The sequence below is a fragment of the Topomyia yanbarensis genome, chromosome 3 (assembly GCF_030247195.1).
Source record: "Topomyia yanbarensis strain Yona2022 chromosome 3, ASM3024719v1, whole genome shotgun sequence".
Classification (NCBI taxonomy): domain Eukaryota; kingdom Metazoa; phylum Arthropoda; class Insecta; order Diptera; family Culicidae; genus Topomyia; species Topomyia yanbarensis.
In genome coordinates this window covers 107860189-108004367 of record NC_080672.1, presented here as the reverse complement: position 1 = coordinate 108004367, position 144179 = coordinate 107860189, and the positions used below count along the sequence as shown (strand labels likewise).

At 39.6% G+C, this 144179-nt stretch overlaps 11 protein-coding genes and 1 long non-coding RNA gene across 15 annotated transcripts in view; 5 read left to right on the top strand and 7 right to left on the bottom strand.

Annotated features, from left to right (window-relative positions):
* Positions 1 to 2707, bottom strand: part of LOC131690018 (inositol-3-phosphate synthase) — a 15735-nt gene extending 13028 nt beyond the window's left edge. Inside the window, exon 1 of the mRNA XM_058975457.1 lies at positions 2409 to 2707. Within this exon, the coding sequence (XP_058831440.1) occupies positions 2409 to 2525 (117 nt within the window). The 5' untranslated portion in view covers positions 2526 to 2707. The remainder of the gene's footprint in view (positions 1 to 2408) is intronic.
* Positions 2708 to 13985: 11278 nt separating this feature from the next.
* On the bottom strand, positions 13986 to 15707 carry LOC131692511 (H/ACA ribonucleoprotein complex non-core subunit NAF1). The gene is made up of 3 exons (XM_058979598.1): positions 15362 to 15707; positions 14943 to 15307; positions 13986 to 14884 (listed from the first exon to the last, which is right to left on the bottom strand). Exons 1-3 carry the CDS (start codon positions 15608 to 15610, stop codon positions 14125 to 14127), a joined length of 1374 nt encoding a protein of 457 aa, XP_058835581.1. The 5' UTR covers positions 15611 to 15707; the 3' UTR covers positions 13986 to 14124.
* Positions 15708 to 17027: 1320 nt separating this feature from the next.
* Positions 17028 to 22447, bottom strand: LOC131687130 (uncharacterized). The gene is made up of 2 exons (XM_058971180.1): positions 19246 to 22447; positions 17028 to 17074 (listed from the first exon to the last, which is right to left on the bottom strand). The coding sequence occupies exons 1-2, from the start codon at positions 22445 to 22447 to the stop codon at positions 17028 to 17030; spliced, it is 3249 nt and encodes a 1082-aa protein (XP_058827163.1).
* A 3605-nt stretch (positions 22448 to 26052) lies between these two features.
* On the top strand, positions 26053 to 46502 carry LOC131690417 (mitochondrial 2-oxoglutarate/malate carrier protein-like). The gene is made up of 5 exons (XM_058976154.1): positions 26053 to 26486; positions 36188 to 36424; positions 44195 to 44388; positions 44964 to 45174; positions 45233 to 46502. The coding sequence occupies exons 1-5, from the start codon at positions 26431 to 26433 to the stop codon at positions 45462 to 45464; spliced, it is 930 nt and encodes a 309-aa protein (XP_058832137.1). The 5' UTR covers positions 26053 to 26430; the 3' UTR covers positions 45465 to 46502.
* A 20534-nt stretch (positions 46503 to 67036) lies between these two features.
* LOC131688941 (inositol polyphosphate multikinase) lies at positions 67037 to 92135 on the bottom strand. Its single transcript, XM_058973583.1, has 5 exons — positions 91871 to 92135; positions 68820 to 69023; positions 68321 to 68764; positions 67870 to 68261; positions 67037 to 67804 (listed from the first exon to the last, which is right to left on the bottom strand). Exons 2-5 carry the CDS (start codon positions 69019 to 69021, stop codon positions 67571 to 67573), a joined length of 1272 nt encoding a protein of 423 aa, XP_058829566.1. The 5' UTR covers positions 69022 to 69023; positions 91871 to 92135; the 3' UTR covers positions 67037 to 67570.
* LOC131688942 (hydroxyacyl-coenzyme A dehydrogenase, mitochondrial-like) lies at positions 75692 to 91610 on the bottom strand. 3 transcript variants are annotated; one of them, XM_058973586.1, is made up of 4 exons: positions 91484 to 91606; positions 77188 to 77341; positions 76846 to 77121; positions 75692 to 76784 (listed from the first exon to the last, which is right to left on the bottom strand). In XM_058973586.1, the coding sequence occupies exons 2-4, from the start codon at positions 77251 to 77253 to the stop codon at positions 76248 to 76250; spliced, it is 879 nt and encodes a 292-aa protein (XP_058829569.1). In that variant the 5' UTR covers positions 77254 to 77341; positions 91484 to 91606; the 3' UTR covers positions 75692 to 76247. The 3 variants fall into 3 exon arrangements, with proteins under 3 accessions (XP_058829569.1, XP_058829568.1, XP_058829567.1); XM_058973585.1 differs by lacking the exons at positions 75692 to 76784; positions 76846 to 77121; positions 77188 to 77341 and adding exons at positions 90221 to 91104; positions 91283 to 91396 and having other exon boundaries at positions 91484 to 91610; XM_058973584.1 differs by lacking the exons at positions 75692 to 76784; positions 76846 to 77121; positions 77188 to 77341 and adding an exon at positions 90221 to 91104 and having other exon boundaries at positions 91283 to 91592.
* A 5562-nt stretch (positions 92136 to 97697) lies between the features above and the next one.
* On the top strand, positions 97698 to 99804 carry LOC131690006 (uncharacterized). The gene is made up of 5 exons (XR_009305497.1): positions 97698 to 97830; positions 97897 to 98051; positions 98144 to 98187; positions 98240 to 99408; positions 99557 to 99804. It is a non-coding gene; the product is annotated as an uncharacterized LOC131690006 (long non-coding RNA).
* A 1557-nt stretch (positions 99805 to 101361) lies between these two features.
* LOC131692135 (small ribosomal subunit protein eS26) lies at positions 101362 to 102811 on the top strand. Its single transcript, XM_058979008.1, has 3 exons — positions 101362 to 101492; positions 101743 to 101920; positions 102465 to 102811. Exons 1-3 carry the CDS (start codon positions 101490 to 101492, stop codon positions 102629 to 102631), a joined length of 348 nt encoding a protein of 115 aa, XP_058834991.1. The 5' UTR covers positions 101362 to 101489; the 3' UTR covers positions 102632 to 102811.
* Positions 102812 to 106057: 3246 nt separating this feature from the next.
* On the top strand, positions 106058 to 108793 carry LOC131689378 (ATP synthase subunit beta, mitochondrial-like). Its single transcript, XM_058974429.1, has 3 exons — positions 106058 to 106191; positions 106320 to 107087; positions 107692 to 108793. Exons 2-3 carry the CDS (start codon positions 106368 to 106370, stop codon positions 108484 to 108486), a joined length of 1515 nt encoding a protein of 504 aa, XP_058830412.1. The 5' UTR covers positions 106058 to 106191; positions 106320 to 106367; the 3' UTR covers positions 108487 to 108793.
* Positions 108794 to 109897: 1104 nt separating this feature from the next.
* On the bottom strand, positions 109898 to 111267 carry LOC131692289 (PEST proteolytic signal-containing nuclear protein-like). The gene is made up of 3 exons (XM_058979258.1): positions 111104 to 111267; positions 110666 to 110854; positions 109898 to 110582 (listed from the first exon to the last, which is right to left on the bottom strand). The coding sequence occupies exons 1-3, from the start codon at positions 111129 to 111131 to the stop codon at positions 110191 to 110193; spliced, it is 609 nt and encodes a 202-aa protein (XP_058835241.1). The 5' UTR covers positions 111132 to 111267; the 3' UTR covers positions 109898 to 110190.
* Positions 111268 to 117577: 6310 nt separating this feature from the next.
* LOC131691881 (CDK5RAP1-like protein) lies at positions 117578 to 119876 on the top strand. The gene is made up of 4 exons (XM_058978567.1): positions 117578 to 117669; positions 117773 to 118917; positions 119175 to 119347; positions 119412 to 119876. The coding sequence occupies exons 2-4, from the start codon at positions 117792 to 117794 to the stop codon at positions 119820 to 119822; spliced, it is 1710 nt and encodes a 569-aa protein (XP_058834550.1). The 5' UTR covers positions 117578 to 117669; positions 117773 to 117791; the 3' UTR covers positions 119823 to 119876.
* A 7504-nt stretch (positions 119877 to 127380) lies between these two features.
* The window catches only part of LOC131689125 (uncharacterized), a 146357-nt gene continuing 129558 nt past the window's right edge, over positions 127381 to 144179 (bottom strand). For both annotated transcript variants that reach the window (XM_058973979.1, XM_058973980.1), the window contains exons 3-8: positions 142469 to 142576; positions 141677 to 141994; positions 141404 to 141604; positions 130406 to 130962; positions 129656 to 130336; positions 127381 to 129593 (exon numbers count right to left, since the gene is read on the bottom strand). In XM_058973979.1, the coding sequence (XP_058829962.1) occupies positions 127646 to 129593; positions 129656 to 130336; positions 130406 to 130962; positions 141404 to 141604; positions 141677 to 141994; positions 142469 to 142576 (3813 nt within the window). In that variant the 3' untranslated portion in view covers positions 127381 to 127645. The remainder of the gene's footprint in view (positions 129594 to 129655; positions 130337 to 130405; positions 130963 to 141403; positions 141605 to 141676; positions 141995 to 142468; positions 142577 to 144179) is intronic.

Below are 144179 nucleotides of genomic sequence, written 5' to 3'. Positions count from 1 at the left end.
GTGTTCCATTTTGCACGATCGACCAAAATCAAAGACCAGGATTGTCGCAATCGTCGCTATCCGGAACATTGATAAGCACGATAAAAGTTCACCAACCACCAAGCAATCGGCGACCGAGTCAGTTTCAATTAGCAATGCTCTACCACACCCACAATCCCTCGAGCAACGACTATTCCAGCCACGAACGGCTTAGCGGATGGATAACTCAGCAGTAGCAAACAGCAGCTACACCTATATTTCATCATCCAAATGGTCAAGCATCGTTCAAATTGCAAATTTTACATCTGTTGATTCAAATGTTTCACATTGATCAAATCGGTGAGTTCAACTTGTATCACGATTTAATTTTTTTTTGCTTGTACGGTTCCGTATAGTTGAAAAGAATCGGTAAATAAGACGCGCTAACAGGTAGAAATATGTAGGGGAAGTGTGCCTATAAACGACACTCTCTGAGTTTTAGTATTATTCGTCATCGTTTCCAATAACCGTAATGAGAATCATCTCGTTTCACGTACATACCGAAAATATCAACAAAACAAATTAAAAGCTATTAGACATGCTCAATGCTCATGTATCTAATTGTTTATAATACGTGTGGTTCATAAGCTCATGTATTTTCAAGGCATTTGGAAACAAAATTACAAATGTCATTTTCGGAAATTTTATTCGCGCTTCCGTTTGATGCTCTCACGGTTCATGGTGTCGTTTAGCACATTTGTCACTAGTTAACTGTAAATGAAATGTGAAATGAAATCTCTGCAACCACTAACTACTTATCCTTACTCATTTTGAACGTTTTTACTACGAGTAAAACAACGTCTATTCGTATCACTCTTTCGTCTTTTCTTATACCCGCGGGAATCTTAATTCCTGCGTGATCACTATCAGTAACGTATTTTCGGTTGTTCTGCACAAAGTAAACTTTCTGTGTGGGCTGACGTGTTGAATAATATCAGTATCGAAGGGCGTAATGATTTTTTTTAGGTTCGTAGATGATGAAATTTATCGAAAACTACTTTCGTAAGTATAAGCTCCATTTTCATCGTTAGTAATTATAACGCCTCGCGAACACTAGGTTGGATATAACTAAATTTCAACTGCCAACGTCGCATGTCGAAACAGCACCTTCAATCATAACGGCAAGAATAAGAGCAACCGTTTTATTTGTTCTTAAAAATGCAAGTTGGAGTTTATGATGTTTTTCCAATGCAATCTTATGAAAGATATAATATCAGTTTGATATAACTAGAATAAATTCATTTGGATTTTAAGTTCGTAAGGTTGATTATATTTTTTATGATACAAGCCTATGACATATTTGATACCGGTTTGATATGATTCTGTTGAATTCATAACGCAAATTGACAATTCTTTGTGGCAAAAATAGATAATTCAAAACAACAAATCTCATTAAAAAAAATTTCCTGACTGTAGCGTATGTTTGTCATACTTATGTTCTATAACTTTCTTGCTGGAGTTTTGTCATTTATTATTTAAGCCGGTTGTTTCCCAAATGACAACGGTATGTATTCGATGATTACCTTGCATCCAAAGATCTAGATGTAATTGCAAAAAACCAACTTTTTATCATCCCATTATCTGTGTGTAATGCCATACGGCATTACTAGATACGACATGTGCAATTGAATCATAATAGTTAGATTGCTTGCAGGTATTCGACTGGTTATTATGCTTAATGAACAAATAGTAGGTTATGCTGTTCTTCTGGTGTATAAAACATCACAGACGGTGCGCTGGTGGTTAAGTGGTAAGCGTGACTGCCATTCATCCTAGTTAATTTGGGTTCAATCCCAGCAGAGGTCGTTGAGATTTTTCTGAGTCCAGATCGATAACGGAGAGTAGCAGCGAGGGGTAGTTGCACAAGCTCAAGCAAGCTTTGGTGTATAAAAACATCACAAGTCGTTCCACTGTCAAGTCGTAATTATAAAAATGCTAAGAAAACCGTTTTTTGCATGTCCCTCACGGTGAATGGGTTAAGAAACACAGAGCTACGATTTCAGAGTGATGCATGTAGTAAAAACAGTCAAAACCATTCGCAAAATATAATTTTAACCCTTCATGTGCCCACCTTAGTCGAATTTCCTCTATAGTTCTCAAATAAAATGTGGTTCTTTTCCATTCACTGTATCACTTTTCGCCTTGCCGGGTGCATATTAGCACAGTTTAGCATTTAGATGCTGATTTGGTAAGGTAACTCAAGAAAAGAAGCGCATCCACCAAACAAAGCTCCATGTGATTTTGCGTGGGCAGATACGTGACAGAAAATCAATAATTTGATGCTATTTTTGGAAAAGGGTAGACGTTGCTGCATTCTCTGCTACGAACAACCTGAACATTGTTGCGTTTATCGATTTTTACATTCGGCGCCCTTGACCATGGAAACTCACCGTAAATCCAGCCGGTCCATTGCTGAGAACCGATGTTGTCTGATACTGGTAATCTACTTCAATGTAATTGTCACTGTAATGCACATTTGGCGACAAGACATTCAATTCAGCAGCCATCGTTTGATATTTGCTTGAGCACTCTTTAAAGCACCACTTTGTAACTGTAATCCGAATATCCTTTTCTTGTGCAGGTAGCGCAACCGTTCCAGAAGGCGATACCAGGAAAACTCACGAGACCCGAATGGAGAATGCGACCGTCTAACGCACGAGATGATTAAGCACTGTTCTGGCCGGACCAACACAGCTCTTCTTGTCGCTTTCCATCAGAGCCGGTGAAATGTGTTTGAACATTATCTTCGAACGTATAGGGAAAGATGGGGTAAGATCACCACATTAAGCAACCAAACTCAAAATGGGCAAAGAATTTCACATTACGTTGTAATACATATGAACAGTGATGTACTGCTGGGAAAATTCCATCTTTCGGGTTTTTAACCGGGTTTTTTTTCCAAATCATTTTGACCGGGCATGGGGTTTTCGCTTTATCTAGTTTATGATGTTCATTTAACGGTTTTTTACGAATCCAGAACTTACATGTGAGCGACCGAAAGTAAAAGTCGCGAGAATAGAACATGCTTTGCAAAACCCACTTCAAATATCTTAGAATGTAACAATTGAATATGAAACTCAAGCGAAAAATTCGGACAAAGATCCTTCAGCATAAGAATCGCTTAGAAAGTTCTCACCCGAAAAAGTAGGCAAGGTTGAACCTGCAGTATAATTCGCTCGCAGGAAAATCCTGTCCGATTCTTACACATGAAGTTTATATCCTATTTTTACATTCCAATATATTGAAGCCTGGTTTGACGAAGCATGTTCTGTTCTTGTGGCTTTTATTTTCGGTCACGCATTTAGTCCGCATATAAATATTCCAGCTCGTTTCGTAGAATACAGTGACTAGTGAAAATCAGAATAATCGTGTCATGCCCAAGTTACTTTTATCCTGCTTGTTACTCATTTTAGGGGTTCGGTGAATTAATTAATTTGTTGAAAAGTAAAAGTGAGTAATATGCAGAAAGGCCTGGACATTCACCGCGATCAGGACTCTCATAAATTACAATCCAAAGTAATTCGGAGTCAACTACATTAGCAACAGTACAAAGATTTTAAGTACGTTTAGGAGGATTCACAATAAGAATAATAAAATATAAAAATTAAAAAAAAACCATTTTAACCTGGAAGAAAATCTTGGGTTCTTTCTTCCAAATTTACAAAGCCCGATTTGGCACATCACTGCACCGGTAATTTATCCAGAGCATTATATTATTGTAATTTTGGAAACCAGTCGTTTTCTTACTTGAGGATTAAGACGGACCACCCCCGAATCCCACATATCCTGATGGGTATAGCGATCCGCGCTAGTTACTAGCTATTCCGCCCTTCAGTAAATCATAAATTCAAAACGATTCACGCACATTTCAAATCCAACGATTATACGTACTAAAACGGTGTTCGTTCTAATAGATAAAAAATTAACAGTAATACAGACGTGACTAAGGGGAACTAATCTGATTGTTCGTGAAAAGTTTTCAAAAAATCATGTTATCCGTTACTTTCTGCTTATTGTAAGTGCTTTGAAATTTAATACATAATTTTGTTACTATTTTCGACCAAATAGTTTAAAATAAACCTTTCAGTACAACGGTAGTTTTTAACGTTCAATTTGTAATGCCACCTTACTGATCGATAGTTTAAGTCGAGTCACGATATTATCCAGTTCAATAGTTTCAAGTTCGTAAGTTGCGAGCTTACATCTTACATATTTTGCGTATTTTCGAACATATATTTACCTTTTGAATATCAAAATAAAATAAAAACTTCCCAAGTAACCATAAGCATTAAGCCATTGCACTATATTGGCTATACATTCGCACTAATATTGCATTGAAACTCCATTACAGCATTAGCAATGCAATAAAGCTCTCTTTTAGTATCATTAATACATAAATGCACAGCCGAAATATAGCATTATCGCTCTCTCTATCTGCGTATGATAGAACGCGTACATGCAAACATGACAGCTTTACATGTGCATTTAGTGCCATTATAGAGCAAATAGAAAGCCGATATAATGCTATTGTAATGCTATGGATTTATTTGTTATGCAACTCTTCTTGAAGATTATATTCGGCACATTTCATTTCAATCGAACATATGCTATATAGTCCAGGCACCAAACGCAGCGCACTTGCCGTGAAGATGGGGCAAGGTACCTCAGTTCGAGACTTACTGAAGGTAATTTTCGTAAAACATTCATGTCATGTGAGAACAAAAACCTATCAAGGATATTCATTACAATGCATTAGAAGAGAGTCAATTACGGTTTTAAACAGAACATTTTATTTTACAATTTTTCATTTTTGCTCATCATACCGAAAAGAAACATAAGAATTGACAGCCAAATGAAGCTTTCTAATAGCATTAGTAGCGCTAATATTACGCTTTCCAGTTTGAAATTTGTATGCTGGTGCTATATAATAGCATTAGTGCTGCGCAAACGAGCCGTCAATCTCTGCACAGTAATAGCACTACATTTCGCTTTTCTGGCATAATACCAGCATTATATCAGTATTTAGGGCTTCACGGCTCTTTAGGACTGCTTTATATGGAATTTAAGGCAGGTACTGGGCTACGTTATAATGCTTATTGGTTACTTGGGCTGACGGATTTATAAATAATCTCGCGCAGCATCTCGCCGCGGACAACTCCCCAAGTAACCATAAACATTAAGCGATTGCACTATATTGGCTATACATTTGTAATAATGTTGCATTAAAATTCCATTACAGCATTAACAATGCAATAAAACTCTATATTAACATCAATAATGTATAAACGCACAGCCGAAATATAGCATTATGGCTTGCTCTATATGCGCATATAAAGCTGATATAACGCGTACATGCTTCAAGGATCTTTAAAGCATGTAAGCTTTACATGCGCATTTAATGCCATTATAGAGCAAATGCTGTGGGTTTATTCATTATGCGACTCTTCTTGAAGATTATATTCGGCATATTTCATTTCAATCGAACATATGCTATATAGTCCAGGCAGCAAACGAAGCGCAATTACCGTGAAGGACGAGGCAAAGTACCTCAATTCGAGACTTACTAAAGGTAATTTTCGTAAAACATTCATATCATGTGAGAAAGAAAACCCATTAAGGATATTCATTACAATGCATTAGAAAAGAGTTAATTACGGTTTTAAATAGGACATTTTATTTTAAAATTTTTTACTTTTTGCTCACCATACCGAAATGGTTTTAAAACCATGGCGGACAATGACAGCCAACTGAAGCTTTCTAATAGCATTAGTAGTGCCAATATTTGACATTTGTACGATGGTGCTATATAATAGCATTAGTGCTGCAAAAAGGAGCTGTCAATCTCTGCACAGTAATAGCACTATATTTCGCCTTTTCTGGCATAATACCAGCAATATATCAGCATTTAGGGCTTCACGGTTCTATAAGACTGCTTTATATGTGGATTTGAGGCAAATATTAGGCTACGTTATAATGCTTATTGGTTACTTGGGTCAAATCCGTGCAAATTTCATCCCGTAATTTTTACTTGAAACATAAAAGTGAAATATTTCCTTATTCGTAAAGTTTTTCTGGACATGATAGACTGTTATGGTAATTGAAAGATGAAATTTACCACTTATTCGGTTTTTCGGTCTTTCCAATTGCCAAAAATATAAAAAAATCAAATCCGATGAAAGTACCTTGTGAAAACTTCAGATGGGCGAAGTTTGTTTTAATGATGTTTCTTGCAAAGAAGTGTTACAGTGTGCTTCGAAGCTATGGAAACAAATACATTACATCTATGCGTTTTGCAAATAATTTGGAGATTTCACAAAGAACAGGTTCAGGTCTGTCTTACCCCGTCTTCCCCTACCGGCACTCAACGCATGTTTCGTATATAATGTGAAAGGATCGGATGATTGTGTCCGTTGGTTCGCTTGGATAAATACCTACGTTGATTCTGATTTGGGTAACTGTTGCTGTGTCTAGTGGGCTCGCCACGAGCATAATCTGGTTATGGTTTTCTACTGACGTATTTTTAAGGTGTTAGAAGTATTCTATGGAGGTATGCAAATAGGTACTGGTCGAGAAATGACAGCTCTTGAACATATACCCCGTCCATTATTTTCTTTGCTCATTTTGATCATCATTTTTTGTGAGAATAAGCTTCAATTTTATGTACATCATCTGTAAAAATTTTGTTTACGGTAAAACAATAAAAATACTATGATCAAGATAATTGTACAAATTAGATTAACTGTGTAAAGATTCCGCCAATTTAGAAATGGTCGACCAGTTCCGATTTACGTATACCTCCGTGTAAAGGCTCATTTGCATTATAACCGGTTTGCACGTCTACCTTTTATGGTTTTTTGAATTCCTCATATTCATTTCAAATTTGTTAGCGGCAACCACACCGTATGTGCTATAAAAAATCAAAAATATTCTTAGCGTAAAATCAAATGTCGATGGAAGGTATTGGGGACATATGAATCACGTTTCGTCATATTTATATATGGATGATTTGAAAAACCGTAAATGTTTGATAATTTTTATTTCCAATTAAATGCTCCTTATTGCTCATGAATTTTAGTCCAGAGTACTAAAGGAATTCAAATGTGCATCATTTGTTTAGACCAGACGTCGTAAACAAAATAGTGAATAATGTACGCCTATACCTGGCACATATACCCAAGCAGAAGAAAATAACTTCAGAATTCCAAATTATACTGAAGAATTCCAAATTATACTGTACCCAATCCTTGAACACCACAATAAGGTATTGAGGAGCTTTGCATAAGAGGTAAAATACCTGAAATAATAACTGAGACATGAACTACGAATAACTAGATAATGAATGATAATGAAACGAGTTATTATAATACTTGAATAATAACAAAACTTTTTTAACCTTCCAATAACAAAATTCACTGTATGGAGGTATTGATTTGGTATTTGTAAAAATCACTGGAATACATAAATAATACTAAAATAAAGTATCTTACCTCATTGAGGTATTAGGCAGGTATTGAAAAATATTTCTTCAATACCTGTCTAGTGTCTCATTGAGGTAGGGGAAAGTGTTCGGTTGCCGGCACTGGTCGGTTGTCGGCACCCCTATGTAACTTTTGACAGAAAGCAGACATGGTCAAAATGACAATTATTATTTGTGTGTTACATCAGCACGATATTTTTATGGCAATCACCGAAGCAAACGAATTCCTATGTTTGATTCTACAAACAAAGTATTTTTTGAGGTTCGTCGGCACCCAAACCTGGTCGGTTGTCGGCACTGCTTTTTTGTGAAAAATGCTGAATTCTCTATAACCTTAGCAATATGGGTATTTTCGGAACGGGCTTGACGAGTGGATGCCAGAAATTGATTTTTGACACCATTTTGAAATCCAAGATGGCGACTTCCGGTTTAGCGGAATTCTCTATATCCCAATCAATATGAGTATTTCCGACACGGTTTTCATGAGCCGATGCCAAGAATCGATGTCTTTTTGAAATCCAAGCAGGCGACATTTCTATTCTAAAAGTACTCACATGGGAGGTTCAGATTTGTCTACAGTAAAAATCCGTCATTACAAATATAGCTTTAAGATGTTGGATTTTTGTATGGTGGTGAATATCAGTTTTGGATATGACAACTTTTTTCTAAATGGCAAAAAATAATCATTTTACTAAATTGTTAGTAGAATTTTTCATATATTAAAATTAATAAATTAAATCCCTTCACCGGTTATAAGCTAAGGCTTCTAGCTTTCCATTGGTATGCCTCTGGCCCTATATTGTGCAATGGGAGGAATGTTATAAGCCAAAAACAAAAATGTGCCGACAACCGAACACTTTCCCCTACATAATTTGTTTGCCGATGAGAACAATCCGCTAATTATTATCACAATTTTAATAGGGGAGAAATAGCATTAACGGAAAATTTGCACTAATAATTCTTCACAAGTAGATTTTGTTAGTCCTGAAAAGGACTGTTTTGGCAACATTGCGGACGTGCGAGTTTTACTTCTTGCTGGCGGTGATCTTCGGGGCAGCTTTCTTGGCAGGTGCGGCGGCCTTGTTTGGCTTGTTCTCTGCAGCCTTCGTTGGTTTGGCCTTCTGTTTATTACCAGCTGCTAGCGTCTTTGCAGCGACACCGTTGGCCTTCTTTCGCAGCCTGTTTTTTAGCGGCAGCCTTTGGTTTTTTGGCCTTCTCATTACCTCCACCACCAGCGGTTTTTCTTTCCTGTGATAGTTGATTTCTTCGGTTTTTTTGTTGCAGCTTTCTTATCACCAGCCGGTTTCTTATCTTCCACCGTCATCTTAAACGATCCGGAAGCGCAGGTACTCGTGGTGTTTTTCCTTTCCGGCAACCGTATCAAAACCCTTCCTGCCAGCCTGGTGATGTAACACACATGTAGTTGACCTGGCGATGCTGCTCCTGCTTTCCTACTTCTGCTGCCGCTGCCGGAATCGGGAACATGTAAACGAATGACGAAAAATTCAAATAAACCTTATATCTTATAATCGTTGCATGGTTTAACGTCGCAAAAAAGGCGTGGCTAACTATGAAATGAAATACTAACATGCACGAGTCGAATAGTACTGGCCAATGGTGGGAGAGATAATAATTGATTTCGGAAAATCAATTTTTCTTTATTCATGTAAGTTATACATACTTACAAATCTTATAGAAGATTCCTGATTATTTTTCTGACTGATTGGTTCAAACATTGTGTATTTTGGTTAAGTACAATGAAAGTTATACAAACTTTCAAAACGCGACCTTCGGTTTTCCGAAATTTTGAAATGCGGCTTCTATTTTGAAACGTTAGTCGTAGTCACAATAAAACAAAGATAATAAAGAAAAGATTTTCAAATTTAATTCTTTCGAGTGGAATGATAGCGCTGATAAGGGCTAATTTGTTTGCCGAAGAAAATATTCTTCGGGTGGGAGATTTTTGTTCCAATTGTTCCTGCTTTCTAACACGGAGCTGCACAAATTAATCCACGGAGATGAATCCTAATAATCACCTTCTCTCCCTGTGTTGACATACAGTCTGTGGACAAATGACAAGTGGACAATTGATTCATCCACCAGTCGTGTACAGCTTACAAATATTTCTCGGTATTGTACAGCCATCCGTTCGCGCCAAGCAACCAAATACGAATGTTGATAGAAACAAATCTGTAGCGGACCTATATTTTAAACTTTTCGTCATTTAATTGGTCGGTTGGTGCACCATATTGACGGCTCTGGCCGAGATGAGCTGAAAATTTTCACCATTTTCGGTAGTTTTTAAAAGGTTTTTAAAACACAGTATTTTCGGTATTATTGCATGCTATACATACTCCATATTTTAATACTACATTGCGGAACATATTTTCGATAAAATTGCTAAGTATGATGGAAGGTATTGACAGTTCTCACTGTTGTTGTTGGATTAAGTTAGCCCAAAAGCAGACAGTATTGACGGCTCTCGTACTACAATCCGTCAATATTTGAATATCACAACGTAGGTTAAATAGTATTAACTATAGTTAGTATATGAATAAAAATTCTCTTTACTGATCGAACCGTCGATGAAGCTAGATCGCGAATGAAACGTTTTTACTTGAATGAAGTTTAGAGTAGTGTATAATTTTCCGATTGTTTGATCCGTTTCCCCGCTGATAATTAGCGTTTCCGTTCGGTGGTACTTCCGTCCGTTGTAGGTGTGTGAATCCGAAATTCCAAGCTCGTCGGAAACCCCGGTCCTGCCTCAACAGGTATTAGTGTTCAAAATCTGACGCGACTGCCACAGCCGGGACCCCATATTGAAACGTTAGAAGTATTCTACTACAAAAATATGTGCGTCATCATCAAACATACGCTTGGGGGCACGATAGGATAGCCGTTTGGGGGCACCATAGATCTTTATCATAATGCAAATTTGAATTATTTTGACAGGAAAATTGTACGTAATTTCTTACGAAAACGCCAAAACGAAGTGAAGAGGACATAAAGAACACGATTGCATTTCTTCAAGATGGTACCAGCATTCGATCAGCCTCTAAACAATTCAAGGTTCCGTTGACACAATACGTGCTCGTGTGAAAGGAAAGTGCTTGTCATTTCCTATTTCGTGTGAGCTAACAATATAATAATTTAAGGTGTTGTAGAAGTAGATGATCGAAAAAAATATGATCGATAAAGAGAAGGAAACGGAATCCAAAACACAAAGCTCCGAAGCGCAGATGGTCACACAGCTAAGTAACCAAGTGAGCCGGAATGCATAACTTCAATTCCACACTATGGCGATGACGAGGACACCGAAGAAGTCATTTCTATGTAGAAAATCACATCCTTTGCCACTTCCTCATTTTCTCACCTGATTGACGTTAATGGATTGCATTTATTATTGTGTGATTAATTGTTTGATAATTTGCAGTATTCATAATCTTCAAATAAAAGTTGCGCTGCTGGTTTTGTAGGTGTATACTCTTTTATTAAACCTCTAATATAGTGACCTCACGTACCCCAAGATTTTAACAATGGCGAAAAAATTATCTTCGCCTTATTCGATTTAGCTTGAAAAATATTTAGCTAGGCATAATTATTTCTGAAACGTTGCCAGATGTATAACCTTTTCAACGAGTGCAAGTTTGTCAAAATCAGTGCAAAAATACCATCTCACAAGCTCGCAAAAAACTGACATACTTAACCCTACTATAAATATTACAAAAACATCTCAACAGAATTCGAATTCGAATGAAGTCTATTACCAAAATTTTATCGGAAGAAAAGACCAGCCAAAATGAAGGAAATCTAACAAAAACCTGTTTTAATCCACCTAGTAGTGCCATTGTACTTTTATTATATCTTTCATTTGATATCAAGTTTGTAAAAATCGATCAAGAATTCGCAGGGAAATATGTAAGATATTAGTTTAGGAACTTGGCGATTTCCTTGGGCATCGAGAATCGTCATAGGTGGCCAATGTGGTCAAAGCTGCTCTGATTAGCCATAAGTGATCTAGACCTACAAATCCAAGTAATGTAACACCCATTTCAATATGTATTACATCATTCACCATGATGTGAACAGTGTAGGTATGTGGGAAGTGTCTGTGTGACCGCACTCTTCAACCTGTATCTCCGAAACCGGAAGTCGGATCAACTAAAATTCAATAACAGCTTATTGCAGCGTTAGACCTTTCATTTTATACTAAGTTTGTGTAAATCGGTTCAACCATCTCTGAGAACATTGTGTGAGTTTAAATGACACATATACACACCTACACAGACATTTTTCGATCTTTACGAACTGAATCAAATGATATACTCGGCACTCCGGGCCTCGTTTAAAACAAAGATAAACTTATCTTTGGTTAAAAGGTCGATTTTTAGAGTGATTGCATAGATTTTCTTTAAATGAAAACGGCAAAAATAATATCTTCTCACATAATTTTTGTAGCACTGCACAATGGTCCGAATCCAGAATTTATGACAAAAATATGTGTGACTAAACTACTGGTACTAATCTGTATCAACTGAGGCATCTTTTGAGGTAAGTGACATTAGACTGACCCTAATTGTGTGTATGATCTGAAAATAGAGTAATCAAGTGTTCCGTTGAAGTACAAGCTTTTCTAAGTAGCTTTGTTGAAGACGTTATGCTATTTTTCAAGACAAAATTCGCTATTTTATGAGTAGAAAGCACCCTTAATTGAAAAATTATCCTGAAAACTCAACGTAGGGGTTGTGTATTTTTTACATAGAATGTGTATGCAAAGTTTGAAATAAATCGGTCAAATAGTTTTGAATGCTAGTTAACACCGCAATTCGTGTTTTTCAAGAGACGATCCACAAAAAGCTTCGTCACCGAGTCGCTTGTAGATATTTTTGCATGAAAAAATTACAGAATGTTATTGAAATGATGTAGCATAATGTACAAAAGTTTCGATCAATTCGCTTCTAAAAAAAATGAAAAAAAAACATCATTCTAAAAAAAGGAACAAAAATTTATTCTAAAAAAATGACAAAGAACTGATTTTTCACGTTGAAATCCTGTTGACTAGTAGAAACCGAATATTTCTTTCTGTTCAAGATATGCGGCGCGGTGCATGAAATTAGTGGCATGAGCGTTATGACGGCTCAGAAGCTGTCCTTCCATATTGCTCAAGGTTACATTGCTCCTACACACATCCATACAAAAGGCATACATACATACTTACGGGTTGGCACAAGTTAGTTGAAGAGAGCGTGTAATGTCGTGTCATCTAGTCTGTCCAATTCTATGGAAAATCATATCTTCATAGTAGAGAATTTCGCATTGAATCCGCTTCTGTCTCTTCCTAATCTCCTAGGTCCGAAGCGGATCAATCGACAATTAGGCCGACACAAAAAATTTAAAAAAATTATGTTCCAGCGCAATATAAAGATTTTTTTTTAAATTAAGGCAAAAAACTTTTTTTTTCATTTTCCTTTGATCGTTTTCGTGGACGTTTTCGCAAGGCAATTTCAGATAGCAAGGTTAAGCTGTTTGTTTTACTTAAGCAATTCAAATAAACATACATATTTCCGTACCTTTAAGACCAAGAACGATTTGCCACCAAATGCAACGATTTGTTTTCCTCCAAATACAAACATTAAGAACGACTCAATTCTACAGCAGTTGTATAAGTCTATACGAGTTACTGCTGTTTAGCTATAGCAACTTCCAGTATCTAGAATGCGTACCATGAAAAATACATTTTTGGAGCGACGGGTACCAGGAGCAAAGCGAAAGCAGGATATGGCAAGAGAGAAATAGTGGGCCTTATTCTGCGCGGCGTGTGACGTAAGGTGACTAAACTCACCTCACTTTACGTGACTTTTTTCACTCGATTCTTAGAGTCGACTTGGGTGAGGTGAGATTCTCCATTGCGGTTAAATGGGCGTCTCACGTCACCCGAAGTGACTCTTCAGAATTGGGAGAGGAAAGTAGAGTGAGATGAGATTAGTCGTGTCACTTCACACGCCGCGCAGAACAGGGCCGAGTGTTCCTTTCAGGTTTGTGCTCGTGACAGTATTTCTGTCGTGTGACTTTTCCGCATGTATCTAAAGCAAAGCCTCGGATGCTCCCAGTAAAGGAGCTTAGTGCTTAGGGAATGGAAATATTGGGGTGTGGTGTAGCAAGGCTATTGCTCTCGCGCGCGATTTCTGTAAAGTTATTAAGAAACAAATTTTTAATTCCACATACTTTGTTCGATTTTTGGTTTACTAGTTTATGCAAATATGACGTTCACCCACATCTTTTGTTTACAGCACATTGCTATCAGCGCACATAATACCGCCAGAAAAATAGACATTTTACATCCTTCTGTTCTAATAGACCAGAAAGTTTTGAATAAAAGTTATGTTTACTGCAATAACGTGCCCCGCTCTTCTCTACCTCGTCATTTGTTTGCCTGATTTTATAATCGTAACCTCAAGGATCATAACAAGTCATTTAAACAAGACGCATATTTTGTATTTTCAATGCATTGTGATTTCATAAAAAATAAAAAAATAATGAACCTTTTTTATATAACTATTAAAATTTCAAAATGCCAATTTCAAAATTCATCTGCTTTCGCGACTTCTGCTAAAAAAAATTGTTGCGAATTAATGGGTGGATGGTGGTGGTGGTGGAGGCGGAGGAAGGAGTATAACACCCGAACTGGATGCAACAGCAAATGGATTAAGAACTCGCTGTGGTTGATCCATCCTTTGAATGTTATGATGCCAGCTATGACCAGATTGTCGACCTCTAATGTACCCTCTTCCGCCTCGCCCTCTTCTGTAAAAAGGTCGCCGGGATGGTCCCTCTGGTGTTTGTCTTCCGGTACTGGTAGAGAGACTATTACGCTGCTTCCGCGCGGCCCGCTCCTGTTCGTCATCGGAGTAATCTAACGCATATTCGGGTATTTCTCCATCGTCGAACCAGCTAGCATCTGAACCCCTCTGTTTCATTAAATCAGACAAAATGATAAATTGGGTGTGTTCGGTTTGCGGAGCACAGTAAACCGGTGCTCCTACTTTGATACCTCTATCCAGTACTTCTTGACGCGAATTAAAAAGTACGCAGTACATTGGGGCGGCTACCTGTCCGATGACATCAAAAATTTTCCCAAGCGAACGCTTGCCTTTTTCTAGAAAAAGAACCGTGTCTATGTTCAGAAGCTCTACTCCTGCATGAGATTGAACAATAACGATCTGGGCGACAATTGATTGAACGTAGCCTATTGGTTTACATTGTTTCTCAGAAACGGTAATGTGAAGTTCCTCAATGGGAGGAAGTTCGTGAATAGGTGTCTCCCCTTTGGCTATCACTGGAACAGGTGGTGCTGTTTCATCTTCTGATGAAAACAAATCACCGTCAGACCTGAAAAATAAATTAACCTACATTTTCTATAATTGGAACTATTATTCGTAGAACTTACTCATCGTCAGTTGCATTTGGTGCTGTTTCTGTGTCACTGACAACAATGGCGGTTTGCTGGTAGCGGTAGTTTGAGGTGTTCTGTAAAATCTCAACACTTTCCTCAGAGCTATCGTCTTCAGATTCTTGTTTGATTGTCTTAGTAGTTTTGATTTGCAGTTCCTCCTCCGAGTCTGTTATATTGGAATCTGAATCTGAACTAATATATTGAGATAACAGTGATAGTGAGCTGTTGGCAATTTGAAGTACTGCATGTGATTCAACTGCTCGCTCTCGCGCTACCTTCTCTTGATAAGATAGTTGACTTTCTTGCTTTATGTTAACCAGAGGTTCAACAGCAACATTACGGGCTCCCTGTGTAAAATCCTTCGAAGAAGATAAACGTTTCAATAAAACATAAAACTAATTATGAAGGTATACCTCTGCTAAATCCATTTCAGTATCTGTAGGTTCATCCTTACACGCTGCACTTCGCACCACTTCTTCACATACGTTTAAATCCGTATTTCTAGCTTCGTTATTAGCTGATTCCATGATAGATGCTTCTTTTGGTAGTGAAGTGGACAACTCAGAATCAACAGCTTCTACCGGCAACTCACTTGTTTCACTTCTTGTCTGAACTACACTGATCTCATATTGTTCTTTTGGCTCCAAGGCTTTGTTATCCATTGTTGATATAAGAATGCATGCAGTACAATAGTAACGTCTGTTTTGGTAGGAAGGCTATAGCACGTGCGTTTTATTATTATTATTCGTGAATCAGCTTGGTCGGTTTGGAAATGTCATATGACAGCAAAAGTTTTTGTAGCGCACATTGTACTAAAATGCTAGGGTTGGGCAGGATTAGGTTCATGCAATCTCAAAGCATATACTATATGACATTTTTGTTTGAAGCGAAACTGAATCAGGTGCGCTAACGCCGATTGCTATCAAAATACATAAACTGACGGCTATGTGGTTGCAACCGTATTCAGTTTCGGGGTCAGGCATAAACGCCATTGTTGAGTTATTGGACGTGTATGAAATCAACGAAGTCAAGAACGCAGTAGTACCGAGTATGAATATAAACATATACGAAATAAGTGTATGTGTAGTGTATGTACGTCAAGCGATTCTACCACTAACACAAACTCATAGTGTTAGACCGTAGATGAACCACACAGAACAGGATCTGATGTCCATCTCGAATGTTACATTAACGGTATATTCAAAGGTTTACGCACAAAGAACAAACGTCCCTCTAAGAACGGTATCGTTCCGCCGAACGATCTTTCGCCGCAGAGGGGGGTGCTGGGTCTAGTTAGAAGCGTCCTGCGGTACAAGCCACTTCTAATTCTAGACTAAGTATAGTTTGTGGCACCTGCGTTACAAATACCACACGCTATAGCTTAATAAGCCGGGAATTCCTCGTCCAGTTAGTATCGTTCTGCGTAACAAACCAATACTAATTCTGGTCGTAAGACAATTTGCTTCCCCGCTTGCGTTACAAACAAGGAAGTAATTTGACTTTGGATTTAACAAGGTGGAAAAACCAACGAAGAACTCCAGGGTCTGGACACGAAGTAAAGGATTTTCGACTGAGTGAAGTGGTACTTTCGACTGCTCGATTTCAACTTGATTTTATTATACAATTTTTTGGTTTATATACCTACTTTCCTAAAGCTAGCTATTTACAAATAATCGATTTTTGAATCGATTTTATTTGGATTTGTTTTGGTACAGAATGTTAACAATGAATATTGTTGTCAACTCTGCACAAATGTTTTATTATCCAAGCCACCGCGCGAAGTCAAATATCGATATAATTATCGTCTTCCAATGCGCTGTGACCGGCAGTGGCACCGAAAATGCCGATGAAGCATATATGACCCTTGCGTGAGCGCGCATTGACTCATCATTGGGCGCACTTGAATGTAATTTGATTTTCCTTCTGCCTCTTTAAGTCAGAACGAACTGTTCTATGTTGCGGTGGTTTGTTTTGATTCTGCCGAACGGTTTTCTTGTGCTCGCTGCGAACAGCTGTTTATGATTTTGCGTCGGCGACATATTGCCCCCCGTAAGTCTATCCCATAGACCTTACGAAAAACTAGCCGACGCGCCGATGGTCATCTTGCTTGTCGAGATTTTCGATGCCTATTTGATTATAAAGGTTCATATAATATTTACTTTTGTTACCTACTAATGATTTATGTTTTTGGAGCCTAGTTTAATATTTAATAAATGATAACGTTCCTATCTTTCAAGTTATTTTTTAATATTTGTTTAAGTTATTAATGCACTTGCTTTAAATTTGTGTAACACTATTTGCAGCTGTTGTTCGTGGAATTATTCTCGGTGGTCGTCTTGGAAGTGGAGTTGGTCTGTGTTCTGTTTCCATTTTTCTCGTTTGTTCAGTTTAGGAAGGTATTCTGTACTCCACCGATCCCAAAATTTAGTAGTTGCCATTTGAGCCTTTTTCCAGTGTTCTCTTGTTGCCTCGGCTCGCGACGTGTCGTCGAGTGAAGGATACGTTCCTCCTGCGCATCCAATCAAAAAATGATTTGGTGTCAGGGGTTCATCATCGTTGGAGCTTAATGGTATATGTGTTAACGGGCGACTGTTCAGGAGATGCTCTATCTCGATTAGAGCATTCCTAAGTACGCTCTCCTTGGGTTTTGATACTGGCCATAACTTTTCATTTAGTAATTTTTTAACCTCTTGTATCATACGTTCCCATGCTCCTCCAAAGTGTGGAGCTGATGGTGGAATAAAATTCCATTTTATTCCTTCGATCGCTGTTCTGATTTCTAATTCCTTCATCTGATTACTTGCGCCAACCATATTGGTGCCGTTATCGCTGTACATTTCACAGACCTTGCCGCGCCTGTTTTGTAAGTTTTTTATGCAGATGAGAAGCGCGTCTGTACTTAAGTCGTCTGCTAGTTCCAGGTGTATAGCTCGAGTAGCCATACAGGTGAAGAGTGCACCCCAGCGTTTTTCACATCTTCTTCCTACAGTAACTTCCATTGGTCCAAAGAAGTCTATACCGGTGTGTGTAAATGGTTTTAAATTTGGAGTGGTGCGGCAGCTTGGCAATGTGCCCATTTTTGGAGGGTGAGGGCTTGCCTTCTTGTTTCTGCAGAGTTGACATCTTGCATTCACTCTTTTTACTGCCGCCCTAATCTTGATTATCCAGAAATGCTGTCGTATTTGAGCTATAACTGCTTCTGTTTCACGGTGTAGAAATTTCTCGTGGTATTGTTTTATGATCAAATTCGTTATATGTCCCTTGTTTGGTAATAGTACTGGAGTCATGTTTTGTATTCGTCCGCTGATTCGGATGAGACGGTTTTCATCTAATGCAAGCTCGTGATCTGCTACAGAGCTGTTCTGGTAAATACCTTCGCCGTTGATCAGAGCCACTAGCTCGGATGGAAAAGCTTCTTGCTGTGCTTGTTGTAACAATAGGATTTCTGCTCGCTTATAATGATCAGAAGTAATTGTCTCATCATATCTGGAGTTTGATACTTTCGTCCTCAATTTTTCCATGTATTTGAGCCAGTAACAAACTGCCTTCTTTAGTCGTCCCCAATCCGAGCACCAAGTTGTGTGCATAATAATGTTCGCAGGTTGTATTTCTTGAACGCTGCAAACCCTTTTTTCTTCTGAAGTTTCAATGACTGCACCTTTCTCCTTTGGCCATGATTCCACTTTTGTATTTAGGTACGTCGCTCCTGTATACCATATAGATTCCGTAGGTTGGATGTTCCGTGTTGCTTCGTCTGCCGGATTCATTCCTGATGGTACCCACCTCCATTGGGAGATCGTTGTGTCGTCGAGTATTTCGCTTACTCGGTTGGCTACAAATGTTTTATACCTGCGATGGTCACTTCGTATCCAGGAGAGTACAGTGGTGCTATCTGTCCACATGGTTACGTTTGTAATATTCAATCGAAGTTCCTTTAAAACGGTTGTTTTCAATCGTGTGCCTAACACCGCGGCTTGAAGTTCTAGCCTTGGAATTGACATGGCTTTATTTGGTGCAACTCTCGTTTTTGCTGCTATTAGGCTTACGCCGTATCCGTGTAAGGTTTCTGCTCGTATATATGCTGCCGCGGCAAACGCTGATTCTGATGCATCAACAAAGATATGCAATTCCAATGATTTTGCGTCCGGTATGTTGGGAGAGAAACACCTAGAAATTCTCAGATGTGATATTGTGGATAGTCTATTTGTCCAAATCGTCCAATCTTCCATTAATTTCGTAGATATTTTCTCATCCCAGTCTATACCTTCTTTCCAGGCTTGTTGCATTAGTAATTTACCTCCAATCGTAATATGCGCTATTAATCCAAGAGGGTCGAAGATTCTGGCAATTGTTGAGAGGACTTCTCTTTTGGTCGGTATGGCGTTGGACTTGAAGTCTGCTATTCTATACCCAATTGTGTCTTGGGTCGTGTCCCAGTATACTCCGAGGACTTTCTCTGATGTTGCAGTTTTTTCAATAAATTCCTTTTGGGTGGATTGTCTCGCGACGTTGCGTTCAGGTAGAACGTCTAGCATTTCGGCATCGTTTGAAATGATGTTTCTTAGTGTGAAGTGTGCAGCTTCATGAATTTTTATAACTCCGAAAGTGACTGCACTGGCTTCCTCCGCTGTCGAGAAACTGTCCAGATAATCGTCAACATAGTGTTGTTTTATAATGGCGTTGGCTGCCACCGGATCGCAATCTCGGTAGTTCTCTGCGTTTGCATTCTTTACTGCTTGGGCACATGCAGGTGAGCAGGTTGCTCCAAACGTCATTACCTGCATTACGTAGTGTCCCATGGTATTTGAAGCCTTACCGTCCCTCCATAAGAATCGTTGAGCCTCCTGGTCCTCTTTGCGTATTTTAATTTGTGAGAACATCTCTTGGATGTCTCCTGCTACTGCGTACTTTCCTTCTCGGAATCTCAGTAAAATTCCAAAGAGCGATGTCAAGTTATCGGGACCAGAGAGTAATTCAGTGTTGAGCGATAATCCTTGTACCTTGGCAGCTGCGTCAAATACAAGTCGCGGTTTTAAAGGTGTTTTATTAGGATTTACGACAGCGAAATGAGGCAAATAGTATGTTTTATCGGTTGTTAGTGTTATTTCGTTTGCTGTTAATTTTCGTGCGTATCCCTTTTCAACGTATTCCTTAATTTTGTCCGTGTACCATTGGGCAAACTCAGGGTTTTTCCTCATCTTAGTTTCAGTGTATTCTAACCTCTTTAATGCTCCCTTGAAGCTTTCTGATTTTGGCATTATGGGCCTGGCTTGTTTCCATAAAAGGCCAATTTCGTATTGACTCCCGTCATACTTCATTGTTTCTTTTATCAATTTTTCAGCTCGTCTATCCTCCTCGCTCTGTTGGTTAGTGGTGCTAACCTTAACGCCAAACTCTTCCGTTGAGAAGTATTTCCTCATTTCTTCTCGTAGTGAGTCTTGCTCCTCTACTACACAGGAATATATTTCTCCTTGATGTCGGGAGTTGGTCCTTCCGTAAATGACCCATCCTATTGGTGTTTTAGCGGCAACTGGACCGACTTTGCTTGCTCTCTGTTTTGTTGCTGTTAATAGTCGGGGATGATCAAGTCCAATAAGTAATGTCGGCTCAGCATTCTCGTATCCTTGAATAGGAAGGTTTTTAAGATGGTTGTAGTTTTCATGAAGATCCTTGTAGTCAAGTGTCTGTCGTGGCAAGGATAATTTTTTTACTGTACGTACACTTTCCATTTGGTATCGAATTTTGTTGTCGCCTGATATTTTGAAACATACGCTTTGGCTTTCGTTATCTTCGTGTACGGAGTCATTTGTCCATTTTATGCATAATGGTGATACTGGCCCTTGCAAACCTAAATCTTTGGCCAAGTCGTCGAGGATTAGACTGTTCGATGAGCCGTGATCCAAAAATGCGAAGGTTTCTAATTGTCTTCCTTGCGCATAAAGTGTAACCGGCAGTATTTGGTAGTAGACCTTATTTCTTTTGGTAGCGTGTATGTTAGTGCGCACATCTTCTTGTTCCTTCGAGGTGGACGATGTTGGAGCTTGCGCATCTATTTCTTTCACTTCCTTCTTATCTTGGTTCTTCTTGTTGTCTTTTGATTGTCCTGAAGGTTCCTTGATTTTTTGTTTTGTTTCCTCCTTTTGGGAGGCTCGTTTTTCATCATTTGTTTTTGGTCTGACGTGAAGAAATGTGTGATGATATGCTGTACATCCTTCTGTTCTGCAGTTTGGCCTCATTTGACAGTTTCTAAAGGAGTGTCCTTGGCGTAAACAGTTAAAGCACATGCGTTTCTCTAGTGCCAGTTCTCGTCTTTTTTCCACACTCATCTTTTTAAAGACCGGGCATGCTACTATCCAGTGTTGTTGACTACAACAGGAACATTTGGCTTGGGATCTGGATGTTGTTTCAGCGTGCATATTGACTCTTGATTGGCGCTCATTTTTCGGGTTTTCCTTCTCAGATTGACACACCTTTTGTGCAATAAGAAGTGTTGCTCTTTGCTGTTGCGGTTTCAAAAACTCGTGTAATTCCTTTAGTGTGAGTTTTTGCCGTGGTCGTCCTTCTTGCGGAATCATTGCTTCTGCTTCCTTGTCCGCCCATTGTTCTCTTAAGTTCAGTGGTAAGCGGCAAACAAGTTCAGCCATCTGCAACGGATTAGTTAAATAATCCTCACACTGTATCATGGACATGTTGGACACCAAATTTCCGAGAGTCACTACGAAGTCCACCATGCTTTGAGGGTATTCCATGCGTGGGTTCCGTAACTTTGCCAAATCCTTCCATAGTTCGTTGTATATAGCCAACGGTTGTCCGTAAATACTATCCAGAGTTTCTACTACATGTTTCTCGTTTCCTGGATCCATCAGCAAGGCACTTACGTGTACCTTTGCTGCCTTGCCTAGACTTGCCATAAGTCTGTTTATGTTGTCGGTATCGCTGAATTGACCTTCTCGTTTGCTTTGTTCGTAAAGCCGTTTGAAATTTGGCCAATCCTTGTAATTTCCGTTGAAAACTGGGAGGGGTGTTGCTGTTTGCCTCCTCAGTAAGTTTGTAATTTCATCCGGCAATTTGATTGTCGGAGCCATTTGTTGTCCCGCTTCGGGGTCCATTTTTACTTGGTGCATTTTGGTTGCCATCTCAATCATGGCTTTTTGAAATGCCTCATCACGCAATTTTTGGCTTTCCATTTGTGCCTCAAATTGGCGTCTTAGCAGCTCTACAGTGTCTGCTGGTCCGCGTTCCTTGGACACACTCCTGGTAGTCTTCTTCTTTTGATCCTCCAGCTCCTTTCTTAGTTGCTGGAGCTCCATTATTTCCTCTTTGCACTTTGGGCAGTGCCAGAGGTCCTTAGTGGAGGGTCTTTTCTCAAGTTTGGTGCAGGTCATGTGGAACCAGTTCCAACACTTTGAGCACTCGACCATCCATTCGTCCGCGCTGTCCTTATCCTTGCACAGGCGGCAATTCCCATTCGGGTTGTGCGCGTATCCTCCAGATGCCATCCTTTAGATCCGCTTTCTCTTTCGGCTTGTTTTAGGTTCACTAGTGATATATCGCACGGTGTGATATATATTGTAATATCTTATTCAAGCACTGTTTGTTTTCACCGAATCCGCTATTGGCTGCGGATACGCCTTATTAGCGATTTTGTAAGTGACGCGTATTGCAATGCGTATTACTGTCCGTTATAAGCTACGGACACGCTGTGTTTCTAGCGTTTTTCCACCACAGTTTGTAGGTGTTCGCTTTAATGTTTATGCCTTTTTCCACTACCGTAGCTTGGTCAGTGTAGGACTTAGTAGTTTTTCTTTACTTCGTGCCTTCTGTGGCGAGAATTGTGAGGATAAATCCTCTCTGGAGCCACCATATATCGTTCCGCCGAACGATCTTTCGCCGCAGAGGGGGGTGCTGGGTCTAGTTAGAAGCGTCCTGCGGTACAAGCCACTTCTAATTCTAGACTAAGTATAGTTTGTGGCACCTGCGTTACAAATACCACACGCTATAGCTTAATAAGCCGGGAATTCCTCGTCCAGTTAGTATCGTTCTGCGTAACAAACCAATACTAATTCTGGTCGTAAGACAATTTGCTTCCCCGCTTGCGTTACAAACAAGGAAGTAATTTGACTTTGGATTTAACAAGGTGGAAAAACCAACGAAGAACTCCAAGGTCTGGACACGAAGTAAAGGATTTTCGACTGAGTGAAGTGGTACTTTCGACTGCTCGATTTCAACTTGATTTTATTATACAATTTTTTGGTTTATATACCTACTTTCCTAAAGCTAGCTATTTACAAATAATCGATTTTTGAATCGATTTTATTTGGATTTGTTTTGGTACAGAATGTTAACAATGAATATTGTTGTCAACTCTGCACAAATGTTTTATTATCCAAGCCACCGCGCGAAGTCAAATATCGATATAATTATCGTCTTCCAATGCGCTGTGACCGGCAGTGGCACCGAAAATGCCGATGAAGCATATATGACCCTTGCGTGAGCGCGCATTGACTCATCATTGGGCGCACTTGAATGTAATTTGATTTTCCTTCTGCCTCTTTAAGTCAGAACGAACTGTTCTATGTTGCGGTGGTTTGTTTTGATTCTGCCGAACGGTTTTCTTGTGCTCGCTGCGAACAGCTGTTTATGATTTTGCGTCGGCGACAAACGGTTGGTTTCAAAATCGTCCAATGAAGGACGTTCGTTGGACCAATTTGGACAACGTCCAAATAACCGTTCAACAAACGTCCATCGTTGGACCCGTGTTGAACGATTTTGAAACAATTTTTTGGACGTCTTAGTGGGGTCCATCTTCAGCATTCAACTTGTGTAAAAATCCCTAACGTTTTCGAATGTAGTTGGAATATCTCTGCCAGGTGCGTTACTGTAGTCATGTTTTTGTGGCTGAGTTCAACTGAATTGACAGCGGTTATACCTCTACCCAGTCAAACCATTCTGGAATCGGTTTGGACTTCTGAGTGGATTCAGTATGGATTCCAGCTCAATCGATTGAGTTGGAATCGGTTGTTTCCTTTGAGCCAGGTTCCAGGATTTCGAACCGGTTCCGGAATGGATTTGACAGATAGTTAGGATAAGTTGGTGTGGCGGCGCTTGTGATTTAACGTATCATTCAAAAGTTTACACAAATTTTATTAACATATTTGTTCGATTATTGATATCTGTTCTCTGTGGTCTTGAAAGCGGTGCTCGAAGAACGATGCTTCTTGCAGTTGCGATTTTCACTTGCCTTTTTGAGGGTTAAAAAGATGTCTGAAATAAAATTTGTGTTATTGGGCATTAAATGAGACATTAAATTACATACATCGATAAAGCTGATTTTCGTGATTACAACAATGCTTTTTTTTCAACTCAGGAAGCGTGAAAAAAAATTTATTGACATATTTGTTCGATCATGGATAGCTGTTCTCTGTGGTCTTGAAATCGGTGCTCGAAGAACGATGCTTCTTGCAGTCGCGATTTCCACTTGCCTTTTTGAGGGTTAAAAAGATGTCTGAAATAAAATCTGTGTTATTTGGGTATTAAATTAGAACAAAAAATCTTTTTTTATTACATACATCGATAAAGCTGATTTTCGTGATTACAACGTTTTTTTCCAACTCAGGAAACGTGAAAATAAAATTTAAATTTAAAATAAAGAAATATGTTGACAGTCTTGATTTGACACTATCAGAAGCATTTGACATATCGAATTTGTTACGGTATGTCCCGCTGACCCCTTCAACCAACTCCACGGTCGACCACCTGTCGGTGAAGGACAACTTATTTGATCTGGTGAGGACCACTTGAAATGAAAGGATAGGAAAGGGGAAGAACCCAGTTAAGCTCAGCCGGAAATGAACTTGAATTCCGGCTGGTTCCAGTTCGCATTCCGGCTCCAGTGACACAACCGATTCTACTTAGAATCGGTTGTGTCACTGGAGCCGGAATACGAACTGGAACCAGCCTGAATTCCAGTTCAGTTCCGGCTGAACTTTACTGGGAAGGACCGTTTGAAATGGTACCCAGTAAAGCTCAGCCGGAATTGAACTGGAATTCTGGCTGGTTCCAGTTCGTACACGGGCTCCAGTGACACAACCGATTCTAACTAGAATCGGTTGTGTCACTGGAGCCCGTGTACGAACTGGAACCAGCCGGAATTCCAGTTCATTTCCGGCTGAGCTTAACTGGGTAGGATAGAAAAAGATAGCCGTCACGTACACGGAAAAATAAAACAACCCGCAGAATAAGTTCTTTTAACTTAAATTTAGGTAGTTTTGAGTTTTGTGTTACTTTCCCACTTATTACTGTTGTCATAAACAAAGAGAGAGATTCGACTCAGTCGAGGAATAAGGTACTTTTGACTTGTTTGAGGTATACTCAAAATTAGATAAATTCAATCTAAATTTAGGCATATTTAACTCTAGGTTGAGTATAAAAAACCTGTCAATGAGTTGTGGTTTTTGCTGTGGTTAAAGTGAAACTACCTTCAACACGGTTTACCTAATTTTACCTATTATGTATATCTTATTTTCAAAACCTTACTACTTCTCGACAAACATTACGGCTTAAAAGCCAACTGTCACAATCCTTTTCAAAGGGACATTCCGGACATACAGTTACTGCCCAAACACAGTTCACAGTACTAAATGTTAGAGAAAACTTTTCTCTATTGTTTACTACCAACATCTGTGACTGACAAGTAACCGTTTGTCCGGAATTTTCATTCAAAGTGAATTTTGACAGTTGGCTTTTACTCTGTAATTAGGCAATCCATTAGACGTTTGTTTGACAATTCAGCGGTGGGTTCTGTCAACAAGTCTACTCCTGCGAACAGAAAAACTCGTCCGACAAACATCTTTCGTTAGTCCGATTCGTTTGATGTTGGATCGAATCAACGATATTGTTGGACGTCGCACCCATCGGAGTAACGTCAGAAGAAGTAAACAAGAAATAATCAGCTGATCAGAAACGTCTCATGGATTGCCTAATCATACGTTTGTCGAGACTTGTACTAAAACTAAAACACAATCAACCCTGCGGTAGTAGTTGCTATAAATGCAAAATAAAAAATTATAGCACTGAGAGAAACGTCATTTTAAATAAATAAAAAAAATAAACCGCGACCTTCGCTCGACAACAGCTGCGGCTACGTTGGTAGTTGGTGTTCCGCTGCTTCCCGCAATTCATACCTCTTTATACATTCCCTCGGCAGCAGCAGTTCATATTTCGGTCAGTTAACGTTCAACTTCCTATCGGTGCAAATTATAATCGTTCTGAAGGAAACACGAAATAGTGACCTCATCCACAGTGCAAGAGAACTAGTTTTGTACACACCTCTCGATACTCCCGCGGACGTGTTCTCTAGTGTTTCTTAGAATTCAGGAGTATCGTAGTTAATAACCGATGAATTAGCGAATTTTGCAAAATATATAAATTTGTAGATCAAAAATATTTCATTGGTCTGAAACGAGAACGTGATTTGAAAAGAATGGGTGAGAAAAAGAAGCCTGTGTACATCCAGTACCTGTTTGGAGGTCTTTCCGGGTAAGTTGTTCCATATTTAAAAATGCAAAAACTTGTATTTTGTCTACACGTTACCTAATGCTCGGAAGGTTATTTTTAAAATCTGCGTAATATTCAAAATGATTAACACACATGATGCGAAAGAAAACGGATAAGAGGAAATCCGCTTAGGTGTAGAAATCGCACTGAGTGCGAAGCGAACGAAGATTAATTATCTCACGTTCAATGTCATTTTGCTTTACGGCCAAAACTTTATACCTCACTGAATATAATGGTAATGTCAAGGACATCATATACATCACGCTATAACTCCCTACTTTGGGGGTTTATTTGGATGTCGTTGACAGGATATTTGGACAATATACATTACCAAACGCCTCCAATTACACAATGTCTGTCCCTAGCGGATGTGCTGTTTCAATTGTTTCATTATTTACGTCTATGGTTATTTCCAGTGCAGAGTTCGTACAACTCGTATTAACAGTAGTTCATGTTGGTTTAAGTCACGCAAATTGCACGCAGTAGCAATCAGTCGTTCAGTTATTTAATGCTATCAGCTATACAGGTTTGAGTGGCTGGTCAGAAATGACTGGCGGTATACTGTTCATGAACGACTGAAGCAAAGATAACACGAATGAAAAAAAAAATATTTGCACATTTACTTCGCTAATATTCGGTAAACAAACCGGACAACACGGGAGCACATAAATATAGCTAAGACGTCTTATAAAAAGGTTGTCTGAAGTTCAACATTGGAAGATTTTTGTAGATATTTTATTATTACACATTAAGAGGCGTGTTCGTCTGACATTATTTTTGTGGCTAGTACCTATATTGTTTGCTCAGCTAAAAATTTAAATCACAAGATAACATATACTTTTATAGTTCAAATGTATTCAATAGGATCTGCCAGTGGGTTCACGAAAATGAACGATGAAACCAATGTTATATAATGGGAGTTTTTCAGAGCTTTTTCATTTTCATATGGTGCTACACCGGTGTACTTAGTGTAAACAAGTGATTGCTCCCGTGTTTAAAAGAGTAGTACCGACAACACCAGTGCACTATAGTGCAGCTTGAAATACAAAAATGTCTTTAGATTATGCTTCGCACTTTTTGTAAGATTGCTGCATTTTGAAATCCAATTAGGAACCGTCTTATCAGCGCGAGGGGAATCAGCTCAGTTTATTCGATTCGACTAATGTAAAGCGGGGTTTTTTATCGCAATGGTGTCAAGTTTCACGGGATGGTGTGGTTTTTATGCTGCGTTGGAAAAATAAAATCAGCCGTCATTATAAGAGGCGTGTCTTCATCCACCTACGTTGGTAATCTTCATAAATGTTCAGTCAGTGTATGTTTACTGATATGGTAATTCTTGGTAGATGTTCTTCGGAGATGTGTTTGTAACAAAGCTCATGATTTAAATGAAGTGGAATTCAGTCCTTTTTGTAAATACATATAGAATATGTATGGCATTGAAAATATACAATTTTTTAATTGTAGTAGGACAGTATTAATAACTAAAGTATAATATTGTCAATGCCCAATGTGGCCATGTTCAGGCTCTTAGCATGCGGTTGGCCGGGATGAGCTCCGCAATGGTTGCCAACTTTTGGGAGCGTTGAAATCTTGATTTGCTCTCTAGAACAAGTGTGGATAAGTATGCCATTAAGGGTGGGTTAAGGGTTTCAGCGTGAAATAAAAACACTTTTTGGTGAATGTTTTTAGAAATTTGGGTGAAGTGAATTGATCAAAATTTTAAATATTCAAATAAATTCTTTGGATTGTAGTATGATAGAGGTAAGCTGAATTCCCTAATAAGTCGTTCGCCCACTAAACTGATCTGCACGTGATCTCCCGAAAAAATCCTCCGTCCGTTGCCTCCAAACACTTAGCGTCAATAAATCTCACAGTCTTTCGAAAAATGCTCCGTCCGTCGCCTTCAAACACCTGACTTCGAATAATATTACAAACAAATGTGCAGTAAAGTTATGTTCAAGATTTCACAAACCGTTAGTGTTCTGTTGGTGTTCCATATTGAAGGCTTTGTCCGAAATAGGCTAGAAAATCTAGGTATCCCGCGTCGCTTTTGAAAATCATTCTAATAATTAGCTTCCATATTTCTTTTATAAGTTCTTCATACGTTGAAATTTAATATACATTGATTCAAAATTTTCAGGCGGATTTGTTAATTCTGTTCAATTTTCCACCGGTGTATTTCACCGTCTGTGCACATTAATTATGTGTACGCCAAATTATTACAGTCGTGATTCGTTGGTTGGACATTTTTAACTGGACCGCTTTTTAGTTGGACCTCCGCTAGTTGGACCATTGTCCAACTAAAAAGCATCTGAACGCCAAAATCTCATGTCAAATTAACTTTGACAATCAATCTGACAATATTTAGAGATGTGAATAGATACATTTACACTGCCAACATCTCCTTTGAACAGCGATGCCACATGTTTTTGTGAAATGTCTGTAGAAGAATAATTAAAATGTCTGTAAAAGTCTGTAGATTGTTGTGTAAATTATATTTACACTAGGTTATTACTTTAAAAGAAGCTTGAAATTAGTAAACTATTGTGAAAGAATCACTCATATTTGGATTAAATTATTTTAGGGAAATTTTGTTAAACACTGTTACTCTTTGAAAAGTCTGTAGATTTCTGATTACGTCTGTAGCAGACCATCAAAAGTCTGTAAAATACAGACATGTCTGTAAATCTGGCATCGCTGCCTTTGAAGAGTTTTTGACATTTGTCAGTCGGTCCAACTAGCGAATCAAATTCGTTAGTTGGATAAGGCTGTGGCCCAACTAGCGAATCTCGACTGTATTCAAAAGTTAAACTGAGAAAGAAACCCGAAGTATACTCCAAAGGGATGCAAAACTAAGACTCCACCAAGGGCGCCATAAGACCAAGCTACGACCCTCGTATTGTGGTTTAAAACTCGAAAAACTTTATCGTTTCGAAAAACTTCAAAACGAATAGTTAAAACAATATACCATTTTCATAAGAATTTGTGACAAGGAGACGCATTTTCTTTTAATTAAAAAAATTGTTGATTAATCCCCTATAATGGGATGCAAAATTTATTTCTCGTATTTTTAGAGATAGCGAGTTGGTGTTTTTGTGAAGTTATAGTAAATGCTTCTACAAGAAACTGTCGAAGACGGTCATATCATGTCGTTAATAATCTTTGAGATATAGAGCATTATTTGAGAAAAGCTCGATTTTTTTTATAACTTTTTTTTCACGATGTTTAGAAGGAAAATTTATACTAAATAACAATAGGAAATATAATATTTTGTTTATTTATCTATTTACACCAACAGGCCTGTTAATCCCAATGGTGGTTAATTAGACTAGGTATATTGAAAGAGAAATAAAAACTTAGCTTTAATCAAATATGCAAACAATCAAACGATTACAGAAACGCCCTAGTGCACGCTAAAAACAAACGCGCTAGCATGACATACAAACGCAAATGCGATAAATAGATCGTGCACAATAACATTTAAACGCTGAAGTCTTTCACGTTGATACAAACTCGGTGACCAACACTACCATTGACACATACCTACGCCCACGATCTTGCACTTGCACTTTATAAATGTGGTACCAATGCCAACATACAAACGCCCGCTCTCGCACGAACTTATATACACTAGAGCAGTGATTCTCAACCTGGGGTTCGCGGACCCTTAGGAGAGCGTGAAGCCGTTGCTGGGGGTCCGTGAAGAAAAATATGTTTTCCGAGTGCATATTGAAATTTCAAGTCTTGCTTCCTAACAAACCAAAAATAATATATTGATAGCATACAAAATCGATGTTTATCCGTGGGGGTCCTCAGCAACCCAGGGTAATTTCTAAGGGGTGCGTGGTACGAAAAAGGTTGAGCACTGCTGCACTAGAGAGCGAGTCTCAGGGCGCCATGGATGGAGACCCGTGTAAGATGAGGAAGCACCCTTTCTCCCTTCTTCTGACCCGTACACTCAAAATTAAACATGGAAATGACGCCCACATGAGCATTTAAACGCGATTGTGAATATGCAAACGACTGCACGGTTATATAAACGAACTCAAACTCGTGAAATTATACACCCGCAAGCATACGCGACATAAAAACGCTTTCACGATAAAGTACGTCCGTCGCGGTAATACAAATCTGGAAGCGCATGCGAATATGCAATCACGATCATGCATATAAACGCTCCGGTGATCAACCATGCGATCATGAATCGATCACGTCCGAAATCTCTTACATGTGTTCTAGCAGCCTAGGTTTATACATTCAGTCTACATAAAAAAACTAACTCATATACACTACAAGCCTCAGTGCGCCATGGCCAGAACCCTTTTAGATCTGAATCATACAACCAAAGTCGTGGTTAGCGCGAATATGCGAAAGCACACACGAATATGCAAGGGGTTACACAAACGAATTTATACACGCGACACGATCAAACCCACTATGATCAAAGTCGTTAACATACAAACGCTCGACACCTGCGCGATAATACATCCCCGGATTAAGTGAACGTTTTAGCATCTACGAAACAAAGAGTAACGACATAACGGAAACCGTAAATGAAATTCACAAAAAACCAATAATCTCCACAAGTAAAAGCATTATTCAAGCGTTACGGAAAAAAATTGAACACCATTATAAAATAAATGATTTTTTTCATAGTCCTGTTTTCGTTGCGTAAAAATTAATCAGAATTCATGGTACTTATTATATGGGAACAGTTTTCTTCCGTGCGGTGTCTTCAGCATAAATACAACAGAAGAAAAGCGGGTAATCGGAAACTGAGTGAACTTATATAATAGTAATTTGTCTTCTGTTGGTAAAAGTAAGTATTGTTGGAAGTATTCGAGTTCGTAAATAATCGGCGTGGAAATAAAAATTGCTTATCGTTCGGTGTCGGCGTATGTTCCGGCGACGGCGGCACACATGTCTAACCTGAAGTCGCCAACATGGTTTTCAAAATGGCATCAATGGTCCATCGGTATTTGCTCACCATCGCCTTTCAAATGACACTAATATTGATGTTGCTTTACACTGTTTTGTGATAATCGGAAGCCGCCATCAATGTATTGAAAATGGCGCCAAATGTCCTTATTTGATTCCATCCGTACCGGAATGGCCATACCGAAATTGAGGGAGCTGTGGGAGTGCATGATTTGAAGAAATTCGTATTTCGTATAAATCTATGAGTCCAAAAAGCTTGAATGATAGAAAAATATATACATTTTTAAGGTTTTCCGGAGGCCAAGGTGTTTCAATTCATATCCATTGTGAATGATTAATGAAAAATAGTCGTATGTAGGCCAATTCGAAAAATTTTGTTTACATTTATGATATCTTTCCTCAAAAATCGTCCGTCACCCCACTGTGATGCCGGGTATACCCCACGAAGATTCCAAATCATTCCGGAACCGGTCATTGAATTCGAACGCCAATACGGACACAGAAACTAGACTAAATCCCAGATCTTTCAAAGCCGGTTCCATCCAAATCGGTGAAAAATTGACGAAATGAGAGAAAAACTAAAATAAAATTTTCAGAAGAATTATAACCTGGCACTGGAAAGGTTAAAAAAGGTTTTTTTTACAATTTAACTTTTTACCATAAATTTTTATTTTTTTGAGAGATGGCGTTTTCCCAGTGTCTATTTTTTCGTGGATGAAACATTTTTTTAGTGGATGGAAGTTTTTTTTTCGAAAATAGGTACTAGGGGAAAGTGAGGCAATATCGCCATGTGGGGCGAGTTGAGCACCCTGTTTTCAAAGAATCTATGAACAATTTTCGACTTTTTTGTTTGCACGAATGCTCCGTCAATCACTATTAGATGATGTAATACTTCAATTGCGACGTAAAACAAATCTTAAATAACAAAAATACCAAAATCTGACGGGATGTCAAAGAACTGAAAATGTTATAATATTCAAGCTATATAAAATAAGCATTCGCATGACGTATGTGCGCGGTAATTGAAAAATGCATGCATCTCCGTATTATTTAACGTCTATATAGCAATTTCAAACATAAAAATAATTTAACAAGACTTTATAGTTTCCACAAAAAAATCTGTGAAAATGGCTCTATAGTATGGGGCAAAACGAGCACCACTCAAATCTCATATGAGTTTATGCATTTAATCCCGAAAAGTTAACCCTATGTTAACGTTTTATACCTGAAACTACTGCGAACTATAAATAATATTTTGCTCGAGAAAATTACTCGCAAAGTTATTATTAAAACAAAATGGACATTTGTATCTCACAGTTCCGAAAATACTGTTACAAACTATAAGATGAATTTCATTGCCAACTAAATCAATGGAAAATATGATTCTTATTAAGTATAAGTGAAATCAATTTTAAATTTTTTGATAAAATGCAATTTTTTGCGATCATATTGCCCCTTAATATTGCTCATATTGCCCCACAAGGTTTTTACCAAGCCAATTACATTACATCTATCATTACAAACAATGATTATTTTCAAAGATTTTGAATTTTCTTCAGCACGTTTAATAACTGCATGTGAAGAATATGTTGTATTCTACCAATAGATGGCAATTCGGGATTATTTATATGTTTTGCTGCAGATATATTTGCCTTCAACATTAGGGTGCTCATATTGCCTCACTTTCCCCTACATGCAGAAACTTGAAAAAATTCTCTTGAGTCAAAAAGATCTCATTGACTGTGGAAAATGTTTCGTCTTCTCTGTCGGAGAAACGTACAAAGTTTCATCTTTACTGTATATTGAAGTGACGTGTGCGAGTGGTTTCGGTTGGAATGTTAATTAAATGAAAAGCTTAAATATATTCTTTTAATTTATGTTTTCAAAATCCGGTTGGGGCACTGTCTTGAGCTTGAGCTTGCGCAACCACCTCTAGTTGCTACTCCGTTATCGATCTGGACTAGCTGAAGTTGCACAGGGTATCAGTAGATAATTTGCTTGGATGCAGCGAAACATCTTTCAATGTGCAATTTCTGGTAATTCTAAAGCGTTTATTGATCAATACCGGCGCTAGCCAGGCCCGAACGTAGAACGCACATGGAAAGGGATGGAATGTTAGTCCGATACTAGCTTTTGCTAGAGGCCGTATAAACTACAGCGCACTCCACGAGTATCACGGGAGGAGGATATTTGTTGGTATGGATAGGAGTGCGATTTTTCATGGTCCGCTACGAAGCCAAAGACCGACACCAGAGAGAGGCGACTCCACTATCTGGACTAGATATCAACTCATCAACTCATGTACCGGCTTTACTTCTCTTCCGAGAGAAGACGTGACCACAGATTCTTTCCACTCAGAAAAGTTTCAATGACCTCGGCTCGAATTGAGCCCAGACCAACTGGGATGGGTGGCGGTCACGCCTATCACTCAACCACCGATGCCGTCCAAAAATCCGGATGGAGCACTATCGCACGAAAATTTTATTTTGTCCCTAGTAAATATGCGATTTCAACGAAATGGGCCCATTTCAGTCTTGAAATCTTTGGTGCACTTGTTCCTTGTTTGTGTTTTATTTACATGACTTGGAACATGGAACATGAATGCACTGAAGACTTTTAAATAATTTTACGTAAACGTGCTACTATATCACGAATTGATGCACTCTTGTATAATGGTATAATAGATCATTTATAAATTACATCACACAAAATTAACCATTACATTAGTAGAACACGTTATATTCAACGATACTACATAACCGCTGACATTACCTATCCTCAGCTTTTTCGTTGGCAACAGAAAACCGCTGTTCCTGTACGGAGGCGCAAATTGAATCAGTCTATGTTTGTCGCTTTCGTATAACCAAAGATGTAAATAACCAATGCTATATAATGTTAATGATATACAAATATATGGTATACCAGAAAAAACATCTTAGTATCAATCGACGTGAATTGTTTGCTCAAATAAACTTTACTGGCTTAGGTAGTAGAGATAGTTTGTTTATACTTTATATCAGACCTGCTTAACCTTTATGAAGAATTATAAGATCATGGATCATGAATGGATTATATTTGATCTCGAAAATATACAATAATAAAGCCTGATTCAAATTGTTACCTATACTATTAGGACATTTCATTGTACATTTCATCAAAAATATTGGAACAAGTGTGTACTACAAAAATATCAATAGGGGAGCCCGGGGGTTATTCAGTTGGCGGTAAGGGTATGTTGACGGAGAACGAAGACTACATATTAAGAAGACTATCTCTTTTCTTCCCCCATACAAACGAGAAGCGACAGAGGTTACATCGCCTCTATTGGAGGAAGGTAGGAAGCTTAATGTAAAAGTGTATATGGGTGTGTGTGCATCACTATGGAAAGTACCACCTTTACCCGCAAGTGGCGTTGCTGCTGCTGTCTCCTGATTCTGGATAGAGTTGCTAGTCTTTTTGATATGCAGTCTTCGCGGAGACACTATACACTCAACCAAAATATCACTTACATTTCATATGCAAAAACATGTGAATATTTTCCATAATACTTTTCAACTAAATGTTATTATTTTCACACATAATCTGTTCTCTCTTCCGCCCTATAAAAACCAGTATTGATTACAGATATATCTTACGTGAGGTTCAGTTACTTGCCACCGGAATGCCACATATTTTCTATTTGAAACTTATATACCTTTTATATGATATTCAGATGATTGTTAACTGAATGTGTAATAGCAATCGTGTTACGTGAAGTGGGTTTATCTGATATTCATGTGATTCTGACTGGCTCTAGTTAATAACCGATTCCAGTGACAAAACAATCACTGGAGCCAGGTACTAACTAGAGCCAGCAAGAACTTTGGCACATTTTCCAGCTGGACTTACTGGTCCGTGTTGATAATTGATTTGTAATGCACTCTATGCCATCTTGGAATCTTCAACCTGGAGCAGAAATAGCGGATATATATGTATTTCTAACGTCTTCACATTTAATTAGAAAAATCAAAAGTCCGGGAGCAATGTATTCACCGTCGTGCTGTTTGTTGACGCCATGTTGAATGTGTCTGATTTTTTCACATTGTATGTTCCCGTAATAATAATGTGTTTTACACATAACGCTAGAGGTATGTGATGAACACATAATATGTATGTGGGCCACGCTTGAAAGTTATTCATTTTGTATTTGAAATTCATCGGTGATTGTATAAGTTTTATGTGATGCATATGAATCTGATGTGCATAATCGTTTTTAAAATTTAGGTGTTTTTCACATAAAACGTACGTGATTTTTTGGCTCAGTGTATGTCACTGCTGTTTCTCGTCGTGTACTTCATGTAATGTGAAATACATTCTCCAATGTGGTTATGTTGCATTACATTTTGTTTTGTAGAAATTTCGGGAGGTATTGTCTGTTCGAGCGCAATAAGTAAATTTTCTTAAATTTAAACATTTTGTGTTATTTTGGATAGTTTCAATCTATTCCACAAGTATAAATAAGGTTTAAGTAATTTCCGAAAAGGCACTGTGCATCTGGCATAATTATGATTTTTAAGCAACATAATACAAAAAGCTATCAAATTCAAACAACATTTTAAAAACGGAATCATTAGCAGTTTCCTACTTAATCCAGTCACAAAGCTCAGATTTGCATTGGGCGTCAGTTTCTAGTCAGCATAATTTTAGTAATAGCTGAATGTAAATCACATTAATCTAATACACCATCTTCATACTTTTCGTTTCAGAATCGGTGCAACATGCGTGGTGCAACCACTGGATTTGGTGAAAACACGCATGCAAATATCTGGCCTAGGAGGTGCGGTCAAGGAATACAACAACACTTTCGATGCCATTGCCAAGATCGTTCGCCGGGAGGGTGCTCTGGCGTTATACAAAGGTTTGAGCGCGGCAATTATGCGCCAAGCGACATACACCACCACTCGGTTAGGTGTTTACACGTCGCTCAACGACGCCTACAAACAGTAAGTCGATGATTTAAAAAGATATTTTTGGAAGCTAGTCTAGAACATCTGATGATGGTTGACTTGATTGATCGAGCGTGCGAGATTGGATTCGGAAGAACGGTTACTCTTCACGCTTGTTTACCAACCGAGATATATTTCCATATGTTCGGATGGGGGGTAAATCAAGACAGCAGCGCAAATTGTAGCGACAGCTCAAAGCTAGAATATAATTAAATTCAGTATAATAACCCTCGTACATAGTTCACATATCTTACATTAGTATTCCCTACGCAAGTAGACCCCTTTTCTGCCAATTTGTCCGAATGAGGCCTCTTCAATGGTACTATCACGCTTATCTAGAGGTAAGTATTTGAGGTTAGACGCCAGTATATAACGGTTCTCGAACTATCCCTCTTACCTTTCGATATCCTATACCGAACTTATACGCCCAGCGAGAATAGTTTTATTATTCAATTAGTTTTAATTAGTAATTCACACACTTTCAATAATTATCAAAAAGAACTTCGCCAAATCTAAATCGCCTTCTTTCACGTGCGGTAATAGTATGCTCCCTTTTGACGTTTGTCCCACCAGGGTTGGCTCTCGACCTGCTGTCATGGGTTCGACCGTATCGGCCAAGCTGTAGAGTGACCAGTCGTTCTCGTGTTGCCAGAACATCCCCCACCCGGTGAATCCGGGAGATGCTCATTTTCTTCCTTCTCGGATTCACTAGAAACTCCAAGCTCCATAACCGCTAGCTTAGCGACTGGTCGTTTCAGCATTCCAGATGCAGTTCGTACCATCGCCTGCCGAATTCTGCCATCACTCGCAACAATCACTTCCTCGATCTTTCCACGCACTCACGTTCTTCTGTTGCCCTCAGCAATGTATACAAGGTCGCCGACTCGGACCGGTTTAACTTCTTCCAGCCATTTGGAACGCTTGTTGATAGTGGGGAAGTACTCCTTCAGCCACCGGTCCCAAATCGCATCAGCTAAATACTGCGATCGCTTGAAGCCACTCCTCAATGCTTCTCCGGGTTTTGTTGGCATTGTTATCGGTTCGTGGGCTCCAGACGTATTGCCAAACAGGAAGTGGTTAGGAGTTAGTGCCTCGTGCTCAGTAGAATCCTGGGGCATGTATGTGAGCGGTCGAGCGTTGATAAATCCTTCGACTTCCGCTAGCACCGTCAGCAGTATCTCGTCGGTTAGTTTACGACCATCATCAATGGCCCTCATGGCTACCTTCACACTCCGTACCATGCGCTCCCATACACCCCCCATATGGGGTGCCGAAGGTGGGTTGAACGTCCACTTTGTTCGAGCGTCGGTGAACGTCTCTGCACATCCTGCATTTATTTGTTTAATCTGTTCCTGAAGCTCCCGACTGGCGCCAACGAAATTAGTGCCGTTGTCGGAAAATATTTCTACCGGCGAACCCCGTCTGCGCACGAATCGTCTGATAGCCATAATACATGAATCGGTGGATAAATCAAATGAAACCTCCAGATGAATTGCTCTTACGACCAGGCAGGTGAACACAGCTACGTATCTTTTTTCCTTACGTCTTCCCACCGTGACGTCCAAGGGTCCCATGTAGTCTACGCCGACGTAACTGAACGGCCGCACGTGCGCAGTAAGTCTCTGTGCAGGAAGAGGCGCCATCCGAGGAAACTGCGGCTTGCATTTCTTCACTCTGCACCAGTGACAATCTTTAATGACTTTGTCAATGACCGAGCGAAGATGATCAATGTTGTAACGCTGGCGCATTTCGTTCATCACCGTCTCTCGGTGAATGTGCCCGCATATACGGTGATAGTAATCTACGATTCGAAGAGTGATTAGATGGTCCCTCGGCAGAATGATCGGAAAGCGTGCGTCGAATGCCACGTAGTCAGCTTTAGCAGTCCTACCGTCGACTCTCAACACTCCGAATTCGTCCGCGAACGGTGAGTCTTTATATATGGGACTGGCCTTTTCAATTCTCGTCCGTTGCTCAAGTGGTAAATTTCGGTTGTGTAATAGGATCTTCACTTCATCTGGGTAGCTTTCGCTTTGAGCGATGCGCCACAGCCACTGCTCTGCAGAAAGGTACTCACTCTGCCGTATCGGAACTTTTACGCCTATCTTAGAACCTTTCAAATACTTCTCTTGAGACGGTAGAGCGGCCACTGTTTCGGCTGGTAGGCCTTTAGCTCGTAGACGGCAATTGGCGATGAAACGAAGCACGACCGCCATCGTGCGAACCAATATCGTCCATTTAGAGATCCGACTAGCGTCTACCAATCCTTTTGGTATGGCTATGTGATGCAGAACGAACTGGGCTCGAAGCTCTTCCTTAGAATTTGCTGGAATTATCTTCTGAATAGGCCAGTCATTTTCCTGCCGTTTGATGATTGAGGCCCCTGTGAACCATCTCCCGTTTGCATCTGGCTCTGTGTCTCTTCCCCACTTCGTTAGAGCGTCCGCCACGTTCTCTTTTGACGGTACCCACCGCCACATATCAGGATCAGTTAGTGATTGGATTTCTCCGACTCGGTGAGCTACATACTGCAAGTATCTTTTATGATCCGAACGGATCCAAGAGAGAACTGTTGTGGAGTCCGTCCACAGGAACCGATTGGAGACTTTCACCGTGTGACTATCGCAGACATTTTGCATCAGTCGAGCTCCCAATACCGCGGCCTGGAGCTCCAAACGTGGAATCGATTGGTATTTAAGCGGCGCTACCTTACTTCTCGCCATAACTAGCGAACAGTGTATTTCCCCACGGTCGACGATCCGAAAGTATGCAGCGCATCCATAACCTGTCTCACTAGCATCGGTGAATACGTGAAGTTGCAACGTTTCGTAGGCTTCGGAGTGCATATCATGGCCAAAGTAAAAACGCGGAATTTTCAACTGGTTGATCCCTTGCAAGAGAGCTGTCCATCGCTCCCATTTTTCGAATTCGACGTCAAGCATTTCTTCGTCCCATGCCACTCCCGAGCGCCAAATATCTTGGATTAGCATTCGTCCATGTACCAAGTACGGAGCTAGAAGCCCCAAAGGGTCAAACAAGCTCATTATGCACCGCAAAGCTATTCTCTTTGTCGGCCTTTTATCACCAGTCACATACGGGGCCAACTCCCCACACAGATTTGCAGTGAAAACGAACATATCTTCGGTTGGATCCCACATCATCCCCAGGACTCTTTCCCACTGCTCATTCTTGTTGCCGACAAATGAAAAGGGCTTCTGTTCGGAGATTTCACCAAGTCCTCGCAGGACCTCGGGACTACTGCTCACCCAATTTCTCATCTCGAAACCAGCGTGTTCGTGAATTGCTCTCACCTGCAATGCTCGTGTGGTCGCCTCTTCCGGCGTTTCTGCGCTGTCGAAATAGTCATCCATGTATGTTTTGTCTTCAATAGCCTTCGCAGCGTCGGGGAACTGGTCAACAAATTCTTCTGCGTTCTTCTTCATAACGTGTTGAGCGGAACATGGCGAGCAAGTCGCCCCAAACGTTGCGACATCCATTATGTAAACATCAGGCTGTTTGTTGGTGTCGAAACGAAAAATAAATCTCTGGGAGTGTTTGTCCACCGATCTGATTCTTATTTGGTGAAACATCTCCCGTATATCACCTCCAAATCCAACGCGCCGTTCGCGAAATTTGCAAATAACTAAAGGAAGTGACGTAAGCAAGTCTGGTCCTTTTAATAACCGAGAGTTCAGCGAAACTCCGTCGACTTTTGCAGCAGCATCCCAAATGAGTCGTTTCTTCTCTGGCTTCCGAGGATGGGATACCACATTTAGCGGGAGATACCATACTCTTGCCGTGTCAGCTTCGGCGAGTTCCTCCTTCGACGCTTTGTGCGCGTAATGTTTCCGCACATACTCCTTGATTTGCTGATGGACATTTTCCTTAAGGTCCGGATCCTTTGCAAGCTTAGTCTCCAAAGCCTTCATTCTTCGGAACGCCATAGGCTGGCTGTCGGGAAAGCACACGTCATCGACTTTCCAGAGTAGGCCGGTTTCAAATCTGCCATTCACACGTCTGGTTGTAGCCTTTAGTATGTCACGTGCTCTTCTTACTTCTGCGGGTTCCGGCAACAACCCTGGAACAGCTCCGACATCCTCTAAAACGAATCTTTGGCGAATTATTTCATTCAACTCCTTGTCGGCATCGCAATCGCACTTGTGGTGGTTCAAGAAATGCTGGGCTTTCATTTTTGTGTAGTTTGAACCGTACACCGCCCACCCCAAAACACTTCGTACCGCAATCGGGTCTCCAGGTTGACCGACGCGACTTTCCAAGGGGGCAAACAACTCTAGGTTTTGCAATCCGATCAAGACTTTCGGCTCTGCCTCAGAATAGGATGTAATCGGAAGATGCCGTAGGTGAACGTAGCGGCTACGTAATTCTTCGACATTTAAGCTTTGTTTTGGGAGGTTTAGACCGTTGATTGTGTGCGCTGCCTTCAAGGTATAGCGCTGCGGTAGACCTTTCGGGGAGATTTGAATGTCCACCCGACGAGAGTTCTTTTCATTCCGTACAATATTCGAAGTCCATTGTAGCTCCAATGGCTCCGGCTCGCCATCTATCCCAAGACTGCGCGCGGCACTTGCTTCAACCAATGTAAGTGAAGAGCCTTCATCGAGGAAAGCATGTGTATCTAAACTTCGAGTTCCGTGGAATAGTGTTACTGGTATCATTCTGAACAGCACAGTCTTCCGCGTTTGATCATGCGTATGACAATCCGCGCGAATTACTCGATGAAGCAGCGGGTGGTGTCGTAGACGACAGCTGCCGACGTTGCATCGGAACCTTGACCGGCACTTCCAATGACCGTGATCGAATAAGCAAACCTCGCACAACTTCCACTTTTCTGCGGCCCTTAGCCTTTGATCGAGGTTCATTTGCTGAAATTTCTCGCAGTTCCGTACCCTATGGTCCATTTTTCCACATATTGGACAGGGTTGCCTCTCAACGCTATCCTTCGTCAAATCTTCCGTTTCGGCGTGGGTATGAAGATGTCCTTTTTCTCGTTGCTTCCCCTTTTCTTGTTTTGACGTGTCTACTTTCGGTTGCACTAATGTTGTCACTTCACTGGCATCTGCGACCAGTCCTTCCATGAACAGCCCGAATTCTTTCAGCGATGGTTCGTGGAAGGTTCGTTTATATCGTACCCAATCTAACTTTATTGAGGCTGGGAGCTTCTCCACTAGCTCTTCCAGTAGCGTTGGGTTGGACAGATGACTGCGTAAATTCGCTGCTTCTAAGTGGTCGCACAACTGCTGAACGGCCATACCGAAGTTCATCAACGTGTCCAATCTCTCTGGTTTCGGCGCTTCAGCACGACGCACTTTGTTCAAAAGGTTCTTTATAAGAACCTCAGGCCTTCCATATAATCGTCGCAATGTTTCCATTATCGATGTGACACAGTGTGGAAACATCAGTTTTGTCACTACCGCGTCACGCGCTGGGCCTCGCAAGCATTCCCGTAGTCGAATAATATTCTCGACGTTCGAAAATCCGCATGCTGCATTCGCAGTCTCGTAGCTGCTATAAAATATTGGCCACTCATCGGGTTCTCCCGAAAACATCGGCAGTTTTCTCGGCCAGATTTGCCTGGCAGCCAGCTGGTTCGTAGTGGGCCCCATTCCCCTACCCGCCGCTTCCGATTCTGTCGATAATTCATCAATTGCCGGCTCGGGGGGTTCTTCATGCTGATTCACTAATTTTAGTCTTCGCTGATTTTCCAGCCAGGCCTTGGCTTTGCTCGTCCCGCTATGAACGCTGACTTGAGAACCGTCTTCGGCGTTTAATAACTCCTCCAGCTCGCGTTTTTCTCGCAGGTATTTCTCCTGCGCCTCGATTTCCTTCGCTCTAAGCATCCGTTCTTTATCTTTCTGGATCCTTTCCTCCTCCAGACGAATACGCTCTTCCTTCAGCTTGGTCTCTTCTAGCAATCGCTCCTCTTCCAATCGATTTAACGCTAGCTGCGCTCGAACCAGGGCACTAGAAGTGATGGACTTTGCTGATTTCCCGTCGTAACACCCCGGAGCTTTTATTTCTGGATTTTTCTTCGGGGTCTCATTTCGCTGGTCTTCGTCGTTCCTTATAATGGTATGACCCGTAGCTCCTGGGACTTTATGGCTAGAACCGCTTCTAATACTACGGTTTTCTCTATTGTCAGCTGTAACTTTTAGCTGCTTTTTAGTGGCTTCTGTGCCTGGGGGTAGTGGTTGAGGCATTGGCGGACATTTCCTACACCGCCACGGACGATTCTCCACTCCCGGGGAAACTCCCACGCAAGCGTAATGATGCCATCCACCGCAGGTATCGCAGGCCACCATTCCGACGTCAGCTGAGTTGGGCTGGGTGCACGATCCGCAATCGTACCTATCCGCATCTGCGATTTCCATCACAAAATCTTTGAGAATGTTCGGATGGGGGGTAAATCAAGACAGCAGCGCAAATTGTAGCGACAGCTCAAAGCTAGAATATAATTAAATTCAGTATAATAACCCTCGTACATAGTTCACATATCTTACATTTGTATTCCCTACGCAAGTAGACCCCTTTTCTGCCAATTTGTCCGAATGAGGCCTCTTCAATGGTACTATCACGCTTATCTAGAGGTAAGTATTTGAGGTTAGACGCCAGTATATAACGGTTCTCGAACTATCCCTCTTACCTTTCGATATCCTATACCGAACTTATACGCCCAGCGAGAATAGTTTTATTATTCAATTAGTTTTAATTAGTAATTCACACACTTTCAATAATTATCAAAAAGAACTTCGCCAAATCTAAATCGCCTTCTTTCACGTGCGGTAATAGTATGCTCCCTTTTGACGTTTGTCCCACCAGGGTTGGCTCTCGACCTGCTGTCATGGGTTCGACCGTATCGGCCAAGCTGTAGAGTGACCAGTCGTTCTCGTGTTGCCAGAACACCATATTTTAAATAACTATTTTAGATACTTGTTGCATTTTTACGCATCAGCGGATTATGTACATCGAGGAAAATCGCATAGTGGTACATCCATAAATGACTTTTAGACAGGAGAGGGTTAGACTGCTTAGTAACTTTTTGTTTTTATGAACGTGTCCACTGGAAAACAGACAGAGAAAGAATGACCGGAGTGGTGAGAATGAAGAAACGGTGAAAATTCGCCTTTTTATTGGAAACGCCGAGAAAAGATATGTCCTCAAGCAGGAATCGAACCTGCGATCTCCCAGTCTAGTTGGGTGCGTTAACCACTCCGCCATCGAGAAACTGTGATGATGTCATCACATATTCCCAATAGTATCGTGATCTCCGCTGCAGCCTCCAATTCCTCCCTATTGACCTATCGACCCCTAATGTCTCTCTCATCGATCGGGCCAAAAAACTGCATAAAATTTTTTTCTGCCTATTATTTTGAAGCAACGTGAGTAATTTTTACAGTAAAATATGAGATGTTTCGGTTTTCAGGAAGCCATTTTCCAAAAGTCGAACCTTTTTTCTATTTTTTGTAGTTCATCGACTAATTAAAAGTCTGAGCTTTACAAAACATATTGAATTTCCCGTATCAGACAATTTTATCAAGAGTTACCGTGTTCGCCGGAGCGCTCTTCGTCGTGGTAATGGTTGGACGTCTACTCTTGGAAAGCTCGTATTTTCTTCGCATACAGTGAATGTACAAATATATCTCAATATTACAAAAAAGAGCCATTGTTGTCTTGCTTTCAAAATCGTAAAGCAAAATAACCTTCGGTTTGAGCACTTCCACAAACTTATGTTTTTTTTTATTTTTCTAGAAAAATGAACAAGGCACCCAACCTTTTGGAATCGATGGCTATGGGAATGACGGCTGGAGCTGTTGGATCATTCGTCGGTAACCCATGTGAACTGATTCTCATCCGAATGACCGCTGATGGCCGGTTACCAGTAGCGGAACGACGAAACTATTCCAATTTCTTCAATGCATTCGTCCGCATTGCAAAGGAGGAAGGTCAGTTCAACACAAAAATACGATCTTCATAACAAATTGTTGTCACCTCTATGCCTATACAGCCGTAACATTCTATTGTTAGTTAAGTTAGGTTCTTGTACCCTCATGCACAAATTGAATTAACCTTTTTTTTTTCTTTTGGAAAAAAGTTGCATATTCGCAGGCGTTTGGCTCTCATGCCAGAAGTTCGTTCCCCTATACTCGTTAGCGACCCAAAGCTTCCGTGTTTGGCTAACCGAGACATCACTTGGTAAACGCCAGTTGCTTTAAACGTTCACGCATGTTGTGTGAACTGTTTGTATTTAGTGTCTAACTGGCTCCAATTTAGTGTTAGTTTGAATATGTCATAAAACTGGTAGCAAGTTAGTGTCAGTTACCGACGAGTGGAGCATGAAACATTAAAATCCAACTTTTCTAAGTTAGATCTTGTGCTCGTATGCGCAATTTGGTTTATCTGTTTCCTTAGGGAAAAATTTGGTTAATCGATCAAGTCATTTATTATCTATTTACCAACACCACTATCTAAACGCATATATTTATGAAACATAGGATCAACAAGTTCTTTTATTGTTCAGGTGTTTTAGCACTGTGGCGTGGATGTATTCCTACCATGGGACGAGCCATGGTTGTAAATGCAGCACAACTGGCTTCCTACTCGCAAGCCAAAGCTTTCCTCGTTAACAATGATTACATCAAAGAGGGCATCGGTCTACACTTTACTGCCAGTATGTTTTCGGGTTTGATCACAACGGCTGCATCTTTGCCGGTAGATATTGCCAAAACCAGGTGAGTATCCGAGTTCGCCCGTGTGAGATGTTTTGCTTTACACATTAACTTGTTACAGGATTCAAAACATGAAAATCGTCCCAGGCGAGATACCCCCGTATAAGAATACCGTTGATGTTATCGTGAAAGTCATCCGACATGAAGGCATTACCGCCCTATGGAAGGGCTTTACGGCTTATTACGCTCGATTGGGCCCACACACGGTTCTAACGTTCATTTTACTCGAACAGCTGAATGGTCTGTACAACGAGCATTTTCTTGGCGGCAAAGGGCCCAAATCCGGACTGTGAGAAATTGGCAGGAAAAAATTCCTAGCATTTCACCCGAAGCAGGAACAAGATCAATAATGAGAGAAAAGCAGAGAACACGCACACAATCAGATGCAGCATTTTATATATACACGCAACATTGAAATACGAGTACATTTTGCATTCACAACATCCAACTACATTATTTGTCTGTTATGAGAATTTTATGTCGTTATTAATTTAATTAAATCCTGTATTGCAATGATCATGGCTATTCAAGAACAGGCCAATTCACATCCTTCACAGATATTACGGCTGGAATACTGCCGATAGCTTTAAAGAAACTATCCCGCCCAAGTAGGACAAATAAACAAATACCGAGTTCACTTATTCAAGACTTGGCACCATGCCAGCGTTTGAGCGCAATTCGTTTTAACATAGTATGTTTAGTAGGCGCCTAAATAAATAAAAATAAACTCCGGTTACATTCATGTTCTACTGCAGGGTAAATGTCTGAGCAGAATATGCGCGGAGAACTTTATTTAGTCATCGATAGCATATTTTTCTATTTGCCTCTCCTTTCTTCTGCTGTAAATTTTATGCATTGAACATATTCAGTCTATCTACTCATTCACTGCCGTTATAAGCTTAATTGTCCCATGTTCTACGGGACTCCCTATATACATGAGACAATTATGCGTAGAACGGCAGTTCAATGCTCACTGGAAGTATATGCGAGAAGAATGAAAGAATAAAGGAGACGGAAATAGAAAATATACCACTTCTGCATACATTTGTTTCTCAGTGTAGGATACTATTAGCGTTGAATGAGTTAGTTGGTGCGGCCGGTGTCTGGTGTATACTAGCATGTACAGTTGTACTAAGAAGATTTATTGCCCACTTGCACTTGATGTCACACAGCAGAATGCGAGAAATGCGGTAGACAAAGAAAAAATGAATATAAGCGCTATTTCCGGTTTAATTTTATATTTTTAGGGATGTTCCTTATTATTGTTGAGTTTGTTATGTAGATCATGTTCATCTTGTTGACAATAAAAATTTCATTTGCATTGTGTTAAATTTATATTGTTCCAATAAGGATAGGTAATTCTCCAAACAGCTGGTGAGTGGTGTAATGCGAGATTCCTACGCAGTATCCACGATTCTTCTTCCATCTGCACCTCGTCGTAAATGTTTTATAATGCCTTTCATTCGTAAACAATAATCCGCCGACGACAGTCCGAGTTTTGATGCCGTAGAATACAAGCTTTCTAACGAGTGTTTTTCAAATGGCTCCGTACGGTGGGATAAATTTTATTTCCATGTTTCATGTTTTCAAAACAGACTAGTCGTTTAATCTTAGAACGGTTTAGTGGGGTACATTAGGGTGGCCATATCAAGCGAATAAAAACCCTGGATAGCCAAAAATGGACCCCCTTTCATTACTGCTCGCTCAAATGTGACTGGTGGTGGCTTTGGCAATCATAAAAAATCTAAGGGGCCTGGTAGACAAACTTCTGATAGCATGCCTTTCGTGAGAATTCGATCACCGATCATTTCTTCGGATTTATACAAACGCGGTTCCTGCTACACGTCCCAAACCGCTTCTCTGGGCTACTGGCGTAGAAGTAAATGTGGGTGCCTAGCAATCTCCATATCGATCTGTGAGCTAGCATCGAAACACCTGCAAAAATTACCGTTGGTTCAAAATCTTTCAATTCTAGCAATTTTTTATCATGGTTCACTCTATCGAAAGTGTAAGCGTAAGTCGGTGTAACTAATATCAGTTGGAGCGTGATGTTCCATACTCCTTGTTATGTAGGATGTCAGATACGCAGGTTAATCACTGTTCAACGTACAGAAATACAGCCATGTTAATCGTCAATAAGTTATAAGCATTGTACCAGAACTGGTTCCATAATCACCAGAAGCACCGTAGATCAGTGGTTTTCAACCGGGGGTGAATTCACCCCCAGGGGTAAATTAGACTACTGCAGGGGGTGAATTGCGCAGGATAAATTTTAACTTGTTATCCTAGCGTTCCCCTCGGATATTTTTCTTTATACATTGTTTCATAGTTTTGAGAATTGAGAGGCTTGCTGAGAGTGAACAATTTTTAGAAAGTGGGTATATTATGGAGATCAATATTCGGAAAGAGGTACATGTAACAAAAAAGGTTGAAAACCACTGCGATAGTACAATTGGAAGACTCGAGTGTGTTAGGTTTTGTTTTTTTATTTTGATTATAGAGGTTTTAATCTCAAGATAATTCGCCTCCTAGACTTTGTTTCTTGAACTCTGCTCTAAAGTGAGTTTACGCTGTAGTTGCTGTTGCGGTCAGCTGATAAATATTTAAGGCTTAGACAAACCAAGCGTTTTCCTGACATCCCAGGACACCAAAAGAGTCAGCTAAAAACGAGGACGCATGTCTTGGGAAACCAAAACGTATTGTCACCATAGGTATGAGGCTTTTTTGTAGTAAGGTTTAAAGTTTCATACGCCTCACCTGTAGTATATTGGCTTGTAGTATAGTGGGACTCACGACTCACTTTCTTGCCTACCCACTAAAAACATTCTTTACTCTTTACGCCCTTCTTTCCCACGGAACTACGTCAAGGTATTACTTCGTGGGGGATGGGAAGTTCGTTGTGCTTTCGTCATACCTCTTTCTTTTGCTCTATCTTAGAGCCTCACTTTGTTCATGAAATGGCTCGACCTTAGAGCTTTGATTTATCGCTCGACTCTTCACTTGCTTCTTGTCTCCATCTTTTATCACGTTATTTAGCTCTCGTCCCGTGAGCTGTTTAGGTACTGATTCTTTTGGCCATTTAGCTCCTGTTTCCGTGGGCCGTTCAGCTCCCGGCCTTATTGCGATCTACTTGGATAGTCTCCGACGGTGAACTCACCCTACTACGTCCGATAGTTTCCCGACGGAGAAATTTCTCCCAACACTGATACCTACTTCCTTGAGGCATTTAGCTTCCAGCTTTATCGAAATCAACTCAGACATTATCCTATTCCGACTGAGAGTTCTCCGGCAACGGTACCGATGTTTGTTTTGTGAGCCAATTAGCTCTCATTTTCGTGTCTACTCTGCCCTTGTGGTAGATTGCTCCCGAAACCGATGTTCGTTTCCGTGAGCCATTTAGCTCCTCGCTCCATCCCGATATACTCGATCTAGTACTCGGCGGTGGACCTAGCCTACTCAACGGGCCAGCCAGTAGGTATTGAGGTTCATCTAGCGATTCCGGGAGGAGTGTAGCTTCCAGTTCACAGGCGCCCCAACGACCCACTGATTCGAGCTATTCGACGCGGTCGACTAGGTCTAATCCCCGGCGGTGGATCTATCCTACTTACGAGCTGCCCGATAGGGTGTCGAGGTCGGTCAGGCGATTCCGGTGAAGCCTGGCGTCTGGGAGGTTATTCCGAACAGTCACTTTAGGTGAGGTGACACTCTTTCTCACTCGTGCGATCACCAAAGTCACCTAAGGTGAGACGAGTCACTCACATCACTCTCTGTCACGCTATTCTGTTAGTCGTTTTAGGTGACAGCAAAGTGAAGAAAAAATGAGGAATGATGACGGTAAAAATAAACATTAAATACAGAAACGTTGTCCGTTTAAATTTTGATTAACTAGTATTCGCCGTATTTGTTACTTTTTCAAGCAATTGCATAATATATTACAACTGTTCGTAGTAGTGTTGTTAATTAAAAAAATAATACGGAAAAGCTGACTAATAAGTTGGTTCGCTGGCGTCCCGCCGACCCGAACCCGGTGTAACGTCGCGTGATACTCAATTTGTCCCCGGCGGTGGACTTAGTCCACGCCGTCGGAGAGTTCCCCGGTGGCAGAATTTGTGGTTTCACGGCGGCGTTCTAGCCAATGGCGCTATTTTGTTAGTCCCTTCGCCACTTTCTCTGCAGCTCGAAGAGTGTACTCGTAACCGCTCTGGTGATAGCGTCCCAGATATGCTCGTCGTGGCACATCTCTTCGACGATATTGTCCACTGTCACACCAGGCATACCCCTCGGGCTTTTTCAAACCTAGGGCACTCAAAGACCACGTGTTCCGGTGTCTCTTGCACGCTCACACTCCGGGCAAAGGTGACCTGCATCAAACCGAACCAAGTAGCTCCGAAAGCATCTGTGCCGCGACAAAAACTACGTCAAATGGAAGTTCACTTTTCCATGTCTCCTATGTACCCAAGCAGTCACATTTGGGATGAGTCGGTGGGTCCACCTTCCTTTTTCCGCGTTGTCCCGATCTTGCTACCACTAAGCCAACGAGTCCGCTGGGACCCGTCCCCTTGCATTACGTGCATTTCTCCGCTGGTATCATTCCTCGTCCTAATCCCGAGTGATGCAGGTGGCATCATCCCGGCAATTAAGCATAATACCTCCGATGATATCGTTCTGTACGCACTCGCGACACGAACAGGCGAAACGTGCTTGTCAACTTCATCCGGCTCCGCTTTGAGTTTAGCGCAGCAGTCCAGGCCGGTACGCCATACCTCAGTATTGAGGATGAGACACCCGCCAGGAGACGTCTCGTGCTGTCTCTTACTCCTCCGTGATTCGGCATAATCCTTGTTAATGCGTTAGTTGTCCTTGCAGCTTTCTCACATACATAGTCGACATGGCTGTTGTAATTTAACCGATCGTCGACCATCACACTCAGATGCTTCAACGCACGCATCGATGGGATGGATTGTCCCCCGACGCTGATCTGGTCACGCTCGATGTTTTTAGTTGCTGACCAGCACTACTTCGGTCTTGTAGTGAGCCAGCAGCAACTTGACGTCAGCCATACAGGTTTCCACGATGCCTATTATCTCTGACGCCAACATCGCCACTTCCTCAAGGGTCTCACCGATTATCGTCAGGACAACATCAACTGCAAAGCCGACGATCTCAGCTCCCCTGGGTTGTTCCAGTGTTAACACTCCATTGTACATTATATTCCAGAACATTGGGCCGAGTATGGAACCCTGAGGTACTCCCGCCCTGACCCTAATCGATCTCCGCCGCATGTTCGTTTCGTAGATCAGTACTCGGTTCTGGAAGTAACTTTTCAGAACCTTGCACAGATAGTCCTGAACCGTCCACCGCTACGACGATCGGCCCCCAGCTGGCACTGTTGTACGCGTTCTTCACGTCGATCGTAACCACCCCTTCTCTTTTGCTTCGATGCTTTCTCCGCGCTCGCGATGACTGTGTGGATGGCGTCCACCGTCAATATCCCTTCCCGGAACCTGAACCGGCTCTGCGATAGTCCGTTTGCACTTTATGCGTAGGTCGTCAGCCTGTTGAGGATGACTCTTTCCAGAAGTTTGGCAAGAGTATCCTGCAGGCACATAGTTCGATACGATGTTGGATCTGGTGGTTTCCCTGGTTTTGGCAGCAACACCAGCTTTATCCATCTATCTGGGAAGTAGGCATTCCTGTATGAGTATCCTGAACATGTTCGGAAATTCCAGGATACCATCCGGTCCGGGAGCTTTCTTCGCTTTCAGCCCTTTTGCCACTATAAGGAGCTCATCGTTGGAGACTCGATTGTCACCAGCATTCCCACCATCTGCATCAACGTACGGTGTAGGTGGCCATGCGATTGGTTTGTGCTCTGGGAAAAGACCCTTCACGATAATTTTCAGTTTGTCAGCGCACATTTCGACTGGCGACGTTGGACCCTTAATCCTAGCCATAGCGACAGGGTAAGCATTTCCCCAGGGGTTAGCGTTTACTTCTCTGCACAGCTCTTTGTAGCAGGCGGACTTGCTTAGCAATATCTCGCGTTTAAAAGCGGCCCTGGCCACCCGTAATGTTACCTTACACCCTTCTCTGACTGCCTCAGATCTTGCTATTTGAACGCGTCTTGTGGCCTTTAGGTAGGCAGCCCAGAGGTTGCTGATCCTTTTTTCAATCAGTACGCCGGACGCCGGTAGTTCCTCGGCTCCCTTTTCCTCGGTTTTGGTACATCACGTGCCCTTGCAACTATTTCCGACAGCTCATCGGCGCTCGGAATTGTAGTGACGCTGTCAGCACGAAGTGCTTCCACAAAAAGGTCCTTGCAGAAGTCCTTTATTTTCCGTTCACCAGTCCTCACTCTTCGCGTTACTGTACAATTCCGCCGATCAATGGTGCAGTGGATCGCTTGGTGGTCGCTATGTGTATACTGCTCAGTTTAAATTATGGAAACCGAGGGACAGTTCTCTTTAATGAGTAACACGCGTATGTTTTGATGGTGTACACTAAACTGAGAACGATCGCACAGCAACCGTCTGTATATATTTATTTTCTTAATCGTATCCACACGCATACTCGCGTACACTGTGGTACTCGCTTATTACTGGGTCATTCGACAATACATAACAATCCTTACCCCTTTTAAGTTTATAAATTCAGCACGATATAATTCAATTTAAATAAATTTACATAATAAAACCTTAACTAATAGTAATAAAATTCAAAATTATATCATAAAATATTTCACTTAGAATATATAAAATTCTTTTCGATGTTGGCTCTTCTTAGTCTGTTCGATCTCCTTAGAGTAGGAGTTTGTATTTTAGCTGTTCTTCGTTTGCCACTCGATGACTCGAAAAGTTTCCTGCGTTTGATAATCCTCTCTGGAAATCCTCGAAAAACATCCTCCTCATCATCGCTCGTCGTACCGCGAAAATCTCGCTTTCGACTGGCGCTTTTACCATCACAATGTTTTTCGATAACGACCGTGCTAGCGGAAGGAAATAAAATTCCACGCGCATTAGCCATCGTCTTACTTGGCACCTTTAGCTGGTTTCGATGAGCTGTGAGCCGAACGTTTCCAATCACAATCTGGAATAAATTTTTCGATAATTTTTTTATGAATTGAGCCTTCAGCCATCTTGCGAAATCCTGGGATTTGTGATTTTTGTAATAAATCACATCGCCCATCGTCAACTTATCTACAGGTTCACTGGGTTGAATCTGCTCAAAAATCTTTGGTATCGGTTTATCACTTGGTGGTGGTGGTTCAGCTAATTGCTGTTTGTAATGAGACTTGGGGTTCAACAAATCGATTAACATTTTGGGTTTGTAAGAAAATATGCTCTCTGATGGGAATTTGCCATCTGACGACAAACAAGTATTTCTGTAGTTCATCAGAAACAAATTAATTTGATCATCAATGTCTAATCTTTTGATTGTAGGCTCTAGCATAAAACGTTTGAGAACATCCTCAACAATCCTGACAGATCGCTCTGCCTGTCCATTACTGGGAGGATTATAAGGAGGGCTTTTTAACACCTTGATTCCTTGCCTTTCTAAAAAGGTTATAAAATCGCAAGAATTAAACGGAGGACCGCCGTCAGTAACCACTACATCTGGCAATCCAAATCTAGCAAATACCCCAACAAATTTCTTTAAAACTTTCTTAGCATCAGTTCCATGTTTCATCCATTCAATCTCGATCCACTTTGAATGGCTATCAATAACCAACAGAAATGTTCTGTGCTCAAAATGGAAGAAATCGGCATGAATTCTGCTAAATGGTCTTTTGGTAGGGATCCACGTAGAAATTACTTTTGGTTTGGGAACAACAGCCATTCTCCTGCAAGATTCGCAATCACCGACATATTTTTCAATGTCTGAGTTAATTCCAAACCAAAATACTGCCCGACGAGCTAATTGTTTCATTTTCACAACTCCAGAATGATTGGCGTGTAATAATTTCAAAATCCCGCTATGCATGGAATTTGGAATCAACACCCTGTCCTGAAATAACAAACAATCCCCGACAATTTCCAAATCAACACGATTTGAGAAAATGTGTGCATAACGTTTGTCTATTCTCTCTGGCCAACCATTCTGTATAAACTTAACAACTTGTTGTAAAAATTCGTCGGCTCTAGTCTCGTTGGCAACTTGAGAAAAATCTACAGGAAATTCCTGGCTAAAATTAATACTTTTGACAGTTTCTCTGTCAAACTGTGCTGGAACTGCCTGATTCAATGGAAACCGCGAACAGAAATCAGCGTTTCCCATCTTTTCAGACGGCCTATATATAATGTCGAAATCATAAATAGCCATTTCCAAAATATATCTTTGTAATCCGGTTACAAAGATAGCATTTTTCCCTGCTTTCCCGAAAATTCCAACCAAAGGCTTGTGATCAGTATAAACAACAAACCTCTGACCATATAAAAACTTGTGAAACTTCTTCACAGTGCAGACCAATGCTAAAGCCTCTAAATGAAGTATTGGATACTTCATTTGAGCTTTATTCAAAGAGAAAGAAGTAAAGGAGATAGGTTTTTCCACACCCTTTACCTCATGTGCAATCACTCCTCCTAGACCATAACCTGAAGCGTCCGAAACAACTACTATTGGTTTCATAGGGTCGTAAAACTCGAGAATATTAGCATTAAGTAGCTCATTTGTACACCTAACGAAAGCCTTGTCACTATTCTCATCCCACACGAACTTCACGTCCTTCTTCAAAAGCCTATACAAACAACTAATCTTCGAAGACAAGTGGGGAACAAACTTTCCATAATAATTTACGAGCCCTAAAAACGACTTCAACTCCGTCACATTCCTTGGTACTGTAGCCTCTCTAATTGTAGCTAGTTTATCAGGACAAGGAAGCAACCCATTCTCCGAAATAATATGGCCTAGATAAGGTAAAGATGACACGAAGAACTTACATTTACTCCAATTCACCTTAATGTTTGCCTGAGCTAACCTATCTAAAACGGCAGAAACTTTCTTACGACAGTCGTCTAAATCCTTTCCAGCTATGAGTACATCATCCAAATAGCAGCGTATATGTTTCAATCCAGCCAGCACCTGGTCCATCACCTGTTGAAAAATCGCCGCACTCGATGAAGCTCCTTGAGGCAACCTGTTGTAAGTGTAAAGTCCCTTGATCGTGTTGATAACCACAAACTTCCTGGATTTTTCTGACAGCATATGTTGAGTATACGCTCCTTCCAAATCAAGGGCACAGAAAACTTTACAACCCGCTAAATCTGCGAAAATATCCTGCGCTAAAGGTAAAGGATAGCTGTTGGGAATAATTAATTTATTGATGGACACCTTACAATCTATTACCAACCTAATCTCACCATCCTTTTTGGGAACAACGACGACTGGAGAAGCCCACTCACTTGTTTTAATAGGAGTAATAACATTTTCCTTCTCCAATTTTCCTAAATACTCAATAACTTTCTCCCTAAGTCTGAATGGAACTTCATACGCTCGTTTAAAAATAGGAGTATTGTCCTTCAACACAAGATCCGCCTCAAAACCAATGATTGGCGAGGTAAGATCCTTTGAAAATACTTGAGAATACTTTTGCTTTATTTCCAGCAAAAAATTCTCAGCTAGATTTGGTAAATGTAAATTGTTAATCTGAGAAACCCCTGTAAAATATTCTTTCCAATCCGGATAGAATACGTCAAGCCATCTACGTCCCATTAATGGCACAAAGTCATAATTACACTCCAATACAAACAATGGCAATTCAAGTTCAATGGTCCTAAAACGAACCATAACGTCAAGTTTTCCTAATATATTCAGCTTCGAACCATTCACCACCACCAATTCCCTGTTAGTTTTCTGTAATGGCAAGTCAAACAATTTCTCATATAAAATAGAACCAATAACAGAAACAGCCGAACCGCAGTCAACCTCCATTTTAACCAGCTTGTCTTGAACAAGTAACTTCAAAAAGCATGGTTCGCTTATTTTATTCATGGACGACACTTTCATACATAAAAAATCACCTGAATCGCTATCGCTCTCAGGATTGTCCAAATCAGCTCGCAAACGGTTGAAAAGTTCGCCGATTTTCTCATCGCCAAAACTCAAATCTTTTTCCTTGTCATCACCAACAAACTTTACCGAATTCCGCTCCTGTCGCATGCGCTTGAAACAAGTGCGCTTGATGTGACCCTTAATTCCGCAAAAATCGCACTTTTTATCCGCATACCGTCCAGCTCGTCGAAACTCACCACTCCTACTTCGCCCTTGCCGTTTATAAACAGCACTGCGACTACGACTCCTGCTCTTGTCACGGCTGACCTTTTTGTCGAACGTTTCTTTTCGACCCAAACGTTGCTTTTGCCGAAGCTACTTGGCCTTGTCGATCGCCGATCATTCGAGCCCGTGACCCAGCCAACTCCCAGTTCACAATAAATCTTTCAACCTTTGCCAAACTAGGATTTTCCTCATTCAGTAGCTTTTCCTGCAAAGATTTATCGAAGACTCCCATCACAAGTTTATCTCGGATGGCAGTTTCGCGAAATTCGCCAAACGCGCAGAATTCGGCCTGTAATTTTACAGCTAGCACGAAATCCTCTGCCTTCTCGTTTGGTCCTTGCACACGGTTATAAAATTTATAGCGCTGAATCAAGTCTGAATCGACCTTGTCAAAACGCTCACGCAACTTTTGTGAAATATCACCGTAACCAACATTTTTAAGGTCATCCTTTGAAGGATACAACAGTTTAAGCTCCTCGTAAACTGCCGGTCCACTCAACGTGACAAAGAGCGCTTTCTGTTTCACCGGATCGTCAATCCCGTTCACTTGGAACAAATATTCCAACCGTTCAGAATAATTGGTGAACGAAGTACCAACCACATACGGTTCAATCGTGCCAATCAACACATTGGCCTTACCATTGCTACCTTCAGCCATATCGAATGTGCTAAATAAAACAATTCAAGCGCAAAAATAAAAAATAAAACAAAATATGCTTTTATTTATTTCGCTCACCGTCCCGTATATGGTATCTTACCGTACTCGACACCCGTCTCAATGAACAAAAAGTATGGAATTCTGCCGAAAATTTCAGCCCGACACAATATTCGACAAACTTTTCGCACGACTCAAGCCAGCAGAACTGCAGTAAAACTGGCAGCACTGCGCTGAACTGTCCGAAATTATGTTGGGATCTCACTGAATGAGAACTCTACCAACACCAAGCACAACAGAATGAACACCAAAGCCTAAAAGGAAAGAAAAGAACGAAATACACAATCACCGCCGCCAAAAAAAACACTGACGCTACCGTCACAAAATGGTGATTAAAATCGTTCACAAGCACATAAATTTTGCGAAAGAACGTTTTATTGGCGCAACAACGGTCAATAGCCGTATACGCTGGCCCAGATTTCGATTTACCTTTCCTTTGCCGTGTGCAATATCGCACCTATTTTTACCGGCACTTATTCCACAGCAAATCACTTGCTCTCCTTTTAATTTGCTGTTCACTCCTTTCAGCCGCCCGCTATCAGCAGCGAAAAACACCTTTATATTTTTTTTTTGCAATCACTTTCACTTAAAATGTTTTTTCAAAATATTTTCACCTCGTCGCCACTTTAAATTATGGAAACCGAGGGACAGTTCTCTTTAATGAGTAACACGCGTATGTTTTGATGGTGTACACTAAACTGAGAACGATCGCACAGCAACCGTCTGTATATATTTATTTTCTTAATCGTATCCACACGCATACTCGCGTACACTGTGGTACTCGCTTATTACTGGGTCATTCGACAATACATAACACTCAGTAACTCGCCAATTCATGTTATCCATCAGCGACGCGCTGCAGAATTATACATCGATGATGAATTCCCGGCCGTCTGTACGGAATGTGCTAGCGGAACCTTCGTTGGACAGCCTTACATCCAACTTTGCCAGTGCTTCCAATTGAATAAGCACAACCTAGCGGCCTGTTTACTAATTGTTTTTATTATTCTGCACTTTATCACACTTATGTAATATTAATACACTTCGCTTATGTTCTGATTTTCCTAACTTTCCCTGTTCCAGATTTCCTTCACTACTTTGAATTAATTACACCTCCTTAGAAATTCTACTTACCTTACGCGTCGGTTGCGGCCGGGCGATCCCTCAGTACCGTCTGACTTCTTCACAAATCATTATGACTTCTTATACACATGAGTGTCACATGTCCCCAAGAGAAGCCCTGAGATCACGACGCCTAAAACAAAACATTTCCACTTTACTCGCGAGAGCAGTCGGTTACTCGTGGTTTGCTGTGGCAATTTTAAAAAAAAGCAGTCACGCCCGTGAAAACGCAAGCATCTTAAAACACACAGCGGCGGTTGTTGCTAAGTTCGAAGTGCTTGACCTAGGCACAACGTTGGTGCCCGTGTGTTAAACAAATAGCATGGTTTAAAGGCCGCTGCCATATGATGGAACCTATCCATGAAATCTAGTTTTCATTATTTGATGAATTTTAGCATGATGAAAGTTTAGCAGGACTGTACCTGGAGAAGGTTCTCGGCTCTGCACAATAGACTGTAACCCCTTGCGTTGGTCAGTCTGCTACCCCACTTCACGGCTCTAGCGTTAAAGTCTCCTCCTATAACAACCGGCTTTCGTTTGACTAACAAGTCAGTTTGTGCGTCCAGCTACCGATTGCACTGCTCTGGTGTCCATCTTGGGGGAGCATAGCAGCTACAGCCGAATACACCGTTGATCCTGGCGATCATGAAGCCTTCGTGTGTGTGTTATCCACCACCTCTTGGACAGGAAAACCGCCCATTACTTGGATTGCAGCCGTCCCTGCACTACTCATCACCCAGTTACCGATATCGGGAGGAACACGATACGGCTCTGCAATAATTGCAACATCGCACTTCGTTTCTATTATTGACTGCCACAACAGTTGCTGTGCAATGTCGCAATGATTGAGATTAAGCAGGGTTATCTCCATCATTGTTGGCCTGCACCTTGGTTGCTTCGTGAAGTCTCTAGCAATGTGTCCCTTTCCTCCGCATTTTCTGCACAGTGCAGACCTGTCCGGGCCCTTGCAGTTCCTCGCCTGATGTCCAAGGACCAAGCACCTGAAGTATCTGTTTGGTAACGCGCAGAGCAACTCTCAACGAACACACCAACCATCCGACTTTTATCTTGCCGGTCTCCGCCAGTTTGTTGGCAATAACTACTGGTAGTCGAGTCGCTGCCGTTTGATTGCCTCCATGCGATTTCCAAATCCGGATAGTCGCCGGTACATTCAGTTTGCACTGTTCGATCAGGGCACCCTCCAGTTCTTCGACGGTCGTTATTTCGTCTAGACCGTTGCATTCGACTACGGCTTCCTGAGACAGAGCTCTTACGTTTGCTTCGTTGCCCAAGGATTTAGCAACGATCACGCGATAGGTCGAGCTCTTGACGGAAGGATCCTTCTTCAGTTCGTAGATCATCATGCCGTTCTGAGTACGTCTCGTTTTAACGACGTTCTCTCCCAGCTCCTTCAACTCTGGGTCCTCTCTCACTTTCTTGAGAAGAGCGGCGTAGGACGTCGTATCGTTCGCTACGATGATCAGTACATCGCCCTTGTACCTCTCACGAGAAGGCTTTCGTTTCTCTTTCTTCTACTGTTCCTTCTTTTTTTTCCTTTTGTTTCCGTTCCCTCCGCTTCGCCTACTGGCTTCCCACTATGCACCAACCACGGTCTTTCCCAACGTTCCTCTGGTCGCTGAAGTCCACCAGCTCGCTCTTCTGCTTTTTCGGGCCCTCTTACTCCCCCGGCGTATCTGTCTCTCCTTTCACCGTACGAGTATTCTGGTGATTATTCGGTATCACCTCAGTTTCTGCCGTCGCGTGTTCTGCGGCTTCCATCAGAGCTTTTTCGGCTGATTCAGCTCTCATCAAGAGCACCTTCTGTTCGCATTCAACACTTGTTGAGGCCGATTTAATACTCGTCACTAGCTGCACATTGTGCTTGTCTTTCACGAACTCAAAGAGCTCGGCGACCTTTTTCCTCACCTCCGTCAAATACGACTTTCCAAGATATGGGGCATTCTGGGTGGTGTCGCTACCTGATCTCGAGGTGAGCACTCGATTCGGTAAACCCACCTTACGTTGGTTTCCTCGTGGCTCACTCTGTATCAAACCGCTGCTGATACTCGCTTGGGCTACCAGTGGCGTAACCGGTGATCTCTGCAGCTCACTGCTCCTTTCAAACACAATCGCGTCCTACTTGTTGAAAAAGAATATTTCGCAGTGATATACGTACGAAATATTCTTTGTATATAAACAATTTGCCATTCACGGGACGGCAGTTGACAGTAAGAACTGTCATACGGAACGTGCTATAAAAAGCTCTGAGATGTCATCTGACAGAACGTCATGTGACAAAAGCTTCAAGTGGGTAACTTGAGCTTTTGCATATGGACGCCGCGCATGGATGTGTTGTTTACTATAGGCAGAGGGTATGACAGGGTATGGCAGTCAATAAGGGACTGTGATAAACAGTGCATGAAATATCAATCGATATCGAACTATGTTAGCATTATATAACTTGACGAACAAGAATCAAATAAAGTTATCTCAAACCAACCTACAGAAATACTTCGTGTTTTCTTACGGTATTATCAACAGGTTATGGGCCCAGTAGTTAACTGGAACTAGCCACCTGGACTATTGTAAAATAGTTGTTTTGGAAGATACACGTTTCGGGTAGAAACGGCCGGCGAGAACCATCGTTCCGGTAGCAGCGGCATCCAGCGACGACCAGCGTTTCGGGCAGAAACGGCATCCGGCGAGGACCAGCGTTTCGGGTAGAAACGGCCAGCGAGAACCATCGTTTCGGACAGAAGCGACATCCGGCGAGGACCAGCGTTTCGGGAAGAAACGGCATCCAGCGAGCACCAGCGTTTCGGGAGCAAGCAGAGGATGGCGACCCAGCAGCAAGCTGGAGGATCTGCCGAGAGGATGGCAACCCAGCAGCAAGCTGGAGGATCTGCCGAGAGGGTTACTCTCGAGGACAGAAGAGATGGTGGCTACGAGAGGGGAACTCTCGAGCGCACCGTGCCGACGACGGCATACTTCGGTAGCGTCAACCGCGAATCGATATTCGACGGTTCGGAGTTGCGGTTCCCAGCCTGGAAATGGCGAATGGAACATCATCTTATAAAGATGAAACTCCAGCACACGTTGCTACGAACGCCCGAAGAAGAGGACTTCTACGAACCAGTAGTAGGTGCCTCGGAAGAGCTAGAAACAGCCAGGAAGGCTAAGCTCAGAAAACGGCTTGATGACGACGTCGAAGCATTGGACGAGATTGTCATGATGGTCAACAATGATGTTTTGAATAAACTCATTGGGCTCAACTATGCGAAAGAAGCCATGGATACTCTGGTCAGAACGTACCAAAAGGGCGGTACAGCCGCTATGGTTAATATGCGGGACCGGTTGTATACCATCAAACAAAGACATCACGACAAATTGTCCATGATTTTTGATGAGTACGATCTGATTATTCGCGAGCTAGATCGTATGGGTTCAAAAATGACAGCATCGGAAAAAGTTCATGCTCTACTGATCTCCATGCCAGACAAGTACCGACACGTCAAAGGCGCTCTGATGGTACTGACGAATGAAGAACTGTGTGCCAAGCCGATCATGGAGATCAAACGAATGTTTATTGATGCTGAAGCTGGGGAAGAGAAGCAGACAGAAACGAAAAACGTTGCGCTGTCTTCAAAGTACAAGCCAAGGAGAGAGGTAACCCGATGCTTCGGTTGCAACGAAACTGGGCATTTTAAAAATAAATGCCCACTAATGAAAAAGTTTAACGCGAAGGAGAAAGATAAGTTCAAGAAGCAGCAAAAGATGGAGCCTAAAAAGAGCTTTGCAATGATGACCAAAGCGGATCGTGGTAGGAGAGTCAGATTCGTAATTGACTCAGGAGCAAGCGACCATATGGTTAATGACGAGAAGCTGCTGGAAGATGTCCAAGAATTAGAGAAGCCAATCACCATTTCGACGGCGAAAGCGGGCCAGAATTTACGGGCAACAAAAGTTGGAAAAATGCGATTAAAGAGTGTTGTGGGTAACAATACAATAAAAGAATTGAAATTGTTCAACGTTCTTTTTACTCCGGGTCTTGAAGAAAATCTCCTTTCGGTTAGAAGGGTTAGCAAAAATGGTAAAAGGGTTACTTTTACGGATGAAGAGGTTATCTTTGAATGTGAAGATGAAGTAATTGCTTCAGGAATCTTCGTTGATGGTTTATTCCACCTTGATCTATTTCGGGAAGAAAAGTCGGCGGAAGATGGAACAAACTTAGCATTGTTCGGAAAGAAGGTGAGTTTGGAAACATGGCATAAAAGACTTGGCCATATTAGTGATACGAGTTTGGAGAAACTAATTAAGAAGGGAATGGTTGAGGGTATCAATCTAACTTCTGGAAATATTAGTGAAACAAATGTATGTGATGGTTGTATGGCGGGGAAGCAGGCTGCATCCAAATTTAAACAATTGCAGCTGCCAAGATCAAAACGACCACTGGAACTCATACATTCGGATGTTTGTGGAAGCATGGAGCAGGAAACCTATGATGGCTATCGTTACTTTGTAACCTTTATAGATGATTATACGCACTTTCTCGTGGTTTACCTCATGAAACAGAAATCGGAGGTTTTCGAGAAATTTAAAGAATTCGAAGCAATGGCGACAGCATTCTTCGAAAGACGTATTTCAATGCTAAGGTGTGATAATGGATGGGAATATACAAGTAACGAATTTCAAGCTCATTGCAAAAGAAATGGTGTTAGAATGACGTTCACTGTTCCATACACACCGCAGCAAAATGGTGTAAGTGAACGTATGAACAGATCTTTAATGGAAAAGGTCAGAGCTTTGCTTTACGAAAGTGGATTAGCGAAAGATATGTGGGGAGAAGCATTATATGCAGCAACATATCTAATCAATAGATCTCCAACAAGTGGGATAGAAGAGGACAAAACTCCGTATGAAAAATGGTTCAAAAAGCGACCAAACTTGAATCATTTAAGAGTTTTTGGGTGTAAAGCATTTAAACAAATACCTAAAGAGAGGCGTCAGAAATTAGATTTCAAAACAAAACCTTTGATATTTGTGGGGTACGCAAATAATGGTTTTAGATTATGGAACAAGGATACGCGTTCAATAGAAATTGGCAGAAATGTAGTATTCAATGAATCTACCAGAGCCAATCAAGATATTGACCACACAAACATGGATTTCGTAGAATCATCTGGTCAAGATTTAATTAGATGTACACGCTTAAACCAAGGAGAACAGAACGAAGACGAGGATGCTGCTATACATCCTTCTGATGAAGAACAGCATGAAGAATGCACACTCGAAACAGAGCAAGATAATCTAGATTCACTTGAAGAATCAGTTGGCGAAACTGACTATGAAAGTACAAATGAAAATCCAACAGACGAAAGAGAGGACGTCGATGATGGTCAATCATTGCGTCGAAGCAAGAGGGAGAGAAAGATACCGGGTTGGTATTCCGATTATACAGCAAAAACAGCAATGATTTTCAACGAAGAGATTCCGCAAACTATTGAGGAATTGAAGAAAGTTTCTGATTGGCAAGAATGGAAGCATGCTATTCAAGAAGAGTTTGATGCATTACATCAAAATGGCACTTGGGCAGTGGTTAACTGTTTGCCAAAAGGAGTTAAACCAATTAACTCAAAATGGGTTTTCTCAATGAAAGAAGATGGAAGATATAAAGCACGATTAGTGGCAAAAGGGTGTTCACAGCGTCCTGGATTCGATTACTGTGAAACATTTGCACCAGTCGCCAAACTAGAGAGTGTTCGGTTAGCACTAGCCCTTGCTAACGAGCATAAATTGTTAGTACATCAAATGGATGTCAAAACTGCATTTCTACATGGGAAGTTAGAAGAAGAAATATACATGAAACTTCCACCAAACGTAAATGGGCAAAGACAAACTGTTCGTCTACACAAATGTTTGTATGGATTGAAACAGGCAAGCAGATCTTGGAATAAACATTTTGATGATGCAATGAAAACACTAGGTTTTGTCCCTCTCAAAAATGACAACTGCATCTATAAGTCAAAATCTAGAGGCATCATAGTAATACTATATGTAGACGACATTTTACTACTTGCCAAAAACATCGAATCAATTACGTGGATTAAAAAGAAACTTGGAAGGTTATTCCAAATGAAAGACATGTTAGAGATTAAGCACTTCCTGGGAATGGAGATAAATCGTGATTTGGAAAGCCAGACTATTGAAATTTCTCAAACAATATACGTGGAGAAACTTCTTAGTAGATTTGGGATGGCTGATTGTAAACCAGTGGGGACACCATTGGATATCAACACGAAATGGTCAAAATCTGAGGCAAAAATCACTGAAGAGCCATACAGAGAACTGCTGGGATGCCTACAATATCTTTCACTAACTTCTAGACCTGATATTTGCTCTGCGGTAAACACCCTAAGCAAATATGCTAACTGCGCCACCGATTGGCACTGGTCAGGATTAAAACGAATATTGCGATATTTGAGGGGAACGAGCAACACAAAAATAATTTATTCATCAAATAGCGAATATCCAGCTTTAAGGCTAGTTTACAGTTCGGAAAATGGGTCACGGGATTTCGCACGGGATTTGCATCGGGATTTGATCAGGGAAAATTTCCCGCCGAGATCTCTCCAAACTGTCAAACCAAAAACTCTGGTGATTCTTAAAAATACAAACAGTATCAAACTTGTAGCGAATTGCAAACCTTATAAAAATACTATTTTCCCCGTCGGAAACAAATTGTGTTGAATTGTTCCCGGCCGGATTTCAGTGTGGAGAGTTTTAAAATCCCGTGATGTTTCCCGCGGTTGGGTTTACACTTCAGGAAAACTGTCATTTTTGTGTAGACTCATTTCCCGTCACGGGATTTGAAATCCCGAGCTCCATTTAAAATTCACAGGGACCCAAATCCCGTGACCCATTTTCCGAACTGTAAACTAGCCTTTAGTAGGATTTGCCGATGCAGATTTTGCAAATGATCCTGATGATAGGAAATCAATTTCAGGATACGCATTTCTACTATACGGTAATCATATTTCGTGGTCAACGAAACGACAACCGACTGTAAGCTTATCAACAAGTGAAGCAGAACTGATAGCACTTTGCGCTGCTACGAAAGAAGGAGTGTGGTTAACACAACTTCTCAATGAATTGGATGTAAACATAACACCATTCATCATAATGGAAGATAGCATCCCATGTATCAACATAGCACAGGAGCCAAGATCACATCAACGGATGAAACACTTGGATATCAAATACCTTTTCATCCGGGATATCATCAAAAATGGTAGAGTAAAACTACAGTTCATCCCAAGCGTCGATCAACCTGCAGATGCCTTCACTAAGGGGTTACCTAAAAATATACACAGAAAGTTATTCGGTGTATTGAATGTGCAAATTGTGGGGAAGTGTTGAAAAAGAATATTTCGCAGTGATATACGTACGAAATATTCTTTGTATATAAACAATTTGCCATTCACGGGACGGCAGTTGACAGTAAGAACTGTCATACGGAACGTGCTATAAAAAGCTCTGAGATGTCATCTGACAGAACGTCACGTGACAAAAGCTTCAAGTGGGTAACTTGAGCTTTTGCATATGGACGCCGCGCATGGATGTGTTGTTTACTATAGGCAGAGGGTATGACAGGGTATGGCAGTCAATAAGGGACTGTGATAAACAGTGCATGAAATATCAATCGATATCGAACTATGTTAGCATTATATAACTTGACGAACAAGAATCAAATAAAGTTATCTCAAACCAACCTACAGAAATACTTCGTGTTTTCTTACGGTATTATCAACACTACTCATTTGTTTTATTAGATGTCTCCATTTTGTTGGGTCCCAACTCCGGGCTGCTATTTCCACTCGTCGTACAAAGTCGCCTCTCGTGATCCCATGATTATCTATGCATACAAAAATGTTAGCAGCAGGAAAGTCATGCTAGGGTTAACACTACCCTTCATGGGGAGTAGTGTTCAGAGCCGGATCGGCGTAAAATCAGGAATGCTCCAACCGAACCTAGTACCACCAACTAAATGGTGACGAGTTTTGATCGCACCCGTTCCACGTTAGCCAGGGTTTTGTTGGGACGGAGGCAGCTGTGCTGTTAGCCCATTCGCCATTCCAAGTAAAGGTATGAGGCTAGCTCAGGAAAGGAGTGCTGAACTGGCACCTAAGATATAGATACGTGCTAAGGACTCGTTTTTATGTTTATTTAAATCGACCAAGCAGAAACCCCTAGAAATGCTGAGTAGCCTTTCCGGGTCGGTGTGATCTATTCGTGTCGAACCAGATGGTCATTCGCTTCGAGAAAATTTTATGAGGAATCGCGGATATATATTTTCCAGATTCCTTTATAGGCAGATTCTTCTTTGTGGAACTTTGAAATGCCTTTACCCTTCCAGTTAGTCAGAATAATGATAATAGGAAAAAAGAATGATTTGCCTAATCCATATCCTAATAATCACCAATATTAACTAGAATAGCGATAATCAATCAACAGCACAGTTGAAGGAAAAAATAGTAGCCGATTGATCTGCGTCGGACATAGGAGACGAAAAGGAAATGAGAAAGAGACAGAAGCGGATTCTATTCGAAATTCTTCACTATGACGTAAACTCCAACGCGATGGTAGTATATGATTTTCCATAGAATTGAACTGACTAGGTGATAGCCACATTACACGCTCTCTGCAGCAAACCAAAGAGAATAGTGAAAGAGACGCAGAGTGAAAATCAGTCAAAACGGCAACACTCCCTTTACGATGATTTCAACACTAGAATTTGGCAACCGTTTCCAAAGGCAGCACTTTAAATGACTCCTATTATATTTTGAAAACAAATCTTTTGTCGATCGTTGGATTTGTTTATCAAACGATGTGCATTTCGAAACAAAGAGATGAAATAATTCTAAAACTTGTTTTTACTCATACATAGACTCTAGAATGCACCTTACAATCACGATTGCACTAAATTCTGACGAAAATTCAAATTTTTTTTTGATAGATTTACAATACTTATCTCCTCCAACTCAGGCATGAGTAATGTTTATTTACATTGCACGATTGGTCTGCTCAATAAGGTATTTTTGGCTTCACACTATTCGTCTCTTTTCCTATTCTCTTTGCAGCAAACTTGTGCAAAATAGCGAAGACTACATATTAAGAAGACTGATATCTCTTTCCTTCCCCCATACAAACGAGAAGCGACAGAGATTACAGCGCCTCTATTGGAGGAAGGTAGGAAGCTTTATGTAAAAGTGTATATGTGTGTGTGCATCACTATGGGAAGTACCACCTTTACCCGCAAGTGGCGTTGCTGTTACTGTCTCCAGATTCTGGACAGAGTTGCCAGTCTTCGAAAATAGTCTATATGTATGTATGTATGTCAGAATGTATGCCTGTATGTATGGATGTGTGTAGGAGAAATGTATCCCTGAGCAACATGGAAGGGCAGCCTCTGAATCGCCGTAACGCTAATAGGAAGCCGGGTGCGCGGTCATGGGTGCGACCATAAAGCAGTGTACACACTGACAAGTGCAGCGGTGAGACAGTAGGCGTACAATTAATGCATATAAGTTGCAGAAATAGGTTGTAATAACGTTTTATCCAAGCACATTTCAATTGCTTGGTAGTAGGTTTTCTGAAGGTGTACATAATTAGCAGAATGACACTTTGTATTTCATGTGCTGTATATATCTTCAAGGAGTTCTTCCAATCATTCTTTGATGCAATACTAGATACAAAAGATAAACTTATCAAACATTTTATTAATATTGTAGGTATATTCGGAAACTAGCACCTAAACCTAATTTAAAAGCGTAATTTGTAGCAACATCTTTGTTTGTAACCACGATTTGCTCAACCAATATCCTTCCGAGTTTTGTAAAGAAAGCCAGGAAGAGTCACACCACACAAAAAGTGAAACATTTGGTAAAAAATATAAGCTATGTAATGTATGGGTCAACACTGTCACATATGTTAATGGTAAATCTTTCTCATGAGTATCTCGTAACAATTCTGAATGAGTAAACTAAGTAGGAAAGTATAATCGAAACAAAATTTTATGATTTACAATTTTTATACAAATGCAATTTTTTGACCTGTACGGTTATTAATAGCTAAATTTATATCACTTCATGAAACACTCAAATCTTCTCACCAACTCTTCAGTATCCCGTAGATAGTTACTAGCCTCATCCGCGAACACTTGGGTAGATCGAAATTTAAGATTTATGATCACGACACAAATGTGGACGTTTTATATTGTCATCGGCTCTCCCTTTATGGCACGCCTGGTTTGGGTACATTCTCTGATTCACATTCTTTCAGGAAACCTTCGAAAATTTTCACCAAACTCTCAATTCCCTGTAGATAGTTGCTATCGATGGTACTATCCTCAGCCATGAAGGCATGTGCAAAATCAATCATGCGAGCGCTTGCCCATACTTTGTTGTTGTACGATCCGACTAGATTATCTCTCATAAAAACGTAATTTTCACGCATTGTCTTCATTTCCTTGGTTGAAAAATTAAGAAATTAGTTAAAATTATATCAGTAACTAGATTGATGTTCAACCCTACCTCTTCATAATTATGGATAGCTGAATGACTTCTTTGAATTTTGAAGTAATGTTGCAGTGGATCGATACCCGTATCTCCACCGGTAGGCGAAAGCTGTACCGGTGAGCTGGAACCAGCGATTGGGCTATTCGATCCATCAGTGATGACTGTGGGACTACCAGGACCTACACTGTTGCTGGTGGGTACAGAACTATAACTAATCAGACTTTTGGGTTGATACTGAAGTATTGGTTTCAGACGACGCGCATCATACACTAGCAGGACGGAGCTGGAGTATAGTCGAAACGTGGTTTGTGTTCGGGCCCATTTCTGGATTGTCCACAGATCGGATAGGAACTGCATCAATAGTTGTCGACAAAGACCACTGTCAGCGTTCAGGAATTTACGGAATGCTGCGAAATATAATTTAATATTAATAGATAGTTATAATTCATAATTATTGCGCTCGAACCGTCTCTCACAGTAACTTCAGTCAACTTTTTGCCATAGTCCCTGCCATATCGCATTCGTCGGCCGTTTGCGATAGAGTAAACTTGAAAACCAGGAATGCACAGGCCCAAATTCTGCTTGCAAGCTTGATACTTGGATTCTTCCGCTTTTCGCTTTTCTGGTGTAGCCAAAGGATCCCAAGTGCGACAACCGATCTTAACGTCCATTACGCACGGTTCCAACATACCATGGGTCAAATCCGAAAGTTTGATAAACTGGACGAGTTTTCCATCTACTGGTATTTTTGTGTGCCCTAGATACTGTGGAATGATTCCCTTCAACATCACCAAATCCGTTTCCGTACTAGCAGATTGAATCTGTTCGTAAAATTTGATTTCACGAGCTCCACATAGTACCTTTCCGGCTGGTTTGAGAATCTCATTTTCGTTGACAGTTTTTAACAAACCTATGAAATGATGTTAGCAATTTACATATGATTTAGTAAGAATTTTTGTTGTTACCTATACTATCCGTTTTCTGTTGAAACGTATGACCAGCTACTTGGCTTTCCAACGGCTGCACCCAATCGGGCATATCCGGGTATTCCTGGCTGGACGACATCGCTAGTGCTCGTATGGACTGGGAACTTCCACTGAGACCATTTGCATGATTTTTCTTCTTCTGATAAGGTGGAAGTTTAAGATGACGGTGAACGTGACTCATGACTGTGATAGGATAATGCGTAGCAATGAGGGAAGGAGGTATGAAAAATAGCAATTAATTAAATTCAACAACAACAAAAAACAACCACCCTTTGGCTGACTCTTGAAAGCGACTGCTACCTGTTCGAAGTTTATCAATACGAAGGAAGTGCCGTTTGCACGAAGCTGAGAAAATTTATCGTTCCCAAAAGTTATCCATTTATCGCAGTTGGCATTATCTCTCTAGTCAGCTAAACCTTACCCACCTTATTGTCATGAAGTAGAGCGCCCATGTGACCGATAGCGTTACAAGCGGAACAGAATAAAAGCTTTCGGATATCAATTACATGCCATGTTGATAACGATGTACCCTCATACGTAAATGATGGCACTTTGCTGCGTTTCGACATGCTGGCAGCATAGAATGTCAATCAATTAGTCACTAGAGATTGTATAGAAACGGCCATAGTACAGCTTATCTGTGGTACAGCATTCAAACTAGAGCTTAGGTATTATTACATCGTATTGTGCATATTAGGGGAAAGTCAAAAATTACAAATTCTGTTCGGCCATTATGGCATTGCTCGCCGATAGTATACAAGGTTATATTCTTTCAAAAGCAAGACGAGACTGGAAATATGGGTTATAACACTGCTTATTGAAAATTAGGTGCAGCGGCCCCCAGGCTCATGAACAGAAAATTCTCAATAGGGGTTTATAAAAGAAAGGTTTAGAAACCCTCAAACTTTGAAAAAAACATGGATATGTCAGAGACATAACCGGAGTGAAGTAAAATACACTTAGGCTGTTAATTCAAATGCTGCAATTTTTGCTAACTTCTGCATTAAAATCAGCCATTTCGATATTTGTTATGATGCATTGTACCCCGTTGTTGTGGTGCATTTTACCACCGCACGGGTTCGTTTTGCTCTGCCCATTTTTCAAAGAGCAATTTATAAAGATTTTGAAAAATTGAATATTTTTCATGTTCCTGAATATTTTGCAAAGCGATTGTGATTTCAGAGTAAAATGTTGGCTAAATGATATCATCAATTAAATTCTCCCAATTGATTATCTATAGCTATGTTATGATTATATTTTCTTAGGGGTGTATTTTACCCCATCTACTCCTACATACGCTTGCATTACATTTACATAAATCACTTGATACGTGTTTGTGCAAATGGAATCTTGGTCATACCTCGAAAATTTCAAACGTGCACCCAAGACACATGCGTGGCAAAATTAAAATGTTAGGTTTGTTCCAAAGTTTCAAGTGGGTAATTACCAACTCGATTATTTTCAAGTGGATAGTACTACCTTTACTACCCACATTACCCACCGGCCTTGATTATTGAATATTTCAATACACATATGCATAGTGGGATCAAAATGCATTCACCTTGCTGAATATTTGAATATTTTTAGAAATAAGCCACTTTAAAGTATGGCATGAACAAATAAAGTAAATTAAGGGCCAAATCCGATAAAACATAGTTTTTGGACTTACTGTAAATTGAATTCACTCTTCAGTTAAGAGCCAGCAGAAGGGCATTTGTGCGTGGAATGTCAGCATTAGAGAGTTAAGGCGAATGCCCTATACATAATATGAACCTTCACCAAATAGGTTTCTTGGAGTTTTCGCAATAACCTTGCAATTGCCACGTATGAAAATAACCAAGCAACGAATGTAGTGCCAGGACATTACTATTAATGGAGCATTTCATTAGTTGAACTATGAAATAACTAAAATCAAATATAGCTGAACATAAAATAAACCGTTCTTAATGTTGATGTACAAATCCCGTCATACAAGCAGCAGTTATACAATTAAACTGTGTTTATAGCAGCATATACATAGATGATATGTAAAAAGTTGTTCCACTCTGCCCCGAGTATCAAATCAACAGCAGAAACATATTATATCAGTATCCAATGAGCCAACATCATCTCCTTCACACAACACAACAACCAATGCTAATCAAATCGTCAAATACTGCTAGCCAAAAGAAAATTAACCAAATGTTGAATTTATCTGAGCCCGCCACGCATACACTTGCAATCCGTTAATTGAACTCCGAAAAAAGAGCATTCTGCTTTTTCTACGATTTGTGCTGATCATTGTATGCATGAGACTGACACGCCTATGCATCATTGGATGGAATGATGCCTGGCGGCAGTCATTGAATACATTCCAACCGAAGAGTTTGAGCTGACACAAAACGTAACAGCTGCTGCGAGGTCAGAAAGCAAACTGACGAACTTTTTCCTATGGGCCGTTTTTATACCTGGCGAAGTTCATTCGATAACAAAGAGGCAGTCCTAGCAACGCTCACTGCTTGGTTCAATTGTACGGACCAATCAGCGCAGATAATTACCACCTTTACAAAATACATTATTTTCGTTATCTGTGCACACTTAATTTAAATTACTGGGTACAGTAAAATTTTGCTGGGGTTTTGAACAGCAAACCGTTCGGTAATCAATTCAGTAAAACAATTTGGTACCGAACTTTCCGCAATCCGTTCTATCCAAACGTCAAAAAACACTGGTCAGTCAGCAGTTTCCTCTGAATATGGCTACTTGACAGATGATTTGCTGTACCTGTTTTGTAAGTTTTTGACGAGGTTCGGTAACGTTGGTACAATTTCGCCGAACAATCAGTCAGTATTTTACTAGATAATGTTTATGTACCAAAACAGAAGAGCTGATAAATTCAGTGGAAAATATTGCGGGTTTCAGTAAATTATTCGAAAAATTACTGAAAATCGCTAAAAAATGAAAACTATTCCGCAAATTTTTAAACAATTTGCTGACAGCTCCTTAAAAATATCACTTTACTGAGCAAGTCGTCAAAAGAAATTACTGAACAAGTTTGGGCTGCGTTAGTGTGAATAGATATACGTGCAAATATTTCTGATCAGATAGCGCAAAAATATTGCGATTTCGATCAGTACAACGGAAGTTATTCGCATTTGAAAACTGTGAAAATATCTCAGCAGAAATTTTTGAAAAGGGGCCCCCATATTGAAACGTTATAAGTATTCTACTTCAAAATTCCGAGGCTTGAAAAACCAAGTCCTTGTGTACCAATCGACTCTGCTCAACAAATAAGGTCTATATATGTTATCGAAAAGGAATCTTCAACAGACACCACTGCCTGCTGGCTCGGGGTAGTGTCGAATTCTTACTGCAGTAGATTGTAGTAAGCCTACGACTAAACTTAAACCGGGAACCCCGCTAGGAATTAGTTCAGGAGCGATTGTGCTCTTGCTCTTTTTATTTTTTGTTAACCCTTTGCTACGCGATTTTTTTTTATTCTTGATGCTGTTATTTTTAGCTTTATGTAGGTTTTCGGGGTCGCTGATTTTGACTCTGACGTCGAAATGTAAAATTCAAAAGGGCGGATCAGATATGGCGACTGTGCGACCCAAAAACCCCTGTGAATCGACTTTTATACTGACTAACAAAATTTGCCAATTATGTAAAAAATTGTTGGCATTTTGTAGGCGCCATTTTGAATTTTCGTAAATCGAGTTTTATGCTCATTGTAACAAAATTCACAAATTTCATAAAAATGGCTGCCATTGTGTAGTCGCCATTTTGAATTTATAAATTTTGTGTTAAGAATCGTAATCAGTGACCTCAAAAACCACATAATCTATATTTATGCTAGTTGAGAAGTTATCCCTGGCTCTCAGATTCTTTTATAGGCCAACATAATAATAAACTTAATTTTTGCACATTTTGATAATTTTTTTTCGAAAAATTCTGCAAAAAATATATTTAGTTCATTGTTTGAGATACTTGCAAAAATTTTTTTAGATCTCTAGGACTTTTAGTTCAGACACAGCCGAATTTATTGGAAATTGTAAATTCATTTTCGAGTTTTAATTGTTTATAACTAATAAGTAATTAACAAATTCACATAATTTTTTGTGCTAGTTGTACTCCTTACAACCCTAAGAGTTTATTAAAAGAACGAATTCGTATTGATATGTCAACGCTAACTAGAAATCCAATAAAAACTTAGGAGAAGTACACACCAAAAAATTATGAATTTTATCATTGACGTAATTGCAAACATGACACAATTTAGCAACCCGTAATTCTCGAAATGACGAAACATTACCGTGTTCCATTTAATTTTACATGAAACATATACTTTACATGCGCAATGACATAAAATTATACTTACTGCCACTGAAAACAAACGCAATATGTGTAGTAAAATTACACGATTTACGAAAATAAACGTCATGTAAAATTAAAAGCAAACGTAAAACTAAGTCATTTTTGATGCTCGTATATGTCAGGGTCAGGAGAAGTAAATTTACACGATTTTTTCTAGGTGTGTAGGTGGGATGTATACGTCCCACTGCGTCGCAAAGGGTTAATCGTTCGTGTTCCATTGTTGCTTACTGTCCAACCGGCGTGGTATAGCTAAACTGCTCAGGTCTGCTGCAAATATCGTCATCTGCCGAGACGCAAGTCGATCCAGTGGTTCTGACCATAATGAGTCACTATCCTTCTTGGCGCTACTCATTTCTATCTAACTGTTAGCTGGTGTTGAGAGTTCCACGATAGCGGAATTTCTCCCGACATCGATACCCGTTTTCGATTGTCTCGGGCTTCGTGTTGTTCGTTCGTTATTTTTCCTCTTTTTTCTGTTCACACTATCGTTTGTCTCACATAGCCTCTCTTTTTGCCTCACATAGTTTAAATGGACTGGCTGCATTTGACGTTAGATTCTTTGCTATTTGCATGACGAGACTGGTCTGGTCGGAACGTGAACCGATCGGAGATGCCGATCAACTTATTCATTTACCTTTACAACAAGCCTCGCCCAGCTCCTTCGAGGATTTGTTTCTAGAATGACCAAGTTCCGTTACACTCAAGTCGCTATATTTTGTGAAACGCTATTATTTTTGATGAATAACTAAAATTTCAAAAACTTGAATAACTCATATGTCCGGGTTAACAGATTAAAGTGTTTTTTATACTGCTGAAATATTGTAGATACCCAGCTTTGAAGTTTTAATGTTTTAATGTTATAATGTTATAATCACATAATTGTTAAAACTAACTTACCAGACTTCTCTATTTGAATTTCTAGGACAATACAAATGTTGGAAAGAGTCTAAAATGGTTTAGTAGCACTTCAACTGGCATGAAGCTGAAAATTTACCCAAAAAAAACCACTTTATAAAAATCAGAGGTCGCCAGCAGTACGAAGGGTCTTAGCAAAACAGTGGTCCTAATACCCTAATCATTTATTTGAGAGGTGAGTCCGATAACTGATGATGTCAAAACATCATGTCATTTTGTGGCGCCCTGATACAAAGGTTTCTGTATCAGTATCATTTATGTACTTTATGTACTCAGCAATATATTTCACCACAAATATGACTACAGCTGCCCGCACAATGACTGTTATGTTACGGCATACGGAAAAGGTTCTTAATCAAATTTCGTCCGCAGCTAAGTTTCAGTTACATACAAGTCTTCGGGAGACAATGCACAACCAGAGAAATCCTCAGAATCGTTTGATTTTTGTGTTTCGAATTCATCTCGTCAGTATCTAGCACCAACTGGGTGTCTAGTTAGATGATGTATCTAAACTAGTACCCAAATTAGCTCTAAAACAAAAAATTAAACAGTTTACACAATCCATGTGAACACTTAAAGCAACTGGCTTGTCCCGGGTGATGTCGCGGGAGGCAAATACAGAAGCTCTGGTTTGCTGATGAGAAAGCGAAAACTCTTGGCTATAGGAAACCGAACGCCTGGCATAAGTGCATTCTCAACGATGAGATTTTGTGATATTTTAAATTTCGTATGGATTTTTGAAAAAAAAAATGGATTACATAAAGTGTTCGATTTGGCATCTGCCACTGCGATCAGTATGACAAAATTGTTTAGTATCTGCTGTTTTCTCAATGCAAAGATAAAATTTATGAAATGAATAATTTTGTTTTTCACAGAAGTAAGTAAGTTTTTCACAGAAGTAAGTACATGGAAACGTCAAAGGATATTTTTTCATAGTGACACATATTAACCTAGAAGTGTCGAATGAATAAGAACAGTACAAGTATAATTCATCGGTAACCGAAACAATTATTTAAATCAATACAAATCGTTGGGGGCATTATAGTTGCCACTGCCCGCGAAGCCCAAAAACATTGGTGGCAATATGTTTGCCACTGCCTTAAAGGCACGAAAACATATTCGATACATTTCTGAGCAATCAAAAAGGCTCTTCTTTTAAAGATTACATGTAAATCCATGTGAACAACTGCATATTGTAGTCCAAGTGATCCTAACAATCATATTTATTTTAAAATATTTGGTGAATTGTAGGTTTTATAGAGATTGGGCTTATATGTTGAAAACTGGTCAATATTGGCCATCTTTAGAGATACAAACTGTTCTCAAATCGTTATTGTGGGTTTGTCAACGTCCAAAAAATTATGAAGTCCTTTCAATAAGTATATGTCTCGACAAACATATTATTACGGCTTAAAAGTCAACTGTCAAAATTCTTTTTGAAAGGAAATTCTGGACAAACCGTTACTCGCCAATCATAGATGTTGGTAGTATACAAAAGAAAAAAGTTTTCTCTTTCATTAACTGCTATGAACTGTGTTTAGAAAGTAACGGTTTGTCTGGAATTTCCTTTCAAAAAGAATCTTGACAGTTGGCTAAGAATTGTTGGTGCCAATATAGTTGCCACTGCCTTATAAAAGGGTTAAATGTGCAGATAGGAAAAAATGCACCGAGCATTCGGCGGGTCTGCAGAGAATAAAGGGGTAGGGCGTTAGAAAAGTTTCAATATACATAGGGTAAAGCGCCTATTTTCACCATAGTAAGCATTCATTAATTCCTCGGCCTGCAATTAATGAAATGCGTAAAAATTGACATTAACAACTTTGCTTCGCTGTTAAGAACAAATATAATAATACAAATGCGCTGAAACAATTCTCGTGTTTGAGTGCAACGAAAACTCGAATCGAGTGCCCCTATTGTTGCGCTACCATTTGACTAAATGCGTTGAACAAAGATGGCAGACACTGCTCTAACCAACGGCTTCAAATGGGTAGGGTGATAATAGAAACATGGCGAAAATGGGCTCATCACCCTATGTCTTGTGTCGAAAGAAAAAAATACATTTTGATTGTTTAGCCCATCATATCAATATGTATTGAACCATAACCAATAATAAAATAACTATCGCAACAAACGTATAATTTACTTGTAATTATAGAATCCTTCGCCACTTTTAACTCCCAACTTATTTTCTGAAACCATTTTCTCCAGAATAGGACTTGGGACATTTTTTGGATCATTGGGGAAACGAACCTGTCGCTCCTGCATGATATTCAACGACACATCCAATCCAACCATATCCATTAGTTCGAATGGGCCCATAGGGTGTCCTAATCCCAATTTCGTAGCCGTGTCAATATCCCGTGCGGTTGCATCTCCACGTTCAAGCATTTGAAGCGCCTCTGAGGTTAGCGTGAACAGCAAACGGTTCACGATAAATCCCGGTGTATCCTTACAGTTGATGCACGTTTTACCCAACGCACGACCAAAAGCTAACAAAGCAGTGTAAGTTTCATCTGATGTTTTATCAGTCCGGATTAGCTCAATCAGTTTCATCAGAGGTACTGGATTGAAGAAATGGAACCCTGCGAAGCGATCCTCTCGTTTTGTGATGGCACTCATTTCTGATATGGATAGGGAAGATGTGTTGCTAACAAAAATCACATGGGGTGGAGCGATCTGTCAAAGTAAGAAACATGTTTTGAATTACTCCAGTCATTTGCCAGAACACATAATATACATCGTCAATACGTCTGAAAAAATCTTTTTTGATTTCCATATTTTCCACAATAGCCTCAATCACAAGATCTGCGCTGCTAATGGCATCTTCCAAATTCGTAGTGTAGCTGGTTCGAGATAATGCTTCGGTGACCAGCGAATGAGCAGAGTCTGGGTCATCTTTGAAGAACTTGCGCGCAAAACGATTGGCATTCTTTTCGATCTCTGTACGTGACTTATCTAGGATTTGTTGACTCATGTCCACCAGTGTAACGGTATGACCCGTTGCTGCTGCAACCTGCGGATATATTGTTCTGCTTAGTGTTGACCAAAGTCCGACCAAGGTTTAACGAACAGAGTATACCATTGCTATTCCTGAACCCATGGTACCGGCACCAGCTACGACTACATTTTTAATTGGTGACGTCATGTCTTTGAGGTGTGAATTCGAGGACCAGAGAACTAGTAAAGCCGCTTGGTTTATTACCTCAACACAGACACGTATTCAGAATGGCCTTCTGAAAGTACATACGGTAACAGTTTGTGTATTAGATTTAGACTATTACTTCTGGCGTTTATTTAGACGTAATTTAAGTACGAAATAGAACAGATAAGTCCTTATTTATCTCATACGTCATGATGTCACGCTGTTCAATTGATTGTAAAAGCAATTATTTTGTGTCTAATGTGAAGAATCGGCATTGCAGGAATTTTATGGAGCAGAGGAAGGTGTCTTACACTGTAAACTAGCATCTTTTTCTATCTACCTCTAGTTTCTGCTACTGTAAATTCTATGCATTGCACATGTTCGGTCTAACCACTCATTAAATGGATACTCGAAGTATGTGTAAGAAAATGCCTAAAAAAATTGCAAAATGAACGAGATGGAAAGAAAAAATATGCAAACTGGTAGTAGACTGATAATGCGTCAAGAAATTCGTTATGACATGAGCTGTAATCAAACGGTCTTTCAGAAACACGATATTCTGGGAATGGCTGCAACGATATCGAAAAAAGCATGTTTTAATCCACCAATTGGTGTAATTGTTTCATTCTAATTAATGCGCAAACTATTATTCCATAGCAGCAGCAACATGCGAAACCGTTCGACACCATGGACCAGATTAATATGCGTCAACGTTGATTGATAAATTGGAAACATAGTTGAAAAATTGTAATATTTACTCAGCTTAATAGGCAATCGACAAAGCTCATCTTCATACTTATTAGAATTTGTGGGAGAATTGTGGTTCCACGTCCCGCTTCGCAACCGACTTCAGCAGAAAAAAACCTGTTTTAATCCACCTAGCGGTGCAATTGTGCCTTTCTCATTTCTCTAAACTATGGCACGGAGGCTTTTTATGTTCAACATAATCGTGGAAATGTCCATTACATTCTTAGTACACTTTGCACTTATACACAATGGCATGCCAGCCACGAACTTGATGAGCTACGTGTCGACGGTGAAACACTTGAAACAAAAAAATATCATACTCCATTAGCCTAATCAGCATTAGATCAATGTTATCTGCTTGCTAACTCATTTTGTCATGGGGGGGGGGTGGGTATGTGAAGAGGGCGAAAGTCCCATGAACGCACGACTCCCCAGCTTAAATTGGTATGCTTTGTGATATAGTGGTGGTTTAAAGATGATGGGGTTGAAAGGGAGGGGTATGAGGGCTGGATGGGGTGGTGGTCTGAGGGGTGATTTAAGGAGATTTTTAAAGGAGGGGCGCGAACAGTAGAGGGGGGGTGTAACCCCTCTCCGTAAACCATCGACTACGCCCCTGTTAAAATCCAGAAACCTTATGCGAGTCGAAAAAAATTAGGTTGACGTTTTTCATAGTGATTGCATAACCTTTCTATATGAGAAAGGCAAAAATGTGCCAAAATCCAAAAAAGTGAATCATCGTCAAATTTTTTTTCGAGTTTGCATCAAATCTCGACGTTTCATGCACCTTGAACACTTTTAGCATCAAAAATAATTTTTTTAAATTTTTCCTATAGTTTATATGAGAAATTTCTGTGTGGCCGCACTCTGAAACCCGTAATTCCGGAACCAGAATTCCGATCGATCCAAAATTCAATAGCAGCCGATGGGAAGGTTGCACCTTTCATTTCAGACTAAGTTTGGGCAAATCGGTCCAGCCATCTCTGAGAAAAATGAGTGACATTATTTGACACATACGCACATACATACACACACACATACACACACATACAGACTTTTCCGATCTCGACGAACTGAGTCGAATGGGATATGACACTCGGCCCTCCGGGCCGGGATTAGGTTGACGTTTTTCAGAGTGATTGCATAACCTTTCTATATGAGAAAGGCAAAAATGTGCCAAAATCCAAAAAAGTGAATCGTCGTCAAATTTTTTTTCGAGTTTGCATCAAATCTCGACGTTTCATGCACCTTGAACACATTTAGCATCAAAAATAAAAATTCTTTTTTTTAATTTTTCCTATAGTTTATATGAGAAATTTCTGTGTGGCCGCACTCTGAAACCCGTAATTCCGGAACCAGAATTCCGATCGATCCAAAATTCAATAGCAGCCGATGGGAAGGTTGCACCTTTCATTTGAGACTAAGTTTGGGCAAATCGGTCCAACCATCTCTGAGAAAAATGAGTGACATTATTTGACACATACGCACATACATACACACACATACACACACATACATACATACCCACACACATACAGATTTTTTCCGATCTCGACGAACTGAGTCGAATGGGATATGACACTCGGCCCTCCGGGCCGGGATTAGGTTGACGTTTTTCAGAGTGATTGCATAACCTTTCTATATGAGAAAGGCAAAAAGAGGCTTTCCGGATTTAGATTGCCGTTTTATAAAGTGCATAACTCTTCCATATGACAAATGTAGCAAGGATTTTTCGCCTATGTTCTAAAAAGTATTGACTATTTTGTCAAACAAAAATTCCATTATTATATTATATCTCAAAGTTCCCAGTATTTTTAGAGTATTTATAATACAAATTCGTATTTCGAAATTTCATGAACCATTCAAAAAATTTCAGATACCGCTTATGAAACAGAAATTAGTGAATTGGGTAGCCATCACATTATTTCGTCAAGATCATATTATTTTGCAACCGCCAACTTTGGAGGTTCAATGTCTTCGAAGAAATTAAAATAATACAGAGCATCTCTTTAAAAAATTAATTTAATAATTTTATCCCTCCTGGAAAAAATATGAAGAATAAACATTATTTAGAGGCTCGGAATCTTCGGTAAAGTTGTTGGTAATGATATTCGAAAGAACTTTTTGCAGATACAAAAACCTTCAAATGCTCATAAAAACCGACCCTGACTTACTAGAAATAAACGGAAAATGTCATCTTTCATCATTTTGCTTCTTCTTTTCGAAAAACAATAAGTAGTCTCAGAACGCTCAAGATTTTCTGTTTTGTCGAGCATTTTACGAGCGTCCAATCACTGTTATAGACCCTTGAAGTATTTTGTTTATTTTTGTAAACAGTGCTAAGATAAGACATATGCAAAATGGTTAAACGATAGAGCCACACAAATATCAAAAGTACGGTAAAACTAATAGAAGTGTGTCTGTTAGAAAATATTGAAAAACTAAAGTGTGCAAAGTAGCCCCACATATCCAAAGTAGCCCCACATATCCAAAGTAGCCCCACATATCCAAAGTAGCCCCGTCCGGCGGTAACATTTCTGCATACATCTATGTATGCCAAACATGCCATTCGCAACCAAATTCCACTGGCCATCAGGTAAAAAACGGTAATATTTAAGAGAAACTAAAAATTGAAACTCTAACAAACAATTTGGGTACAAGTATGTATAGATTTGGCTGAAAATGTGTCTTATAACTGAGTTCGAAATCCGGGTCTATATAACCTGCTAACATCTTATTCGCTACAAATAGTTAAGGCCTAAGGAAGGTTAATAATTACAGATTTCATAAGTTACATTTCTTGTGATTTTTTTTTGTGATTTTTTTTCGTAATATTCCGAATCTTTTCCGAGTTATCAATGACTAAAAAACGTTAAATTCAATAAACTTCAAAAGTTCAAAAGCTACTAACTTGAAAATAAAAACCTGTTTTAATCCACCTAGTGGTGCAATTGTGCCTTTCTCATTTATCCAAGCTATGATTTAAAACCTGGTTACGTTCAATATAACATTGTGGAAATATGTTCCTTGTTTTGACGTGAGTCTTGTTTTTACCTTTTTTAAGGTTTTACGGAACGTGTCCTATGGGAAATAGACAGAAAGAATGAACCGCGAACGATGATAATTCACCATTTATTGGACACACTGGGAAAAGATATGTCCTCAAGCAGGAATCGAACCTGCGATCTCCCATTCTCTAGTAGGGTGCGTTAACCACACCGCCATCGAGGAACTGTGATGATGCATCACACATCACATCACATCGTGATTTTATCCCCAATGGGCTTTGAGGGCAGACTTCAACATGCTTTCCCATAGCTTTGCTCACCATCAAAAGCCTGGCGGTGTCAAACATGTCGACGCTGGCACACTTGAAACAAACAAAATAGCTTAATCAGCGTGAGTACAATATTGTCTTCATGTTGACATATTTTGAAATGCGGGGTGGTGGGGAAGGAAAGGGGTATAATTAGTAGGAGGGGGAAGATGCGTCGAGAATCACGTAACTTATTTTGGTATACGGAGTGGATGAAGGGAATGCAGGGGTGAGGTTGGTCTGAGAGGGGGAGGGGGTTAGAGGGGGTTTGTCTGAAAGAATGGAAGGGGAGGAGTAGATGGAAGGTTCAACACCGAACTGCATATTATACCTTCCATTTGAGACTAGGTTAGCGAAAATTAGTTCAGTCATCACCGAAGTGGCTTTAGTTCTGGAATGTGCCCGGATCCCGGGACTTCCGGAATTATCGATAGTAAACAATATATTCCAATAATCTTTAATCACCATCAGTGATCTAGGACTGCGAATCGAAGTAATTTGATGTTCATTTCAATAGATTTTTGACCTATGAGGTACATATTAGGATTGTACCGGTTTATATGAGAAATTCCTATGTGACTGCAATAACCAACCTGTAACTCCGGAACCATACGTCAGAACTCACTGAGATTCAATAACAGGCAATGGGAGCATTATACCTTTCATGAAATCAAGTTTGTAAAAATCGGTTAAGAGTTTGCTGGCAAATAGGTGTGAAACAGCTCGGGAACTTGGCGAGTTCCCAGGGGGCATCAAGATCCGTCATAGGTGACCAATGTGGCCAAAACTACTTTAATTGGTCATTAGTGATCTAGACCCGCAAATCCAAGTAATGTTGAACGTATTTGAATATGTATTACATTATTCGGACATCATAGGGTTACCAGTTTATATGGGAATTTACTGTATGCCACCCGTAACTCCAGAACCGGAAGTCCGATCAACTAAAAATTCAAAAGCGTCTTATAGAAGCGTTATACCGTTCATTTGAAACTGAGTTTGTGCAAATCGGTTCAGCCATCTCTGAGAAAATTGAGTGACATTATTTGACACACACATACACACGCACATACATACACACACAGACATTTTGCGATCTCGACGAACTGCATCGAATGGGATATGACACTCATCTGGGCCTCGGTTTGAAAATCGATTTTTAGAGTGATTGCATAGCCTTTCTTTATATGAGAAAGGCAAAACTGTTTTAATCCACCTAGCGGTGCAATTGTGCCTTTCTCAATCATGAACATGAGAATTTTTTCGTTTATATTCATTAAAAGCTTTTAAATGTGTTTATTACATTTTTATTCTACATGACATGACAACTATATACAATAAAAGAAATCATAATTCGAGTTCTAAAATTTTGTAAAAGAAAAAACTGCCACGGTAATATTAAATTGAAAAACCTGTTTAAATCCACCTAGTGGTGCAATTGTGCCTTTCTCATTTATCCAAACTATGATTCAATAGCAGATTATTAGACCGGCGACAATTTTGACTTTTTTTCGGAACACTGTGAAATAAAACGATAATCGGCTTCAAATGCCACTTGTCAAATATGACCTTTTTCGAAAACTCTCATTCACTCACAAGAGTTTTCAAGTTTGTACGTGAAAATATATGAAAAATAGGCAATTGAAACAATAAATTCAGTACAAAATGCCAGTATCATCTTGTGCATCCCAAAATCTGCAGATATATAGCTTAAGGTGTAAGGATCAAGATTGCCGAAGACTGCAAATTGATCCCATTTTGCATTTTTTTTGAGGTACGCAGAGTTACTGTGAAATATTTTATTGGAATTTAAGTTTTTATTTCCGTGTTTCCATATATATTCCTATAGAAACTTGAAACCTCTTGTGGGTGAACTAGAGCTATCTGAAAAAGCTCATATTTTGCATATGATTATCATTATCAATTACCATTCGAATTAGCAGTGTTCCGAAAAAAGTCAAAATTGTTGCCGGTCTACTGGTTATGTTCAATATAACTGTGGAAAAGTCTATTAAATTCATATTATACATATTAGTCAATTAAATTCATACTATACACATATCTCACGACTACCACGAAAGTCAACGCTGACTCACATTAAACAAAAAGTGTAATAATTAGGGTAAAGTGCCTATTTTCTTCCTATTTGGGAGGGTGCCACACTAATTTATTAATTACTCGGCCTACAATCAATGGAATGCGTACAAATTGGCATCAACAGCTTTGCTTTGTTTTTAAGAACCAACATAATAACACAAATGCCCTAAAAACGGTGAAATGTTCGTGTTTGAGCGCAACGAAAACTCGAATCGAGTGCCCCTATTGTTGCTCTACATCTTGATTCAATGCATTGAACAGAGATGGCAGACGCTGCTCTAACCAACGGCTTCAAATGGGTAGGGTGATAATAGAAATATGGCGAAAATAGGCTCATTACCCTAATTAGCTTATTCAACATGAGTTTAATGTTATCTTTATGTGATAATTTGAAATGCTTGGAGAATGAATTTGGAAAGGGAGTGGGGGCTCAGCGGAATGAGAGTGGAGGATGCGTCAGAAATACTTTATTTTATTTCTATATGCAACATGGATGAAGAAAATGCGGGTGTGAAGGTGGTCCAAGGGGGGAGGTGATGAAGTAGGGAGGTGTAAGAATAAGAAGAGGAAGGCAATGCAATATTCAACTGCATACTATGCGTTTTATTTGAGATTTGATTTGTGAAAATCGGTTTAGTCATCGCCGAAGAACCCATGTGACTTTAATTGTCGAATATGCCCGGAATCCGGGACTTCCGAAATCGTCAGTAGTAGACAATATATTCAAAGAATGTTTCATTGGCAATCAGTAATCTAGATCTGCGAAGCGAAGTAATTTGGTTACCATTTCAATAGTTTTTAGCCTCTGAGGTATTGCGATTGTAACGGATTATATGGGAAATTACAGTGTAACCTTACTAACCAACCTGTAACTTCGGAACCAGAATCCAGAATCGAATGAAATTTATCAGCAGTCAATGGGGTTATTGTATCTTTCATTTGAATAAAAATCCGTCAAGAATTCGCTGGGAAATGGGTGTGATATTAGCTTAGGAACTTGGCGAGTTCCCCGGGGGCATCATGACCCGTCATAGGTGGCCAATGTGGTCAAAGCTACTTTGAATGATCATTAGTGATCTAGACCAGTAAATCAAAGCAATGTTGCACCCTTTTTAATATGAATTACATTATTTAGACATGGTGGTACTAGTTTATATGGGAATTTGCTGTATGACCGCACTCTTCAATCCGTAACTCAGGAACCGGAAGTCGGATCAACTAAAAATTATGGTAGCGTTATACCTTTCAGATGAAACTAAGTTTGTGAAAATCGGTTCAGCCATCTCTGAGAAAATTGTGTGAGTTTAAATAACACACACACATACATACATAAAAACTCGATTTTTACAGTGAGTGCATAGCCTTTCTTTATATGAGAGACAAAAAGACAAAGTCCCAAAAGTCGATTCCTATCAAAAAAATTTTTTTTGAGATGGCATAAAATCTCGACGGAATTTTTTACCTTTATAATTCTTTGCAGGATACTGTAGTTCCGGAAGTCGGATCTATTAAAATTTCGATAGCATGGGAATGATGAGAACGTTGTACCTTTCATTTGAGACTAAGTTTGTGAAAACCGGTTCAGCCATCTCTGAGAAAAGTGAGTTTTATTGTGGTCATATACACACACATACACACATACATACACACAGACATTTGGCGAACTCGACGAACTGAATCAAATGGTATATGTCACTCGGCTCTCCGGCTCTTCGGGTTTCAGAGCAATACCTTTCTATTGAGAAAGTCAAAACATTTTATAATTCTTTTTTATCTTTTGACAACAAGACCCTAAAAAGAAAGAAAACGTTTTAAAAGCAATACAAACTATCAATAAAAGTTTTCCAAACGATAATTTTGAACATCTTTATTTAAACTTCATACTAATTGACAGATAAAACTACAATTTTATAATAAAATATGATTCTAAATGTTATTTCAAATCAGAATGCTTTTAACTAAAATCCTTCAGAATGGAATAATTTGCGAGATATTTGGAATTTTGTTTCAACAAAAACCATTATTCGAGTAATTATGCCATTTTTACAAGTTATTAGCGTTTTCAGTGTATTTGCATCATGCAGAAGTTACCAATAATAGAGCTTTCCTAACAACAACTTTTGATAGGGGGAAGTGACCCAATTCGGACCGCTGGCCAATTCGGAGCCCCAGCTGTTTTTCAGCTATGGTAATATTATAAAAAGCGTATATCTAGAGCGTTTTTTCATTACATCATATCTAACAGAAACGTCAAACGGAGAAAATCGCGTGCAAAAATTTCCTTGCAACTTTCAAATTTATTTAACAATTAAAGCACACAGAAGGCTATTAATTCTACTATCACCTCTGCATTTACTCATTGCAGGATCGTATAAGCATATTACATGTTTTTCGCGAAGATAATAGAGAGATAATTGATAACTATTATTTTATTACATTTTGCTGATCACTTTTGCTATTATGCTCTTTTACATATGTGGTCTTGACAACTCCGTTTGTAGACGTTACATTTTACTGTGACGTTTAGAGAGACGGGCTTGTAGTTGTGATATATTTCATGTGCTGTATTGCAACCGAGAGTGTAGATATGAGGTTTGGCATTGGAAAAACATACTAACTACAGTCGACTTGAAGAAACATCACAACGCAAAACATCACATCTACAAAATATTAGCAAAGCTTTGGTATACTATATGTGACATTTTGACTTAAAATTAAATTAACATATAAAAGTTATCATTTTTCTCTATTATTTGTGGACGATAAAGAGTCAATGCTTAGCTTTTATTTGGCATAATAAACTCAGTTTGTTTACATTTGTTAGATATTACGTTTTGAATAAACGGTATAGATATATAATTTTCATGGCTGACATGTAGCTCTGTTCTATCTCACAGTTTTCGTGTGCGTGCGCTAGGGGCGAATGTCGTTTCGGAGCACTTTTTTATGAAAAATGTGTAAGCCGAAAACAAGATTTTTTTTGGCAACAACAATTAATTAAATCAAGTGCATTATCGTGATTTTGGATCTTCCGGATAATATTTTTTATTTAATATCTTATTTTGGACGAGACTATCAACTGTTTTCGTTTAATCGGTGTGTGAATAATAGAATATGGGTTGGTCCAATTCGGACCTTTTGCCTCAGATACGCAATCGCGAAAAACTGTTTGAGAGGAAAGTGTGCGCAGTCGGTCGAGCTTTCAGGAAAACATAAGTTTTTGCAAATCGGTTGACAGATTTCGGCGTTATAGCTCATAACCTATTTTTAAGTAATTTGGCCCTGCTCTTACTTTTTATTGTATATTTACTTCAAAGTTTTATATATCAAAGAAAACTTTTCATTTCACAATTCGACATTTAGTGAAAATCAAATAAGAATAACTAAGTCGAAAATAGGAATTCATTTCCATTGCAAAAAATCGCTAAGAAATGGGTGGTCCGAATTGGAACAGGGTTGGGGTAATTCGGACCTTTCATGTACTTTTGCACAGAACCGTTTATACACAATACGGTAAAAGTTAGGAAAAGGTCACCTTAAAAAAATAAGTGCGCGATTGATCAGACTTTCAGGAAAAAATACTTATTTGTGCATCGGTTGACACGTTGCAGTTCTATAGCTCATAAACCCTTACTAAGTCCGAATTGGGCCAGTTCCCCCTATATATTGACATTGAAAATGTCTTACTCCACTATCTGGTGCTAGGTATCATTCTAAAATCTAAAATGTCACCTATGTAACTAAACAATGAAAGGTTAGCACGCTTGTAACTCTGTTATTAATTAAGGTTGAACAGAGAATGGACAAAAAGAAGAGGGGGGGGGGGGGGTGCTTCTCTTATCTTCCGGCCATCACATCACATGATTTGGTATTCTTAGTATGTATACTAAAAAACATAAAAGATGTGACACATGGTGCTAAAACGCACAAAAATCCTGTCAATCCTATTTTTCATTGGATTGTCTACTCTAAACATATTACCAAGGGCCGTTCATAAATGATGTCGCGTATTGATAGTTGGGAAAAAACCATGAATTACCGAGAGAAAAACTTGAGACGTACTAGCGGAGCGGGGTTAATAAAACCAACAACAATTTTTAGACTTTTTCTGCGAGACATTGTTTAGGAATGGACCCCAAACAAGCAATATTCCATAACGAATAACACGTAACATCGATAACGGAGCGGTGGGATCAAGGCCAAGTTCCCCCTGGATCGTGCAAAACTGAGAAGCAACATCAATTTCGGAGAGCAGACATTCATCTCAAGCGTGAAAGTTGAGTAAAAGGTACATCCAAAGATAATCGAGAGGTTTCCATCAAATGTGGTTCTGTCCTGCCGTTTAGTGCGTAAGTGTTACGGAATTGCTATCCAAGTGATCGTTATAATTATGGGATATGCCAGTATGGTGGTCGTAATGGTATAGCAAATATTTGTTCAAACGACAAAACAAGCATTTTAAACTTGTTTGTTTGAAACTGGATATCTGTTCTCTGTGGCTTAGTTCTAACAATTAAAATCTTAAATTATTTTTGATTTTCAAACAAAGCGACTATTAATACACACTAGAACAGGAATCATAACTGGCAGAATACATAGTTACAGGGAAATTAATATTATTGGATATTACGATTATCAGCGCTCTCTGAATTAGTTAATAGTCGATTGATCCGCTTCAGACCTAGGGGACCCAAGAGGAGATCAGGAACAAGACAGAAGCGGAATCAATGCGAAGTTTTAATTGCATCACTGACGATTTAACACGCGTTGTTAGGAGCTTGATACATTGGACTAAACAAAATAGTGGTCTTGACGTTATACACTTAGAGACAAACAGGCGCAGAATTTAGTCCTCCTCCCGAGGACCGGTGTTTACTTGGCAGACAGTTGCTAATTCGTCCGATTTTGCAAATTTTGTCTCGCGGGACGGACCGAGATCCCCTAAGCTCTAAGCTGCAGTCCTATCAGCCCACTAAAAAAACAGAGAATCTTAGATCTTCAGAAAAATTAATCAGCTGTACTACAAATAGAGGGGCCGCGTGCCTGTTTGTATGAGTTTTTGCTCTTATGCCAAGCGTGTAACGTCATGGCTATAGCGTTTGGACGCTATCATAAGCGGTAGATGATATGGATTTTTCACAGTTCTGCACACAGTTAAGGCTCAAGTTACTTTCTTTGAGCAGGTGTAAGAATTGAACGGTTGGTAGTATGCGTAGGAAAAATTGGGTACAGCTTTACCACCGGGTTATGCATATAAAGCATTTATTAAACTCTAAAAGAATAAAATCAGAAATCTCCGATCAACATGGGGAACGTGCCATTTGAGTCAGACGCTACTGATTCATAGTGCGAAAATAATCATCAAAAATTTTATTTCTGGAATTCACTCCAAAGTAAAAGAATCTTTTTCTTGTGTATCTCGTCAATGCATGGATTATTTACTTTTGCCAATTGCCTGAAGAATTTCGAAAATTTGCTTTTGAACATGGAGTACGGGTCGAAGTCAAAATGCCGGTGTATTAAGACTGAAATATATAACAAATGTCGGTTAATACACAATTTTCTTCAATAGACATTCAGCACGTTCCATAAGGACTTCTAAAGTAAATGAATCTACATTTGATTGCTTATTTCCTGGTGCATCCATACATACCGCTAACATACCCTGGGGTCGGGTAAAATATGAAAATTGAAAACACCCCCAAACTAGCCTCGATCTCCCCTACTCAAGTGAGAAAATGTGAAATATACAGGTTGAAAAACTAGAAGCTGCAGGGTAATTAGAAACCAGCTTAACCCTTAAATGCATACTGTTGCCAACATATCGAGTTCTGTGATATAAAGTCTCAATAAGAGGTACATATCGCATCCGTACCGAAAAACGAGTACCAATGAAACATCAGTTTCATGCATTTAAGGGTTAAAATCTTACGGGGTAATCTTTTGTCTTCTGCTGGCAGGGGTCGAGCTTAGGCAGCATAACTACGAATCACTCAAGTCTACTAACATGTCTCATGGTAAAGACAGACATGTGCCTCTTTGTCGTGAGATTTGACAAAAGAAAAACCACTTAATATCACCACTGAAAACCTGTCGACGATGAGCATCAATGAAATGGTGCTGTTCATTTCTGTTTGCCTTTCGAATGCCGAGGTAGATTTTTATTAGACTGTTGCCATTGCGATTGCACTGGTAGCGGGTTTGCTACTGTGTGTAAGGTGGAGGCTTTGTCTACAGCGACTACCCACCGCTACCGATGGACCAATTCTACCGTTCGGGCCAGTCTATCTCCATATTCCGTTGGATAGGTTCCAAAGAAATTTGGTACAATTTGTACCATGGCATCTGCCGATTTACTCCATTTAACGCATTGAACTAAAGGTAAGACGAAATATGGAACAAGTGACTTGCTGCGCCCATATGTTCATATTGTGACCAAGCTCCTTGATTACGCAGAATAAGTCCTGGTTTTAACAAACTGTACGAGAGATTCAATAAAAATGTTCAATATTCCCTGGGTTTCTTTTTGATATCGATTTGAAAGCAACCCCTTAGGTGACGGTCTAATGGCTCTCTCAATAATAATATGAATAATGGTTCATTTGCCTTGGGGACAGTAATACATAACGAATTCAAATACCTACGTTTTAAAACAGCAAATTCAAAAAAATGATACCGTTCTGAAAGTGTCAAATCTCTACTACCCCCGCACAAAAAAGATCAGCATTTACTATGTAATTTTCAAGCCTTCAAAATAATGAAGCGATCATGAGTAGATTGAGGCTTGGATTTTGAAAACAAATATTATCAGACTTGTGTGGCAGATTAATTAAACTTTATTACTTCAACAATGCACATAATTGCTGCAAAGCTACCTACTCTTACTTTTTATAAGAATAAAATCCCTCTCCACTTTTGACACCTAGTTTTCCCTCTGCAACAAGCTTCTCGAGCAATTTTGAAGGTTCGAACAGGGGATTATCTGGATATTTTGCATGCCATCCTTGCATAATATTATTGGTGGTATCCAACCCAACATAATCGTTCAGCTCGAAAGGCCCCATAGGGTATCCAGCGCCCAGCTTCATTGCTATATCGATATCCCTTGCGCTGGCGTCGCCACGCTCCAGTAAACGAATCGCTTCTGCCATATATGGAACCAGTAGTCGGTTGACCACAAATCCGGGCGTGTCTTTGCACGTGATGCAAGTTTTTCCCATGCGCTTTCCAAACTCCATAAGCTGCTGATACGTTTCTTCGGAGGTTTTATCGGTACGAATGACTTCAAGTAATTTCATCATTGGCACCGGATTGAAGAAATGCAATCCTCCAAAACGATCCTCGCGCTTTGTAACGGATCCGATCTCGCCGATTGAAAGCGATGATGTATTACTAGCAAATATCGTTCCTGCTGGAGCAACAGCATCAATTTTCCCAAAGAGCTCGTGCTTGATTGGCATTTTTTCGACGATGGCTTCAATCACAAGATCACTGCGAGCTACCGATTCCTCCAATTTTGATGATCCCTTTAATTTGTCAAGCGTTCCTTGAATGTATTCCTGTCCCTTCGCAGAATCATCTTTGAACTGCTTTTTCGCAACACGTTCCAGGCTTTTCTTGATTCCACCAATCGCCTTGTCCACTAGTTGGTCGTTCACCTCCACCAAAGTTACATTGTGGCCAGTTGCTGCTGCCACCTATAAGAGGAGCCCATTGCAATCAGAAGTGTTCTCATTTGATAGCCTCCTATTAGCCGGTATGCAACGTCATGCATGATAACGATAATACATAATCATAAACAATGACCTTTGGACCGGTGAAGCTGCGCAGTGTAGCGACCTTCGACGTTACAAAAATAATCATGAAATCTCTTACCTGAGCAATACCGGAACCCATCAGACCACCTCCAATTACGACTACATTATTTATCTTGGCTGCAGTGGCCATCTTTCGAGTGAAAACACGTAGCACCGACATGATGGAAGATTTCTTGAAATTTTTTTGGGACAAAATTCTATTATCTCGATGCAAAATATAAAGTTGACAGTAACCAAAACAATTAACGGAAAAAATTACCTAAACTATCGATTTGAATTGCACAATTAAAAATAATTGATAATAATTAAGAGTTATAATGAAAATGCGTCCACCGGCGGTGAGCTATATATACAACACTAAACTTTGACAAAGCCAGGGTTGTAACGTTAATCGCGATATGCTCGTGTGGTGGTTTCGGCGGTAGTGATAGGAAAGCTTCGAGAAAAAAAGCTTTGCAGATGCATATGTGTGTGCACTGGAGCTTTGTTTTGTCTGTTCGATGCTGAACCGATTGTAAATATCAATGATTGATTTTAGATATCTCAGATTATACGTTTTCTGATAAAAATGCCATATTAGCTTATTGTAACGTGACCAACGTATCAATCGCAGTCGCTTTCAAATTACAATTATGTGTCAACTTACATGAAAGCCATCGTTGAGTGTTGATCTAAAAATCCAAGATTGACACGGTGCACTGCGTTATTTCTTTACTATGTTAAACGTGACTACAAAAAAACGCGAGCACTTACTCAAAATATCAAAAAATCAATCCGGCCTAGTAAAAACTACACATTAAACAAAAATGCTTTACTGATATCACGGATATCACTATATCTGAATTTGACAGCAATCACAAAACAACAACAAAAATAATCACAACAGACATGCAATATTTCAGAAGCGCAGCGTTGCCTCAGAACAGGAAATGGTATGGTGTACACTGTGCGCATGAGTTTAATCGATAATCAGGCCAGAATACACTCGTGATAAACGAATGCACGGACAACTACAAGTATTTAACAATGGGTAAAAAATATCTTAGGTTCTACTCAGAAAGCCCCGTAAAGCAGCCATCTTTGAGATCGAAAAAAGCAGCTTTATTGCACATCGTCGGTAGAATTTGTATGAAAATGAATCAATTGGGCAATCCATGAGACGTTTCTGATCAGCTGATTATTTCTTGTTTACTTATTCTGACGTTACTCCGAGGGGTGCGACGTCCGACAATATCGTTAATTCGACCAACATCAAACGAATCGAACTAACGAAAGTTGTTTGTCGGACGAGTTTTTCTGTTCGCAGGAGTAGACTTGTTGACAGAACCCACCGCTGAATTGTGAAACAAACGTCTAATGGATTGCCTAATAGCATTCTAGCCATGCCCCGAATATATTGATAAGTTTTCTTGAAGATTGTGTAAAAAGTGCTTTTTCGTTTTCAAAGATGGCCGCTTTTTAGGCTTTCTCAGTTGAACCTCAAGTACGCATACTGAGATCTCGTTTTTTTTACATTACCGGTTGCCAAACTCTCCCTTTGGGTGTGTTCCGGAGTGCTTCAGTTATAGATTTATAATTTTGACAGATAATATAAAACCGAATACAAATTATTTGTATTTGATAAAACTGACTATTTTAAAACTAGAACTTGCTGTCTCCAGCAGAAGTTTAGACATGTGTTCTAATTAGTTCAAAATTCAGGTCTCTTCGTGCTTTCAGCATTATTTTTACCCAGTCTAAGTGCGAGAGGCAAGCACTAAATCTTCAATACCACGTAGTGCCAAAAGTCTTACATAATTAGTTACTTTATGTACCATTAAGTACCATAAAGTGCATTAAGTGATGCAAAGATTTAAAAAAGTACGCGTCAAATCACCTAGTGCTTGCCCTCCGTCTACGTGACTGTGCTAAATACTCTCTTTGTAGTCAACCCTTAAAGGCGCAAATCAATTTTTTCAAATTTTGTGAAGCTTGCTTCTAGCTTCAATACGTTATTTGACAATTTTGACGTGATTTTCGCAATGTTGTTTCAAAACAATATTGCGCTTTTAAGAATTAAAACAATTTTAAACAGTGGCAGATCACTTGTTATGCATTTTTTTCAAATCAGCGAAAAAATGCATTTTTTCATTAAATTAGATATTAAGAATGTATTTTGCGTTGCGTGTAAGACGTTAAATCACTGCAAAAAACTAGCTCTACATCAGACCAACCTAAGACGATTGTTAAACAGACTTTTCTACAAGGAAGTATAAAGTCAATGCAAAAATTTAAATGAAATGCATTTTTTGTTCAATTTGATACCAATTGGTAATTGTCTAGTTTAGAAATTTAGTGATAGAGCTCCAATTTTAATGCGGATTTGTGCCAAAACGGTGTATTTTAACCTAAATAGACCGAATCTGCCACATTAGTCAACCGAACACTTACTAATGTGGCTACGCCATATCGCTTTCTGGTGCACTGTCCGACTTTGCTGCCGCTCAGTCGGCTTTTAACTACCTGTAGCCCCTATGTTTGAGTAAACCGGGCAAACGAGACGAATCACAGGTTCGCTTGCAATTCCAACTACGGATTCATCAATGCCTCGTCCAATGGAGCCTAAGCGGCTTTGCTTCGCTTCGGATCCTTGGCCTCGGATATGCGGCCAAGCCGCATCACACTAGCTCCCAGTATAACTTCACTTGTTAAAGCACTGTCACTGTTATAAGTATTATTAAGCACAACTTATTTTTTCAGTTTACCAAACTTTGGTTAATAATTTTATATTTCCGCTCTCGGATTCGGTTTATTTAGGTTGAAATACACCGTTTTGGCAACAATCCGCATTAAAATTGGACCTCATCACTAAAGTCTCTAAACTAGACAATTACCTACCAATTTGTTATAGCACTTAGAGTGATCTGCCCCTAGATTCTAAACGTGTTTTAAATTAAACAACACATAGGACAGCAACGTACAACAATTTTAAATCTTGAAACAAAACATCGAAATCGCTCTGTTGGGGATGTGATTAGTTCAGTTCTAGTTCTACTTTGAAAGCTCTATATAAAATAAAACCAGAGACTAATCGAGACTCCCAACTCCCGAAGAAATCCCTGAAAACTTATGGTTCACAGTGTAATAGAATGAGTTAATTTGGTCCCTCGATATGTCACTTCACTCACCTCACTAAGTCCTTGGCACAACAAGCTTTTAATAATTTTAATCTAGTGTTCGATGGTATTTAGAGTTATTGTTTATTACTGACGCAACGAATTCCTGAGAGTAGCAGTTAAAGTACTGAAAAATCTCCGTTGTTTTCGAACGAACCGAAGTCGAAGTCAACCGTATGACGAACTTATCCTATTTTGCGTCTTGATTCTCATTCCTCTGTTTTCAAAGGAATACGACGACGTTTTATCAAGCGGATTAATTAAGTAATCAAGAATTTTCGTCTTCATTTTTTCCATAAAGTGGTAGTTTTGTTATATTTGAAGTGTCGCGAATTCGTCTCTGGTGGGGTAGCAGTAATTCCATTTAGAATCGTTAGCGTGTTGGTCATCGTTATCACTGCAGACATTTGTGGAGCCTGTGGTTTTGAGGAACCACCCAGTAAGACAAAGAAGACAATCAAACAAGCGAAAAAGGTTGAAGCAGAAATTGGATGGCACTGCTGTGATTCGTGCCTAAAGTGTTTTCATACACACTGAATTTGAATTACTGGGTACAGTAAAATTTTACTGGAGTTTTGAACAACTCGTTCTGTAACCAATTCATTAAAGCAATTTGAATACCGAACTCTCCGCAAACCGTTCTATCCAACATATATACATCTTTAAAGGCAATCTGTCATCGTTAAAAAGGGCTGATTGTATTTTGAGTCTCAATAATGTTCTTAAGTTCTGGTCTAGTATATTGTTGAATAAACGAAATATACAATGATGGAGAATCTATTGTCATCATGAATTTGATATTGGGAAATGTAAATATATTTCTTTGGTTGGTTTACCCATTTTAATACAAAAACAATATTGTGGGTTCTGCACCAGTCTATTTAGAACAGTCCGGATATAGTGGAAAATGCTTCACCGGTCATAAAGGTGTCAGGCCTAGCAAAAGTTACTTTTAGAGGAATTTGTCCTTATAGATTTCTCTATAATATGGTCCAAATATGATGAAGAGCTGTGTCAAAAGAGATTATAACTACTAGAGGTCGCATGTCGCTGTTAACACTGATAATTTATCATCTCGCTCTTACATATGCTAGACACATATTGTCCCGGGTCAGTCCATGAATACATTGAGACAGTAGCGCTTTGCTCCCTCTAGTAGTTATAATCTCTTTTGCTGTCATCTGGCCAAATCCGTAAGTGGCTTTCGAGTGAAAGATTTAATTGTCAGTTTGAAAGCTTTTTGTTCTGCTTCCGGCACAGCTTAATTGCGGAAGTTTTGGCCACCGATTACAAGTTTCAGTATGAATAGTGTCGTCCTTAGTGCGGGGTCCCTGGCCATCGCTAAGAGCGCCCATGCATAAAATCGATACTGCATTCACCGTGTAAAATTTTTCACTAATTAAGAAACACCGCTTCGTCGGCTAAAATGAAGTTCAAAATTAATATTCTTCTGTATTTGATCCTGACAATATGTGAAGCATTTGGTGCAGAAAATATTTACTTGCCTGACCTCTTTATTATTGTTTAATGTTACTATAGTCACGCGAAGGCATACTATGATAACGTAAGGGAATGAGTGCTGAGTACCGATCCTTCTTTGACATTTCGGGGGACCGTGCTAGTACTACTTGAACCATGGGAAATCCTTGAGTCCTCTGTCTCAATTAGTCTCTGATAAAACGCTGCTGAACATGCTCTTAGTCAATAGCTCCTATATTAGTTAGGTGGAGAGCCTGAGCGCAGCCATTCGAATATGGCGTAACATACGTATCTTATTTTATCATATGTTATACGGGGCGAATTTGTATTAATTGATGAATCTGCCAACTAAAAAGCGGTCCAGTCTTGGGTCCAGTTAAAAAGTGAGCAACCAGCGAATCACGAATGTCCACATATACAGCCCACAGTTTTCGGTGGTAGTTTGATTATTCGCATTTTGAAAGTGCGGAGTCCAGGTTGGAGCTAGTTTACAGTTCGAAAATAGGTCACGGAATTTCGTACGGGATTTGTGAAACAAAACTAATAAAACTTTAAAATTCACTATATATTCTTCAAAATGGTTAAAGATATTTTTGTAAACAAATTTGTTTCACTTTGCAGAGTTGTATTTCATTAAAGTGCATTAAGTTAATCCACATCTTTACCAAAGATAAACTCAAGATTACTAGGTTCTATACAAATGATTGCAAAACTATGGTTCAGCAACCGTGAACCAATGAACCGACTAAAAATGTGCTTTTGCTGCCCCCTCGTCGATTGGCGTCGAGTTTGTACCCATGAATGAGTACAAACCTTGTACGTCAACTTGTTGGTATGGGTAATGGGTATGTTTTACCCATTATTTTTCGCAGAACTGTTACAACAAAATGCGTAAAAAATACCCAGTCATGAAAATCGCGCCATTATGAAAAATATTTTTTTTGTTTATTTGTGGCTTTAACCTTTTCAGGTCATTCGCCAGATTATGAAAAATACTGTCAATAGAATTATTTCCGAATTTTAAAAAAAATCATAAAATAGCATTCATTTCACATTATTGTCTCCTTATAAAAGTATAGGAATCTAGATAGAGATCCTATTCTAAAACTACTTAACAAAATAAAACCGTCAACTGGATATATTTTTGATGGCTGGATCTTTTGGCTACTCTAAAAATGCCGAACTGGTGCATATTTACAACATCCTCAGTAGTCTTTAAACAGCCTTTGTTTTATGAACATTGCCGAAATGTTCCGTTTCCGCCACGGACTCAGATGCAGGCCGATAATTTGCAGGTTCCGCTACGATCCTTAGTTTGCAGGTTAACTCGCTTGAAATATTTCTTAAAGATTTCTCACCCATTATTAAGATCAATATACCCATTACCATTACCCAATACCTCATCGAGTAGTTGTGAAATGGATAAAAAGTACTCATTGTTAGAAACAAAAAAATACCCATTTTTTGACAGCTCGAATAACTTCCGAAAATGAGCAATTTGAATACATAAAATGGGTTTTTACCTTGCATGGGAAATCCCAGACAACTCTATCTTGAGTTTATCTTTGTTTTTATCCTTTGTACACTAAAAAAATGCAAACGTTATGCCTATTGATTTGACACATACATTTTTGCAATTAGCGGAGGCAAATAGACACTATTTGCTGGCACACAAACCTAATGTGTGTATTTGCAAGAAATATTAATCTTACATATTTCATAAGTATAAGACACATAAAACCCGATTCTATAACAATACGTGTGCATACTAGGGCGTGACATTCTTTTATAAAAATATTTCACCTGGTTGTATATCATATATACCCTCTTATACTTATTTATAATTGTCTATAAAAGTTATAACTGTATTCGAATTGTAGAATGTTCGAAAAAAAAATCGAACAGCCGTTACCATAGTAGTCCTAGTTGTGATTATAAACAATGAAAAATAATAACGCATCAACGAGGAATGGTATGTACCCAAATATTTAAACAATTCTTTTTAGCCGATAATTCATTCGTCCCTCGTTGTTTATAGAACCCGGTTTGACCGCAACCTAGAGCTGTTCAAACTTATGAATGATTAATTTGCACTATTGAATACCGTGGTCCCGGTAATACAAATGTCTTCGTCCAACCGCAAAATGTTCCAATTAGAAATAGAAATACTCGTCAACATTAATTGAAACAGTGGTAAGGAAATGCTCCCCATAGTTCCAAGGAACAATATGAGCTACCTCTCAATGGTCATATGCCATTATTATTTTCTTTCTTATGTTTTGCAGGATTCTCAATTATCTATACACTACGGAACATTTGTGGATTGAAGGTAAGTTGAATTGCTCGCATCCTTGTATTTGAGCAAGATTTTGTTTCCGAAGGTTTCGGCGGATACACTCTACTCGAAGTTCTTATGCCCGACATGTCATATCCAGCTGAGGGATGCTTATAACCTGTAACTAATGGCTCAACGGTGCGAAGCAAAATTTGTCTTTAATATCAAAATCGGAACCATACATTATGGACGACGATGTTGACATGAACCTGGGTGACGGCGGAGGTGTGGCCCCAACGATCTCGCATCAAACGAATGACTAGTTCACCAATACGGATTTTGAAACTGAGCAAGAAACTTTACTTTTATTTTATTTAAATGACCAGGTGCAACGCTATAGCTTGTTGCAGATGTGATAAAGCTTTCTAAAACCTGAAAAGTCTGAGCAAGCATTCAGACGACCAGAATCGCACTAATAACAGTCTTAGTAGCATAAAGTGAGTTTCAGTGTAAATGGTCGGTGTTAAGTCAGACCGGTCTAAGTCGCAAAACATTAAAAAATGAGATAATGATAGCACTGGACAAAGAATTTCTTTAGCTATATTCCACTTTTACCAGATTTGAAATACGTAACAATAAGCAAGAATTATGGCAAAAATTAATTTCCGATTATAACGTAAAGGATGCTGCGATTCAAACTTTAAACTCGATTTTCTCGAAATCAATACATTGTTACTTAGTCCGGTCTGATTTAACACCGACCAAATGTAACTTTTCACGAATTTTATATTTCACTAACATTAGGCGAAACAGAAAGGTAATCAAGTAAAGCCTCCGCGAAAAATTGGAAATGTTTTGTATACTGCAGACGGTTTAAATGTCTGAAAATCCAACGATTTAACGAATATGCTTTCTTTAGAATTATCCTAAGCGGTATGAATTCAAAAGGAATTGAAATAAGTGAATCCAATCCGGTTAAAAGTTTCGATGTTAACGGTTTGGGCTGTTTTATTTTGCTTCGATGGTTGCTGTGGTTGTTTTTCGGTCTATGAAACCATTTTCTAATTAAAGGCACATCATCAGATTTGTAAATCAAATAGAATGTAAAAAAAAATGTAAATGTAGCCCTTCACTATTATTTAACTTCACTATAATAGTTGAATGGGGAGGTTATTACCGATATTTCCGCTCAGCTCTCACAGTTCGAAGTTAATAAGCATAATATTATGGTCATGGCAGCTAACCTGGAGACGCTTCGACTGTAGCAAATGTTAGGTAAGTTAGACTTACTCAGTAATATTAACTACAAATGACCAAAATCATGTTGCGGTTGGCCTCAGCGGATTGATTCGGCTCAAGAGCTGAAAGAATAGGTTTGTTCCATCGTTCCTGTATTATCTTCCTCTCTTTTTTCTTCTGGTAGCAAACCGGAGTGAAAAGGAGCAAGAATTTTTTGCTCCGGAGCAACAGGGAGTAACTTCCGTGTACTGGAACAAACCTCATACTCATCAGAGATCAACACCAAGAAACCAAAGATCTATCAATATCATTACGGTGGTGAACCAGTGGAACGACCTTTCCAATGCAAGATATATCAGAAAATGTTCAACGCCGGAAATGAAGTTCGTTATTATCGGTAGCAGTCATACAACCTAAACCGACATGCAACATACGGGCATTCATCGTTTAATAAATTTAATAAGTTATGAATAAATAAAACACTCTTTTAAACACTATTCAATCATAGAGGTCTATGTACACTATACACACAAACGATGTCGTTGAACCGGAGATTATTTTAGATTGTAGGTAGACCAGGCCTAGGATCATGCACATTATATTTTCATATTCATTTCAAATTTATACTGATGTCCACTGTAACCGGAATGTCTTCATTTTGCAAATTCTGGTACAGGTTGCAACACACCGCAACAAACTTATCAGTACTGCAGCTGTAAATGATATCATCTGGAACATACTCATCGTGTAAATCCAACAGGAATATTTTGTCGATCGAAACTGACTGCAACCACTCAGTAAATTTCAATTGGAAATGAGCCGGAATTCTTGCTGGTTCTTGTTAGTATTCCGGCTTCAGTTACACGACCGTTTCTAGTTAAAATCGGTTGTCACTGGAGCTGGAATACGAACCATAACCAGCCAGAATTCCAGTTCATTTTCCGGCAAAAGTGTACTGGGGAAGTTCTCACCTTCCAATTTCATTTCCGTGACTCTCGAGATGCTCGTTCAACGTTCCTGAAGAGTGAAATTCATAAGTGGTTTGAAGATAAGCACTAATTTTAGCCCGCGTCTACCTGATTCTCCATAAGTAATTCTTCTGTGGTGTGAGTATAATCAGGGTGATTCTGGATTCCAGATTTGTGGCACAGATACAAATGTTTCCAATGCTTTTACCAAGAGGGTGAATGTTTTGACGTTTCTTTGAAAAATGAGTGAAGCCAACATAAGCTGGCTTCCTGGCTCGGATAGTTGCCAAAAATGACAGCTAACGCGCTTTAAGCAACGTTCACATTGCTACGAGCCAATATTGTTAACACGACCTGAAACTTGTCGAACACAAATAAACTTCATTTTGATGTGCTTAACTAGAACTCAGGTGATAAAAGCGTTCGGACTTTATGGAGAATAAGCAATGCAAGAAAAGTCGTGCTTTTTCATGTATCGTTATTATTTACTTATTTTGATTCCCACTTTCAAACAGTGTTGTACAGTTCATGTGAATAGACCTTAAAATTTGAAACCTAGCTAGCGCTACTGCCATTTGGTGGCAGCTTCAGGCAACAAACAGTTTTCACGGGGCTGGCTTTTACGCAGCAGAAATGTAGATTTAGAATTTTATGTAACGGTTGTCAACAATAACAAATGAAAATTTAAAATTCCCAGCACACTGAGAATAAGTTCGAAAGCAAGTTCGAAAATGCTTCAATATATTTACGCTTATAAAGTGTATAAAATTATAATGTTGCTTATAATTCTACAAAAACATTATAACTATATAATATTTTATAAATTATTAGGAGTGTCACGCCCCTTGTGTGCATATGTAGTTTATACAGTTGACACATAGAAGCTATGTGTGCGCGTGGTAACATTAGCATTTCTTCTTCATATGGATTTTAAGTGGTTCGAAGCAAATAGAATTACCGTTTGGATTTTTTCAATGTAGGATCGATTTCAGATGTGCATGCGTTGAAATTATTCCAATTTCATGAGACCCCTCGTCAAACGGGACACAAAAATCGATCAATCAGCTGTCAAACCGATTTTTCTTAATAGTGTACACCCATCTTTACCTTTCTCTACTTCCGTGATTCTTTTAGCAATCTGTCACCAAAATGGTAAGTCTTGCCAAAACTAATTTTTTCACTATTTTCTATGTAGAAAACCTTTCTGAAATATGTTAGATTGCTGCAAAAGCACTTCAGTAATACGTTAAAGTAAAATTTTTCCCATGGAACGTATACCGTCGAAGAATTTGCAAATTCGAAACTGCCGCTAACACGGATTCTACCGTACACGCGTTTAAACATGGCGATCTGATGTAAATAAAGTAAACTAGGAATGATTACTATATTTACGATTTTTCAGACCAAAAAAAGGCGTAACGGAGGACGTTGCAAGCACAACCGCGGTCATGTTAAGGCTGTCCGATGCACGAACTGCGCCCGTTGCGTTCCGAAGGACAAGGCAATCAAGAAGTTTGTGATTCGAAACATTGTCGAGGCTGCCGCTGTTCGGGATATTTCGGATGCTTCCGTGTACACTGGTAAGTACAGTTTGCTTCTAAGTTACATTAAATTTTAAAGATGTATTGGATGTGGGTGTTGTTCCGTTAAACGTGCAGCAGTTGAATGCACAAGATAGCTTAGAACATTCAGAGGATTCAGGTCGCTGCAAATATTTCCCGGAAGATCGTATAGTTTTCATTTGATATGTCAATTAGTTTGATATTCATTGCTTCGGGTACACCCATGTTAATGTAATAAGTAAAACAATATCCTGGAATGTGAACCGTTCACGTATCTCGCAACGATGTTTTGTACGAACGTTTGTATGAAAAAGTTTCGAGCTGGTTATGTGGCCCCAGTAAACGTAAGGAGACAATTACACTGTATCCTCTAGAGGTAATAATCTAAGCAAACGGAATCAAAGAATACCTAATTCAATAAATCTATATGATGAAAAAACATCCTCTGATTATATGACATGATATATAATATAATATTTGCTATCTGACGTTCGAAAAAAATAATTTTTTGTTTCGCAGTAAAACTTTTTGTAATTCAACGCTATTTTTTTTATCTTTCTAGCATATGTGTTGCCCAAACTATACGCTAAGCTGCACTACTGCGTGTCGTGCGCAATCCATTCGAAGGTTGTGCGCAACAGATCGAAAGAAGCCCGTCGAATCCGTACGCCACCGCAGCGAGCTTTCCCGAAGGATATGAATCGGCAGTCGAATGCTCAACGCAAGTAAAATGGTCGTTGGCAGAGACCGTAGCTTCAATCGCTTTCGTGGGTGATAGTCGTTGATCTTCGACCGGCTAATGTCTACAGAAGCAGATGTAATGCGGTGAAACATTAATTTGTATTTTGTTTGGTAAGATTACCTACAACTGGGAAAGTAATTCGAAAATAGATTCAAATCTATACCAAATTTTGACAGTATGTCTGAGTACAATTTGTCTTGATGACAAACACGATGGGGCTTTCATCTGAAGATTCTAATTAGTAATACTACTATAATAGTAGATGTTCGTTTTGCTTTCTTCCTCCGCTAATTTTGCCGTTTTTCCAATTTTTTGAAGCTTTCATATTGTTTTCATACGTCTTATCTGCTTTTATTTTATTGGCTAAACTGAAGAAAACACTCTTTCGGGATACGTTAAGGTTGCACAGAGAATGCGCAAAATTAGCAAACGAAAAAAGCAGTTTTTTTCCACACCGTATGTCAGATCTTCATAAAAATCAATCAGTAGTACTGTAACAACATTCTACATACGCTGATGGACTAGCACTTAAGAGAAAGTTAATTATTCAGGACTTATTTTTATAAAAGGTCTTGGATTAGAAATTTTTACGGTCTATACGCTACGAAAAAAGAACTCAACGACGACGTTAAAACTACCTAATAGTACACGGATACGAAAAACTACCAAAAGTTAAGCTCTTTTGACTCAATCTCGGGGTATCGTGAAATAAGGTAAAATTAGATAAACCGTGTTGAAGGTAGTTTCCCTTCAACCACGGCAAAAACCACAACTCATTGACAGGTTTTTTATACTCAACCTTGAGTTAAATATGCCTAAATTTAAGTTGAATCTACCTAATTTTGAGTATACCTCAAACAACTCAAAAGTACCTTATTCCATGGAAGGCCTAGACTGAGTCGAATCTCTCTCTTTGTTTTTGACAACACTAATAAGTGCGAAAGCGACGCAAGACTCAAAGCTACCTAAATTTAGGGCATGTTTAGGTTTTTCCACATCGGGTTTTTCAGTTACAGATGCATAATTTTGACAGTTCTATAATATAAAACTGAAAATTTTAAAACTAGAACTTTCTGGGGGCTAACCGGTTTGGCATAAAGTCATTTTGACATAAAGTCGTTTGGCATAAAGTCGTTTGGCATAATGCCCGTTTGGCATAAGAAAAAAATGATAGTAGGCCATTTGGTATAATCAAAGGTATAATGGTCGTTTGGCACAGAATGTACAGGATATTATATACTATTGAGGTTGTTTGGCATAATGGTATTTTGGCATAAAAGTCGTTTGGCATAACGGCCGTTTCGCATAAGAGCCATGTGGCATTAAGTATGAAAATACCCGTTCAAATGTTTATGGCGTTTTGATTCACTGAAATAAGTACGATACCAAGAACTGCTCATGTTTAAAAGAAGGAATCAACTTCAGTGAGACGAAGAATATTTCTGTGTCAGATTGATTACATAGAAAACTAAAGTAAGTATGGAATTTGGGCATTGAGAATATTTGCATTTAGAACTATGTTGGTCATCTTGCATGAAAGTTAAAAAAAATTGTGAAATGTCATGCAACAAAAAATCTGAAATTGTAATCTGCAATTGATAGGCTAGTTTAAAACTATTAACTATTAAAACTAGATCTCATTTCAAATCAATCAGAGGGAACGAGCGAAGAAAAACCATTGTGTTAATCATGCCATTTACGAATATTTGGATTGCCACAATTTTTTTAACCTAACTACTATTTATACAATATGAAATCTAATTCGGGATATATAGTATCTTGCTTTCCAAATGTTTGTTCTTTTGACGTTCACTTTTGTTTGCTGTCCAAATTCAAAAGAAGGAAAAATCTCGACTAGTTCATATTAACAAGAAGAAAAAAGCTCAAAGCAATAAAATTAAAAGTTAATTGCTTTATTTACTACACATATAAAAGAAGGTAAAATCTTGACAATGTTCAGACTAATGTAAACTCTTAGAAATTCATAATTGCATTTAAAATGAATAAAATTTAAACAAATTTTCATGTTCAATAGAAAGTGGAAAGCTCAAAACGCAGTTGGCTGCATAGCAGGTCTTCTAGAACAAGTTCAGTGTTGACTGTAGTTTTATTGTATTTCCGGAAAATTCAGGCAATTTGTGTACAGTCGTCCAACTAACGAATTTGATTCGCTAGTTGGACCGAAAATGCATCTGGTCACACCCTTAATTATTGTCAGTTTGATTGGCAAAGTGAATTTGATATGAGATTTTGACATTCAGATCCAACGAGCGGAGGTCCAACTAAAAAGCGGTCCAGTTAAAAATTGACCAACCAGTGAATCACTACTGTAGTCCATATCGTACAATGGTAATTCGGGAAACTGCATACCAGAAAATTACCGATTTTGTATCCTATTATTTCGGTTACATGTTAATCAAATAGATCTGAGAAATTAGGTTTAATGTCTATTATGCCAAATGGCCATTATGCTAAATGGGTATTATGCGAAATGGTCATTATACCAAATGGCAATCTATCTTCAATTTTGTTTTAATCGATTATGCTAAATGACCTTTATCCCAAATGGCTTTATGCCAAATGACCACTTGAATCGTGCTATGGTTATGCCAAGTGGCATTATGCCAAATGACTATGCCAAATGGGCTTCCCCCAACTTGCTGTCCCCAGCAGCAGTTTTAGCGGGTGTTCTATTCAGTTTAAAATTTATGTCTCGCCATGCCTTCAGCGTTACTGCATTCAAATTTATTTTTCCCCAGTCTATCGGGTCTTAGAGTCTGTGCTGAGTACTCTTCAAGTATTTAAAAAACAGTTCTAAACGTGTTATATAGAACGGCATCGTATAACAGTTTTAAATTTTAAAACAAAACTGTTCGAAATTATAAAACAAAACGCTCTGCTGGGGAAGTGAATGTTTCAGTTCCAGTTATACTCTGAAACTCCTATACAAAAAAAGGCTCCTGAACATGCCCTAATGTGGTTTTACTTATTTCTTGAGCGTTTTTTCAAAAAGACATCTGCAATGAGGTACTCTCTTTGTTTACTTTCTCTTTCGATTTGTACGGCGTCACAATGGCATTTTTCACTTATTTTGCAGTACAGATCGAAAGACGGTGGCTTTGACTAGCATATTATGCAAAGAGTTGAGGGATAAATGTTAAAGCGACCGAATTATTAACAGAAGAGAAAGTAAACAAAGAGAGTCACTCATTGTAGATATGACGTTTTGAATAAAAGGTCTAGATTTTTGACTTCCTGCATGGAAGGTCTCGGTTGGGATGAAAACACGTAATATTCAGTACTTTTCTGGTTGCGTCATTGGTGATGACCCCTTATTGGGGTTATCGCGAGTTTCATCGATTTAGCTCTTCGCTCTCGCCACGACTGACAAGTGACAGCTCTCACAAGTTTCTCTGCAGTTATGGCAGACATCTTGGATCTGTGCGAGCACACACTCTCCCTGTCACATTCGCTGCAGCAACACACTTCGAGACGAACGATAATTTCAACGAGACCTTCCTTCATTTTTGGACCGAATGTCATAAGGGTAAGTGGGTATGATGGCGCTGAGCCAGCTCGTATGAGCGAGATGGGAGAGGGTTTGCGTAATCACCTCCATGTTAGATAATTGCATTCTTTTACTGAAAATTTCTAATTATTGGTGTTGTTTTCCAGGCTGACGATCCAAAAGAGGCACTAGCGTGAACACGAGAAGCGAAAAAGATGTTTTCATCGATGAAAACGCTGATGGGCGTTGCTGCCCGGGCCGAACAGGTCCTAGTCCGTGGATATGCGGCGAAGGCTGCTGCAAAGGCAGCCGCCGGTGCCCAAGGTAAGGTGGTGGCCGTTATCGGTGCCGTCGTTGACGTCCAGTTTGACGACAACCTACCACCGATCCTGAATGCTCTGGAAGTTCAGGGACGTACCGCTCGGCTTGTGCTGGAAGTTGCGCAACATCTTGGAGAGAACACCGTCCGTACCATTGCTATGGACGGTACTGAAGGTCTGGTACGTGGCCAACGGGTATTGGATACCGGCTCTCCGATCAGGATCCCAGTCGGAGCGGAAACCCTAGGTCGTATTATCAACGTCATCGGTGAACCCATCGATGAACGCGGTCCCATCGATACCAACCTATCGGCTCCGATTCACGCCGAGGCTCCGGAGTTCATCGAGATGAGCGTCGAGCAGGAGATTTTGGTCACCGGAATCAAGGTCGTCGATCTGCTGGCCCCTTATGCCAAGGGTGGAAAGATCGGTCTGTTCGGTGGTGCCGGTGTCGGCAAAACTGTACTGATTATGGAGCTGATTAACAACGTAGCCAAGGCTCACGGTGGTTACTCTGTGTTTGCTGGTGTCGGCGAGCGAACCCGCGAGGGTAACGATCTGTACAACGAGATGATTGAGGGTGGTGTCATCTCGCTGAAGGATAAGACTTCCAAGGTAAGTAGCAGTCTGGAGTTATAAAAGCGTTAGTCAGGAATGTACGTATGTAGGGCAATTGATTTAATGGTCTTATTATGCCATTTCAGCAAAATAGTTCCATTTCTTTAGGAATTTTTGTTGAGGCTCGGAACGGAACGGAAATTAAGAGTTTTTAGAACTCTTGTATCATAGGTTCGATTATTTCCAATCATGAGAATCATTGATTGGAGGCGATTATAACACCCTAGATAACGTCAAAGAACTAACATTTGAAATTATATTAAGCTCATATGGCAGAAATGTGTGTATATCGTGGATTCAATTCAAGCACATTATTTCCGGATGTTTTGAAAAATATATTTATAGGGCGAACATCTTTAGAACACTTAATAATTTCCACTTGAAAGGGTCTAAGAACTACTACGAATGTTCGTTTGTCTAGAACTTCTAGTTACGATACTATTCAGCCGCATTTTTTTTTTGATTTTACACATAGTTCATGAAATTGCAAAATGGTTTCAAAAATAATAATTGGTTCAGATCGAGAGGAATTCGTCACATCGATGTCGAGTGTTGTATTAATGCACATGATCATAACTTTTTTTTTCTTTTTCTGTCAAAGGTCGCTCTGGTCTACGGACAAATGAACGAACCCCCAGGTGCTCGTGCTCGTGTCGCTTTGACTGGACTGACCGTTGCTGAATATTTCCGCGATCAAGAAGGACAGGATGTGCTACTTTTCATTGACAACATTTTCCGTTTCACTCAAGCTGGTTCGGAGGTGTCTGCCCTGCTGGGTCGTATCCCTTCTGCCGTCGGTTACCAACCAACTCTGGCCACTGATATGGGTAGCATGCAGGAGCGTATTACAACCACCAAGAAAGGATCCATCACTTCGGTTCAGGCCATCTACGTACCGGCTGACGATTTAACTGATCCTGCTCCGGCCACCACATTCGCTCATTTGGACGCCACGACTGTCTTGTCGCGTGCTATTGCTGAACTGGGAATCTACCCCGCTGTGGATCCTCTCGATTCCACATCGCGTATCATGGACCCGAATATCATTGGAGCTGAGCATTACAATATTGCTCGTGGCGTGCAGAAGATCTTGCAAGATTACAAGTCGCTCCAAGATATTATTGCTATTTTGGGTATGGATGAGTTGTCTGAAGAGGACAAGTTGACTGTTGCCCGTGCCCGCAAGATCCAACGTTTCCTCTCGCAACCCTTCCAGGTTGCGGAAGTTTTCACCGGTCATGCCGGCAAGCTGGTTCCACTGGAGGAAACCATTAAGGGATTCACCAAGATTCTCAATGGTGAGTTGGATCACTTGCCAGAAGTAGCTTTCTACATGGTTGGTCCAATTGAGGAAGTTGTTGAGAAAGCCGAACGTTTGGCCAAGGAAGCCGCCTAAGGTGGAACGCCTATGTAGGAAAACAGATCAGCAGCAAACAGTAATTAGTCTACAGTAGATCGAAATGAGGGATTTGTTGTTTTGAATGGGGTTTGGAAGGGGACTCCGGAGTCCTCCCACTTTGTTCGGAGTTTTCTTCCATCTTCATTCGATGTAGTATGTAGGGGGGACATCAAGAGAAAAGTACCCGATGCTAAAATGCATTGCTTTCATGTAATCGTCTGTCGAGTTTACGAAAGAAGGGGAACGTTGTAGCAAGTGAAAATGAGGTTCAAAATATAGACTTATGATATTGGTCGGGATAAAAGTGCATTTGGTTTGTGAGATCGAACGAAAGAAAATCCACTATAGATGGTAATGTATCACCGTGCAACCCATACATCGGTTGTTTTTATTGTTAGAAAGCCATACCTATGCAATATTAATTCCCAAAAGAGAACATTGGATTAAACCAATTTGCACATGTAGGACACAAGACCTAAAATAAATTGTTTGATTTTTGTGTTTCGAATTCATCTCGTCAGTAACTAGCGCCAACTGGGAGTCTAATTAGACAGTTTATCTAAACTAGTACCCGAATTAGCATTAGAAGCATTATTCGAAAGAACACTAGCCTCCAGTATGCAGTAGGTACGAAGTAAGTGGTTTGAAATGTCAAATCCAAGATGACTCCAAATTCTTGAAGCACTCTGGCCGTGCAAAAAGTTGTTGAATTGAATCGTGGAGCCCATCTACATAGTCGTCACCCAGTGACAAGGAAAAAGTTTCCTTCTTGTCAATAGGTGACATGACTATGACATTAGGGTCCGTGATAATTGCGCGTTTGCTTAATTATCAGTGCTCTCTGACGATATTAGGCCTCGGTTGAATCTCGGATCCGCCGAAAAATCTGTCGTCAGTGAAGACAAGGCGGCGTTCTTTAGTTTGATGACATTATTAAAATAGAAAAGAAATATTACTGGGTTGAAACAGCTTCTTTGCGGGATGCCCGATGTAACGTAAAATGAAGATATACCGAATTGAAATTGCCTTCCATCGTGATCGCGACGGATGAGTTACAGTCACGTAAATAAAACAAACAATCCTTCGTGGTACGAACGATACCAACTAGGAAGTTTCTGGATGCCGAATTTGTTTTACCATGGCTATTGTGAATTCTGTGAAAGGCAGTGGATAGAGGTAAATAACATCGGGCTGTAGTCACCGGAAAATCACTAGGGTTCATTCGTTATGAAGGAGAAAGGGTTGGTCAATGTCTATGTTTTAGACATAAAACGAACTAGATTCCTGCAGATTGTAATTCGGTTGAGGCATCGTCGTGGAGGATTGAGATTCGCAGCTACATGTGGTGTAAGGTAAGATCAAAATCAGGAAAATTCGGATATAAAACAGCAACATTATTTCTATGCTTTTCTATTGGCCTATGTTTCAATGATCATCAAGATTATTCATGTAAATGTTATTTTAAAATATACTTATCAACCAGTTCCACACAGTGCTGCTGCGAGTATACGCACAGCGACGTAAGTCATCTTCTTAACCTTATGAATTGGCCTTCCAGCACAGAGAACACACTCATATTGAAAGTCTTTGAAAAGAATATTGTTATTAAGTAGCTCCATAATTAGTAGAGTGGAGAAAATCTCATCCTGCATGCAATAGAAATAGGGAAGTGCCGTTCTATTCCGTTTATTGAAATTCGATTTAGCCATCATTCAACGAGTTCATCTTTTTTTCGAACATTTTCTTGGAATCGCAAAAACCGTGCTTAGTCTTACCGAACGAGTTTGGTCCGGAAGATGTGGGGGTCTCACGACCGATGTTGCGCATCCGCATACGACATTCGGCAGGCATTTCTTCCGGCTCATCGTCACTGTCGTCTGCGGCAAATGCATTCGCTATCGGTTTTAGCAGTTTTGGGGTTTCTTTATTGGGTACCGTTTTCAAAGACATCTGAATCGCCGTCGGTTTCGACTTTTGCATTTGCAATATTGCCGTAGACTTTGACTTGGTAATATCTGCTGTCGGTTTCTTGAAACCGAATCCTATCTTGGAAGTTGCAACTGGCGCTGGTGGAATTTCTTCCGGGCAGGATCCTTCAAAGAAAAAAAAACATCTCCGTATGTTTAGAGAAAATCATTTACAACCGAATTCTGTCCATGGACATAAACAATCTCACCATCGCTGGAGTCTCCACTAGAGCTAGAGTCGATTTGTGGTGGATGTACTGCCTCTCGCAATTCCTTTTCCTTCAGTCGGCGCTCCTCGTCCAACACCCGTAATCTTTGCTCAATCGGTGAATTTGAACGGCTCCGAGACCTGCTTCGTGTTTGACTAGAAAAATCCTCCCGGCGTGATCGTGGTCGTCCTGTGGCAAAGTTGGAGGGGCAAAGACAACTGGCAAAATTAAATATCTAGGTTTCAATTTCAATCTAATTCGTATATGTTCGTCTGTTAAAGGAATGGTATCAAACCGAACGTGGAATATCCATAGGTTGGTCGAATAGTTCAGGAAAAAATAGCAATATTCAATTTTCAAGACCGACGGAGCGGAGACAAAGGATATTTGCGAAAGGAGGCAGCTCCGAAGATTTTTTTTGCACCCAACTTACAGTACCTTCAGTTTTTTTATCCCAACGACTCATTGCAATTTGTTTAAATGCTGTGATTTACACTGTTTTAAATAACACTATCTATATTTCTTTAAGTAATATGAATTCAAAGTTATTTTTGGAAAAAAAGGAGTGCTTTGCTGAACTATAATATAATCTCAAATTATGGGTGTAAATATATGATGACGTCTTCCCAGTAAAGTTCAACCGGAAATGAACTGGAATTCTGACTGGCTCCAGTTCGTATACGGGCTCCAGTGACACAACCGATTCTAACTAGAATCGGTTGTGTCACTGGAGCCGGAAAACGAACTGGAACCAGCCAGAATTCCGGTTCATTTCCGGCTGAGCTTAACTGGGTTAGATGGAATTGACGTTAAGGAGCAGGGTTGCCAAAATTAAATTTGTATTTTTGTCTTAAAAAATCTTTTCATCTGTATTTACTCCTCGAAAAATCTGTGTCGATATCTGTATTGAATCAGTTAAGTCGTTTAACCTTTTGGTGGATTATCTATCGAAGATATTAATTCCTGTGGTTTAAATCAGTCAAGCAAGAACCTGTTTACATTTTCGTAAAAAAACACTACAAATCGTTCTGATATTTTGCATCCAGAAACTTGAACTTTACCGTTGTGCATAATGGACAAATAATTTTCTTCATTTAATGACTTTTGTTGATATCTTATGTTATATACATTATTGCGCACTTCCCACCAACCTGGACTCCGCACTTTTAAAGTGCGAGTGATCTCAAAACTGCGAGCTGTCAAAAACATGTATTTCAAGTGATAGAGATGGTACTTTCATAGACAGACCAGTCGAACTAACCGGTCTACGAGAAGAATTTAATGGAAAAATGGTAAGTGCGCAGTGCGGTTAGAATCCAGTTTATAGTGCCACAAGCAATAAGTCGACCAATGTAGCTGTCGAATTTTCGGACAAACAAATAACAAAGTCTCAGAGCATTACAATTAACGTTTCTAGAAGTAGACTTCAGCCAGGCGTTTGTTGGGTGTTAAGGCTCAAGTTACCCCAAGGCTTGGTAGTGTGCGTAAGAAAAATTGTGCTCAGCTTTGCCACCAGATTATCCATTTAAACCTTTTCAAAACTCTAAAAGAAGAATATCAGTCGATTTATTAGATCATCACGATTCAATTTATGCAAAATACCTGCCGGAAAAGCCATCGGCTTAGCTGAATGGTGCTTTTGAAAATGTGGCTGTGGTTTTTTCATTGCGCTGTTGTATTGCGTACCCCAGCACGGTGTGGTAGTGTGACAAAAAATCACAGCCACTTTTTCAAATGCACCATTTAGCGAAACCGATAGTTTTTCCAGCAGCTATTTTGTATGATTTGAATCGTTGTGATCTGATAAATCGGATGATATTCTTCTTTTAGCGTTTTGAAAAGGTTTAAATGTATAATCCGGTGGCAAAGCTGAACACAATTTTTCCTACCCATACTACCCAGCGTTCAAAACTAACACATGCTCAAAAAAGGTAACTTGAACCTTAACCTGAGTGTATTACAAACCTTTAGCTTTCAGAATGAGCGACCGCTCTCAAAAGTGAAGATCTCGACTATGTCGACGCGCCTAATTAAAATATATCTATATATTTTAATTAGGCTGTGCACGCGGACGAAGTCGACATAAATAATGACTTTTACTGTGAGCCGTGTTTATCAACACTGCCATTAAACTGTGAAACAATGTTTGTAAACACGGCTAGCAGTAAAAGTACTTTTAAGTCGACTTCTTCAGCGTGCACAGCCTAATATAGAAGGCTAAGCCGAGAGAGACACAGAGGAAGTATTACTGAAACTAAAAAAATATTTCTAAAATAGGTTTTGTAACATCGCTTCTCAAAAATCTGTATATCTGTACATTCACGCAAAAATCTGTATATCTTCACATACAGATTCTTGGTCTAAAAATGGCTGAAAAATCTGCATAAATACAGATTATTCTGTGTTTTTGGTAACCCTGTTTAGGAGTAGGATTCTGCATCGAAGAGGCCTTTTATTTATATCCCTCTAAGAACGGTTGGTTTCAAAATCGTCCAATGAAGGACGTTCGTTGGACCAATTTGGGCATCGTCTAAATAACCGTTCAACGAACGTCCATCGTTGGACCCGTGTTGAACGATTTTGAAACAATTTTTTGGACGTCTCAGTGGGTAAGAGCAGCGTACTCCAGCCCGCACGGTTAAATAAAACAACCTGTAGAATAAGTTCTTTTAACTTAGTTGTGCATCGCTTTCGCACTTATTAGTGTTGTCAAAAACAAAACGAGAGATTCTACTCAGTCGACATCTTCCGTGGAGGAAGGTACTTTTGAGTGGTTTGGGGTATACTCAAAATTAGGTAAATTCAACTTAAATTTTAGTATAAAAACCTGTTTTAATCCACCTAGAGGTGTAAGTGTGCCTTTCTCATTTCTACAAACCATGATTTAATAGCTGGTTCGTACAATATAACATGGAAATGTCATTCATTCTTATTACACTTGGTAAGTATATATAAGAGCACCTTTTTGCATTCCTCGCGGTATCGATTTGAATCGGAGTTTTCGATGTAATCGCACTCCACAACCCGTAACTCCAGAGCCGGAAGTCGGATGAAGATGGAATTTAATATCAGTTTCCGGGGACGCAACACCTTTCATTTGAGACTAAGTTGATCAAATCGTTCTAACCATTTTCGAGAAACCAATACAACCGTTATTCTGAATTTGGATGCTTCCGGATCCGTCGATGGTGGCCAGTGTGGCCAAAGAGACTTTGAATGACTGTGGGTGACCTAGATCTACACATTCAACAGTTTTGTTTACATTTTGGGAAAAAATCACCTTTTTACATTCATCGCAGAATTCGCTAGAATCGGGATTTTCTTCGTGATCGTACGTATCACCCTGTAATTCAGGAACCAGAACTCGGATCCATACAAAATTCAACAGCAGCTGATGGACCTTTAATTTAAAATCAAGTTTGCCAAATCGGTTCAGAAAATTCCGAGAAACCGATGTGGACAAATCAACAAATTTTGTTTTGTAACCATACTCTTCAACTCGTAATCCGGAACAAGATGTCGGTTGAAAATGAAATTCAATAGCACCGGGGGGTTCCCCCGGGGGTCATGAACCGTCATAGGTGGCCAATGTGGTCAAAGCTGCTTTGATTGATCATTAGTGATCCAGACCCGCAAACTAGAGTAATGTTACATCAATTTTGATATGTTTTACTTCATTTGAACATCATGGTGGTACCAGTTTATATGGGAATTTGCTGTGTGACCGCACTCTTCAACCCGTAACTCCGGAACCGGAAGTCGGATCAACTAAAAATTCAATAGCAGCTTATGGGAGCGTTACACCTTTCAGATGAAACTAAGTTTGCGAAAATCGGTTCAGCCATCTCTGAGAAAATTGTGTGAGTTTAAATGACACACACATACATACACACACAGACATTTGCCGATCTCGACGAACTGAATCGAATGGTGTATGACACTCGGCCCTCTGGGACTCGGTTACAAAGTCGATTTTTACAATGATTGCATAGCCTTTCTTTATATGAGAAAGGCAAAACCTATCAATGAGTTGTAATTTTTGCCGTGGTTAAATGGAAACTACCTTCAACACGGTTTACCTAATTTTAACTTCCTCCACGATACCACGAGATTGAGTCAAAGGAACTCAATTTTAGGTAGTTTTTCGTTTCCGTGCAGTTAAACTTATTCCGGAACCGATTCCAAATCAAATGCATCAACCGATTCCGACTCTGAATCGGGTATATTTAGGCGGGTTCACAGTTTATAAAGAACAGTTCTCGACAAACATATGATTACGGCGTAAAATCCAACTGTCAAAATTCACTTTGAGAGGAAATTCTGGACAAATCGTTGCTCGCCAATCACGGATGTTGGTGGTAAACAAAAGAGAAAAGTTTTCTCTCTCATTAACTGCTGTGAACTGTGTTCGACCTATAACGGTCAATTTTACAAAATTTTACAATATGTATCCAACTTCCTACCTTTTTCCTTTACTAACATAAGAGGGGAGCAAGCCGCCCCTGAATACGGTTTTCTCTTCCCCCACTAACACGTGCGATGTACCTTAAAAAATGTATAGGGATCTTGAGGAGTGTGCGGGTTAAGGCATATTCTGATGCAGATTAGTACCGTGAGTTAATATCTCAGTCTTTTTTAAATTTTTTGGCCCGAAACTATTGAAAAAAACATTTTTTAGTTTGTTTCCTTTTAAGACAATAACACTTCTAGACCCATGCGACTTGCACGACTCTATAGGCTGCCTTCTCAGATCTACCATAGTTTGCAGATGAAACTTGGGATGGCAGGCTGCTAGCGGATTGAAAAAGTATCAGATCATGCTGTGTGGGGTACTGTCCCGGTTAACAATGAGGCGAACGAGATATTCGCAGATACGTCATTTAGTAGGACAACTGTCAGTTTGCTGGTTGAATTTAATTTTTTTTTTTTTAATTTAAAAATCACAAAAGAATAATTAAGGTTTAAGAATGATATGAGTGTACTCGTAAGGACACCCGCTATCAGTACATATGAAAAACTGGCACAATTTTTGCAAAATAAAGATCCCTATTATCGGCCTCGTTAAGCCACCGCATTTGGGCCTAAATAAACTTAGTTATATATAAAAAAGAGTGAAATAAAAAAAGTCTACCTATCGAGCACAATTGGAAACCATCTCTGATACCTCTGCATCAAAGCTGGATTCTAATTTTGTTCGATAGGTAGACTTTTTTTGGCTTCAATCTTTGCACACTCTTTGCGTACCTTTATACCTTTGGGCGGGTTAAACTAGATGCTGGACGAAAATAAATAATTCAATAAATTTCCACATGATGTTAACGTGTTACATTTTTTTCAGTGTAACATATGAGCACACGTTGCACTAGCACTCACGCAACTGAGAAAGTAAACAAACTCCCGAGAATTGTCAAACATGAACTTCATTCATCATGAGTTCATTCGTGTCATCTTGTACAACTCAATTGAAACTTTGTGCTAGGCTACCCGCCGTAACTTGTCATTTACTGGAAAGACAAGATAACACGGTAATCACAACAAACTTTATTATAACTATGAAGTACGCATTTTGGTAGGAAACTGGGACAAACCATTAAACGAATAAATTGTTTTTACACTCTTTTGTGTAAACTGAATGTATGTCAGAATCTGCATACTTTCTACCACTGTGAACCGAGTTTTCAATGTGTGTAAGAAATAAAATTGTCGTTTTGAAATGTCACTAGCAAGTAGCAAGTTGCCACTATCCGGCACTACGATCGGTAAGCAAACGCTATGCGAGTTGAGTGCAAACTTGGATACAAAGAGAATCATACATGCGAACCTGTATGCGATGGTGATTTTCAACGTATTTTCATTTAAATTCTTGCACAGGTTTTTCAGGAAAGTTTGTTCTAGCTTATATGTCTGTTATCTGTGTTTCTATTGTCCGTGCTTTTCCAAAGGAGGTGCGACGATTATTTTTCGTCGCAGCAACCCTCTAAGAACGGTTGGTTTCAAAATCGTCCAATGAAGGACGTTCGTTGGACCAATTTGGACATCGTCCAAATAACCGTTCAACGAACGTCCATCGTTGGACCCGTGTTGAACGATTTTGAAACAATTTTTTGGACTTCTCAGTGGGAAGATTCGTAGCGCTATTCGGCGCACGATTCGTCGCCATGTAGTTCCCAGTTAAACTCTGCCCGAAATAAACTGGAATTCTAACTAGAATCGGTTGTGTCACTGGAGCCGGAATACGAACTGGAACGCATTTGATAATAAATGCTCAAAAACGTCGAAAAATCGGTTGTTGCATTTGATTTGAAATCCATAATGACTCCATTCAGAAATCCGAACCGGTTCCGGAAATAGTTTAACTGGGGAATAGCGCTACGAATCTAGCTGCGACGAAAAATAATCATCGCGTCTCCTTTGGAAAAATACGGACAATAAAAGGTGTGGTTCAATTTTATATAAAAACCTTACTGTAAATAAAACATACGAAAACCTGACGCACAGTTTTGAGTCAGTTGTATTGACAAATTCAGTTTAAGTAAATAATTAGCACACATTAAACTTGGGTAATACATATTTTTCGACGTTGGGAATCACCATTAGGAATTCCCGAGGCGTACACATGCACCCAGTTAAACTCATTCCGGAACCGGTTCGGATTTCTGAATGGAGTCAATATGGATTCCAAATCGAATGCAACAACCGATTCCGACTCAGAATCGGTTGTTGCATTTGAGTTGGAATCCATACTGGCTCCATTCAGGATTCCGAATCAAATTCCGAATGGTTTTACCGGGCAGTAGCCAAGATCCCCGAGTAATGGTAAATAAGTACTTGGAACCAACGTTCTGAATAGTTGAAAATGAGCGTGTATAGGCCTTTTTATGAAAGAGCGATTGTACACAAATACAAGAAAGTCTCGATTTTGAATTCAGTTGTTTTGAAAAAAAGCCAGAAGGACGTGTTTTATTTGACTATAATAATACGATTGTTTAAATTAATGTCTAAAGGTAATATGAATTTACGTCATTGGATTTAATTTATCTTATATTCATGCTATGGTATGATAGATTTATAGTGTTATGCTTATGGCCATTAACTTCTGGTACACAGAAACAAGTTTTAGGGCAACATGAATCGACTTATAAGGCGTTTAAGTCCAGTGATTTTACGAGAAGCTTCCTCAAACAGCAAACGCAGCCTTCGAGATGGACCAAGTTTTCAGCACTTTCTTCGACAATCGGATTCACCGAGCACCAGCTCTACGGAAATACATCAAGTCAAACGATCATCGGACATACCATATTTAGCGAAGGAAGATCTATTAGGTCAAAGAAAAAAAGTGTTCTTTGAAATCTACGGGTGTCAAATGAACACCAACGACATGGAAATCGTATGGTCCATCCTTAAAGCCCACGATTATCAACGGGTCGGTAGTTTGAGGGATGCTGATATTGTACTGATGATTACCTGTGCAATTCGGGACGGAGCAGAAAGCACGATTTGGAATCGGTTGAAACACATACGTCAGCTCAAAGAAAAACAAGAAGAAATTAGAACATTGCAGATAGGAGTTCTTGGGTGCATGGCAGAGAGATTGAAGAATCAGTTGGTCGAGAAAGAACGAGCTGTTGATGTAGTGGCCGGACCAGATAGCTACAAGGATTTACCACGATTGTTGGCTGTTGGTCAGCGTGGTCAGAAAGCAATAAACGTAATGCTATCGATGGACGAGACCTATGCTGATGTCATCCCGGTTAAGCTGGACAGGAAGTCACGCACCGCTTTTGTTTCGATTATGCGGGGCTGTGATAATATGTGTTCTTTTTGTATTGTTCCATTTACGCGAGGGAAAGAGCGCTCGAGACCGATCAGCTCGATCAAGGAAGAAGTGTTACACCTCGCTGCCAAAGGAATTAAAGAAGTTACACTTTTGGGTCAGAATGTGAATAGCTACAGAGACACAAGTTCAAGCTTTGCAAGCGGAGAAAAGGAAGCCTCTATTCTGGCACCAGGGTTTAAAACCGTTTATAAAACTAAAGTAGGTGGACTTCGATTTGCGGAATTATTGGCTGATTTGGCCGAAACGGTACCCGATATGCGAATAAGGTTCACCTCCCCCCATCCGAAGGACTTTCCTAAGGATGTACTGAAGACTATTGCGCAATATCCCAATATATGTAATAGCTTACACTTGCCGGCCCAGGCCGGAAACTCTGCTGTGCTGGAACGAATGCGACGAGGGTACACAAGAGAAGGTATTGAACATTTTCGTTGACCAATGTTACTCTGCAAATTCACGGCATCGTTAGTATTTAGGTAGTTGTCATTGTATTGATCTTGAAATATTTGATACTTGCTGATTAGCAGCAGTAATCTTAATAAAAAAAATGAAATGATAATGTCAAATATCAAATACAACAGAGCTCCGAGGTTTCGTCTTGGTTTTTTGCAGATCTTACTAAATATATATGTCTAAGAAACCTGGTATTCAAATGATCAACGTCTTTTGCAGCTTATCTTAATCTAGTCAAAGAGGTTCGTGCTGTGATTCCAAATGTGACACTATCGAGCGATTTCATATGCGGTTTCTGCGGAGAAACAGACGAAGAATTTGCTGATACGATTTCACTTATAAACGAAGTAAAATATCACAACGCTTTTCTTTTTGCGTACAGCATGCGGGAGGTAAAATTTGATTATTACGAATTATTGGTAGCAAATCTCATCCTAATTTTTGATTGCATTCTAGAAAACTGCTGCCCATAGACGATTTTTGGATGATGTACCGGAGTATGTCAAAAAGCATCGGTTACAGGAAATGATTAAATCATTTCGGTATCATGCTGCACAGCTAAATGCTCTATACGTTGGGCGTGAAGAGTTAATTATGGTTGAAGGACGTAGTAAACGGTCACCGAACGATCTCTCCGGAAGAAACGATGGTAACATAAAGGTAATAATACCTGCTGGAGATGTCCCTTTTGGAGATCCGCATTCTGCTGATCGTAAGACGATAGTAAGTGGAGACTGTGTGGTGGTGAGAATATCTGAATCAAACTCACAAATACTTAAAGGTGTGCCGATTTATCATACCACCATAAGTCAGTACGCAGAACGAAGTATTGTGTGTGAATCTTCATCGATAAATTTGAGCAATTGAATTGCTTGAACTGTAATAGTTTTATTGAAATAAAATTTATTTATGAATACCGTATTCTGTGGGTTCTTCGAAACAATTCGAAACGGGAATGAAAGGCTTTTAGTGGTGCATGGTACCAACATTTGAAATGAGAAAAGGAAATTTTCTTCTAGTCACTTGGTGACGTGACTGTGAGAATAGGACCCCAGATATTCATTTCGCTCATTGAGAACATGCCTCTTGGTCAGAATCTGGACATCGATTTTTATGTTGATACTTTAAAGGATAGGTTTGTGAACCCTTAGTGCCGAGTTCTCGTATTGATGCTCTCCATCAGAGCCTATACAGTCTCCGGTACTTTTTTCTCAGTTTTGTTTCGCACTTCTCCTTCGGCCTTCCGAACTTTGCGCTTCATTAAGGCCCAATAGGTTTTGATCGCGATATAAACATTGAGTACAATAATGCAAAAAGTACAATTCAATGTTAAATATAGCTAATTGGTTTTTAGACGGCGGGTGTTACAATAGCTACATTGTTCCGTTTAGATTTGTTTAGAACTTCTTGATTGTGAGAAACACAAAATTCCTAATGTGATGAAACTGAGTCGACGTCCCACATTGTGAAAACACGTAATCAGTCCATTCATTGTTGATGCTTGTGCTTGTGCTCGGGCGGAGAACGTGAATTTTAACCTCAATAAATTTATCTTCCATGGACAGCGGAATGCTGTAGGATTTTCCATCGTGTTCTAGCTAGAAAAACTCTAGTAAGAGAACTGCGGAGAGAAAAACAGCATTTTTGGCAACGTATGCCCCGGCATTGTATGGCAGGAATCAGAATATATTGGCTCAAATGGCACGTTCCCCGTACATAGTCGGGGATTTGTGCCTTGCCGTGTGTTTTCATCATTTCCTGAGCGGAAGGAAAGGACAAGGACGTGTGAGGAAGTAGAATTGGAAGGGTGGGAAAAATAACAGCACAAAACAAAAATAAACAACAGGTAAGTTAAACTCACAAGTAGTTCAACTTGCCTGCGAATAAGCCTAAAGCTCTTTACCACATTGGATAAGAAACTTTAGTACGTCTCTGAGTTTCAGTCGACCAAACATGGTTTCGTCTATATAAGGACGGCTGAAGACTCGAAATCGCAATTGTGCTACCGCTGGACAGTTGCATATCAGATGATATGAGGTTCCGTAGTCAGATTCACAAAGATCACATGAAAAAGACTCAGCGCGCTGAATAGTTGCCATGTGATAATTGAGTTTGCAGTGGCCGGTTAAAGCCCTGGTCAGCATGCCGCAGTGGAGCTTCGAAAAATGTAAGAGATTTTTCGAAACCACTGGGCATGGTTGTTCTAGAAACGCCTTTGTTTGGCGACACGTTTGTAGATTTCTCCAATAATTGCGGTGCTCGGACGAAGCCCAGGACCGTATTTTTTCCCGTATCCAACTTGTAGAAATTGGCAGCGCGGGCTCAGGACCAACGAAGTCAATCGCTGAACCTGCCCTGGCCAATTCGTCAGCCCATTCATTTCCAGTAATACCGCAATGTCCGGGCACCCAGACAAGGTAGATAGTGTTGACAATGCTTAGTTCTTCGATTTGGGTTCGGCACGCGATCACTAGCTTGGACCGGGATTTGTCTGAGCTAAGGGCCTTGATTGCAGCCTGACTATCGAAGCAGAAGTTTATAACTCTGCCGGACAAACTCAGTTGAAGGGCCGATTGCACCCCGCACATAATCGCAAAGATTTCTGCTTGGAATACAGTACAGTATCTACCTAGTGAGTGAGATTGTTCCAATCTCATTTCACGACAGTAGACACCAGCACCGGCACGTCCCTCCATCAGAGAACCGTCAGTGTAACAGACTACTTGCGTTTGTTGTTGTCTTTCCATAAAGCCAGACAACCACTCCTCTCGAGAGGGAATCTTCACATGGAATGTCCTGTAAGGAAAACTACAAGTGAGTGTAATGTCGCTGGGAGCAAGAATATCTTCACCCCATGTAACCATTTGTGACCACAATCGTGTATGACTGGTAGCAAGATCAACATGATTACTGTTCCAAAGCCCAGTAACCTGCAGTCTGTATGCACATGATAGTGCTTCTTGTTTTAAGTGTATGTGTAATGGTTTGATATTTAAAAGTGCCTCAAGAGCAGCAGTCGGAGTCGTGGTGAAAGCACCAGTCAACGCCATGAGCGCCATTCTTTGCAGATGGTTTAGCTTTGACTGGACTGTCACCACCTCTCCACTCTGCCACCACACAAGGCATCCGTATGACAGTATTGGACGTACAATTGTCGTGTAAATCCAATAGATGTATTTAGGTTTGAGACCCCAGGTCTTTCCAAAAGTAAGTCTGCACTGCCCGAAAGCCATGCACGCTTTCTTGACTCTGAACTCAATGTGAGCAGACCAATTCAGTTTGGAATCCAATATGACTCCAACGTATTTGACTTGATCTGCACACAGTAGCTCAGAATCAAAGAACTGCAAGGGACGAACTCCGGTTGTTATTCGCTTCTTCGTGAAAAGAACCATTGAAGTTTTGCTTGGGTTAACTGATAGTTTAACCTGTCGACACCACTGTTCGACGGCTCTTAATGCCTGTTGCATTAAGTCAAAGATTGTTCCGATGCAAAATCCAGTAATTAGTATTTGGTAATCGTCAGCAAACCCGTAGGTTGGAAATCCAAGCTCATTGAGTTTCTTCAACAAGCCGTCAGCTACTAAGTTCCATAACAAAGGTGACAGAACGCCGCCCTGAGGACAACCGCAAATACTCAACTTCCGTATCTCAGCCTGTCGCAGTGACGAGCAAAGTATGCGGTTACTAAGCATTGCGTTTATCCAACCTGAGATACATGCAGGTATCCCATGACCGCGCGTCGCTTCCAGAATAGACTGGAAGGACACATTGTCAAAAGCACCCTCAATATCTAGGAATACACCCAAGCTAGATTGCTTGAGCGAGAAGGCTTTCTCAATGTTGTAAACAACATCGTGAAGCAGAGTGATCGTGGATTTCCCACACTGATATGCATGTTGCATTTTGTGCAGTGGATATTCAACTAAACTAACGTTCCTGATGTGATTATCGATTATCCGTTCCAAAGCTTTCAGAAGAAAAGAACTTAAGCTGATAGGCCTAAAACTCTTGGCTTCTTCATAGCTTGAGCGCCCCCCTTTGGGAATAAATCTACCAGCTATTTCTCGCCATGCTTTCGGGATATACCCGGTAGCAAGACTGGAAAGCAAAATCTTTTTCAAGACATGTTTAAGAATATCAAATCCCTTTTGCAGTAGCACGGGAAGTATTCCATCTTTTCCGGGTGATTTGTATGGAGCAAAGCTGTCAACTGCCCACTTGACCGATTCATTGGAGACCAATGTGCGTGCTAACGCCCACGAGTCCGAATCACCAGAATGAGATCTGTGAACATTGTTCAACTCCGGATCGATACAACCTGGAAAGTGTGTGTCGAAGAGACAATTAAGAACATCTTTTTCGTCCGTCACATAAACACCATCTCTGGTTTTTAAGGAGTTCATCTGAAAATCATTCGATTTGGAGAGAATTTTATTTAATCTGCTAGCCTCGTTCAGACTAGAGACATTAGTGCATAGGCTTTGCCAGCCAGCCCGTTCTGCAGATCTAAGACATTTCTTATATGCACTACGAGCTGACCTGAAAGCCCTGGAGTCATCACGCTGACGCCGGTTCCAAGCTCTTCTCATAACTTTCTTCATTCTTTCAAGCTCAGCCCTCCACCAAGGGGTTCCCCTAGTCGATTTAACAGTACGAAGTGGACAAGCTTCTTCGTAGGATGCTAATATGAATGAGTTTGTCGTATCCACGACGTCATCTAAGTCGTCTAGTTGACTAATTGTTGGAAAATATCCATGAAATTTAGTCGCCAAGTTTTCCAAAAAGAGGTCCCAGTTTGTAGATTTAGGATTACGATATGTCACCACATTGAAGGTGACATCAAAATGATCGAAAAATATATATTTATGATCGGATAGAGACGGTTCAGTTTCATTTGGAACCTGCCAATTTCCCAGTTCATGCAAAATTCTATCAGAGCGAAGTGTTATGTCTAACACCTCCTCCCTCCCAGACCTCGCAAAAGTTGGTCGGTTTCCCACATTCAGAATATGGAGATTTGTACTACTTATGTACTCCATCAGTTCAGAGCCTCTCAGATTGATGCCCCAAATGATGTGATGAGCATTCGCATCACTGCCGATAATGAGCGGAAGCCCATTTCTGCTACAATATGATACAACGCTTTTGAAATCATCAGAAGGAGATGATTCGTTATGCGGTAGGTATGCTGAACAATATATATATTTTTTGTCTACGTTTCCGACAGTCAGTGTAACTGTGACAACACAGATATCGCGAGTTGTGAGCTCCGATATGAGACACGCGTCAATAGCAGCGATGCCACATGTTTTTGTGAAATGTCTGTAGAAGAATAATGAAAATGTCTGTAAAAGTCTGTAGACGGTTGTTTAAACTTTATTTACACTACGTTATTACTTTAAAAGTAGCTTGAAATTTGTAAACTATTGTGAAGGAATCACTCGTATTCGGATAAAATTATTCAAGTGCAATTTTGTTAAATACTATTACTCTTTTAAAAGTCTGTAGATTTCTGATTACGTCTGTAGGAGACCATCAAAAGTCTGTAAAATACAGACATGTCTGTAAATCTGGCATCGCTGGTCAATAGCCTTATTTGCAAGAATGCAAGCACGAGGCATTTCACGTGGGTTAGTCATGCCTGTCTTGTTGTAAGCAATGAAGGCAGTGTTAAGTAACTTTCCAAAATAGAAATTTCCTTTATGGAAATACGGTTCTTGAACCAATGCTATGGAAGCTTTACCTTCCTGCATGAGTCGAGATAAATTCATAGTTGCTGTACGTTTATGTTGGAGATTGATTTGTGCTATTCTAACCATTGTTGATTAGAGAACTGTACATTTCATCTCCAACACAAATTGCACAACAACTAGAGGACACCAAGCGAGTTGGGATGTTAACGCATATAGCGAGCCATATCAGGTTTAAATGGGACATGATCATTTAATTCCCACGTTTTGCGAAGAAAATAATGGTCCACTGTGTCAGAGATTCGCATAACACAGTAAGGGCAAAACCCAAAATGCTCCGTGCGCGACTGGCATATTTTAGACCCTCCAGTCATTAAGTCCTCGGCACGGAACTACACCTTGACTTAGGGTCTCCTACATTCAGTCGCCTCCTACGACATGGGAGCAGGACTCCAGTGGCTCAATTCTAGGCCGGATACCACACGGCCTCTGGGCAGGTTCATCTGTACACATCGAAATTTGATAATCGAAACTCAACAAATTCATTGTTGATGCTTGTGCTTGTGCTCGGGCGGAGAACGTGAATTTTAACCTCAATAAATTTATCTTCCATGGACAGCGGAATGCTGTAGGATTTTCCATCGTGTTCTAGCTAGAAAAACTCTAGTAAGAGAACTGCGGAGAGAAAAACAGCATTTTTGGCAACGTATGCCCCGGCATTGTATGGCAACACGTCCAATGTTATAAGGATAGGCAATGTTCGATTGGATTCGTTTTTTGACAGCTAAGCGCGAATCTAATCGATCCAAAATGGAGTCTCCGCAGTTCTCTTTCTAGGGTTTGTCTAGTTCTAGCTGGTCACCAGCTGCTGGTGCTTCATATGGGATTGCACTGGTTTTGTACTTTCTAGCAGAAGTATCAATGGAACATACTCACACTCAAAAAATAAATCACGTTTCTTCTACGTGAAAACATATCTGAATCTCATCCACCGCATTTTTCACGTAAGTTCTATCGGATGCTCCGGTAAATTAAAATCATTTTCAATATCTGATTCATCAGGTAAAAGTTACGTGTTTTAAGGATAATTAGCAACAGAAATTCACGTAAATATTACATGAAGCCTGACATAACAACTACATGAAGCCAAACGCAGTAATTATGTGCAACCAAACGTAACAAATATATGAAACCAAACGTGAAAATTACTTGAAGCCGTTCATACCCACTGAGACGTCCAAAAAATTGTTTCAAAATCGTTCAACACGGGTCCAACGATGAACGTTCGTTGAACGGTTATTTGGACGATGCCCAAATTGGTCCAACGAACGTCCTTCATTGGACGATTTTGAAACCAACCGTTCTTAGAGGGTAGATTGTATTTTCAATAAATTTGCATTCTAAAAAAGAAAAATCTTTTAATGTCAATTTCTTTTAATTTATTTGAATCCTTAATTGCGATAACTAAACATAGAATATCCTAATTTTGAATCGTGTGCCTCAGAATTGTGTTAAAACACTCTCGAGAATAAAGCAGAGTTGTGTAACAAATCCTGTTTTTGAAGAGCAAGAATCAATTTACTGTTGACGACGCCTTGGGCCGTACAATACTGGAGCTATTTCTCCACCCCGAGATGCAAGGTTGGGCAGATCGATTTCCAATTCGCCTTGTGTCACTATATGAAATGAAAATATATAAACACGTTAGTAATCAGATTCAGTAACTGTGATAAAGGAAATAACTTACCATGTATGACGGACTCGAATTGCCAGAAGATATTTTCAGCGGTGCCTATGGTTGACAATCGTTCATCCAACGAAATACTTATTGGGAACTCCTGACGACATGTTTGACATCCGTGTGTCGCCATCATCCATCGGAGATGGCAGTAGTCACCGCGTATTCCCCAGATAAAAAGTTTAATTCGTTTCTATCTATAATTTAGTCAGTATTATTTCGGAATAATTTAAACAGTGGCTGATGTTTCAGCCATTTTTTCACACAGGAAATTCACGTGAACTACGTTACGACGGTCAACGTTGCATCACTTAAAGGTTACGGGTGAATCAAATAAATTTTACAGGATTATCAAATGTCGTTCATATGAATCACTTAATGTATGTTAAACGATGGAAAATATTTATTCACGTGACAATTCATGTAAATTCAAAGTGATTTATTTTGTGAGTGCAGTTTTCTGCACTTCTGCTAGAAAGTGCAAAAACGATGCAATTTCAGTGCACTCCACTACACCGTTGTCAATCAATCGAAAACCCCAATAGTGTGCTCTTGTACAATGTCCTGTACTGTTTGAGTGGAATCGGTGCCACGAAAACACGTCCGTTGCTGACTTGCTGGTGCTGTAGCTTCGATAGCTAGATTTTTTGTCATAAATTCGGCGATTGCGGGAAGATTTACTTTGGTCAGTACAACTTTAAAGTTGATAACAAATGTTTTGTCAACCGATGATGCCATCGGTTGACAAAACATTTGTCGGACTAAGTCCGCGAATTTCGTTAAGAAAAATCTATTATAGTTGTCTTCAAAACACGTGTGCTCACGACAACAGTTTGTTGTCAACTGAATTCGAGAAATCAATAATCGAATTATTCGTTGTAATGCAGAAAAAATGACACGATCAGCAAATATGACCTTATAGTGTTTAGAATTGACGTAAAACGAAGCAGACGGGATATCATCGAATAAATTTGGCCAAACGTTATCACAATAGTTATAAATATACTAGTTGCTTTTATTTACACATGTTTGGACCACAAATACATGGCGATTGGTACTTTACAACAAGTGGTTCAGATTAAAAACAAAGTGGTATGTATGGAACATACCCCACTGGTTAAAATGTGCACTTTCACTGTATTTCACTCGAAAACTCATTAAAAATATGTGAATAATTTAAAATTCGGCTTTTAAAAGGTTTCTAAAAACTTTGTACAAATTCACATAACTTAAGCTAGCTTCACTCCGGTACGCTCACTTCACACTAAACTAGAAGCACCAAGGTTGTAGTGTTCATCATAAATCATCCCTGAACCAGGTGCGACACCGCCAACTGCGCTGTCCAGTCCTCTGGTTGTCGTTGCGTTACCCATATGATAGGGTATGAACTGTCTTGGCATCGGTATTACCTCCATAGGTGGTGGCTGCATTGGAGAAGGGCTGCCGCTGTTGGCTGCATTTGGCATTACGGGCCCGTGGATTTCGCTAACTTTGGCACTGATGTAACCGGAATCGTCGTTCGATAGGTTGTCCTGCGATTTACGAAATTGTTGGGAACTTGACTGTTGCTGCTGCTGTTGGAGGTGATGATGATGATGGTGGGCTAGATGGTGCATTGCTTGAGGTTGGCTGGTGACCAATTGGTAGGGAAACTCGGGCGAAGGTGTTCCAGTGCTTCCACCGGAGATAGCAAAGGATGCGGATGGGTTGATGTATTTTCGACTTGTAAGTAATTTTTCCTGTACTGGAAGCTGGGGTGCATAATGAGGAGAGTTATATGAAGAGAGATAGTCGTTGCCATTCATGAACTGAGGAGATTGGGATGGGTAGTATAATGCTGGTGTTGATTGATGAGATTGAGTGAATCTACTGGATGGATTATCCTGCGTATAGGAGTTTTGGTTAGAGTGGAAAATTTCATTGTCGTTCAAGTAGGACGGCAGAGGATTTCGACTTCTAGCGTGAGTCGATAAGGGTATTTGGTCTTGGAGCGTTGGGTGAGACAGATGAGAAGTTAGATCTGGTGGTTTGAGGGGAGGTTTCGGTCTGTTTGGCAACTCGTGAAAGTAGGCGTCCTTTGGTATAAAGAACTGCTGCCGGATTGCAGCGACTGGTTGATTTTCCACCTTGGGAAGAGCTTTCTCGTACATCTCAATCAGGCTCTTAGCGGTAATTGGACGATCTGCTAACGGTGGAGGCCCGTCTACACAGTCAAGGTCATCTTCCTCGCTGGTGTCCGAATAGTTGTCATCCTGAGCTAAAGGCGCGTGTCCCTTCGGAGGATCTACTTGCTGTATGGTGCTGTTTTGCAGTTTGGAGATAATATATTTCACGCGATTCTTTTCTGCACTATCGGCCAGCTCTACTTCGTTACTGTCTGAATTGGTTTGTTGTACTACAGAATTTTCAGGATCAGAAACTTTTTGAAACAGATCATGGACGCTCTTTTGTAGAACCTGACTTCTCCAGTTGGTTCCGTTTAATATTCTACTCTTTAGCTCTTTTAATTGAGCCAGGTTTGCCATATCTGAAAGGTCACATTGATCATCGGATTCCCAATCTTCTTCCTGGTTTTCTTGATTACCGTCTTCTTCATCTTGATTATCATCCGCTTCCTCTTCCTCATCATCTTCATCACTATCTGCGCATTCTTCGCCCTCTTGTTCCTTCTGTTTCTTCCGACTGTGGTTTGGCGCGGATTTGATGGTCGTATTAGATGAGCTTGGTATGTCCTCGAAGCAATTATTTGCATAGAATCCGTTAACCATCGGGGCATTCACACTATCGACGTGCAGTTGCTCTTGTTCGGAGTCTTGGTTGCTTGCTATTTCTGACATAACTTCGATGAAATTAGTTGACGTCATATGGGCACTCATTGCATCTGGATGAATACTCATCAAATGTGTTTTGTTACCACCAAGAAGTGAGGAACTTGGAGACATCGTAGAATGCGGTGTTGAACCTGTGCTTCCACCCGTTGGACCACCAGGGTGTCTGTAGTTCCGTTCCTTGCGAGTGGATATATCTTTGGAAATTTCCGGTGATACCGGTGCTGCTGGAAGCAGAGATTGTGCTATTTTTTCCATCTCCTGGGCAATGTCGTAGCCGTGATTGGTAGAATCACGCTTCGAAGATGTCTGCTGGTATACTTGGGGACTGCTGTCATAATGATGGATGTCTTTTAGGCGGTCCAACGCGAGAATATATCTGAAAAAAATATGAAGGAGTTAGATCAATAAAATAAAGTACTTGACACATATTCGATATACTTATTATCGCTATGTTTCTTCTTGGTCATTTTCTCCAGCTCTAGAATTTTCTTGGTTTTACTTAGTAATTCTTCAAGCCTCTCGGTAACCTTAATCTTTTCGTTTTTATGGTCGTAGCTCGACGATCCTGCGGATGATGATATTTTCCGCTCTTCCTTCGATGATGTATCTTCATACGCGGAGCTTGGTACTCGATTCTGGTATATCACATTATTTTTTTCCTTATCATTATCCTTATCGGAACAGTAATAGCTATCACGTCCGGATTGGCTTACCGATGAAGACCGTTTACTTCCATTTAACTGATGGCGTTCTGCGTCAAACTTCCGCAGTGGTGTCCGTCGACTTGATTCGTCCACTTCTGAGTGATTTTTCATGTTAGAGTTGTTTGAACTCTCAAAATGATCCGAATAATCGGGATGCTTGTGATCTTGTGAGTCCAAGAAGTCTATACTGCGAGAAAATTGGGGCGTTGACGATTTTATTCGGTCCGTTAGAATATCCTCACTACCGTCCAACAGTTCTAGACTGCGACAGCGCGTTAAGGTATTGGTATTTGCTTCATCCTTCTTGGTTTTTGAGTTGTGATGACCGGTTGATCGCTCGGTTATCCCACGTCGCAGCCATTGCTCCAAGTGCAACCGTTTGTTCTCACATTGTACCCGACTTGCGATCATTGTCCTGAAAAAAATAAATGGAAAAACATTTAATATTGGTTGATACATCTGCTCATAACTAATTGTAATTTACTTTGTCAACTCTTCGATTTGATCATCCGTTTTCATAGCTAGTGCCGTCATGCGACTATCCAGTTTCTCTGTTGCCCGGTGTACGTACTTTCGTATGCTCTTTCTGTTCTGGTTCATCCGTTGTTCCAAATGTTTGAAGAAGGGAGCACAGTAGCACGTATTGCCCACTCCTACCGGACCTTTCCTAATATTCCCGGCCAAATCGAGATAATATTGCTCCCCTTTCGCCAGAGGTTCTTTGGGTAGTGTTTCCAACTTGGGTGACGGAAAATTTCTCGGGTCCGGAAAGTAGTGGCATCCGTACGGTGACCAGTGCTGCGGATCGACATCGTATCGTGGATCGTGGGTTCCACCACTACGCCCACGGGATTTGTCGCGAGACTTGTGATCTTCCTTGGTGCGTGATCGTTCTCCGCTCTTGCCATTACGATCCTTACGGTGGGAGCTACTGGAGCTGCGCTCGCGAGCATGTCGAGCTGAGATCTGAACGGGGGTGTTGAGGATATTGATAATTTCGACAAGATTCTTACGGGTGGCGATATCCCTCGGTGTTTCGCCCTGAAATGAAAGATGATTGGTCAGGATATATAGGTTACAGTACAGCATTAATAAAGGGGAGGGGATCAATGTAATTTGTTAACGAAAAAGTAAACTAAATATAAAGCAAGCTAAATACAACACGGAAGCAAGTAAATAAGGTGTACTTTAATCGCATTAGGGTGAACTCTTACAATAAATCTTCACTCAGGGAAGCTTTGTGCGTTCCTTGATACTATGCGAATGCTTCATTTTTGGGTTCTCTTTTAATAAACAGTATAATCCCAAATATGTAGAATCTATAATTTACAATAATTATAATCTCGTAGGCCTTGTCATCATTTCCCTAATAAGAAGCGAATGGTGGGCGAAAGAAAAAAATAGGGAAATGGAAAATCGTAACACAATATAAACAATTCAAAACAGCCTGGGTTCTTGACTCCCGAAGGAATGACGACCCTGCTGATGAAGCCTATAGCTCTTTGCATAAGCTTAGAGTTTGGGACAATAAGATATCCTTAAGTTTTAGCTCCCGTTACCGAAGTATGAAGAACCGAAACTTGGATATGCAATGCATTACTGCAGGGTTGTTACATATCAGATGATATGAAGTTCCGACATCGGATTCACAAAGATCGCACGAATAAAACTCAACACGCTGAATAGACGCCATGTGATAATTAAGTTTGCAATGTGCAGTCAATACCTCGATTTAGACTGCCACAGCTGTGCTTGAAAATATGCAAAAAATCTGTCATTTTTAGACTCCCATCCGGCAGAAAAGTTTTTGTTTGAACGCAAGATTGCAAACTTCGTCAATGTCTGGCATTTTAGGATGCTGCCCAAGAGCGAATTTTGTGCTTTCTTCAACGAATCAACAGTGGTAATCAGTTTCGTTTTAAAAATTTGCCAAACTGAGTGCTTTTATACCACTATACCACTGATTGACAGAGCAAATATATTCTTTTTCCGTAGATTTCCTGTTAAAGGACCGACACAGAATATTACGACAGTAGATACCAACACCTGTGCAGTCATCACCATTAGAGTCATCCTCTGAAAATTAGGTTTGACTGTATTGTTGTTACTTCTCTCTTCAGCCACCGTACAAGGTAACCGTATGACAATATTGGATTAACACATTGTTATGTAGATTTAAATGTGCACTACCCATCAAAAGTTTTAAACCACTTGAATAAGTATTACAACCGCCATACTAAATATTGCAAAACCTAAAAAAAATAGCATCACATTAAAAGAATCAATTCAAGAAACACAAGGGGGACAAATATGTGGCCGCGGGCATTAAAGCATCCACCTCCATAAAGATGTCGCAAAGATCGTGTTGAGGGCCCATGCTCTACCGTCAGAATTAAAGTGTCTTTGATACCGTAAGGAGTTCAGCGATATCACAAAGTTGCTGATGGTCATACTAGCACAGACTAACAGACATAACACTATGAGGGAATTCCCTCAAAAAACATCGATCCGACAATTTTCCCAGAACACTAGCTCCACCTTTTATTCACAGTCCCAAACACTTATTTACTGGTGGGTTACCCCTCAGGTTTGGGAACAATTTTTCACTAGTGGTCTATCCCCCACATGCTTGTTCATATGTCAGTGGCACCATAATTTCAAATGTGGCCACAGTCCCAACTACAAATATATTTAAAATGACCGTTAAAGCGGGCGAAGCTTTGTTTTTGAGTGTTATGTCTGTTAGTCTGTGATACTAGGCCCAACCAGTATTGTACTCAGTTAAATCTCTGGTTGAAGTGTCAGATGAGATATTTGGAGTTCTTGGACGCACTGGAAACTCCTTGTTTCATCTCAAATTTTTAAGACCAAGAGATGTTTGTTTCGGCATAGACAGCATAACTAACGATTTGTTTTGGTGAGTATCAAAACGCATCAAAAGGTGATCACATCGTCGATCTCAACTTTTTGAGCGGGCATGTAGACGCGGTATTGGTTTCGTCAAAGACTTGTCGCTAGTAATGTCATTTGTTTTCTTTAGAAAGAATATAATTTCTTTAGAAAGAGAAATAAATATAAATTTACACAAGTTACTTTTCATGCTAAGTTTTTCTATTCGCTGAATTGCAAGTTAGCAAAAAAAAACAATAAGATTTTGTATGCGGATTGACTTGCGACATTAGTTAGCTAACCTTGCTAACTAGTAGACTTAGTTTGGCAGCTGAATTAAATTTTCTCTTCGGAATCAACCAAATAAAATTTAGTAATTTAATTGAATGTATGCTATGAAGCCTTCTTAGAATCATTGGCGGCTACAGGATTGTGAACTGTGAGAACTTCTCTTCATGCTCCATGACGTATACAATTCAAAATAAAGCTGTGTAGGCTACATTTGTACCCCGGTGTACGGTTGCCGTTAGTGTTTCGTGCTGTCAGTGCAAATGTGACTCTTGACAATACCAGTTTAAATACTGGTTGTTTTACTACGTAAGTAACGATTAGTATTATATAATCGTTTTTAATTATTTATTCAATTTAATTTTGAAGTAGAAAAAAGTCGTTCTAATTTTTGCTGATTTTTATTGTTTTATTGTTTTTTTTCATAGTTTTTCAAAATAATGGCTCGCATGTATAATTTGCGCACAGTAACTGTTGTAACAGTAACGTTGCGTGTTACCAATGTATTACTGGTCAGAAATATTTTTTTCATTTAAATTTCCACTCCATTTCGTGGTATTTTCCAAAACCCGATTTTTAAACCTTCACTCTTCCAAATAATTGCACTTTTTCAAAAATATCGAAATTCCATTTTATTTCATTTCTAGACAATTTTTTTCATCTTTAAGAACCATTTGATTTTTTTCAAATCAGTTGAAAATTTGCAAAGTTATAGTAAATTATGTGAAAAAAGTCAAAATCGCGATTTTTTCACTTTTTTTGCTCAAACCAATTTATGTATCATTGATTCAATAAATTTCGTACTTTAACTTACACAGCTGTTTTCGCAATTAGAAAACGAAGAAAATTATGTATTACACATTTCTTTTGTTTGAATTTTTACCTGCGAACATAGCATTCAAACGCGTGGGGTACATTTATACCCCAGTGCAACGTTCTAGGGTGGAAAACGCAAGTGCAACGTTCTAGGGTTAACAGGGGATCGGGTATGACATGGTTCTTTACCTTTCATGTTTTCGATAAAACAAGAGCCTTTACTAGCCCGGAGTTGCACGTACAAAGGCTTCAATACGACGCACTATCAAAAGTCGTTTTAATTACTTTAAGTACATTGTGTAAGATTTATAATTAGAAAACACTTGCAATTTATCGTTTTTGTATTGCAGGAATAAAGAAAAGTGTGAAAAAAAATTCATCTATGCTTGTAGGTATATCAGTAAACGAATTGTTCAAAGCAATTAATCTACGTTAATTGCAGATATCGTTTTGATGCTCACCACAGATGCTTTCAATTTATGATAGATGGATTCATACAGCGGAAAAAGTCATTTTACTGCATTCGAAACGAGTAGAAACCCATAGGATCCCACGTGTAGTGCTATTAAAGGTGGGGTTGTGAAATGAAAGGAATTAACTTTCTTCAAATGCAAACGAAACCGTGACGCTTTCGGTGAGAAGTGTTTAAAACCGAGAGCATTAGTTAACAACGTTATCGAGTCATCTAGGTGCATATTTGAATATAATGCGCAGTGGTCCATAATGTGAATTTAGCAGGAATTTTAACTTTTTGCTAAAATTAAATGACAGCCTCACAATAAGTTGGTAAAGTTGTTGTACTTTGCAAGGCCCTTCTTTTGACTGAAACAGATGCTAGGGTGATTCTAATTTTAGCAGTATTTAAAATTGAACTTTTTAATGGTTTGAGATAGAGCTTTACTGTCTTCGATTAAGTTGTAGAGCAACACATTTTGGACAAAGTTGCTGAAGCACTAGCTTTTATATTTTCCATTGCACGAGAAATCCAAATGTAAGCTTTAGGGTGTTTCTTTAAAAACGGTTTATTTCTATAACTTTTGTAGTTTTTATTTTACACTAAAGTACGCTTTGGACAACTTGAAGATTATTTTAGGGTGCATAATTGGCTTTAAAACACCAACTACTAAACTTTTTTCGTTTCAAAGTTATGAGAACTTTAATATAAAAAATTTAACTTTTTCAAATAGCATTGTCTTAGATTAGAGCACTTAACATTAAAGACCATTGCTGTCATATGAAATAGCATGCTTTGTACTATAGATCGCCAGAAAATGGCAAATACGATATTTTTTATATTTTGCAATATTTACTCAAGTTTAATTTTAGTAAAAAGTATATACACTATACAGTCGGGCCTCCTACTACACGGATTCCTACTGCGTGGAACCCGCGTAATAGGAATCCCATAGCTTATGTGATTTTGATTAATTGGGGCTGTGGTTGAACATTTCGTCCGCGTTAACATTTAATCCCATACTTTCTTTGGCAAAGTTATTGTGCTTACTTAGACCTACAATTTAGAGTAATTGGATATCCAATTAGTTGAGAACTGCGCCACCAGGGGTGCTTTAAAAAGAGTACATAAGTCGAACCTCTCGTCGTGAATGTGACTATCATTGGGTTTAACGTGAAATATATTGAAAGATTGATTATGATAGGTAGTGTCTCAGGATGATTTATCCAGAAAGCCAAGAGCTTCCGGATGGTGGAAATAATAACTCGAAATTGTACCACTAGGCAGCGCTAGTGCGAATCCAAATGTTCAACTAATGTCAAAATCATTCTTTATCTCAATAACGAGAATATTTAGAGGGGTACTGTCTTCAGTAAAGCTGGTCGAGAAATCAGACTTTCAGCACATTATACAATATAATGCATCTCAAATGTGTAATAACTAAGAAAGATGGTGCTTTCGGCAAAGTTCTAGAGCAGGTCAAGGGCTACGCGATTATGGACAAATCAAATTAAAATAGACCCGCCAGGCGTCGCTAGTGAGCATATACTATTTTGCAAATTCTATATCTCGAGATCATGATAATTTAGAAGTGTGGTGTCTTCAACAATAATCAGCAGCGGGTCGAGTGCAGCCCGAAGGCGAATAGATAATTTCAGAATTCAGCCACTATGCGGCGCTAGGGAGAATACATAATTTAAACATTACAAAGAGTCAATTATTGAAAAACCAATTTTTTACTATAACTTTTTCAGTTTTCATTTTTTTCCAACCTATCCTTCTGATGTTTTTCAGAGCTTTTGAAGACGAACATTTTCTTCTAACACATCAAAACTTTTTATTTAGTAGATCACAGAACTTCTTGTTGTACAAAGGAATAAGTTTTTTCAATTCGATGCCTAGACATATTAAACGTGCGGCAACATTAGCGGAGTTCAAAACACTATGTATTTCACACGTAAAATCTGCTTTGTAGACAGATTTTTGGAATTTTTATATTTTAGAGTTATTTGAATAACTATGTAATACCACGAAGATTGTATTTTTTTCTCTTCTATTATTTACATTTAGTCACTCTAAGTTATTATATTCGCTATGATGATGATGGTTTGTTGTTAATTGTTTATTATAGTTTTTAAAAATAAGGAGATGTCTACAGAAGTCTGAGCCACGCGCGCGATAAGCAGATAGAGACTAACTTGAAATCGAACATGGTGACCAGTACTAAGAGCTCATTGGGTTGAATCGAAGCTTTAAGACTTTTGTTGTGATCAGGGTCTGATTTGATGATGGAGTTGCTTTGCTGGCTTTGCTCGACAATTGAGTTAATCAGGGTTATTGCTGCCATTAACGGCAATAACGGAGTTGGTTCGTTGAGTGGGAGGCTTGGTGACTTCTTCTGATAAAACAAGATATCGGGTTCAATTCCTGATCAATCCAGGGTATTCCCGGAAAGGAATATCCCTGGATTACCTTGGGTTAGTGGTACGCAACTTTCAATAAAGGGGTCTGATGTGGATGATATAACTCGACTAGACTCTGCACTGCCACTAGGCTCGCCACTTCTCACCTTAGCAGGTGGTAGTACCGATGTCTTGGTCAGGCGGGAGGAGTCTTACAGAGAATTATCAGAAATGGAAGCTATTGGGTTCAATTCCCGATTCTATCAAGTATCTTCCCGGAATGAAAATTTTCTTGATGGACTGGTTGTTGATGGAATATTCGAAATATATCTGGTTACGTTCTTTTGAAGGAAAGGCTATGTCTGCAAATTGAACCAGTCCGTTTTTTTTGTTAACTGGTCTTGTCATGAGTTAAAATATTAATTATCTTCTAGATAAATCGTTCAGCTCACACCTTTGTAGGGGTATGAGGTGGGACCATCATCATCATCATCATATACCAAAAATTCATTCAATTTTAAAAAATATCGTCTTCGATATTTTTGGCTCAATTATAACTCTAATCATGAACTTATTTATAGTTGAAAAACAATTATCTTTTGTTTGTCCCAATGAGTGATATATTTTTTTATTTAGATTATAGATGTTTCAACCTTAAGGTCATTCGCCTCTTCGGGTTAGAAAAATATCTTATGAAAATTTTTAAACCCTATGTGCAGAATCGGGACTCGAACCCAGGTGCGCTGCGTACAAAGCAATCGATTTACCAACTACGCTTCGTCCACCCCCATGAGCGATATAGTTATTACAAAGAATCCTAATTTGGTGAAAAAGCGCTCATAACTATTCAACGAAAATAGTTTGATATGTGGTGCCATGAAACGAATTATTCGTCTTAAAACAACCTTAAAGGTGTTTGACGACTACTTCGGTTTTAAAGCAATACAGTAATTTAAGCAGAATTTTAAGCTGATAAAACAGGGACATTGATAAAATCGGGTCATATATTTTTCTGTCTTTTTAATAAACCGAAGCTCTTAAAATATTTTTCTTTGGTCTTTAGAAATAGCCTTGCAACCTTTTCTGATTATTTACTTTCCCTTAAGGGGGTCTGACAATGCAAAATGAAAAAAATATTTTTATTTTTGCATTTTTTGGATCTCTAAGATACGAAATATATGCCCAAAAGGGATTTACCCGAATTCAACTTGGTTCGTCTGCTAGAGCCCATCAAACTACCAACAATCACTTTTCATAAAAGGTGGTAAAATCAGGTCAAAAAGCTGATAAAATCGGGGGTAGATAGAATCGGGGGCTGATAAAATCGGGTCTCCACTGTATCGCAAAAGTTATTTGAATAAAACAGTTTTTCTAAGAAAACAGTCATTCGCCACGTTTTAGATTCAACTAAATGTTTTGTTGATTCAAAAAGGTCTGATTCTTCTGCGTGTATAAATATATATTAGTGCAGATCAAATTTTTGATCGATAAGTAATATTTGGTTTTTTGAATCAAAATTTGGCATATGCAATATATGCATTTTATGCATATATTGTCGTTTTTTTTCGAAAATAGCAAATTTCTTTGGAAAATTGAAGAATGTTCTACTTTTCCGTATTGCAAACCATATTTTTTTTAGCTTAAAATATTCAGCATTGAAAATTAGGTAGAGTTATGTTGATTTTATTCAATTGTAAGACATAAAATCATAAATTTTTCTTATTTTTATTTTGATTATAGAGGTTTTAAGTCTAGGGTCAATTGCGTCTTTTTTCGAGGTAGAAAAATCTCCTTTAAAAAAAATTCTAACCCTATGTGCGGGGTTGGGAATCGAAACCAGGTGAGCTGCGTACAAGGCAATCGATTTACCAATTACGCTATGCCCGCCCTGATTTTCCTTTATTTACCCACTAAACGTACAAAGCATTTTTTCTCATTTCACTTAATTTTTTCTTTCGAAATTTAACATAAGGGATGGGGGGTTGGAGAGGGGGTTCAGTGCAAAAAAAAACACTTTCTTTGCGATTTTTTTTTCATCAAAACTTTTGCGCATTATTATGAATTATTTCAATAAGATTCTGCAATTTTTAAATGCCTAACCGCTACGTTGAGTTTTTGAGAGAATCTTCCGATTAAGGGGGCTAACACAGCAAATCGTATCTTTTCCAGAGATGTTCTACAAAAATCGTCACTGAGTCGCTTGTCGATATTTTTGCACAAAAAATTGCAGAATGTTATTGAAATGATACATTATAATGCATAAAAGTTTTGGTCAATTCGATTCACCTAAATTTTTGAAAAAATACCGCAAAGATGTTTTTTTTTACTGAAACCCTTACCCCCCTATGTGAAAAAAGAAGCAGAAAAACTTATCTTGCAATTTTTAAATGTTTTTTGGAAATAATATGCCAACATATTATGTAACACATTGGAGGTAACGCACACAAAGCGAGGAAATTGGAACAATTCAGCAAGATTTGACCAAAAATCATCAAAGTCATCAAATTCTGTTTTTCATACTAAGGAGCTTGGATTTCGTATTGAGCATTTAACTACTCATCAACCTGTTAGAATAACTAACACGATAAAGGCAAATATTTCAGAGGTATCTCAGTGCTTGGTACAAAGGATTAAGAAATTTGGGATTTCAATTTTCTAATTTACACAATAAAGGTAGTTCAAATTTATCTTATGGTAATTCTGATTTGCTACGCTTTGTCAAGCGTCGTTGCAATCTTATATCACAGATCTTCCAAATTTATCCGCAGGCTGCAAAAAGTCACTTTTCTGTAATGATTCAAGCATCTTGACTTCAGGTAAAAGCCTTTGCGTCATTTTCAGTCGACTGCAACGAATCTTGAATATATTCACCTGAACAAATGGAAAATTTAGACTAAAGGGCGAACACGAAATTATTGCGACACATTCAACAAGGCATAACTTTTTTACCATTGGGTAAAAATCAACCAAATGTTGCACACTTTCTCATTGATGTGTATTGTTTACATGCTGTCAAACTCGAAGTCATGTTTTTCGATTCAACGAAAATGGAGGTGAACCAACGCGAGTCGAGAGAACAAATTCTTTCCACCTGGAATTTCCTGACCTGTCGCACCGGTAGTTGGGAAAAATGTTGAACATTCACCATTCAACCGTCTCCAGAGTGTTGAAGCGGTTCCAGGAGCTGTTGGCGTAGGACCACGGCAAAGGAGCTGGAAGAAAACCTGGACCGGAGAACAAAAAGACGGAGGGAAAGGTGAAGCGGATGATTAAAGTAAATCTCAACGTCTCAAGCCGTGATTTGGCTAAAAAGATCGGCATGTCGTAGAGCTACATCCAGAATGCAAAGAAGAGAGCTGGACTACATACAAGGTACAGAACTTCGCGATGAGCGGCAACAATCGACGGCTAAAACTCGGGCACGGAAGCTCTACGAGAAGATGCTGCCAAAATATGGCTGCTGTGTGATGGACGACGAAACGTATATAAAAGCCGATTTTAAGCAAATTCCGGGGTTGGAGTTTTTCACCGGCAAGAGCAAGTTCTATGTGGACGACAAATTTAAGAAGAAGAAAATGTCGAAGTTCGCCTCCAAATATCTCATTTGGCAGGCCATCTGCTCTTGCGGACTGAGGAGTGAGCCTTTCGTGACAAAGGGCACAGTAAATGGCGAGATCTACAAATCTGAGTGCCTCGAGAAGCGCCTTTTGCCGTTCTTGCAGCAGCACAACGAAGCTCCGCTATTTTGGCCAGATTTGGCATCATGCCACTATTCTAAAAGTGTCCTGGAGTGGTATGAGGCCAATTCTGTCCATTTTGTTCCAAAGGACATGAATCCGCCAAACTGTCCGGAGCTGCGCCTGGTGGAGCAGTACTGGGCAATGATGAAGCGGGAACTTCGGAAGACAGTCAAAGACGAAAAGTTAAGAAAATGGAAAAAACTGAGAAACTGGTACCGGATGACACTGTAAAGACTTTGATGGAGGGCATCAAGCGAAAATGCGTTCAATTTTACACTCAAGGCTCCATCGATTAGCTTTTCTTTTGATTTTTGAAGTAAATATATGTATAAAACTACCCTAAAATTTTGGTTTGATTTTAAACATTATAAGAAAATTCGCAATAATTTCGTGTTCGCTCTTTAATGTGGCAAAAACACAACTAATAGTTTTCCACATAAACCAAGAGCTTCTTTTAGTTAAATCTGGTAGATTTTAAGCAAAAAGCGTTATCGATATTAACCATTAATAAAGTCACTTTAACATATTACCAATGTTCTTTTACATTGCGCTCAATATTGGCGTGAACACTAGATTTGGGCACATCCTAAAAAATGTACCAGATCGTGATATCTTATTTTTAATCTGAAACGAGTTGATCGTATCGTGTCGCACCAAAAATTCTCACATCGCATCTAACAATATAAAGTTGTTGCACTCGCGTTCCCAATGCTACGGAATAGGCTACACTTTTCGGTAATGGAAATAAATTGCAGCAAACACACAACCCCCATTCCGACGAGTAACTTTTGTCCCTCTAAAAGCACGACAGCGAGGGAAAATAAACGAAAAATGCTGAATGTTGTTAGCATACATTGTGGAGAAGTAATGAAAAAACGCTACATAATACATACCTGAGCATTCCTCGTGTCTTGCTTGCAGCCGGCCTCGAGCAGAATTCGGGTCAGTTTCCGCCTACCCATAGCACAGGCAATGTGCAGAGCCGTGTCGCCGTTCAGGTTGATCCGCTCGTAGTCGCTCTTGGCCGAGAGGAGAATTCGGATGGCACCGGCATGCCCGTAGCGGCACGCAGTATGAAGCGGAGTGTCGCCGTACTGCGAGATAGAGAAAGCAGAGTATTATGGACCTCTCGCATATAGTAGTAAGAAAAAAAACACAATACTTACATTGTTTTGTACATCTGGATCGGCACCGGCCAGCAGTATCTCTCGACAGCTCTGGTTATGCCCATTCTGAGCTGCCAGATGGAGCGCCGAAAAACCGCCGGAATTGCGCGTGCCAAGCAGGGCGCTGTGTAGTGCTCCTTTGGTGTCTTGTAGCACGTTTTTGATTTTGCTTGAGTCTTTGATTAGATCGATCGGCAGTTTGGCGTGATTGGCGTTGCTGGCAGTGTTCGATTTGTGCACTTTAGGTAAGGAACATAGGATTTTCACACAGCGGCTGTAACCTTTCCAGGCGGCCTCGTGTAGTGGGGTATTGCCGTGCTGGAATGGCAATGATATATATTATTATGTCGGTGAATAATTCTTTATAGCGCAGTTGAAAGAAGAACGTCGTCTTCTTCAAGCATGTTTAGTTGATCATTTGATTTGGAATATACTGTTTTATATGAATCGATTTGAACAATCAACCGAATAACGATTCTTCTTTTCAAAGGAATTAGTTCAGATAGCAAACATACATATAATACTATGAATGATCTAGTTGAGTTTTTGTGAGAATAGAAAAAGACTATACATACTGTAATACCAATATGATCCGTTTACGTTAGTGTACTTAAAAATATATTATATCAAACGTGATTAGGCCTACAGGGCTGGGCGGCTTTATTTTCATTATAGAACATTCAGCTTTGACTTAGATTGCATGATGACTAAATAGTATGCTGCAAGCGATTGTCGTTTGATGACTTTTTTTCGCCTTCAGTAAGGTAAATCAATCTGTACACAGCGACTTACCAGTAACTCCTTCGCGTTTCGATCGGCTCCAGTAGCCAGCAGTACTTCCACCGCCGCCTCGTCGCCATTCGATGCCGCATCGTGTAAGGGGGAACGACTTGTGTTTTCCTGCGATGGAGCGAAAATAAGAAAGAAAAACTGCATTAAAACATGAAATATATGACTCACGCGTTACCAAAGTAAGACATCATCGTGTCAGCTATGGCGTTAAAGTACATAAATATTGTTTTAGGACACCTTTATGGTCGAATAGTCGATGGACTACGATGATAGCTAATTCTTCTGGTTTGTCTTTAATGGTAGATTAAAATATTTAAAAATTTTCTCGACAATGAGCAATCCAACAAAGTTTGCTGTCAATCTACACAACAGCGCATTATTTAATCAACTTGTTTCCGCTTTCATTGAAAAGCATGAACCCATCTAAAGGGGACAATCCGCGGTGTAGGCTGTGAGTCGCGTACATTATTCATCAACGGTCATCGGATTTAAAAATCAACGTCAACGAAAAGTCACGGTCACGCGTTAATAGTGTAACTTATTGTAGCAGTGAATTATTGTCCTTTCGTCTCACTGGACTTCTCTCCTTTCCTTCGGGCAAATGTCGTGAGTTGACTGTATCATGGAGGGAGTTGAGCTGACAGATATGTTGATAGGCAAGTGGTACAGGAAGTACACGGAGGGTAATAGTTTTTGCAATTGTCTGGTTTTGGGTATGAATAATTGTCACAAAGGTCGTAAATTATTCAAAACCTGTAACGTAGAAAAAATATGGATTATAGATACACGATTGAATTCATTGTGTTGCAAAGAATGGTTCCCGAAAACACTTTTTGTGCGTAGGTACTATCAACGGAGCAAAACTACTAAATTTTCCCCAAGTCATGTAATTCATTCGATACCCGGCGTAGCCGCAGGATTTTGTTTCGGGAGGGGCTTTAAAATTTGATTGCATAAATCTTTTAATTGTGTATGACTTGAGATACTCACTAGAAACTGAATGAAACTTTGAAAAGTTCTTATTGAAAACAATTCCAAATCTAAGACAATAGAAATTAAAAATCTTAAAAACATGTGCTTTGTCACAAGATAGGCTATAGTACATCGACGAATTATGGATGTTGAATTTGATTTTTGTTGTTTATGTACAATTTACTTTCGTTACAACAAAGGATATTCTAGAGTTCAAAGTATTTATGCGGTAACCGAATATGACAATCCTTGGTAGTACTGGAAATGCAAAGGTTTTCTAAATTACACGATTGAAAGGTGTAGAAGACGCTAAGTAAAAATGAGTAGAGAAATATCCATAAAACGTTCGAACGAAGAGAATGTCGAAATTTGCACTAAATCTTCTAATTTGGCAAGCGATTTGTAGACGCGGTTCGGTTCAACTTCTATTTCTTGATCTGGCGTCCTGCAACTACTACCAGTTCTATGACATTATGCTAACACAATTCTTTTTGATACATTCTATTTAAATGAAACTATTTTCAAGACTGGCCTTGGCCTGGAAAATCAGAGCCCCAGCCAGGAAGGATCTTTAGTGATCAATAGGAATAAAAAATATGTTTCAATGATTTGAACAATTAAAGAAAACTGCCTAGAATTTATTCTATTAAAGAAACATCTTCCGAAATTGGCACAAATCGAGAGAAAATCACTCAACACTGATTGCTAATACCTTCTAATTTACGTAAAATTTGTTAAC

Coding starts and splice junctions, on each gene's coding strand:
- LOC131692511 (XM_058979598.1), bottom strand. CDS start 15,610: ATGGATAACAAAGCCTTGGAGCCAAAAGAACAATATGAGATCAGTGTA. Junction 15,308..15,361: donor CTGAAATGGATTTAGCAGAG/GTATACCTTCAT, acceptor TCTTCTTCGAAG/GATTTTACACAGGGAGCCCG. Junction 14,885..14,942: donor CCAAATGCAACTGACGATGA/GTAAGTTCTACG, acceptor TTTATTTTTCAG/GTCTGACGGTGATTTGTTTT.
- LOC131687130 (XM_058971180.1), bottom strand. CDS start 22,447: ATGGCATCTGGAGGATACGCGCACAACCCGAATGGGAATTGCCGCCTG. Junction 17,075..19,245: donor AGCGCATATTACGATTGGAG/GTAAATTACTAA, acceptor ATAATCAAATAG/GCATCGAAAATCTCGACAAG.
- LOC131690417 (XM_058976154.1), top strand. CDS start 26,431: ATGGGTGAGAAAAAGAAGCCTGTGTACATCCAGTACCTGTTTGGAGGT. Junction 36,425..44,194: donor CTCAACGACGCCTACAAACA/GTAAGTCGATGA, acceptor TTATTTTTCTAG/AAAAATGAACAAGGCACCCA. Junction 44,389..44,963: donor CCGCATTGCAAAGGAGGAAG/GTCAGTTCAACA, acceptor TTTATTGTTCAG/GTGTTTTAGCACTGTGGCGT.
- LOC131688941 (XM_058973583.1), bottom strand. CDS start 69,021: ATGAGTCACGTTCACCGTCATCTTAAACTTCCACCTTATCAGAAGAAG. Junction 68,765..68,819: donor ACAGAAAACGGATAGTATAG/GTAACAACAAAA, acceptor ATCATTTCATAG/GTTTGTTAAAAACTGTCAAC. Junction 68,262..68,320: donor TGAAGTTACTGTGAGAGACG/GTTCGAGCGCAA, acceptor TATATTTCGCAG/CATTCCGTAAATTCCTGAAC.
- LOC131688942 (XM_058973585.1), bottom strand. CDS start 91,384: ATGTCGGTGCTACGTGTTTTCACTCGAAAGATGGCCACTGCAGCCAAG. Junction 91,105..91,282: donor TGGGTTCCGGTATTGCTCAG/GTAAGAGATTTC, acceptor CTCCTCTTATAG/GTGGCAGCAGCAACTGGCCA.
- LOC131692135 (XM_058979008.1), top strand. Junction 101,921..102,464: donor GGATGCTTCCGTGTACACTG/GTAAGTACAGTT, acceptor TTATCTTTCTAG/CATATGTGTTGCCCAAACTA.
- LOC131689378 (XM_058974429.1), top strand. CDS start 106,368: ATGTTTTCATCGATGAAAACGCTGATGGGCGTTGCTGCCCGGGCCGAA. Junction 107,088..107,691: donor TGAAGGATAAGACTTCCAAG/GTAAGTAGCAGT, acceptor TTTCTGTCAAAG/GTCGCTCTGGTCTACGGACA.
- LOC131692289 (XM_058979258.1), bottom strand. CDS start 111,131: ATGAGTCGTTGGGATAAAAAAACTGAAG. Junction 110,855..111,103: donor TTGGGATAAAAAAACTGAAG/GTACTGTAAGTT, acceptor ACTTTGCCACAG/GACGACCACGATCACGCCGG. Junction 110,583..110,665: donor TAGTGGAGACTCCAGCGATG/GTGAGATTGTTT, acceptor TTTTCTTTGAAG/GATCCTGCCCGGAAGAAATT.
- LOC131691881 (XM_058978567.1), top strand. CDS start 117,792: ATGAATCGACTTATAAGGCGTTTAAGTCCAGTGATTTTACGAGAAGCT. Junction 118,918..119,174: donor ACGAGGGTACACAAGAGAAG/GTATTGAACATT, acceptor CGTCTTTTGCAG/CTTATCTTAATCTAGTCAAA. Junction 119,348..119,411: donor TTGCGTACAGCATGCGGGAG/GTAAAATTTGAT, acceptor ATTGCATTCTAG/AAAACTGCTGCCCATAGACG.